The sequence below is a fragment of the Magnolia sinica genome, chromosome 5 (genome assembly GCF_029962835.1).
Source record: "Magnolia sinica isolate HGM2019 chromosome 5, MsV1, whole genome shotgun sequence".
NCBI lineage: Eukaryota > Viridiplantae > Streptophyta > Magnoliopsida > Magnoliales > Magnoliaceae > Magnolia > Magnolia sinica.
This window is the reverse complement of record NC_080577.1, coordinates 101,200,067-101,344,245: the sequence shown is the minus strand read 5'-3', so window position 1 is coordinate 101,344,245 and position 144,179 is coordinate 101,200,067. Positions and strand designations below refer to the sequence as shown.

General features: G+C 39.8%; 3 protein-coding genes and 1 long non-coding RNA gene across 15 annotated transcripts; 2 read left to right on the top strand and 2 right to left on the bottom strand.

Moving 5' to 3' along the window:
* Window positions 1-17,182: 17,182 nt before the first annotated feature.
* Window positions 17,183-26,659, bottom strand: LOC131246450 (B3 domain-containing transcription factor ABI3). Its single transcript, XM_058246605.1, has 6 exons — window positions 24,975-26,659; window positions 24,781-24,873; window positions 24,267-24,367; window positions 21,839-21,885; window positions 21,385-21,461; window positions 17,183-17,963 (listed from the first exon to the last, which is right to left on the bottom strand). Exons 1-6 carry the CDS (start codon window positions 26,478-26,480, stop codon window positions 17,829-17,831), a joined length of 1,959 nt encoding a protein of 652 aa, XP_058102588.1. The 5' UTR covers window positions 26,481-26,659; the 3' UTR covers window positions 17,183-17,828.
* A 7,967-nt stretch (window positions 26,660-34,626) lies between these two features.
* On the top strand, window positions 34,627-69,448 carry LOC131246448 (uncharacterized). Of its 9 annotated transcripts, none has more exons than XM_058246597.1 (7): window positions 34,627-34,764; window positions 37,462-37,591; window positions 46,770-46,870; window positions 46,941-47,018; window positions 59,963-60,034; window positions 64,040-64,137; window positions 68,145-69,448. In XM_058246597.1, the coding sequence occupies exons 2-7, from the start codon at window positions 37,487-37,489 to the stop codon at window positions 68,762-68,764; spliced, it is 1,074 nt and encodes a 357-aa protein (XP_058102580.1). In that variant the 5' UTR covers window positions 34,627-34,764; window positions 37,462-37,486; the 3' UTR covers window positions 68,765-69,448. The 9 variants fall into 9 exon arrangements, with proteins under 9 accessions (XP_058102580.1, XP_058102585.1, XP_058102581.1 ...); XM_058246598.1 differs by lacking the exon at window positions 37,462-37,591 and adding an exon at window positions 40,697-40,793 and having other exon boundaries at window positions 34,746-34,764; XM_058246596.1 differs by lacking the exon at window positions 34,627-34,764 and adding an exon at window positions 36,448-36,595.
* A 5,374-nt stretch (window positions 69,449-74,822) lies between these two features.
* Window positions 74,823-141,209, bottom strand: LOC131246446 (protein PELOTA 1). 4 transcript variants are annotated; one of them, XM_058246591.1, is made up of 16 exons: window positions 141,055-141,208; window positions 140,899-140,981; window positions 125,920-125,995; window positions 123,787-123,861; window positions 123,654-123,710; window positions 116,581-116,626; window positions 108,802-108,877; window positions 107,473-107,548; window positions 107,317-107,349; window positions 107,128-107,196; window positions 93,991-94,097; window positions 82,214-82,286; window positions 82,076-82,114; window positions 79,569-79,663; window positions 75,686-75,792; window positions 74,823-75,168 (listed from the first exon to the last, which is right to left on the bottom strand). In XM_058246591.1, the coding sequence occupies exons 1-16, from the start codon at window positions 141,103-141,105 to the stop codon at window positions 75,095-75,097; spliced, it is 1,137 nt and encodes a 378-aa protein (XP_058102574.1). In that variant the 5' UTR covers window positions 141,106-141,208; the 3' UTR covers window positions 74,823-75,094. The 4 variants fall into 4 exon arrangements, with proteins under 4 accessions (XP_058102574.1, XP_058102576.1, XP_058102575.1 ...); XM_058246593.1 differs by lacking the exon at window positions 107,317-107,349 and having other exon boundaries at window positions 141,055-141,209; XM_058246592.1 differs by lacking the exon at window positions 116,581-116,626 and having other exon boundaries at window positions 108,802-108,899; window positions 141,055-141,209.
* Window positions 130,742-138,779, top strand: LOC131246447 (uncharacterized). Its single transcript, XR_009171380.1, has 2 exons — window positions 130,742-131,097; window positions 138,484-138,779. It is a non-coding gene; the product is annotated as an uncharacterized LOC131246447 (long non-coding RNA).
* Window positions 141,210-144,179: the final 2,970 nt, after the last annotated feature.

The window sequence follows — 144,179 nt, the reverse complement described above, 5'->3', positions numbered from 1 at the left end:
ACTTGTAGTGGACTATTACATTTTGACATTTTGTAATTTGAAACAGTACATATAATTATTGACCTGGCAATGCATACATACTTTGGGGACCTACACTGAGTTATAATGCTATATATATTTGAGTAAGTCTTCCTCTTGCATATTACAACTGTCCCTGTATTATGTATTGTTGATTTGGCTTAATCTTATTTATGTTTTATGCACTAATACAGACAACATTTAATCATTATTAAATATGTTGCATAAGTGATGCATTGGAACTCGGGAGTTGGACTTCTACTCGACCCCCGATTTTCAGGGCGTTACAAGGGGCTCGCCCTCTTCCGGCTTAGATAGCAGAAGACGAGAGAGGCCTCCGGCCGAAGAAACGGCCGATAGCCTAGAGCCGTGGAAGGCCGAAATACAGGATCTACACAAACAGATCTCTGACCTAAAGCGAAGTCACCCAGCTAATCCAGCAGGATCTGAGGAGAAAGAATCTCCATTTGTGCACACCATACTGTAAGCGCGATTGCCAGACCGATTCCGTCTTCCTCAGATCACCCCCTACACTGGGAAGGCCGACCCAACTGAGCACGTGGAATCTTTTCAAACCTACATGGAATTACACGACGCTTCAGATGTTGTTATGTGCCAGGCATTTTCCCTTACTCTATCCGACGTTGCACGACTGTGGTTCAAGCAACTCAAACCGAGATCCATTAGCTCGTTCGCCGAGCTAAGCGATGCTTTCGTCGCCAACTTCATCAGAGGAAAGAAGAGGCTTAAAGTGTCAGCGCACTTGAATAACGTAGTCCAGAAAGAGGGTGAACTCCTCAATGACTATATCAGGTGCTTCAATCTTGAAGCATTATAAGTTCGAAAGCACTCTGATGAAACGGCCCTCAATTCCATCATGCAAGGGGTGAGGGACAAGTCGTTCCTATCATCTCTTGATAAGAATCCTCCAACTACCTTGGCTGAATTTATGGCTCGCTCAGAAAAATATGTCAATGCCGAGGAAACACGAATCCTGCGTGAGGCCGCTCATAGCGCTAAAAATCCTGAGAAACAGTCAGCTAAAAAAGAAGCTGACTCTGCCAGTGGTAAAAAGTGAAAAGACGAGCATCTACGATATAATCGCAAGTCAGGTAAGCGACTCGACAACAAGTTCTCGGCCTACACCCTGCTTAACAAACCATGAGAACAAGTCCTCATGGAGATAAAGAACGAAAGGTTCGTAAACTGGCCTGATAAACTCCGAGGTAATCCCAACTGATGGAGTAAAAACAAGTACTACCATTATCTCCGCGATCATGGGCATAATACGAGCGACTGCTATAATCTAAAGCAATAAATCGAGAGGTTCATCCGAGAAGGTCACTTGGGAGAGCATATCGACCAAGAAGCCAGGGGTACTGAAGAACGAACGGATGACAACCGACCTATCGAAGAAATCCGAACAATCGTTGGCGGTCATCAAGGCGGGGGCGATTCAAATAACGCTCGAAAGAACCACGCAAGGAACATCAGTCGGCCCGAGTCAGAAATCATGATATTGAGTCGGCCTACTAAGGAAAGAAAGAAAGAGAAACATTGCGTATCGTTTGCTGATGAAGACGCTCGAGGCATCTGTCACCCTCATGACGACGCCCTGGTCGTTACTCTCACCATGGCAAATCATAAAGTCTTCCATATCCTAGTCGACACAGGCTCATCTGCGAACATAATGTTCACGCAAGCGTTCGAAAAGATGAGAATTGAAGACGCTAAGGGCAGTCTGCACTCCGTTGATCGGGTTCTCGGGGGGCCAGACTCTTCCTGAAGGAGTGATCTCACTCCCACTCATAGCTGGGGATCCCCCAACCAATAAATGGTTATGGTCGACTTTCTTGTAGTTGTCCAGCCATCAGTCTACAATGCTATCCTCGGCCGACCTTCCCTCTATCTTCTCTAAGCTGTCGTGTCGATGTACCACCTCTCCATAAAATTTTCGACCGAGTCGGGAGTAGGAGTCATCAAAGGTGATCAACAGGACGCAAGATGCTACTATGCAACAGCTGTAAAAGCTCCAGTTAAGGTAACCACGATCGAATCATTGGACCCTCGGGCCGAGACTCACGAGGGAGGCCAACCAGTAGAGGACCTCATTCCAATACCTTTGGTCGAGACAGACGAATCCAAAACCGTTCAGATTGGCTCGTCTTTGCAGTCGCTCCTGAAAGATAAGCTAGTATCTCTACTCTGATGGTACACCGACGTGTTTACATGGAGCCATGAAGACATGGACGGGATCGATCCCTCGGTAATGACCCATCGTCTCAATATCGACCTGACCTACCGACCGATCTGACAGAAGTGACGACCACTCGGCCCTGAAAGGTATGTCATTATCGAAGAAGAGGTCAGCAAGCTTCTCATAGCTAAATTTATCGAGGAGATATACTATCCGGAATGGGTAGCTAACGTCGTACTCATTAAAAAAGCCAATAGGAAGTGGCGAGTCTATATCGATTATCGACTTAAACAAAGCTTGCCCAAAGGACAACTTTCCTCTTCCGAGGATCAATCAGTTGGTGGATAGCACGGTAGGATATGAACTTCTTAGTTTTATGGATGCTTATTCGGGTACAATCAAATTGTAATGCATCAATCGGATAAATCTAAGACTACCTTTGTCACCGACAAAGGTCTTTACTTATCGCGTGATGCCTTTCGGCCTAAAAAATGCTGGGGCACCTACTAGCGGCTAGTGAACAAAATGTTTGCTTAGTAGATCGGATACTATGGAAGTGTACATCGACGATATGCTCGCCATGAGCATCATATAGTCGACTTAGAAGAAATGTTCCTTATCCTTTGCAAATATCGATGAAGTTGAACCCGAGCAAATACGCCTTTGGAGTAAGTTCGGGTAAATTTCTCGGATGCCTAACCAGCGAGGAATCGAGGCAAATCGGAGAAAATCAAAGCGTTACTTGACATGGAATCCTCGAAAATGATCAAAGATAACAAAGACTGACTGGACGAGTAGCCACACTCAACCACTTCCTTTCCCAAGCTACCGATAAATGCCTCCCATTCTTCAAATAATTAAAGGGATGACAAATAGTAGATTGGACGGAAGAGTGTGAAGCAACATTCCAGCATTAAAGTCGTATCTCGGATCTCCACCCCTCCTATCAAAGCCCGAGCTTGGGGAAGCCTTGCTACTTAGCAGTTCCTGATGCCGCCGTAAGCTCGGCCTTAAAACGTGAGCATAAAAGGGAAGCAATTATCAGTGTATTATGTCAGCAAAGCACTGTTCTCAGTAGAAACCTGATATCCATCTCTAGAGAAAGTGGCCCTAGTATTAGTTGTCTTCACGATGACTTCGGTCATACTTTCAAGTGCACACCATCATCCTCATAACTGACCTCCCGCTGTGCCAGATTCTCCAGAAATCAAAAGCTTTCGGCTACCTAACGAAGTGGGCAATTGAGCTCAGTGAATTCGATATTCAATACAAGCCGATGATAGCAATTAAATGACAGGCTGTGACCGACTTCATAGCTAAAGTTACCCCACAAGCCGATCCACCTACCGAGCTTGTAAGCGAGCCAGCCAATCAGCTGATGACTGTAGCTCCTGAGACATCGCCCGACCCACCCCACTGGCAGCTCTACGTGGATGGCTCATCCAACTCTAATGCAAGTGGGGAAGGAGTCGTCCTAGAAACTTTCGATCAAACTTACATGTAATATGCATTAAGACTTGGATTTCAAGCCTCAAACAATACAGTAGAATACAAAGCCCTATTGCTCGGCCTTCGGCTAGCAGCTAGTCTGGGTGTTACTCATCTCAACGTATTCAGTGACTCGCAGTTGGTCATCAATCAGGTTACTAGCGTGTATCAAACACGTAAAGAGCAACTGAAAGCCTACATGAAGAAAGCCAAAGAGTGGATCAACGATTTTCAACAATGTACTGTCATCGGATCCCCCGAACACAAAACGCTAAAGCCAACCTATTGGTAAAACTTGCCTCCGCCGATGAAGACGATATACCTAGGTCCATTCCAATTGAGTATGTCGCTAAGTCGAGCATCGACGACCCGCCTATCTCGACCACGTACTCGATCGATTTGGGACCTATTTGGCTTAACTCGATCATCAAATATCTCGACAATGGGAAATTGCACGAGAATCGCGCCGAGGCCCAACGGTTGAAAATTCGAGCCTCCCGTTATACCATACTCAACAGAGTACTATATAAGAAAGGGTTTTTCGCTCATTTGCTATGCTGCCTAAGACACGACGAGACTAACTATGTACTGAGGAAATTCACGAAGGGATTTACTAAACTACTCAGAGGACGATCGCTCGCGCACAAGGTCTTGTGGTAAAGGTATTATCGGCCTACCAATCAAGACGACGCTCGTAAGCTTGTCCAAAGTTGTGACAAATGCCAACGATTTACTATCCCTCGATAGCCACCCGAAGAGCTGACCCCTATGGTCGGTCCTTGGCCCTTCGCGCGTGGGGGATGGACATCATTGGACCGTTCCCTTTGGGGAAAGGTCAGACTAAGTTTACCGTTGTCGCGGTAGATTACTTCACTAAGTGGGTCGAAGTCAAACTGTTAACGAAGATAACCAAGTAAAAGATCACAAGCTTTGTGTGGAAAAATATCATCTGCCGATTCGGGATTCCTCGGACCATTATCTCTGATAACATGAAGCATTTCGACAACAAGCAATACCGAGGGATGTGCGACAATCTCAGAATAAGGAATGTCTACTCGTCTCCCCATCATCCTCAAACAAATGGACAAGTCGAGGCAGTCAAGAAGATCATCAAACAACATCTCTCGAACCAAACTTGACCAAGCTAAGGGAGCGTGGGCTGAAGAACTTCCTAAAATACTATGGGCTTACCGAACTATTGCACGGACGGCCACCGGAGAGACTCCTTTCTCCCTTGGGTATGGATTGAAAGCCATCACTCCGGTCGAGATCGGAATGCCTTCAGCCCGAGTAAGTTTGTTTAACGAATAAGACAACGAAGAATTGCTGGCTCTCGGACTCGATCTCTTGGAAGAACAAAGGGAAAGGGCTCGGCTACGAATGACAGTTCGGCAACAACAAGTATCTCCTCCCGAGATTCTGAACATCACTTATGCAACATATTTAATGATGGATGTATGTTGTCTGTAAGAGTACATAAAACATGGAATAGATTAAGCCAAACCGCAAACATAATTCAGGGATAAGTGATAGACGCAAGCGGAAGACTTAAAGAAACATATGTGTACATGTGTAAGTCCCTGAAATACATATACATGCCAGGTCATACTTACAAGTGTTGCTATCAAAAATACAAGTATTAAATGACATTCATCTATTCCCAAAAAGAAATCCTAAAATCCCACGCATCAGGACATGGCTCACAAGAACCCGCCTGAAAACTGCATGAAAGAAAATGCAACCTCATCATCCTCGAACTCCTGCTCTGCCTCAGGGGTCGCATCAATATCTACATCTAAGACAGAGTCTGTTTTGGTGTTTAAACACCGTCCCAGAACGTGGGAGTGATTGATCAACTCAGTGGAACAATAAAGCAAAGGTTAACATGTTATCAATTCAATCAAGCAAGAATGATAAAGCAGAATAATCAAACATGTCCTAATTACTCTTGTTAGTGCAAGGATGTATGTAAAATGATGTGTGCCCCTCGCCGGTACACCCTCAGTATCTTCACCTTACGTTAAGCATGACATCACCTCAAGTGCTCCACCTCTTCCAGACATATGAAATGCGGTGCATGAACATAATTACCAAGTTATTATTAGTCCTTTTCATACAACAGGATTGGGAAGCTAAGGTACCTTCCTCATATCAATTTCCACATGGTGATCCATTCTAGGGTCGTCATTCCTAGATCATCTCATACGATCATAGGGTTTTAGGTCATTGCAAAGGGCTCGTCACCAATCAATGCACGCCTATCATACCTTCGTTACTACAATAAGGCTCGTCACCCTAATGCGGTATCCAGGTATGCTCGAGGTCACTACAAAGGGCTCGTCACCAATCAATATAGGCCGACAGCACGAATATAGTGTCCCATACTATCATAATCGGCTCACGAGTTTGGTTGCTCACTGGTCACTACGGGGAGGCTTGTCACCCCAGCGTAGGCCGACAGCTCGACCACGGTGTCCTATACTACCATGTCCGGCTCATGAGTCTTACCGGATCAAGGTACCATGGTTAACAGGATTTCATCGGTAAGTTTGGTACCCTAGATTCAAGCAATAGCGTCCATACATGGTGAACATACATCGGATAATCGGGTTACTTGACGAACTCGACTAGCACGAGCGCACGTTGGGTTGAACGACATAGAGTGCGCTAACACTCTGTGTGGCCAAACCACTGCCGACAACTCTAATACGACTCGGGTTCGTCAAATCACGTCCTTCGTGGCGAAAGCAACCTCAGCCACAAACTCAACGCTGATTACCGATTTCCTGGACTATTCCATAGTCCCAAACTCATTCCATTACAACAGATATGCATATAGAATTTAGAACAGTAATGGAACAATAATTCAAATCATGTAGTATGTGAGCATTTGAAGAACATCACTTAACATGGATTTCAACATAAGTAATACTTCAAGTTAAACAACAAAGAATGTGACTTGCATGTAGGAAATCATACACACCAATAGGTGAGTTGAGAATCGCTTCTCAACGCCCACAAATAGGATAATAAATTACACTTTAGACCATTCAGACATTTCTACAAACAGTTAGACTACATAGTGCAACATACATGACGCATGTTGAAATACACGCATTTGGACAATTCCTTTTGCCAAGGAGTTGACACACATACATCTAGCACAAACACACTACAAATAATCATGGCAAGTACATGTTCATATTTTATATGTATACGATACTTTCTACATACACAAGGAATACACAAATCTCTACACAAGGCATATATATCAGGAATACAATATAAACATAACATTTAGCATGTGAAATTGCACCCACAACAAGAATAAACCATTAACTGACATTGAAAGCCTTGAAAACCATAACCTATAAGATTAAAGTCCGCACCTTAAACCAGAAAAACACACCGAACTGATTCAGACGATATGTCTTCGTCAACGGCGACAAGATAACCTAAGACAAGGATAGAAATAAGCTACAACAACACATAGACTATTCTAAGCTCTAAAACAGATTAGGGTTAGGTTAACTTACCCAAGAAGGAACTTAGAATCGTCGGAATAACGATTCAAAAGTGATGGTTTAAGGATGTAGAGTAATAGGAAAGAATCTAAGGATGATTCACCAACTTCTCTCTTACTTTCTCTCTCTTTTCCTCTCTTTCTTAGCTAGGGTTAGGAAATTCGTATAGAAAAGAGAGTGAGGGTTTTAAGGTCTATATATAGGCCTAACATTGATGAAAATAACCCCAGGGCCAAGGTATACTTAGGTTATAACCAAATCAGGCCTCTCTCGATCCAACGGAGCACTTCCGGTGGTCCTTTTTCCGCGTGCGGTCGGACTTAAGCTCACTGACCATGGATCTAGGTCAGGCTGAGTTTTCGTACCGATCGGCTTTACAGATCAGCCGTGGCGGACCACACTCAATTCAACGGTCACCGAAACTCGATCAGGTCCACAAGCACTATGACATGCCTGGGCCATCTTCTCTGATCCAAGGGTGAAATTGGGTAAGAATCTAACGGTCAGATTGCTTAAAATCGTCGCGCAAGCGACACGACTCAGATTTCATAAAATCATATTTAATTTCTCACTGTTCTCACACTCTTCACTCCGGACTTAATCAAATCGACCAATATTATCTGGACTTGATTTTTGAGGTGATGGCCAAGTCCAACATGGTGACCATAATCGCCTAAGATCATCGCTATCGGACTTTCGACGCCGGTCCAGTGTCCGATCCAAAGTTTCTAAAAATTTCCAAGAGCAAGCTGGATTTAGCGATGAATCTCGGATTTCGAGTAACATAGCGCTAACTATTCTACAAGTTTTGAGTCATGCAGATCAAATTTAAAGTGATTGATGCTAATTTCACAAGCAATCGAGTTTAGCGCTAATTAACCCACAAATAACTTCTAAGAAAAATAGAGGTAGTACTCGGGTCTTGGCACGAAATTTTTCGGGTCATTACAATCTACCCCCCTTAAAGAAAAATTTCATCCTCGAAATTCGTACCTTCTCATATTCCTCAAGGATCTGAGGGTAGCTCTTTCTAACCTCAGCTTCAGTCTCCCAAGTAGCCTCTTCTTCACTATGATGCGTCCATAGTACTTTCACAAGAGGGATGACCTTACTACGCAATACCTGCTCCTTCCTGCCTAGGATACGCGTCGGTCGCAGTACATATGTGGCATCCTCGCTCAACTGCACCTGCTCCCAACTGATGATATGTGAAAGATCAGGAACGTACTTCTTCAGCATAAAAACATGAAATACGTTATGCATGCCCACAAGTGGTGTGGGCAAAGCAAGGCGGTATACTACCGCTCCCACTCGATCCAGAATTTGAAATGGACCAATAAATCTTGGTGTGAGCTTGCCCTTCTTACCAAACCGTAAAACTCCCTTCATAGGAAAAACCTTAAGAAATACATGGTTTCCAAGCTCAAACTCAAGCGGTCGCCGCATTGTATCAGCGTAACTCTTCTGCCTGCTCTGGGCTGTCAGAAGTCGACGTCGAATAATGTCAACTTTCTCTGAACTCGCCTGCACCAACTTTAGGTCAATCAAACTACGCTCGCCAACTTCTGCCCAGCAATGCGGTGCTCTACACGGGCGACCATACAATGCCTCGTAGGGAGCAATGCCGATACTCGCCTGAAAACTGTTATTATACGCGAACTCCGCATAAGGGAGACAATCATCCCAACCGTCCTTGAAATCCAAAACACAAGCTCGCAACATGTCTTCAGAATCGATTCACACGCTCCGCCGCATCTCTCATGCGGATGAAACGCGTGCTGAACTTCAGTTTCACACCCATCGCTTCCTGAATACGAGTCCAGAAGATAGATGTGAAATGCGTGTCTCTATCAGACACAATCTCCAGGGGAACTCCATATAGACATAATATCTCCTTGATATACAACCTAACCAACTCGTCTGCAGAGTTTGTGATTCCGATAGGTAAGAAATGAGCCGACTTCGTCAATCGGTCGACGATCACCCAAATAGAGTCATGTCCCTTCCTCATTCTCAGCAACCCGAAATAAAATCCATAGAGATGAAGTCCCACTTCCATTCTGCTATGGGCATAGGTTGAGCAACCCAGGAGGTCGTGATGCTCTGCCTTGCCTGCTGGCACGTAAGACAACGAGATACAAACTCAACAATATGAACCTTCATGTTGTCCCACCAATAAAATCTTCTCATATCCTCGATACATCTTCGTACTACCTGGATGCATCATAAGCTTAGAATTATGGGCTAACTCGAGAACCTCCGTCTCAAGTCAGGGATGTCGGGCACATAACCGACCACGAAATCGTAGGCCCCCATCTCGAACTAACACTCCACTCGGAGTTCTAATCTAACAACCCGCTTTCTCATCTTCGCCAAAAGCTCATCATCTGCTGAGCCGCAACGATCCTCTCGTCAATGAGGGTCATACGAATGTGTGCGATAACCTTCATACGGCTCTTCCACCGTAAGTTTCGCTCAAAGTCTCGCACAAACTCCAACATGTCCCATTCTGCTATCATTAGCGGAGCCGCAAACTATATAGCCTTCTTGCGACTCAACGCGTCTGCCACAAGGTTCGTCTTGCCCGGATGGTAAGAAACATCGAACTTAAAGTCTTTCAATGTTTCCATCCATCAGCGGTACCTCATATTTAAGTCACGCTGTGTGAAAATATACTTAAGGCTCTTGTGGTCGCAAAAGAGCTCGAACTCCTCTCCATAGAGGTAATGTCTCTAGAGCTTTAATGTGAAAATGACAGCTGCTAACCCCAAGTCGTGTGTAGGGTAATTTTCTTCGTGTTTCCTCAACTGTCTCGAAGCATAAGCAATCACCCTGTCCTTCTGCATAAGGACACAACCTAGGCTAACGCGAGAGGCGTCAGTATATATCGTATACTTAACCCCTTGCTCTGGCAATACTAACACAGGGGCGGACATCAACTTGTCCTTAAGCTTTTGAAAAGCTATCTCCGCCCTCTCATTCCAAGCAAACTTCAAATCTTTCCGTGTTAACTGAGACAATGGTCTGGCTATCTTCGAGAAGTCTCGTATGAAGCGTCGATAATAGCCTGCTAGACCCGAAAAGCTTCTCACTCAGTAACCGAACCAGTCTGCTTCCAGTCCTGAACTGCACCTACCTTAGCAAGATCGACACTATCCCTTCCTTGGACACCACATGTCCCAGAACTTAACTTCTTCTTTCCAGAAATTGCTCTTGAACTATGCAAAAAGCCGATTCTTCCTAATAGTATCCAAGACCACTCTTAAGTGCTCCTCGTGCTCTTCCCGACTCGCAGAATATATCAAGATGTCATCGATAAAAACAATGACGAATCGGAATAAGAATGGCCAAAATACCCTGTTCATCAGATCCATGAACACGGCCGGTGCGTTCATAAGACCGAACGACATCACAAGGAACTCATAGTGGCCAAAGCTAGTCCTTAAAGTGGTCTTCTGCATGTCCTCATCCTTAACGCGTAACTGATGATACCCTGACTGCAGATCAAGCTTCGAGAAGTACCGTGCCCCCTTTAACTGATCAAACAGATCACCAATCCTAGGCAAAGGGTACTTATTCTTCATAGTTACTAGATTCAACTTGCGATAATCAAAACATAATCGCAAGGAACCATCTTTCTTCTTCACAAACAGGTCAGGTGCTCCGCAAGGAGACACACTAGGCCGAATAAAGCCCAAATTCAACAAACCATCTATCTGCTTCCTCAATTCCTCCATTTCACTCGGAAGTATACAATAGGTGGGCAAAGAAATGGGCGTCACACTAGGCATGTGATCGATAGTAAAGTCAATCTCACGCTGAGAAGGTAATCCAGGAATCGACTCAAACACATCTTCAAACTCCCGAACTACTGGCGTGCTTTCAAACGCTGATCCAGCCATACTCTCCAACAGAGAAGTATAATAATCAAGGCAAAAAGGGAGACTGACCTGAGCAGGGAAAGTAATTGTCTCGCCCTCAAGTCTATGAATTGTCACCATCCTTGCTTCACAATCAATCTCTGCTCGCATCCTCGTGAGCCAATCCATACCCATAATAACATCGTAATGGAATAGAGGCGCGACAAAAAGATCAACAAGAATCGATCCACTCCCTAGATCAATCAAACAATCCAAACAACGCTTGCTCATAACAGAGGAGATCCCAGTAGCGGTAGTGAGCGTCACTCCCTTTATAAAAACAATGCTCAAACTCAGACGCCTAACTGCCGCATATGATATAAGAGAGGTAGTGAACCTGTATCCACAAACATAGAAATGTGAATACCTTCAATGTGAGTTGTAACCTCAAGGGATCTCGGCACCAAGTAGCCACAGGCGCTTCAGCCGAGAGCGCATGAACTCGAGCCTGCTGCTGCGATTCGGCGGAGGAACCATGGGCCGCCGAGGTGGCCTCAAGCTAGGTATGTAAGGTCTGAAGGATTGATGAGCTGGCGCCGAACGAAGAGGTGGAGGTGATATAACCCGAGGCATCGGACGGCCGATCCTCTGGCGGTGGAGTAAATCCACTATCCCGCATACGCGAAAAGCAAGTACGATCCAAATGCCCCATCTTCCCACAGAACGAACAGCGAAGGGGCGGCGCCGAACGCCTCGGAGGAGAATCGCCGCGGCCTCTTACCAAGAAATGGTGCACTTTGAAAGTCAGGTCGTGGTCTGGGAACTATAGGTGCTCGCATACGGGCAGCCTTAGTCTCGGTCCTAAGCCAAGCCAACTTCTCTTCGGAGGAGACATGAGCCTGATGATTCCGCTGGCTCTCCTCCCGGGCCTCTTTCAATTGTGAGGCCAAACGAGCACTCTCGGCGGTGGCCCTCTCGAGGGCCTGCCTGGTGATCCCCAAGTCGCCAGTCATTATGTTGAGCCGAGTTATAGCGGCAGCGAGTTGTGTTTCCGCCTCCCCAGCCCACTTCTAAGTGTCGGCCAGATCTGAGCCAGCCTTGAGCCCACAAGGGGCAAACTGCAAAAGAAAAACGTAAGTTCAGCCAAGTCTGAGAAAACCGACAAAGATAGCGCAAAGTTCAACTCTTACCTCAAGGAGCATCTTCGCCATATAGGAGAGAGTCCACCTTGGGGGAGCTTTGAAGAGGGCAGCGAAGTCTTTTTTACTCCCGTGGGAAATTGCCCAAGGGACCATGTCCTTCATGGCCCGTTGAAAGACCGACGTTTCTTGTTGAGTCGTCTCCCCTCCTGAGGGCTCTCCCCTTCTCTGCTCCTCCCTCTGCTCCATAACCTGCTCGGCAATAAGTCCTGGCTCAAGAGCCCCCCGGGACTCGGGAGCCACCGTGTTCGCCACTTCCGCCCCTTCCTCTGAGTCGGTATCTATAACGGTCGGGATGGGCGGGGTGGCTTGCCCCTTAGTCTTCGAGACCGTCTTCGGCCTCTTTGGAGGCCAAGGCTCTGACCTTGGAGGGGCCTTCATTTTGAAAGGTGGACGGAGGAGAGGCCGAGCCTCTGCCATCTTTATATAAAAAATAAGACAAGTCAGACAAGAATCAAAGGGAATAAAGGACGACAGCTAGAAAGTACCTGTTAAGGCTAAGTCTAGACCCGATTAAAAAAGGTGCTCTAGTTAGAGAAGTCTCTTCTAAGACCGATGCTCCGGACTTAGCGCCTTTAGATCCTTAATCCGAGCTAAAGTGCCGACTCCGAGGCTCGGCCTTCGCTCGGGGGTATCTGCAAAACACACGAAATTAGACTTGAAGACTTAAAAGTACGAAAAGATAAAAAAGAGCACACGCCGAGTCACCTACTTGGGAGAACACCCGAGGAACGCGAGATTCGATTAGCCCTGGCTAGGCAGTCTCCCAGTGACCACACGCCCAGAACCATTTATCTCTCCAATGATTGTTGGAGGTGGGAGGGTCGGTTATCAAAGGTCCGCCCTTATTCCACCAAGCATACAAAAAGTACCGGTCGGGATGTTACGGGTTCGGCCGTACTTGGAACAGATAGAGGAGCTCGTTGATGGTCAGTGGGGGCTGCTCCATTTCAACCTACAACACTGCACATACGAACAAGTTCCTCCACCTGTTAGGGACTATCTGCCCAGGCGCAATCTGTAGTCAGAAAAGCAGATCCTGAGCAATGCCCTAGAGGGGTAGACACAAGCCGAATTGCAAAGTGACCTGAAAGATTACAACCATCCTAGCAAGAGGACAGGCGAGTAGTTCACTCGGCAGGGGAAGGCGAAGGATGACCGAGTTCAGGACATGGTACCCGACCTTGATCCTATCCAGATCTGCCTAGGTTAAAACCGAGGGAACTGGACCCTTCTGCTCATCTCCTGCCTCCCCTCCCTCGGCTGCCGACTCAGCAACCTTCGCCAACCTTCGAGTGGAGACTGACCCACTGGCCCCTTCAACCTCCTCATCCTCTCCCTCCGTTTCCTCCCTGGGGGGATTAGGTCTGCCCGAGGTAGTCGCCAATGACGCCCCTTCGCGAGAGGGACCCACAGAAGCAAGGCGCTCCGTTGAAGACCCAGCTGCCCTCTACATTGGCATTTACAGCCATCTTTGCCAATATCAAAGGTGATTCTCAAACGTCCCAAAGACGTCTTGCTTCACCTTCGTCACTGGAAACACCCTCCCGAGGGCTCAAGGAACCTCACATTGCCACTACAATTGAAAGCAAAAGGGAGGGAGAGAGTTAAAAATTCACCGGAGGCAGTGAGTGGCTGAGAAAGAGGGCAAAACATTGAAGCAAAAGATGAAAATGGCGAAAAGTGACGGAAAAAAAGGAAGCAAACGTGCACGCGAAAATGGGAGAAATGCATCCCGCTCCCCCTTTTATAGCCTTGCCATGTGGCAAGTGCATTTAAGGAGGAGTCGAGTCGACGCTTACTTTGTCTCCCCCATCCAACACGTGGCGGGATTCGGGCGACGCGACCACTTTTTCCAGCATGTGTCTGGATCTCATAAGACAAAAAGATGTCCTGACGACTCCCCGCTCGTGCGGCCTCGATCAACGAACCGGCGCATGTTCTAGATGATACAGAATGCCTGCAAGCAATAATGATTTTTGTGATAGATCCACACCGTTCATCAAAAAAAATTTTAAAGATAATTTTAGAGTATTAACTTTGTTGGAGAATAATAGTACACTATGGAATGGACCAACTCCATTGATACCGCCCGGACTCTTAAGGCAACAAGACTGACCGAGGCATGCATGCATAAAGCCTAAAGGAGAGACTTAGCCCGGATTTCAATAAACCAATCTAGACCGATGCTTACAAAATCCTGAGCCATAAGGCAAGGAATCTTTGAGGTGCACGAAGTTGGCTCGACAAATGAGGCAGCAACATTCAAATAGGCCGACTAAGGCCCAATGCTCCGAAGCCATACGACCGGCCATCGGATTAGGAAGGCACACTGATTATGGATCGGTCTCGTCCCATCCAACAGAAGGCAAGTAGCTCAACCTTCTATAGCCAGCTGAGACTCGCTTATCAATAGAGTCGGTCAGACTCGATTTAATCAGTAAAATCTACTGAGAAAGGGAGAAGCAGTGTAAAGTGAAACACCTTCTCGAAAATCCAGGAAGAAGATTCTCGATCCAGAGGATTCAGGATTGGCTAAAGTCCTAAATTGGATTGACATTGAATCTCCAAGATATCAAGAAAGAATCTTGACACGATGGGATCCTCCCCCTCCTATAAATATAAGAGACTTAAAGGGTGAAAGGTACACACACATTTTTTTCCCACCCTTCCTCAATTTCAGTATTCAAAAAGCACTATCAACCTCATCATTGAAAATCATGTTAGTTTTACATAAATAAATAATTATTATCTATTTATAAGTATTTACAAAGGTGAATTAAAAAACAAATAGCCCTAATTAAGTCAAGTAAAACTTAAAGACAGTTTATTCAACTTAAAAGAGTCTGATGCAGGCTGCATATGGGCCATCTTCGCCGTAGATCTTCAATTGGTCTGCAATTACAATAATCAAGATTGCGAGGCAATGCATGTATTCGATCCAGGGCGGACATCTTCAACACTTGTTTGTGGACCACACGGCCCAGCGTCCAATTTATATTGTTTTAGGTATTTGCCCATGTTTTAGGATATTTTGGTCATTTTAGATTTTATTAATTTAAAATGGGAAATGGTAGTATAAGGTCGACCTCATGGGAACTTCTCATGTGGTCGAGTTGTGTGGGCCCCACCGTGATGTCTATTGAAAATCTAAGCCATTAGTCAAATGCACCATTCCATGGTGGGCCATGGGATTACAAATCAAGTCAATCCATGACTTGAGTGGGCCACACCACATACAACAGTAGAGAGGGGTTACCCTCCCGTTAAAACATTCATAATCATTTATTGAGCCCGCCGAGATATGGCTTACAAATCCAGACTATCCATGGTGTGTGTGTCCACTTGGATGACGGGTTAGACCAAGTTTCAGCAGCATCCAAAACTCAGGTGGGCCCCACCAATTACTTTTATATAATTTAGGCATGTCTTCACATGGTTCTAAATAGTATGGCCCACCTGAGTTCAGCTGATTTTTGGGATATCCCATGACCTAAAGGGGACCCATCAAATGCACGGTGTTGATGTTCGACACACATCACGGTGGGGCCCACACAGCTCTACCTCATGGGAAGTTTCCCATGAGGTTGACCTCATAGTACCATTTCCCCTTTAAAATGGTTGAGATTAGAAGTTAACATAAGAAAATGAGTGGTTTAAATTAATTAGGATTAGATTTTCCTATTAATTCATCTATTAGAATTAAAATTGGTATTTTTTCTTAATGAATTAATTTAACTTTTTAGCCTTAAGATGTTCTTCTAAATATTTCAGCCCACAATGCTGAGGGAACCCAATTTCACTTGAGGCACTCAAGGATCATTGTCTTCATGATCTTTAAGATTTTTTGCTGCTTGAGGCGTTTCTCAGGGTATTCAAAGATCTTTTTATTCTATCGAATCCATTCAGAAGATGCACCCATCCATAATGCATGGACACGTAAAAATTCAGGCCATTCCATAATTCTAGTGGTCCACAACGGGTGATCTTTAGAGGATTTAGGCATGAATTTACATGGTGTGGCCCACCTAAGGTTTGGATTGACCCAAGTTTTGGGAAGCAAGGAGGGGCCCACATGATAGGAGGGTTGGAAATCTTTTTTAAAAATTACGGTGGGTCCCACACAACAATATCAAATAATCATTCTTTCACACTTATTTGCCTAATGGCCTCTTCTCAAGCCAAGCTATTCACTCTTCATAGCATGCCTCACTCTAGTTTTTAGAATGCAGCATTTGATAATTGTTTCTGCACATGGTCACTGCATTGTAACACACAAGTGCCTCAATCCAAACCATTCAAATCATGGGCCCCATTTTTTGGAGATTCAAGAACTGAACCATTGATCCCAACTATCCAAAACCACCTAGTAAAAAAATCAGAGTTTAATATCTTCCAATGAATCTGATTTTGTATCTAGGACCCATCTGAAGTAGGACCTGCAACTGCAATGGTCTGTCCGACGTACTGCGGTTTGCAGTTCGCAGTTCGAGCCGTGCATCAGTGAGACAGTAAAAATTAAAATCTCAGGTTGAAGCACATATCTAACCAAAAAAAAAAAACCAACTTGCATAGCCCTATTCATGAGGCCATCCTCTACATTAATTTGGCCGAGATCGATCGGGAACCAGATTGTGACATCCGACCGAGTCGGAGATGACTTAAAGACTCCTTAAGATGGTCCATGAAATACCAGCATCCACCTTTACCTTCACCATCAAGTTCTTTCTCAAGTGGACCACCCGTAGTGCGCGGCGGTGCGCACCCCGCAAGATGGTGGGCCAAACCAAGATGGTCAGGTGAACCCTAGCTTTTTTCATGTTCCTATTAAAATTCTACAAGAAATATAAAGACCCAAATGGGATCTCTCCAAAAGGATGCAACCCAACTCATCTATAACAGTCCAAACCATGCTACATATCCAACTAAATAAGTAGCCTACATACGTAAAAACAACAATTACAGTACTTAAAAACACACATACATCATGTTAATTCCCCATCCTCTATCCATGCCTTATAACACACTATCAATCTGTCTTTTTTCTATTTTCTTTGGTTTTTGTTTTTTTAAAAAGTTTCCTACTAATAATAAGCTGTGTCAATTTGGGTAGTTTAGAAGTTACATTTCCAATGAAGAGCTACAACCCAGTTATAATCCTTTGTACCTTATTTAAGGTGTGAATTCCTATGGTGGCCCACCTAAGCCTGCCCAAAAATCCAACTAAGATTTGCATGTAAAACCCAAATGGATGGTCAAGATTGTGATGGCTGTGACCCAAGATGGACCCTTCTATCTGATGATGGTTCGGTTGATCGTAGGCGGGCCCACTTGGGCCCCACATAATTTGCACCTTAGTAAAAGGTACAGAGAATTTTTACTGGATTGAAGTGAAAGGAAAATGCCTGTTCATGTTGAGAGATCGGGACACCGAGATTGCAGCTGCATGATTAAGATCACATCCACCACCTATTCATGCGCGGTTCGATAATCAGCTGGCTACCCGGCTATACAAAACCTTGGAGAGCCGATGGCTGAGCCATCATCGGTTGCATGACACTGAAGTTGAGCCATCTCCTTTTGTGGCTGAATGTGATGAAGAGGTCCTCTGTGTTTTCCCAGCGCTCTTCCCCTCTGGCTTTGATTCCGGCTTCCGAACCTTCACGCCTCGTATCATCTGATTGGTGTTATTATTTTATATCAGATTCCATCATCATGTGAGAATAACAGGAATGCTAACACCAGACAAGGCAGCCAAAAAAAACACACACGCACACACCACTGCTAGTGGCACATATGTCTGCATGTGTGGTATGTGTACATGTGGGGTGTGGATTGGGTGGTCCGTACAGTGAATTTTCCTGATTTAATAATTCTTGCCAATTCATTTATCAGGTGGGCCACTTGTGCATGAAGTAATGGACACTGATAACTAATGGTGCGGATGTGCAAAGATGCAACTTGAGTGCAAGGTCATGGTTGTTGGATAGAATGTGTAGAGGGAATTTATGATGATTGCAATGGATCCCTCACAAGTGTTGCACATGCAACACACATGTGCAACACACATGCCTGCTCTAATACCTCACCCCCGGAGAGGAGTCTTGAACACTTACCTCTCACTTTGATACCTCACAAACATAGGACCTCTCACTCTGATACCACTTTAATGCAGAACAACCAACCACTTGCTCTAAAAGTTCGAATTGATATAGCGTGGCGAATAAGTCCCTTTTATCTCATAACCCAGGCCCTACATCCCATGAGTTAGGACCTCGGCCAAACCCCTTTGTCGACTCCACATAACATGGGTTCCACCTCACACAAGCTTCTGCCTCACAGGAGCGGGGGCCGCCTCACACAGGCCGCCCACCCCGAGTGTACTCGTACATCCCACGAGCTACCCCACTCGAGCCCGGTGTGAAAATGTCTCCACATTATATGCACTCCAATCCAAACTGTTCATAGCGTAGGGCATGACACGTGACACACATGCACTCCAATCCAAACAGTTAAATTAGTGGGGCCCACCAAAGTTGGGGGCATGACCCAAAAATCACATTATGAGGAACAATGCAATTGACCAGATTGGTAGACAGAAAAAATGGATGTTTAATGTGAAATAGCTATAGCCACAATTCATCAAACAAATATGGTTTGTTGAGAGGTTAGGATCCTCCAGTTAGGCTGATTTTTGAAGATCCTGACAAATGTATGCTACATATACATGGGTAATGGTCATTGAGCATGGAATGATCACGTCTTATATTCCCTGTGTGGGGGCCACCATAATGTCCAAGTGCCATCTAAGCCATCTATTTGTGCGTAGATCCCAAAATCCAGCCAAATCCATAACTCAGGTGGGTCACAACCAAGGGAACAATGAGAGACATTGAGTAGGGGCAACCACCAAATGAAACTTCCAGATGGAATGTGGGATCCATAAGACTCAATCATCAGCTGCACCCAACAAGAAACCTAGATCCTAAAACCCACCCTGATTGGTAACTCAGGTGGCACGAAACGACAATGGGGGCCATTGGGAGGAGGCACCTGCCATAGAAAATTCTAGATGGAATGCGGGATCCATAAGAGTTGTTTATATGTATAATCCAACCCAGTAAACAGCTGGGCCCCACAAGATGAAGGAAGACCATCACATGCCATTCATTCCTCCCGATTCAGGCCTAGATCCCAATACTAGCCTGTGATCTAGGTGGGCCACACCAAAGAGAACAATGGGGGATATTCAGGAAGGAGAACCAACTATAGAAATATTTCCAGATGGAATGTGGGATCCATAAGAGTTGTTTATTATGTAATTCAACCCAGTAATCAGCTGCATCCCACAGTAGGAAGGGACACCTAAACTCAAGCTATTCCAAAATTTAGCTGGTCCACAAATAGCAAATACACAGGTATCTGAAGTCACCCTATACACACTGCAAACTGTGGTGGGTCCCACCTGAGCTTTTGATATATATGGTGAAAAGAAGAGGCCCATCAGATTCACAATTTGGATTTGACACACAAACAACAAGTGGGCCCCACACCACTCCTACATATGCTTATTACCAATACTTCTAAAACTTCGTTGGTCCACTCAAAACTTGGTCGACGCAACTCGACAGGCAGAATTCCGCAGAGTCTCACTCACTTGAGTCGGCTACTCGATAAGGACTCATCAAGTCGACTTGAAAACTCAGTCATCTCAATTTGACTCACTTACCCAATCAATTCAATCAGGAAATTAACCTCAACTTAATTCTTCATTTCTACCATTGTTTCATTGAATTACTATTGTTCTCTTATCAATATTTTAATACTTTTATCATTCCTAAAAAATTTAATATTTTCTTACCTGCCTAAATATTTTAAATTTGATGATTAAAATATTAAGTCTAAGTTAAAGACCCAAGCAAGTCTTCGAGTCTTGTTTTTCTAGTTTTTGAACTGTTTTTAAAAATTTTCACACACACCACGTGGGCATTTGATCCCATGATCTCAGCATTGAAATAGCATGCATACCACTGAGCCATGAAGGCAGACCAAAGTGTGTAAGCACCATATACAATACATTTTAGAGATCCTGCTTGTTGCAAAATAAATGGACATCATAATCACACACTGCATTTAATGCAGTAGTGCCGACTACTTTAGTGATGACGTGAAACCAATCACAATGCAGAAAAGTAAGGTTTTACTGCTTGTAGCAAGCAGGGGATCTGGATTCTACATTTTAATGCGTGGGAATGATCACATGACATCAGATGTATGGTACCCCCGTTCTAAAGATTCTAATGATGATAACACATTAATGGACATGCATGCACGTAGAAGTGGCACAAATGCTCAAAAACTTACATGCAAATCCAAAGATCCGTATCAAAATCCACAGTGGAATGGTAAGAGCCCCATAATGCACACTAACAAAAGATCCTAACCATCCAAATCAGCCCCTATAAAATGGAGGGTGAAAATTAAAATGACATGGGCAGTCTGGATTGGAAATGCAAAAACAGATATGGGCCCTACAATTTGGAGAGAGCTTGGATTGATGTGCATGTATGACAGGTGTGCGGTCACAAGACACCCAATGGCCACAACTTGGAAGATGTGGTCATTGATGACAGTTATTTTTAACTTGGTAGCTAGTCAGGCTCAGATGGACCGTCCAATACTTCCACAAGCAGAGAAAGTTGGGATCGGACAATCAGAACCACACATCAGTTAGGTGCCATTACAGATGGGACACAAGCCAACTATCAGGGCTTAGATTCTGAACCACTGATTCAATGGTCCACAATCATCTGAACCACTTTCTCAAAGAAACACTCCCACTGATTCCACGGACGGTTGAAAATTGTCTGTTCAACGGTCCATATTGAAATAAACAGTGGTTACAGGAATGTCATCATTTAAGCCTGAATTTTAGCCCACCCATCAACCATATTATATAAAACAGGATGATCAGCTCTGATCATCAGATAATCTCATCATGTGGGCCCTACAGGGCGACATACGGAGGTGATCATGTTACACCGACTTGTACAGAAAAAAGAAGAAGGTTTGAAACTTTGAATGAGGAGAGTACGTACGTATTTGCCGCATTTAGTATCGGAATATATGACAATGAAATCTCCTTCCTGTAGACCGTTTGTACGCACGAAATCTCCTGCAACCACCCCGAATACAACGCCGCTGAGAAAATCGCACCACAAAACCTCTTTTCATCACAGCTACCATGTGGGCTCTGGTCCCACCAGTGATAGATCTGGGCCGTTCATTAGATTTTGCAGACTGCATTTTCATCAAGTTAATCACACATGCATGTTGAAATCTGGGCCGTTGGAGTAATTTCTAAGCATGCATTTTTTGTGTGAATGAGTGTGATCTTCCTGATTTGATGACCCAAAGTGACATCATAGTTCAATACTACTGGATAAAGGGACCAGATCTCAGGTATGTGTGGCATCCAATGGTGGGACCCAACAGACCTCTGCATGCTTAGATGTGATGAGGGGCTGCATTGCATGGGGTATTGTAACCCACCTGTGTTTTCTAGCAGATACATCCTGCTTTTGTTGTTTGGCCAGAATCTGAAAAAAAAAATAAAAAAATGGTGAAATGTAATTAGAAAATGATATATGAAGAGTGATGGTCCCAAGATCAGATTCATCTGACAATTCTAGCCGATGATTTGTGAACACTTGTTTGTGGAAAGAGGATTGTTGTATGTTTTTTTCATTTTTAACTGCCCAATAAATGTCCAACAATTCAATAGCAAGTTAATTAAATAAGTATAATTTTTAGTTCATGATACATCTAAACTAGGAACCATGATTTGGGCACTTTAATTTGATTTGTAAGCCACTTGTGTATTTTTAAGTAAATTCTAAATGCATGAGTATCATCCATCACACACAACCATAGTATCAAAGTTCTTTCTGCTAGATTAATGAGGAAGTGAATTGGGTGGTGCACTGTGGGGCCCATCATGATGTATGTATTTCATCCAAACTGTCCATCGACTTTGCTAGTTCATTTCAGTACATGAGCCTAAAATTGAAGTACATCAAAAGCTCAAGTGTACCACAACACAGGAAACAGTGGTGATTGAACGCTCGCTATTAAAAAACTTCTCAGGCCACAAAAGTTTTGGATGAAGCTAATGCTATTTTGTATTTTCCCTTCATCAAGGTCTGTGTGACCTTATCAACAGATTAGAAGGTAAATAAATATTACGGTGGTCCCTAGGCCACTGTTTCCTGTGGTGTGATACACTTGACCTTCAGCTGTGGTGTGGTGTACTCGATCCTTGGATCTACTTCATTTTTTGGATCATGCCCTAAAATGAGATGGAAAAATGGATGGATGGTGTGGATATAAAATACATACATCAAGATGGGCCCCATAGCAGTCTTGGAATCACCACCCAATCCGCTTCCGATTACTGAAGGCAACAGCACCACAACGTGTGGTGCCGTGCATCCGTACTTCTGAACAACATGCATCCGTACCATGAAAAGGATCGTTACGAGAAAATCAGGCCCGCTCGATCATGAGAAGGACCACACTGTTGGAATCAATGAATGGTCTGAATCTTATACAGGTGTGGCCCACTTAGTGAATGGACCGGATATATCTTCAAGAATGATGATTTTCATGGTGGGGCCCATGGGTGATCAGTCTCTGATCTATTCTGATAAAATGCAGGCGGATTGTTTTAGGGTTTCTGCATGGGGCGCAAGAACGTATAAATAATAAATAAAAGAGTTGAGCTCCTATGAGTTTACCATCATTTTAAAAGTAGTGGTTGCTAATCCTTCTCACATGTGGCATACATGTAAAGATGTATCTAAACCATCCAAATTGATGGCCACATTATGGATTGATCATACCTATAAAATCACATTGATCCATTAATCCTAACCATCCGATTGATGGCTACAAATTGATCGGCTAGACTTAAACTAGACGAGTGATCCAAATTCCAAGGGAAAAAATAATGCATTCTGCTATCATCTTGGCGGTGTAATTTTTTGGTACTACTCTCGGTGATTTGGGTGGTCTGGATAGTCCTACAACTATCCCATTGTGGTGTGGTGAATGGTGGTAAACTATCATTGAGTCCACAAACTCAAACCAGTGGGCAGAGATACCTAGTATTCAACGCTGACAAGATAATACTTCATGTACATTGCTGCCCAAGGAATGAACGGTTTGCTCGAGTTTACATCTGTACAAGTGGGACCATTTTTAAAAAATCCAAACCGTTCATACGATGGGTCGTCCTTCAATGACCTATTCACCAAAAATTTCACAGATTTAGAAGACCATAACCTTCAAATCTTAAACCTTTAACCCACTGAAATACAAATATCACTGTATTTTCTTACAAGCTCAGATCAAAGGCTTAGGATTCTTCCCAAGGAAAGATTTTTCGTACATGGGCCATCCAAAATGTTCCCCGTCACATCAACGGATGGATCTCCTGAACCATGGGTGGGTCCCACTTATACTGTCTGGAAACCCTAGCACACCACGTGTATGTCATTTTCCACTCAGAAGATCTCTTTTTGCTATTTTTAGCTAAAACGAGAGAAGTGGGAATAAAGGACAGAACAGACAAGCGTCTGTTTGTTTTTGCATGCATCACACACTCGTGATAGTTCACCACTCCATTCCAAAAAAAAAAAAGTAACTCATCCACCACCCACATGTCAATCCAGACCGTTCAAAATACATCTACTGGGCGGCGGATAAAAACCATCCATTTCTTTCCCGTTTGAGAATGGACCACTCATTATTTAACTTTCTAAAAGTTCATTGATAGCCATCAATTCAATGGTGAGGATTACTAGACCAGTGTGATTTCGAGCTATGCGCCATTCGTGCATGTGTGCCACGTGTCTCCACCATTCTGAAGAAAGTGGCCAACAATCACGTGAGCAGTGACCCTTGTTTTTCATGTACATACCTGTAACGCATGTTCCAGATACGAGAAGTTCCAATGTCTTCCATAGCAATGGAAATCCCATCTCTTGCCTCCAACTCCGGCAGATGTGTTTCTGCTTCTTTCTAACACCATAAAAAAAAAATGGACGGTCAAGATCATTAAAGTAAAACCATGTGCAATGTATTTATGCTTCTTTCTAATGACATTAAAAAAAATGGACGGTCAAGATCATTTAAAGAAAACTATATCCAATAAAAAATTTAAACCATCTAGTTACTAGGTATAACCATGGATTGGTTATGATACTAAAACACCACTTTCATCAGACACTCCTAGCCATCCGATCCATGGATTTGAAAATGCAACTTCTTAGTGGATCAGATCATCCGATATTTATGATATTTAAATGGTATCCCATGAAATGTATGTTGGATGTAATGGACGGCTCTGATCAATGGATTGGATTTTGAAATTGTCCAAATGCAACTTGAGCCACATCTTTTATCAAATCAACGGCTAAGATGAACATGCTCACCTTTGGCAACACAATCCTTCCTAGGTTACCCACGTCGCTCTGTTTCAGAACTTTCTGCAGGAGGAATCTCAAGTTCTTCTCTGGTTTCCATCCCTTCAAAAGCAAATTTCATTTAATCAAGATTATCAATTACTAATCTCATGTTTTATAACTAAAATCATCATTGTAATGAATTTCAAGAAAAACCCAATTACCTGACGCCTATCCGAAGAGATCTGCCGCTGTTGTGTTTGCATGGCAGTCTGATCGGCGTCGGGAGATAATAGTGTCGGAGATGAAGAAGATGGAGGAGATGAAGAAGACCACATCACCCAGCTTCCAGAGCTACTTTGAGCAGCTGTAGTAGTACAATTGCCATTTCCAACAAGTCTCGACGGATGCTGCTGCTGCTGTGAATCCATCACCATTGCTGTTGGATGGTGCTGATGTTGGCGATGATGATGATGGTGAGAAAAGAACCGTCGTTGCCGAGCCATTCGCTTCTTTCTAGCTTCTTTAGTAGCTGAAGGAGCCATTTTCATGAGCGGCTCCCCCAACAATCCATGATGCCCTTGAAAGAGCTGACCTGTGGCGGCGTACTTATTAGGAAATCCAACAAAGGACGGTGCAGATGAGTCGGAGAATGGCCCATAAGAGAAATGTGGGGTCCACGACACATTTGAATCAATCATCTGATGATAATCAGGAGAGAATGGATGGTGTTGATTGCTGCTGTTGAGTGGCCCACCAGGAAAGCTAACATCACCACCGACGAAACCCATCATCATATGATGAGGAAATGAAGATTGTGGGTCGGTAAGATAAGCTGAATTGGGATGAATCCATGTACTAGAATCAGCGTTCGCCGACGGACCTTGAACTTGAATTGGATATGCTTGTGGTTGATATTGAAATGAAGCTGCTGCCGCACCAGCAGCGGCGGAGATGTATTCTTCTTCTCTACTCTTTTTCTTTTGTAAATGATGATTCTGCACCCAAGCTAGTATTAGCTTGAGAAGCTGTTTCATACCTTCTTTTCCACCGCCCAATCGACTCGCAGCGCACTCGATCGTCGATCTCTTCAGCTTAATACTACGCAAGTCTTCTGGAGAGATTGATTCCTTATTAGATTTCAACCATTCAAAGAAAACCATTGCGAGATCTTCCGACGGACGTGATTGTTCTTCGTCTTCTTTTAGTTTTTCTTTTTCTTCTTGTCCGTCCATCACCATCTGTCGGGTCTTATCTTCATCGTCGCTGCTGAATAAAGAAGACGGGTCCCACATACCCGAACTGTCTAAAAGATCCATATCTCCGAAATCTTCAAGAACATCCATTCCTTCATCTGGTTCATGTTCTGGAAGAGCTATTCTGTCTTCCGTCTTCGCCACTCCAGAATCCTGCGGCTGAGATTTCTCTACCCCATCATCGTTCTCGACTTTAACGATCGCCCATGAATTAGTGGCTGAAGATGAGGAAGAAGAAGACGAGCAAGACGCTGCGGCAGATGACGAACATCCACCGCCTGTAGATAACGACGATGAAGAAGCCGAGGAAATGCATGGAAAATCGGGAAGAGATGGGAATTCATCGTAGAAAATCGATTTCTCTTCATCATCGACGACTCCACCACCGTCCATCTCCATCTCTCCTTCAATCCACATCTCCCCACTCTCCTCCAATCCAGACCCGATTTCATTCACATGCATGCTACTATTCATCTTCTCTTCTTCGTTTGCTTTTTATAGAAGAGATGGGTTTTTTTTTTTTTCCTACTGAAAGCGACTTCTCTTATATATAAGTAGACGAGGAATTCATTAAAACGGATGTAATAATAAATAATCGGCAGAATGGAAGTGATGGAGAGAGAGAATGATCGGAGGGAGGAAAAGGAAAGGAAGGAAATGAAAGAGGGATGAAACTAAAACCGTCACCGCCACGATTTATTGTTTTGATGAAACGGAACGGGGAAAGCGTCCAGTCAAGATCCAGTTCGGTTTTTGTTGCTCGTTCCCATGGAGAGATGATATGCGGTTGGGTTCGGTTGTACGGTCATATGGTGGGGTTATCTCTGTAATGTATGTGTGGAAGGGTTGATCTTTGTTTTGGGACCGTTTGTTTAGGTTTGTGTGGTGTGGATTGAAGATGGGTTTAAATTTGTATGGGTTGGATGGTTCTGTGAGTCGGATTAGTGGGTTTTGAATCAACCGTTGGAAATGATGAGAAGTGAATGGAAGTGTTGGGTGGAATTGGTTTTTTGAAACATGGAACAACATGCGTGGCCCACTGAATGGATAGTCTGGATTGGTGAAATGAGCTGACACGTGTACGGTGAAGAGATGAAACTACCAGGAGCGGACTAAGTGGGGCCCACCTTGATTTATATGTTGTATATCCACGCCGACCATCAGTTTTTACAGATCATTTTAGGGTATGGTTTCAAATATGAAGTGGATGTAAATCTTATGTGGACCACACGATACGGATTAAATATCCACCATTAAAAAATTCTTTGGGCCCACAATAGTTTTGGATCAATCTAATAAGGTTGGATGGCAAAATAAACATTACGGTGGGAACTAAGAAAGTTTTTAATGGTGGGATTTCAATGACCATTGTTTCCTGTGGTGTGTTTTATTTGAGATTTTTATCTGCTTCGTTCTTGGCATAATTGCTTAAAATGAGCTGGAAAAACTGATGGACGGCGTGGATTTACAGCACAAAATCAAGGTGGGCCCCACGGTCAGAGAAACACCCGCTACTGTATTACCCGGGTAACACCAAATCCGCTTCCGAAACCACCGTGTTCTGGTTCTACGGTCTAAAATGTACGCTGGCAGGGCTGATCTTCATTTTGGGCCGTCCATCTGGTTGCGTCTTCTGTGGATGGAAGGTGGTTCGAAATTTACGTAGATGGGATGATTCTGTCCATCTAATGAGTGGCTTTTAAAACAACGGTGGGAAACGAGGAGAAGCAAACAGAAGTGGTTTGTGGAATCGTCAGATGAGATTGGTGTTTAAAACATGCGACGCCACAGGTGGCCCACTGGACGGACAGTCTAGATTTAATATTGGACTATCAAGTGTACGGTGGAGATGGAACTACATCCTAGTGAAACCAACCAAACTCTCCTGTTGGTCTTACACGTAGCAGCCGTGAGATGCGGGCCCACGTGGATGTCCAACGGTGCCACGCCGACTGGCAATGCTGCAGCTTGCCGTTTCTGTTTTCCGCCGTCCGTTTGAGGGCCACTGATCGGATTGGATCGCTCGTCCCTACGGTTTGATTTTGTGATCAGTGGCCCATCTACGTTGGGGCCCACCGTATGGACGGTTGCGTCTCACAGTAACTCGAATCGATGAAACTCGTCTGCTCGTCTGCCACTGAAACAGGAGCTAGTTCTTTTTTGTGATAGGACCACCTGATGGACGGTCGGTATCTAATGAGTTACATGCACGTGTACGGTGCACGAGTGAAATACCCACGTAGTCTCTCAGCTGGTTTGACTCCCTGTCCTTCGCTCGTAGTACGAACCGTCAATCGGCGTACATATACGGAAATCTGACCGTCCAACTGCTGGGCCCCACTCCCCACGTCAACCTGATCCGACGATAACGGTCTGATTGCCAGCATCCAGAAGAAGGTTAGAATAGCAGATGTGTTTCACTTTAGTGGTATGGATCAATCCATAGAGAGGGGCCCACCACTTGTACGGTCAGTCGCCACCGCTACTAGAATGGTGGTGAACAAGGATGTAAGTCCACCATCTGAACTCCCTCAAGTTCTTTTTCTCTGTGTCGCGATAAATAATATCGACTATGTTTCTCCTATCGGCACCCACATGTAGATTAATCGTAGCCGTCTATTACTTTTACCCTCACCATACAGATAGTATCAATTGAGAATTTTATGCTGAAGAAATGATTTCTACAATCGATATACACCGAATAACTCGAACATGATATATACAACTCTTCATTCAATCTTCAACGTCATTGATCAGTTTGATTAATAAATTATGTATCATCCTAATATTTTCAAAAAATGGACGGTTCCGATTATCAGACTACCTTTCCATGCCAAAACCGAGACGCGACAGATATACATCATACTCAGTCGCGACAAACGAGAAACCAACTCCGCCTTATTCTGGACCGTGCGCCATAAGCCAAACGTTCGCTCTTGTTTGGTGCCAGCGACGGTGGTTCAGAGAGTTCAGAGAGCCCTTTTACTCGAGAGACGATATGGTAGATCTGAAACTACTGGAAAAAATAGTAAACCACCCTCGTACAGTACATTTATCCCATTGAAACATCAATCGAGACCTTCCATCAAGTGGGGTCCACTATGTATTTACTATATTACAAAAAAAACCATTTTCTAACAATATCTTTTTTTTAATCGTTACCTCTTTGAATCCATATTAAGTCCATGATCAGATCGTTAGAAACATCTTCTCTTGTAATTATTTAAATATCATTTATTTACAGTCCGACCCACTATATTAACCGTCATGATTGATAAATCAGCGGTCCAGATGATTTACATTAAGAAGATTCTACCATATTCGTATGCTGTCGTGTGTACCGTATGATCTACTGCAGCGTGATGACCGCCTCTTCAACCAGGCTCACACGCTTTGTCCCTATTCGAGGTGGAAACGGCGCTGCTTTACTGTTATTGCTACGTGTCACAGGAAGATTACGTCAGCTCTATCCCTCATTTGCTAACTTAAGCCGTGTGCTATCCTTCCGTCGTTATCGTTTTTTGGCCCTACTTTCAACTGATATGCCCCTAAACTTTGATTTAATTACGATAGGTGGGCCTTCTTTGGTGAAGTAGTTACACTTCTCCAGAGCTGCCCCCGGTTTCCCAGCAAGTACACAGGAATAAGAATTAGTTTTGCCTCCGTCGCGACTGTCGTTTCAGAGGGTGTTACAGCCTACTGTGGCACTCATAACGAGAAAATACGATGATCTCAACCGTTTATTATCTAATTATCATTCTTAAATGATAATATTAGCCTTTTATTTTGATATATGGATATGATCCACTGAAACATTTTTTTCATCGTTCTGAATTAATCTACAAACAGTGATGATCAGAGTCATCTGTTCAGCGTATTTTTATTTTTATAGTATGTTTATATTTCATACTCCACGCCATGGACGGTTAAGATCATTGTAAAAATCTATTTGTGGGACCCAATGGGAAGCGACTGACGCTGGGATTGTATCGCGACGGAGATAAAAGGAACTGTGGGGATAGTAAGGGTACTCGGTCGAGTGAAATGGGCGTGGTCTTCGCGGACTTTACGGTAATAATTTACATGCATGAGAGATCGAGACCATTCATCCTACATATTGTAGTATAATAATCCCTTGATCATGTGGTCGAATATTTTTTAAGAATATTTTGGCAGAAATAAATGAACATCGGTCCATGCTCAACATACTCGTTTGATCTATTTGATGAGTGGAAAAACATGATTTTTAGTGTATTTCGTGTTCTCAATGCACCCTATCTAAATGAATGGCTTGGATATGCTCACGTGTGAGATGTTGGTACCCGTTCATGTCACGCGCTAAAGCACGATTGTATCCGTCGGAATTGTACTATTGTTCAAAAGTGTTAGTTCACCACCATTCTTTAGATTGTGTGACTCTCCCACGGTATACTTGGGACACATGTAGATCAATCAAGATCGTTAAAATGGTGGACCCTTTGTAGGAGGATCATTTAAAGACAATGGCACTGATCTGATTTCCTATCCATCAAAGATTGGCCATCATAAGACAATATGGAAGAAAAATCAACAATAGAAATTTATCGATCGGAATCAGATGATTAAGGTCACGCGATTAGTGTGATGTCCGGTTTGGATTGACGTACATGTGCCTCAGTGCTGGGTGGATGAATCACCACCATTTTGGAAGTGCGGACTCATCTATCCAAGTCAATACTGTTGGTGAGGCCGCTTGCACCCTCAAAGAGACTTGCCAGTTAGAATACACTTGGGACCATGATCGTTGGATCCGGGGTCATTTTAGGCGATCCAAACCGTTGATCTGATGAAGTGCACAGCTGATGGTGTCTACGTCAAAATATTCAAGATTTAGAGATCATAAACGCTAGATCAATGCCTCGTGAAACATCGGTTAAGTAGGGGAGACGGTGCATACTTACGTGTTAAAAGGTTAGAATATTCCGATTTGAGAGGTTTTTTTTTTTTTTTTCCTTCTTGGGTATCCCCATCGACGTGAGTTTGATCATATAAACGGTTTGGATCATTGCCAAATGACCTCGTCCAATAGATGTATACGGTTTTTTCAAAAAATAAATGGTTAACGGTCTACATTGAGCTAGGGAGAGTAGATGATAGTGATGGGTAGGATCGCCACCGTGACGTGATTTTTAAACTGGGTGTCATACATGACAGCGAATCCTTGGATGAAAATTACCATCCCTCTCTTTTCTGAAACCTGCAAAGGGGAGCGGATTAGGTCAGAACCCAGATCCGCCGAGGTGGGTAGGACCCTGACTGTAGGGCTCACGGTGATGTATGTGCCTTAAATCTACACCGTCCAACCATTTTCAAAGCTCATTTTAAGGCATGATCCCAAAAATGAAGCATACCCAAATCTTAGGTGGACCACACCACAGTAAACAGTCGGGATTGAAGCCCCATCATTAAAACCTCCATGGAGTCTACAGGAATATGCATTCGCCATCTAACCTGTTGATAAGGTCACAAAAGAACAGTACGAAGAGACCACACAAATATCATCTTCAACCAAAGCTTTTATGACCTATAAAAAGTTTTTAATTGTCAATTACTACCTGTTGATAATGGCCCAAAATCATTTGAGCGGATGTATATCTCAGCCAAATCATATAATTAATAATTGAAGCCCTTCACTTGAAATGATAAACTGAAGATTATTCGAGAACAGATGTTGTTGAGACATGGGACGGATGATGTTATAATGTTGCTCTCTTTGAGATGGTTTTCTTCCACGTGCACAGCTGCAAGAGGACCCAACGCCATATTCACTGAACTAATTCTCCTTTGACTGCCCAAAACATGAAATAAAAAAAAAAAAAAAAATTTTAATGAATTATAAAGGAGATGAAGGAATTTTGATTTTTCTGATTAACCTAACAAGAGAGCCTACGTCGAATTCATCCAACTTTACTCCCGCGGGTATAGAGAACTCGAGGAAATTTCTCAACAAAATCCATCATAATTATATCCATTCCATGTATACATAATTAATGGGTAATAAACAATGCGTTAATGAAAGAGATATACAATTGATTGGTTTAAAAGAGCATACATTTAAATATTTACAGGGTGGATTTGGCAAGTTCTCAATAATAATAATAAAATGGACAAGGGAGATTTGAAATCCATGGATTTTACGAATCCTTTCCCCAGAGCCCCCACCCCAAATAGCCTTATATTATCATTTATTCATGTTAGCCAATTAGATTAGCAGTCAAGATCATTGATGTGTGAAGCCTACTTAGCCAAACTTGATGCCCACTTAATACTCATATACAACATAATTATCCTTCTATTGGTGAGAAATATATAATTCATTGGATCCACAGGGGTGGTCATCAAGTAGTCCAATCAACATGCTAGTTGTTTATGAATCACTACCATTAGAGAGGGTAGGCCTACCATAAATATCATCCTTCATGGAAATTAGACTGATCTGCTCACTGTGTGGGTGAAGCCTTTATGTTGAGTCAACTAATTGGTTGCCGGTTGATTCCTACAATTTCGACCACTTGATGATCGGTGTTGACCCTCGGTTTGTTTTTCTATCACGTGTGGTATGTGTGTGCGTGACAAAATTGATTGTATGGCTGATTCAAAATGAATAACTTGACCCTAAATATTAAGATAGGCAGATACATTTAAAAAAAAAAAAAAAAAAAAAAACACAAAGATAGGCAGATACATCAAATGCGTTCGTATATAATCAACATCTATGAATATCAGTCGCCTATTTAACCACTCACAAAATAATTGTTAGATGATCAAGCAATTGTCGAAGGTGAAATTCTTCTTCTAAATACGAGTTGCACCTTGCCTTTTTGTACGAAATGACTTTTATAAGTAGAAGTAATCAAACAAAAAAGAAATACTTGCGGTCGATCACAGGAAGCAATTATAAGATGCATTTTTGAAAGATGGAGTGATTATATTGATATTAATAATAGTCTAGCGCAAAAGCATATACTTGAATTACGGTTAAAGATTATAGTTACTACGCTATTTATAATTCTCTATTACGCTTTTCTTTAGGCGTTTCTTCTTTTATTTGACGGTTATGCCAGCTGAATCATTGTTATGCCGGTCTTTCAGATTCTTACTTATTTTCTTGACATGTGTCCCTCCAATCGTTTCTTCCACTCAACCACTTTCCGCTTCTTGGACTTATCGATCATGCCCCATTATCAGTGTATCATCTAGAAAGTTTTAATGGTGGGCATTCAATGACCATTGTTTATTGTGTGGTGATTCACCTTTGATTTTATCTACTTCATTTTGGGACCATGCCTAAAATAAGCTAGAAAACGGATGGACGGCACAAATATACAATGCATACATCAAGGTGGGCCCATGGTCAAGGTCCCACTCACATTGCTGATTTATAGGTCACAACTAAGTTGTGTCCCCTTGCCTGTTGGTGATCAACTCTCTGAGGTTTGTTAAGCCTAGATGCTCGTGGAATCGCATCCATCCACATGAAAATACATGTGTAATCTAACATGTACATACGCAATATTTGAAGCATGCTTGGATGTATGAATTAATTGAAAAAAGAAGTGGGATTCTCCATGCAAGATAATCGAGGTTATTCAATAGATGTAAAATCATGAATTCCTTTAAATAATCAATACATTTATCACCCTAGCGGTTTTCAAGCACAAAATCTGAGTTCATAATTGTTGTCTATTAAAATTGAAAATTTCACGTGCCACTACATAAGACCCCAATTTAGAAATCCTATTTATGCCATAAAGTAAATATCATATAAAAATAATCATCAATCATTGCATGATCACTACAATTTATATATCTAAACATCACATTTCTTTTATCCAAATTTGCATTTAAATTATCGAGTTATCAATGTGTAAAACTAATGAACTAATAAAACAAATTTCTAACTGCCCTTTTGTTGGTCAACAGATCCACCTAATTAAAATTGCCTAGTTTTTGGGCCACCATGTAATTCAACTCTTTTTAGCTCAACGCTAACTTATCAATCCCTCATCCTTCACCCCTTATGGACACATACCATTATGCTAAAAAAAGTTCAGATCAATTAGCTTAGAGTAATTTAGTTCCCGCCTATCTCACAAATAAAAAAGAATCCATTTGAAGGATTAATTCTCTATTTATCTAGGTTTATTTTTAAAGATTTATTCCTAATCTAACTATTTTGGTGCCTGGAGTACATGGCGTTTACTTGGATATGACTGGATTTCAGCTACGGGACTCCGATACGCTTGAACAAAATCGGACCATTTGGGTGTCCGAACTGAATAGTAACATATTGGATTGGATTTTATTTCTGGGAAAACATGTAAAAGGCCATGACTAGCCTGATGGACGGATTAGATCTCTCATTCTACGTGCCATGCTTGTATATATGTGGTGAAATTCCACTAGCGTGAGTAGACTCTCAGAAGTGGGTCCTTGCTCTTGCTCGGGTGGTAGACTCTCAGGAGTTTAAACTTTCAGTCAAGTGTTCGAGTACCCATAGGTCGTGAAATTCCACTAGCGTGAGTGTGTGGGAGGTGTATATATATATATATAAAATAATAGTAATAATAATAATAATGCTGGTACATATGTGACGTGTACACGAGCTTTTTTTTGAAGCTTTATATAATTCCCTGGTCTTATCTGGGGTTTCTAGTACCTTAGGGTTTACGAAGAGTCCGCATTCTTCCCTACGATGGCCACGGCCCAATTCGCAATGGTACGCACTTACTCCCTATCTCTATGCAAATACTCATCCATGCGTTTGGATGCACCAACGAATTGGATTGTAATCCTCATAAAGTGGGGAATTGGCAAGCTGAGCTTTCTTATTTTATCATTCATGCTGAGGGTATGAGCTCCAAATTGCAATTATGTTACTTTGGATTTGGAGTTGAACGGAACCAAACTGTAATTTGATGGCTACTCTCTCTTTGAACTAATATTGACAATTCAATTCTCGTGCATCCAAACGCAACGTAAGGGGCTGTTTGATAACAGTTATTTTCAGCACTTATCACTGAAATTTGATATTTTCACTGTTTCTGATGGTTTGGCAAATCCAAATTGTTATGTGCTTCAATTAATTTTCACTGAAAATATCGATCTTCTTTTCAGCTCCCCTCCTTTAACTTAATGCTGAAGGCTGAATGCTGAAAGTGGTGGTGCATTAAAATTTCTTTTCATTTTTGACTAAAATATCCCTAAAATTATTTCAAAATTACAATTCAACACTTAAAATTAATTTTCAGTTTATCAAATGGTACGTAAGTCTTAAATTTGTTTAGAAATCAAATCGATTGGAATACTTGAATTGTCGAGATAATCGAAAAGTATGTGTGTAAACTATCTCGTGAGAAATTCCCAAAAAATATTGACATGTTTAGGTTGCATTATATCATGATATTTTCTGATGTTTGGCACCAAATTAGACTGATTAATCATGAAATTTCATTGTTCTGTGGTGTTACATTGCTTACCTTGCTCCCTAAAGTTTTCAGGTGTGCGTGCTTCACTTGTAGATTAGAGTCAGGCCGTGGTAAGTGGGATCCTTGACAGTAAAATGTATGTTTCTTGGGTATTCCAATACCCCGGGGTGTTATATTCCCAACCTTCGGAGACACTCTATTTGTGCAGATGTTACCTTCTTTGAATCAATTTCATTCTTTTTTGGATAATGTTAAGTCTCCCATGTTGGAAACTTCACAGTCTTCTTCTTCTTTCCCAGTACCTATACCAATGGTGGTTGATACTATATAGTCCATTCCTTGACCCAGTCGGCCTACTTCTACTAGCGAGTTTTCACTCAAAGTCTACTCATGACGAAAGTAGAGAGATTTCTTCTATTGAGCTTGTTGATCCACTTCCTTCTTGTGCACCTCCCAATTCTTCTAAATGTTCCTATTGCTTTCTGGAATGGTAAACGTTCGTGTACCGTACATTCCATTTCAAATTATGTTTTTTTTTTTTCATTGGCTATCTCTAGTATTTCGTAGATTTGCCCCATCTCCTGCTTCTCATCCTGTTCCTAACTCCTATCAAAAAGCGTTGTCTAATAAAAGGTGGAAGCAAGCCATGGAGGAAGAGATGACTTCTCTTCACCATAATGACACTTGGGAGCTAGTGGATGCCCACCATTAAATTTTAGCTTGATTGCACTACAAAGAGGTTGAAAGCTTGGTTGGTTGCTTAAGTGTATACTCATACTTTAGGCTTGGACCACGTGGTATACAAAGACTTTCTCCGTAGCTGCCAACTCAACTCCATCTGTGTTACCACGTCTATTGCCGTTGATCATAGCGAGCCCTTGTTCCAACTTGATATTAAAATGCTTTCCTACATGGGACCTCACCAAAGAGGTGTATATGGAGTAACCATATGAGTTTGTTACTCTAGGTTTGGGAGGTTCATAATTCAGAATGTTTCTTGATAATGATCATTCTATATGTTATTACGGAAGCCATTGCTGACGGCAGGATTGAAGTATGCTCATTTATATTGGTACTATGGGCCTCTCTTAAGGTGATGGCTTTTATGTGATTGGTGGGAAGGTAAATGATTTTTACTATAAATAATCTTCAAAAGAGATCTATGATCATTCCCAACATGTGTGCTATGTGCGAGAGTAATTAGAGCTGTACATGAGTCGAACTGAGTCGAGCTTGGCATAGCTCGGCTCGACTCGGCCAGGAACTAACCCCAGCTCAAACTCAGCTCAGCTCGGTCCTCGAGCCTGACTGGCCAGCTCAGCTCAGTTCGGTTAGCAACTCGGGCGAGTTCGAGCTGAGTTTGAGCCTATGCGACATTTTATCAAACACATAGAGCGCACCTTCAATTTTTCACAAAATGTAAAACAATAACAGCAATATACATGTGTTTCATCAAACACTGGGTGGGCAATATCAAAATCATGATTTGATGGCAGTTTTATAATGTGAAGTTTTGTTTTTTAGTCATTTGTTTTGTATCCATTCCTTCCTCGCCACTAGCCGATCCTGCCGAGAATGCATGCTCTCGAATTCATTTCATCAAACACTTGGCGAGCAACATGAATATCAAAATAACTGAGTCATTGAGCCGATTCGATCCGAGTCGATTTGAGTTGAGGTTCAATTCGAGTCGAGTTGAGCTCGGGCAAGCTCGAACTCGACTCGAAATTTAGCTAAAAAATCAGCTCGACTCGGCTCGAACTTAGTTTTGAACTGAGTCGAATCGAGCTTTTACGAGTCGAGTCGAGCGAGTTAACCGAGCTAACTCGGTTCGTGTACAACTCTAAGAGTAATGCTGAGATGATAGACCATCTTTTCATTCATTGCACGCTTGTGGGAAGGTGTGAAATAAGTTCTTAGCTATTCTCAATAGTACATTGGGTGATGTTGGAATCAGTGTTTGAACTTTTGTGGACCTGGCATGGGAGGGTTTCTGGTAAGGAAGGGAAAGCAATGTGGCGTCTTCTTTTGATGATAGTGTTTTGGAATATTTGGGGGGAGCGGAATAAAAGCTGTTTCCAAGATAGGAAAGGTTCAATGGAGGAAATTGTTCGGAAAGTAAAGAAGAAGGAATTGGTGGAATGGGCGTCAAGCTTGCAAGCAGTTGATGTTTGCAGGCCTGAGTCCATGCTATTGATGTAATATTAGTGGTGTATTTTTATGCCTTGGCTATTGTCTCGGTTTTTTTTAACTAATAAAGAAACAATTCTCTCTCTCTCTCTCTCTCTCTCTCTCTCTCTCTCTCAAAAAAAAAAAAAAAAAAAAAAAAAAAGAAAAGAAAAGAAAAGAAAAAAGAAAAGAAAGAAGGTAAGGTACGTAGGTTGAGGAAGGGTATTTATGAGTGGAAGCAATCTCTGCTTGCGTGGTTTGATAAGTTGAGCAAAGTTGTGTTGGCAGATGGATTATAATGGGTCAAGTTGATCATTCAGTTTTCATAAGCAAAGGTGCATTTGGTCAATGCCTTAATTTTATGTGTAGACAATGTTGTGGTCATTGGCAACAATAGCGGTGGATTGAGAATCTTAAGCAATATCTTCATCGTCGCTTTTAATGAAAGATTTAGGTAATCTTCGGTGTTTCCTTAGGATAGAGGTCGCTATATCAAAGGGAGTATATAATGGGATTTCTTGAAGAAACATGTCTTCCTGATGCCAAACTAGTTGATTCACCAATGTATCCAAACCATAGGCTAGTTTGCGAACAAGGTCATATGTTTGAAGACGTAAGAAGGTTTAGAAGACTAATTGGGAAACTCATCTACTTGACTATCGTTGAGCCACACATATCATATGTTGTGATTGTGGTTAGTTAGTTCATGAGTTTCTCGAGGATCTTGCATATGGATGAGTGAGGAATGCTAATTATACTCAGTGGTATAGAATAAGCTACTAGTCGTCTCCTCTGCTTGACATTTTCATGATGGGGTTGAAGTTAAAGTTTGAATATGTTGACTTGGCACGTATAGGAGAGATACATGGTGGGTCCCACAACCATCTATTGCATGATGAGATGTGCGGAGAAGATGGGTTGTGACTGGTGTGTATGGAGAAGAAGGTCGGGTGGGAGAGTGAGAGTGCGAGGAAAGAGGAGAGAGGAGAGAAGAAGACAATAGGAGGAAAGAGATCCAAAGGTGCATTTGATAATTCCCCCCCCTCCCCCCCCCCCCCCCACCAATACAACGCTACTTGCTGAGCTGGTACACTTGAGCCACCATCTACATGAAGCCACACACGCGAGATCCAATCCTTCCATCAAATGGGCCACACTGGTTGGAGCTTTTGGCCAAAAGATTGGGCTCCTTCACTCCTCGGGTGGGCCATCAACCTACTACGTGCACATGGAGACCTGCCTACCTGCACACTGTTTCACATGCCAGTATGGTAAGTGCATGCAAGATCTAAGCATTCCGTCGGGGTATCACACTATTAAGATATTCTGGCCACTAGATCAGGCTGTTCCAATCTTCACGTGTGACCACACACATGTGCTTGATCTAAGCTTTCCATTAGGGTGATGTCGCTGTTGAGATCCTTTGTCTGGAAAATCGGGCCATTTCACTCATCAGGTGTGCACTGTAAGAAACAAATGAATGCTTAGGATTTTAGCTGTGTGCTTAGTTGCAGCATCATGACCCACTGGTCAAGTGAAATGCCTGAATTTTAGCCTAGAAGATCTAGAAAGTATGGCGCACCGAAGGGAAATCTTCGATCACACCAGTTAACTCCCAATCTTTGGCCTTTTTCTGGACCAGTGTTGACACAATATGGGAGATTTTTTAGCAGTCCCCATCCATGACAAGCAAAATCAGATTAATGGTCTAGATCTTCAAACCACGGGCTCCATTAACAAAGAATATTGTGCTTTGTCAGTGTGGGTGAGACCTGAGACATGGTTTTTATGATCCAGGCTGTTGATCTCATCAATTATTTGACAATTCGGGCAGTTGATCTCTCAATGGTTATCTGGCCATAGCCAGGATTGACCTCTGCTTTGATTCATGTACACTTGTTCACTGAATTAGGACTGTTGGCTATCTTGCCTTTCAACAGTCCAACAAGAGTATGAATTGGATAGTTAGGTAACTAAATCTTTTGTAATTTTTGGTTTATGATCCACCCACGTTTCACCTCGTAATTTGGATGGTCCAGTTTATTTATGCAATTTCTAGTGCAAGCATATCAAACATCTACATCTCAAAGTTCTCTCTTCAAAGGTCACTACTCACTAGTTAAAAGTTTGGAAGATTGTCCTGGCATCCCATTCAGTGGGGCTGATAACATCGTCCTAGATCACCTAACCAAGAGCTCAGTTGGAGCTAATATGCACATGGTGACCCCATAATTCCTAATTGAAACATTGTTTTGACAGTCATTTCTAATGTGAAGAATCTGATACTTAATCAAATTTTCATGGATGATGATCATGCAGTTCAATGTGGAGAGAAAGAAAACAGACACATCGTTGGCAAATGATTCTGCAGTTTGTGGTGGAGCCAAGGAAAACAGACATGGATGGATATTTGGCAAAGACAGGGTTGCTCCTGTGGCTATGCAGCTATTCTTTTGACCATTGAATAGTTTGTTAGAGGCAAACAATCCAATTCGAGGATCCTTTTTAAAAATTAAACAAGCACCACCTGTGGGCTGTAACTGCTAGTCAGTGGTCTTCAGGGGCATCCAAACACACCAAAAATTAGTAGGGATGCCATCAAGGACATCCGAAAATGTAAATGTGGGTGTTGTACAAGTAAAAAGTTGGAAGAGAAAGCAACAATCATTCAATTGAAGAATCACAGGAGTCTACACTGGAAAGAAGAATTAAAACCATTTTTACAATTATTTCACTAGGAAGATTAGATCGACGATGAGAATCCCAGCTTTCGTCCATTCTTCCTTGCGATGCAATTCAATCCTTGCTGTTGTTTCTCAATCGCGCCATTTTGATTCATGGAACTCTGCAATTTACCTGCAGAATCACAGTAAGGATTCTATGTGGTGGGATAGATGGATGGTCCAAACTGTCTATGTGGTGCCACTACTGTGGTTGGAGGACACTCCAAACATCACCACTAGACATCCAATATTTGGCCTTTATCACCATTTATTATGAAGTGTTGCTGTACATCTCCTTGACCATCTATTTGAATTTGACCATTGACGTAAGGCTTAGATTCATATTGCCTAGAAGATTTATGGACATGGTCCATTCACAAGTGGCTCACCAGATCAAAGTTTTGATCAACAAAGAATGGGCCACACAGGTAATTTGCAGGGACTGACGATCATATAATTCGTTTGCAATGCATATCTCGTTACAATTTTGTTACTGAACATAAACTAGAAGAGTATGATTTAACAACAAATACCCATTGATCCGAGGTTCGGATGGCTTAATTCATACTAGTTTGTGGACCATCTAAATGGGGCCCCATGATTCCTATGGTTTGACCTGAGGTACAGGTATGCCACTTGTATGCTTAAGAAAAGTATTATCAAGTTTTAAAATCCAAACTCCTATTAGTGCTCACAGCTTTGGAGCGGGCGAAACAGCTTAACAGTTTAATCAAAAGATGATTAAAATGATGGATTGCTGCATCACAGCTGCTCTTTTACTTTCGATATCCACATCCAGCCTCTAATCAAACTGGAAAGAAGAACCAAACCATTTCTACAATCATTTCACTAGAAAGATTAGATTAACAATGAGAATACCAGCTTTTGTTTATTCTTCCTTGCTGTTGCTTCTCAATTACGCCATTTTGATTCATGGAACTCAGCAATTTACCTGAGAACGTATGGAGAAAATGTGTTGCTTGTATTGATGCACAAGAAAGAAGAATGAAGGATTGTGATTAAATGGTGTTTAATAAGAGATATTGCAGATCCTTGTTGCCCATACAGTATGCTTCTGTTTTCGATTTTTACAAGTGTTGCCCAATGCACCTGATTCATGCCATTAATGAGGTCAATGGCAGGGATCTCCAAGCCATGGCTCACCGCACAAGCAAGGTGCATCAAGGCACTATTATGTACTAATATGCCATGATTTACAGAGCCAGGCTATTAATCTCATTTTTCCCTATCATGGATGGGGAGACTTATCGCAAACCTTATAGGTTTTAAGGTTCATAACCCTCTATACAATGGTCTACGAATTGTGAATGCAAATAGATGGTTAAAAGGAAAATACAACATTTTTCGAGAGAAAAAAAAAGCCAAAGATTGGGAGTTAAACCTGCGTAATTGGAGCTTTCTATCAGGTGGGCCACACTTTCTAAATCTTCTGGCCCAAATTCAGGCTGTTATATTCATTCTTCGATGTATCCCTGATATTATTGAAATATTCTTGATATTATTTGTATCTCTAGCTCGACTATACCGATAACACTTGTAGTATAAAAAATTCCAAGTATCGGTGATGTATTGCCAAGTATCGCCAATGTATCGCGAATATTTTCAACTGTGTAAATTCCAAGTGTCGCTTGTATTGCCAATGTATTGGTATCACCAATATTTTTGACCGTGTAAATTCCAGGTGTCGTTTATATCACCAATGTATAGACGATATTTCGATAATATCACCAATGTATCAAGATATCACAAAAAAATCTATTTATTAAAAGAATTTTCATTTCAAATTTTTATGGGTGCATGGTTGTATGCAGTGTTCAATTTGTCGATGATAATATCGTTATCGCAACATGGGCGATATTGAGACTACAATCTTTCGGTTCATTTCCAGTTGTCAATGATTTGTTAGCAAAATATTGTGTTGTCGGTATTCTGAAATATCGATGGATGTTTGGATGAAAGATTAGATGGTTGGACGGATAAATGAGATGGATGGGATGGTTGGATTGATTTTTTACGACAACACATGCTTTTAGGCCCCCATTAAATGGAAACTTATTATGTATGCATTCTTTTTGCAAATTTTATTCCTAAATATGCTAATATGTGTTTAGCATCTCCTAAAGTTTCACTGAAAAATTCCACCTTTTCCCCCATGTTTCCCCACATTTCTGGTTATCGGTGATATTATCAAGGATATCGATATCGTTTCCATGTCCTTGACGAAAGTAACTTGTAGTGATACCAGTACTTTGAACACTAGTTATACTCAATTAGTGGGCAATGATTCTGCAAATAAAAGGATGGCTAAGATCCTGACCGTCCATGCATTCCGTACAGTGTGACCCACCTAACAAGTGAAACAGCTGGATCTGGCCAGAAGGCAGTATCTACCACGTGTGTCCCACCTGAAAGGTTTGACATGCGTGTGGCACACCATATCGAAAGCTCAATCTTGCACACACATGCCACACTTGCACGTGTGGCTGCATGTAGGCGGAATGCGTGAAGCTGAAGAAGGAGATCTAAAGATTCTAAACAGTTTGCAGCAGGTTGATGGTCCACCTGAGGAGTGAATCAGACTCATCTTTAGTATGGCCCACCTGATGGAAGGATTGGATCTCACATGGGTGTGCCATAGTACCGCATGTGGCTTCGTATAGATGGGGCTGAAGCTCATAGGCTTATCAGCATGGGAGGAAATTAAAAAAAAAAAAACCTGTAGATCTCCCTTCTTATGCCATTGGCGTCGCCTTCTCCTCTCCTCTCCCTGCACTTTCCACCTCTCTCCTCTCTCATTTGTCTTCCATTCTCTGTACATACCAGCCACATCCCATCTTCTCTACACACCTTGTCATGTAGCAGGCGGTCGTGGGACCCACCATGTATGTCTCCTATACACGCCTAGTCAATGTATTCAAACCTTTTGTGGGACCCACCGTGACAAATTTCAAGCAAAGCCTAGTAGCAACTTTAGTCTACATCACCTAGTATAATTGGCATTCCTCTGGAAGCAATTGTTCAAATTCTACAATATCTCAAAGGGCACGAGGCCAAGGAATCTTTCATAAACAACGTAATCATCTCCAAGTTATATTTTGATGCTAGGCAGGTTCTCCTACTGATAAGTGATCTACAACCAAACACTATACATTTGTGGGAGATAATTTGGTTTCATGGAAGAGTAAGAATAACGTGTCATTGCTTGATTTGGCGTTGAAGTTCAGTATTAAGCCATGGTTCACACCACGTTTGAGCTAGTATGGTTAATGCTTTTATAGGTAATGGGCTTTATCATGAACCAACTATGCAATTGTTTTCAGATAATTGGGCAGCTTCACATATCATGAATAATTCAAATCTTTCATGAAAGAATGAAGCACATTGAGGTTGGTTCTTAGTCGCAGAGTCTGCTCACATCTATTCCAAGTTGATATATATGCTCCAACTTGAGGGGGATTGCCAATGTTGATGAATGTGATGTGCTCCAACTTGGAGGGAATATGATGTGCTCCAACTTGGAAGGGGATTGTCAATGTTGATGAATATGATGCGCTCCAACTTGGGAGGGGAATTGTCAATGTTGATGAATATGATGCCGTGCAATTGTATAGTCCACCTAGATGGACATACAGTCATGCGGTTCACTTTGGCTTTATCTGTTGTTCATTGTATTCTTAGTCATGTATAATGCACTTAGTGTTTACTTATCCTATCGTAACAAGTCAAGGGCACCTTTTTTTTTTTTCAAATTTTTATCACTTAAAGGTTAAAAGCAATTGGGGGCAGGAATGTCCAATGCTAGTCTCCTTTCTCTCCCATTCTTCTTTCTTCTTTTATCCCTTTTTTTTAAATCTTTTTTCTTTCATTCTCTACAACACTCTACACTATATGCTAGCTTGTACTAAGACGCTATTTAAAGTGAATAGTGGTAAAGAGTATGGAGGTAGAGGTGTACACGAGTTGAACTGAGTCAAGCTTCGCACAACTCGACTTGGCTCGGCCACTTGCTGACCCCAGCTCGAACTCGGCTCGGCTCGGTCCTCGAGCCTGATTGGCCAGTTCAGCTCGGTTTGGTCAACAGCTCGGGCCAGTTCGAGCTGAGTTCGAGCCAAGATCGAGCCAAGTTCGCTTGTGCGGCATTTTCACAAACTCATGGTCTGCACCTTCAAAATCTCATTGTATATAAAACAACAATAATGGTTTTACAGGTATTTTATCAAACACCTTGTAAGCAAATAAAAATCAAGAAAAAAAGGGTATTTGTTTCATATACGTACCTTCCTTGCCACCAGCCACACTTCATTGAGTCATTTCATCAAACACTTGGTGAGCAACAACAATATCAAAGTAACCGAGTCACCGAACTGAATCGATCCGAGTTCGATTCGAGTTGGGTTCGATCCGAGTCGAGTCGAGCTCGGGCAAGCTCGAACTCAGTTCGAATTTTTTTTTTTCAAGCTCAAAAAATCAGCTCGACTCGGCTCGAACTCAGTTTCGAACCGAGTCGAATCGAGCTTTTTCGAGTCAAGTCGAGCGAGCTACCGAGCTAACTCTGCTCGTGTACAGCCCTATATGGAGGTGTGAGACATGTCCCTACGAGTTCCATATTCTTCAACCGTGTAAGGTTGAGATTTTCTTGGAGTTGGAGTGGATCCAGTTGGGTGTCCCTCATGGCCTCACCTCATTACCGAATCTATATATGTATGATTCTATTAAGGGGTCTCGTGATTTAATGGATCTACATACCACTTATATAACAGAACTTGGTCTCATGGTACTGTAACCACACCAACAAAGGAAGTACTCATATAACAAAACTTGATGTCTAATAGATCAAAAAGGGTAGTTACCCCTGTTGAGCTCAAATATTCTCTACGTTATTAATGCATGTTTGGATATATTTTGAAATTCCTTGCCAAGTGACAGAAAGATTTGGATGTGAATTGCCTGCGACTGGGGTCAATGAAAAATGCCATGTGCGCCTTTCAGATATGAGTCCTAAAGTGAAAAAGGCAAAAGCATCATTTCACCTAGGAGAATCTTTGCTTTTCACTATACGGTGGGGCCACATTGGACAACGCACATGGCACTCTGTCATTTACATCAGAAAGATTTCTAAAGGATGAAAATAAATATCTTTGAATTACAACAGGAAAAACTAGTAAGTCAAAAGCTGATTCAATTTATTATTAAACTAACAAAATGTAAAGCATCTAATGCTATTGACGATGACAATGTTTCAGCAACTGCTTCACATTATCAATACGAATTTGAACAGGTGTTTCAAATAGCGCTCGTAGCGTACGCTACATAGCGTAGCGTGGCTGTAGCGCTACATAGCATCCTAAATAACGTAAATCACCTGTAGCGTACATAGCGTCCTAAATAACGTAAATCCCCTGTAGCGTACGCTACAGGGGTCGTAGCGTAAGCCACAGCTACGTAGCGCGTAGTGTAAGCTACAATGTATTTTTTTACTATTTTATTTTTTTATTACTTTTCTCATATTTTCTTTGTATCTAATATTGAGGAATGTGACACTTGTATTGTACTGATACTTTTAATCTATGTGATTTTTATTTCTTTTCTTAATTGTGACTTATGGTTTCAATTAGACATTATTAATTAAAGTGGTTTGCTTAGAAAATCGTTGATGTGATAATTATTTGATTTGGCTTATATATGTGGATTGGCTTTTGATAAATGATAACTAACAAATCATTTGAACATGCTTATAATTGATAACATGAATCATCTTTTAGGCATTTTTATATTTTTCTTTTCCTTTTTTCCATTATTTATTATATTTGTCCTATTTTTAAATTAAAAATAGAAGTATCGATGTAGCTTACGCTACACGCTACGTAATTACGCTACACGCTATAGAGGGCTGAGCGCTATGCATCATGCTACGGCTATTTAAAACATTGATTTGAACATTCTTATCAAATGCTTTTGGTTGCCTAAAAGTGTAGTCCAACATTAGAATGTTGCAATGTTTAGAATGGAAGCATCTACTTCCAATTATTGTGAGTATTGTTTTGCATGACCCATTCACAGTTCATTTTTTAAAACTTGTGGGCACATAATGTTTCTCAATGTTTAGCATGATCATGAACATTCTTTATTCTAGTAAAAGGGAAACACATGTTATAAACAAATTTTGGTGCCATATCTAGAATATATATATATATATATATATATATATATATATATATATATATATATATATATATATATATATATATATATATATAATTTCCTCCATTTTAGTTTATTTTCTTGTTAAGTTTCTACCGTGGATTGTTTCCTCCTGCTGCTTCTTCTTTTTCCAATCCTCGTTTCTTGCATATCATAATTTTAATATTATTCAGAATCTGCAGGTTGAGGAGTTGGCTTGGCTTATCAAGGACAATTTATCTTGCAAGCATGTTGTTCTCTCCATAGAAGAAACCTTGATTGATTTCCTTCAGAATGATACGAGGTACTCAGGCTTGAAAGGTATATTTTGCTAAGCATGGTATCCTATCTAACAAGAATATGTTGGACTACAGTCCAGATGGTGTCCTGGAACTAGAACCAATGAGTTCGTACCACCGCATGCTCTTGCATCGCCTTGCAGATATTTACGGGTATTCCTCTTTCTAATACTTGCATATTGACATTGAAAGTTTAGTCCTTTTTTCATGGAGGTGTTTTTCCCATATGGTCATTTCAGCTTAAGTCAGTTACCTATGCAAAAAGGACAACTTTTTAAGAATGTCATACTCAGTGTCACACACACCAGCATAGATTTTAAGGGAAACCCTTAATGTATCATTTCTTGGTTGTCCTTTATTATAATTCATATTACTAATTATATGGTGTTAGCATATTTTAAATATTTAGACTTGTTTTCCTATATTACATCCTTTCATTGAGTCATCATCTTCATCATCTAAGTCTTGTCCCAACTAACATGTTTCATTGACTAATGTTTTTATAATAATACCCTTTAGTGTGTCTTACAACATTTGTGGACAATACAAGGTGTATGTTTCATGCCTTGAAGCATGCAACATGTTCGAGGCATACACGGTTAGTTTTTTTATTGTCCGGAAAATGAAATGCAGTAGTCCCAAATGAAGGCCTCGATGGGGTATTTATAGGCAGAGATTGGGGTCCAAACAGACATGTGTCGCACTCCGATTGGTCGAACGGTTGTGAGGTGACCATGTCCTGTACTAACAGGAGAGAGGAACGTACCACAATTTGAATGGGCAACCTAGAAGCACACCCTGTGCCCCTCGTGCAGCAAGACCAACTCCCCAACTGGATCCAACACCCTTGGTGAAGTGGGGAGTGGCGTGCAGGCATGCAAAACTACACGATTTTACAAAAAACACTCATATCTTCCTTGTTACAAATTGGATTTAAGCAATCTTGGGTTTGGAAAGATAATTGGATGAGCTTTCTAATGAGATAGAAATCATCTCATTTAGATACCATTTGACCTATTAAAAGTGAAGCCAAAGTCCCTGGTCGCATGACCCACGTTGCCCGCACAATTAGCCACATGCTACTTCAGTAAATTAATTGGATCTCCCTTGTCACACCTTGAATCATAATAATCTTGGGCTCTTCAGATAGGTATTTTGTCAAGCTTTCCGGTGAGCTCTAGATCACTTAATTTGGAGATTGTTTGGTCCATCATCACTCAACCCAAAGTATTTTCTTTGTGGCCTAGAATCCGGAACACTATGAGTACATTAACATTAACTTCAACGTTGTCAAGTCGCCTAAGCAATTGTATGCGACTCACCATGTGTGATTGCTTATGCAATCGCACAATCGCACAAGCGATCCCACAACTTTTTTTTTTTTTTGAAAAAATAAAAAATAAAAAAAATAAGAAAAGGGAAAAATCTGATTTTTTTTTTCCATAAAGACTTAAGTACTCTAATTTGGTTTTGTTTATCTATTTCAAATTTCAAACTAATTTGTGTACTATATCTAAGCTATAATAACTAATAACTAAGTTAAACCATTAACCATTTGATGGAAAAAACTAAAAATCAACAACTCAATAACTTATTAATAAAAATTTAATACTTTTATTGATAAACAAAATCTACATAGAACAAACTACTAATTTATTGTTGTCTATATACAATGTTCCCTCTCCCATTGTGGCACATCATCGCCACCATCATCGCCATCATCGTCAGAGTCATTTGAATCTCCTTCTTCAACGTACACTTCATCTATTTCTTCATCATCTGTTTGCACAAGTTGCTCATCCACATCTAATGGTTGAGTATTTTATTCACGTACTTCTTCAATCTCAGTATTATCTTCTTCTCATTGACTGTTAGTAGGCCTCATGCTACTGCTCATCCCTCCAGCTCCTCTTCTCCGTCGTTGAGAACCTTCACCATGTGTCGATCCATAAGCGACATCTTTAACTTAAGCCCATGTAAGAGACTCGCCAACAAAGACTGGATCCTCTATCTCCACAAGCCACTCACTATCTGCCTCCAAATTATCTAGGCTAATAGGATCGTAGAATCCAGGCTTTTCTTGCATTGCCTAGAATCTTTCCAGCAACTTTTGGTTATACTAGACGAAGGTCAAGTCGTTGAGTTTCTTTTGTTCAAGACGTTTTTTTTTTTTTTTTAAATTTTAATTTTTGTAAATTGCATAACATTTAAAATGCGAATTAGCAATTTAGCATTGAAATTTGAAACTAAAGTGAATTATATTACTTTTAAGTTGTAAAACTTACTGACTCGAACATTCTCCAGTTGCACTCGCAACCGCTTTAAAAACATTCTAAGGCCAAAAATTCTCATGGCCAATTTTTGTAGTGTCGAATCCCTCCTAGTCAGGTCAACTCTATACATAGACCACAAGTCAATTGTGCAAATAAGTTTAAGCGAGACACTTTTCCACTTAGACTTCTTACATTGTAAGTTGTAAAACTTTGTAGAATTGCATACTTGGCAATTTCATACTTTTATGGCTAATAACAATCTCTCTTGACCAAATGTCTGCACTATTCATGTAAAAGTCCAGCTCCCAAGAAATTCTATCATGTTTGTCTTTTCTGGAACCACTCTTTCTAAAGCATCAAGAAATTCAACCATATGCAATGCCGCTGCTGTTGTCCGATTGACGGACACAAAGAATAGGGTCAGATTAAGGATGTAGGCAGCCGAATACAATGGGGATGACATGTGATTGCCCCATCTAACATCTATGATATTTAGGATGGCCTGGTAATCGCGTTCTTTATAGTTGAAGTGTTCCATGATTTTGTTTCTAGTTCTCTCCATCACATCGTAGATATAGCCCATGGGTGGCTTTTCATCACCGTCCACCAACTGCAACACACTTACTAAGAGTTTCGATGATTTTTAGGCCTTTACTACTTGATTCCAAAATGATTAGGAAAGAATGGTTTGGACTGGCTTTCCTTTGGCCTTCTTTGACCATGGTCCATTATTCCAATCGGCCAACATTACAAAGGTCCAAAGTTCATCTTTCTTTGAATTTAACATTTTTAGTGTTAAGAAAGTTGTTGCGAATCGAGTCATGGCCGGATGAAACAAATTACACTCAAGGTGGCTTCTCATGTTATGGAGATAGAACCTACCTAGATCTTCTAACAGCAAATCAACATAATGTGCCGCACATGGTGTCCAAAATAAACATCACCTCTTCTTCATAAGACGACGAGCAACAACTGCATAACATTATGCGATTATGTGATCGCCTTTGACAACATTGATTAGGGGCTGATGCAATAGCACCACATTCCAAGCGTGCACAAGAAAAGGCCCAATTTCCTTTTTTAGCTTGTTTCCAATTTCCTTTCTTTCATATTTTTATGTTAGGAAAATATCTCTATGCAAGGAAACAAGTAGTATTAGATTTTCGTGTTTAAGGTTTTTTCTTATTTTAGAGACCTTGGTTGTCAGGGAATTCTAATTTTAGATTCTGCAATTACGCTAGAGATTTTCTCAAGGAGAAAACCTTGTAAACACTTGTTATAAATAAGGTATAGGCCCAATGGAATAAGACAGTCGAATGATATTTTCTTTGTGCAAGTTCTCATGTTTCTCTATGATAGTGTGTTGAGGGGGGCTAGAGGATTGTTAAGCTTACGCATAGTCATTGCATCTTTTTCATGTGATTCATAAAATTGCATGGTGGGATAGTCTACCACGGCACGCGCGGAAGCTTAGTGGAGTTACTAACAATCTCCCCCTTTGTCAATTACATGACAAAAACCTAACATAGATTTTATCATGTTCCATACCAATAACAAACCAAAACCACTCAAAATATTACATGTCCAATATAAAAATTACAACTCAATTAAACACAAGACATGAAGACTTGCATTGCTCCCCCTATCTTCATCAATTCCCTGCAATCAACAAACAAATCCCGCAAAGCAGAATTCAACTCGTTTTGGTGGGACTTGATCTTTCTCCCCCTTTTTATCAGTATTTAACAAAAAGTTAATTCCATATATATACCAATTAAGTACAAAAATAAAAATAAAAATGAAAAGCTCTATAAATCATGGATATACCAATGAGCTCATACTAATAAGGGAATATGGTGCATATAACATTAACAACATGGAGCATGCATGTATGGTCATTCAAAATATATACTATTTGAAATAACAATGACCATTGATGGTCTAGCTTTAAACATGTGATACTTATAATTAAGCAACTTTAAGGCTAAGTATCACAAAGAAATGAGGCTAAACAACCTCGAATATACCTATTAAGCACAAATGAGGTTGAATTCCTCTGATTTACCAATAGTGCTCAAAATGAGACTCTAATTATCAGGGTTTCCAATTTGGCTCAACAATGAGGCTAAACTCCTCAAATTTAGCAATTAAGCCCTCATAAACCTTCAAAGGTCACCTATCCCTCTTCACAACCCACTCGGGTGTGAATTTCCTAGGACCCAAACTATGTTTAGGAGTGTGAATGATTTTCCTAGATGCATCTCCCTTGGGTGAATTCCTAGTTGGAGATCTATGTTCGGTAAGTGATTTAACTATGTGAGTCCTGTCCTGATTATCATTGCCCTTAGATTAGCATTTTCTTTGCATTTTCATTAAGCCAGACAATTAGTTTCAGCAACACCTTCATCTGGTCGATCCTTTTAGGAAGAGTTGGAAACTTTCTTCTTTTTCTGGGAATCCTCTAGGGATGCTTCTCCATTGGTGTGTCAATTTCTCAGATATTACATGTTTACCAGTTTGGTTTGTGACTGAGGTAGAGCGGGAGATTTTTAAGATCAAACACTCAAATTTTAGGTGCCCAACATCTCCACAAGTATGTCACATAAGAGAGGCTCTCGATATGCTTCCTCTTGGATTACCAAAGAGGTAGAGGCTATAGCAAATGTATTCCCATTAAGTTCAAATCCTCTATTGTCCCCAAAAGGTTCACCCATGCCAAAAGATTTACTAATTACTTCATTTCCTTGGGTAACCTTGGCTTTTCCCTCATATGTAGACATAATTCAAAAGCTCATATGGATCAACTCTAGGCAGTTACGCCCTTTAAGAGCTACCTGCTTTGATACCGATTGAAATTGTGTGGTAGGATAGTCCACCACGCCGCGTGCGAAAGCTTGGCGAAGTTATAGAATTATTGCTAAGTCCTAGAGGGGGGATGATTAGAACTAATTTAAAATTTCTTTGCCTATCTAATACAATTTATCAAATAAACTAACAAAATAAATTAACACTAATCAAGCTAAAGTGGGTCCAATCACATAGACTGCAAATGATTTACCAATCAAGTAACTAGTCTATATGAGATAGTGTGCTTGTGTGTGCTTTGCAAGTTATATGCCTAGCATACAATCCAATGTAAGCATACATATAATTTAACTTATCAACCACTTAGGCATGAATAGAATTGTACTTAAATACAATCGCAAACACAAGCATATATAGTGATTTGGTTTTCCTACTCTACTCCCTGCGGACGCACTCTCCTTGAATGTACCGGTATTCACTATCAGAGTTTTTAAATCAGGTTCACCTCTAACCTGATGCAGGACATGAAAATTAAATATGATATGCGAGATTTCAGGCTTAAGATCACATTAGTTCAGAAACAATTACACAAATTCCATATCCCACATGAAAGTCCAAACATTCAATTAAGGGGAATCTATGCAGGTCCAGGCCTACACATGATAGGGCTGGATCAATAAAAATTACGAACCAAACGATACTCAAAGATAAGAAATAATCATCCACACATGCATAGTAATCAATTCATAATCCAAGGGATTCAGAAATTCCAATTCGGGGAGCCTTAGGGTAAGAAAAGGGGCATAAAATTGGTGATTTGAGTAATTTAGGGTTAGGTTTAGGGATTTTGGGTGAAAGTGGAATGAAAGAGAGGAGAGAGACGAACCAGAGAAGTACCGCACGCGTGGACAACAATAATGGCCCAGACGCACATGCGTATGATCCCAGCCGCACATGTGTGGGGCCCACTATTCAGAAAAAGGCCACCTTGGCCCTGGTTGGCCAGGGAAGGACTCCAAAACCCCTAAATCTCAGCTCGATCCGATGTACGGTTTGTGCGTGGTGCTCCACTGAAGTTTCAGCTCTCCTGTAAGGCCAGATTCTGAAATTCTGCAGTGGGGAGGAGAATTGTTGTAATAGATGATTGATTTGAAGTGTAGATGATGGGTAAGGTGAGAAGAATGGATGGTAGAAGATGGGTAGTAGAGATGACGATGGATAGGGGCGAATCGGGATAGATGTGGCTTCGCACCATGGTAGTGAACCCTTCAATGAAGGGAGGGCTTCGCACCCAATTAGGCTTCATAAATCAAAGAGTAAGAAAATGCAGAATTTTTATTAATCTTCAATGAATCAAAAGAACTACAAGGGGTGCCTATTTATAGGAAAACCCTATACCCCAAAACTCGCGCCATATGCGCAACCTATTACTTGGCGATGAAGTAAACTAAAATAAAAATCAAACAAAGAAATCTAAAACGTTCATGATGTTCTAAATAAGAACAATAAGCAAAACCTAAAATATGAAATCAATCTAACTAGTGGGTCACGATCATGAGATCCCACGATAGGCTTTTCTTGACTAACGGGCCCACTCTTTTGAATCAAAACTTCGTCTTCTTGCTAGGAGGCCCTCCCTGGACGTCATCATCGATTCAGATCGACGGTGGGGCCATCTTTCTGGAGTACGAGCGTAGGGGGGTGTGTGTGCATGTGTGGACAGTGTGCGTGGGATGTCCCCATCAATTCTCCACGGCTGTGAAGATTTCGCCACTGGCGAAATAAAACTCCCGAACTGCTCCGAGATGTAAGGATCAAATCTCTGAAGCTCCTCAGTGAGCCACATATTGGTTGAAGTTGGACGTGACTTCCACTTGACCAGGTACTTCTGAAACCCACCGTCCGACGTTGAAATTATTTGATGGTCTAGGATATCCTCTATTTCCTTTTTGGGTGTGTGAAGGTTAGGTATGAGAGGTAGAAGCTGGGAAAATGAGTCGGGAAGGATAGGTATGGGATGTAGAAGCTGAGAAGATGGGTCGGGACAGGTAGGTATGAGATGTAGAGGCTGAAAAAATGAGTCAGGACGGGTAGTTATGGGACGTAGAGGCTGGGAAAATGGGTTGGGAAGGGTAGGTATAGGAGGTAGAGGCTGGGAAAATGGGTCAGGATTGGTAGGTATGGGACGTAGAGGCTGGGAAAATGGGTCGGAAAGGGTAGGTATGGGAGATAGATGCTGAGAAAATGGGTCGGGAATGGGCCATGGTTCAAGAGATAAATATGGGAAATTAGGATGGGTGGGCGAAGTGCCGGACAAAGTATCAGTGGTCCCCTGAAAAGTAATTAAATTTTCTACATCGGATGTGAAGCTAATTCCCATGGAAGGTGGAAGATCTACCTCATACACATTGAGACCGTTTCATTTTATAATTTTGAATGGTCTAGCGCTACGCGCGTGTAACTTACGAACGGCTCCCGGAGGGTACCGCTTGGGCCAGATGCGGACCATCACAGAGTCTCCAATATTGAATTCTTTGAAATGTTTATGTTGGTTTGCAGCAAATTTGTAATGTTCATTACTAGTAGTGATCTTCTGTCTGATTTCTTGATGCCATGAATGAATGTGATGTGCAAAAGACTCTGCAGGCTCTGACGGCCTATGGGACAGTGACATAGGGACAAGATCAATAGGTTTCTCAGGTTTATAACTAGTAACGACTTCATAAGGACTGAGACCTGTGGACCTATCGACAAAACTATTAAACACAAACTCGGCTGTAGGTATTACCGTGTCCCATGTTCTTGTGTGTTCTATATCCCTCCTAGGGGGAGACTCATCCGGTAGATCATCAGGAAAGACATCATGTAACTCATCTATTACTGGAATGACCTCAGTGGGTAAATCTACACTAGCCTTTGGTGCACTCTCTCCAGCCACAAGGCCGCACATGTTGTACCCCTCAAAATAGTGGTCTTGATGTCTCTCATGGGGTGAGTGCACGGGTGCACACCCATAATTGATTCCTTGACCAACTCCATTCATTTGTCTATCCTTCAGGCCACCTGCTTGAGATTGGACATCTACCCCAATGGTGGGGTTTGTCTTGGCGATGGTCTTTAGTCGGGTAATGCATACATCAAGTTGTTCAAAGCATTGGTCCATTTTCAAGCGCTTAATCATAAACTCCAACTTTTGGGATAGCTTGTTTAGTGACTCTTGTAATTGTTCCATGTTTAGTGTAGGGTGCCAACCAAAATTCAGCAATATAGTTGTTAAAATATAAGATTTTTTTTAAAAAAAAAAGAAAGAAAAAGAAACGACCTAGTTTTTAAAAATGAAAAAAGGAAATGTTTTTTTAACAAGTTAGGAAAGTTTCTAAAAAAAAGCAACCTAGTTTCTAAAAATGAAAAAGGAAAGTTTCTAAAAATAAAAAACAAAAACAAATTAGGAAAGTTTCTAAAAAAACAAATTAGGAAAGTTTCTAAAGAAAAGCAACCTAGTTTCTAGAAATGAAAAAAGAAAGTTTCTAAAAACAAATTAGAAAAGTTTCTAAAGAAACAAATTAGGAAAGCTTCTAAAAAAAAAACAAATTAGAAAAGTTTCTAAAGAAAAAGAAAAAGGAAAGTTTCTAAAAATAGAAAGTAAGTTAGTTTCAAAAAAAGAAAAAGGAATGGAAATTAGTTTCTAAAAACAGATTAAGAAAGTTTCTAAAAAAAACAGAAAAGAAAAGTTTCTAAACCTAGAAATAGAAGACCAAGTTCTAAAATAATTCAAATAAGGGGATAACAGAAAATTTCAGCAGCTTATGTCAGGGTTTATGGACCTCTAAACAGCCATATATGATGAGAATTGATGCGTAATGGACATAAACAACCAAACCCTAAACATGTAATGAATTCCCCTACAAGAACCCTAGGCTTTGATACCAAATTTGATGCAGGACATGAAAATTAAATATGATATGCGAGATTTCAGGCTTAAGATCACATTAGTTCAGAAACAATTACACAAATTCCATATCCCACATGAAAGTCCAAACATTCAATTAAGGGGAATCTATGCAGGTCCAGGCCTACACATGATAGGGCTGGATCAATAAAAATTATGAACCAAACGATACTCAAAGATAAGAAATAATCATCCACACATGCATAGTAATCAATCCCTAATCCAAGGGATTCAGAAATTCCAATGCGGGGAACCCTAGGGTAAGAAAAGGGGCATAAAATTGGTGATTTGAGTAATTTAGGGTTAGGTTTAGGGACTTTGGGTGAAAGCGGAGTGAAAGAGATGAGAGAGACGAACCAGAGAAGTACCGCACGCGTGGACAATAATAATGGCTTAGACGCACGTGCGTGTGATCCTAGCCGCAAGTGTGTGGAGCCCACTATTCAGAAAAAGGCCACCTTGGCCCTGGTTGGCTAGGAAAGGACTCCAAAACCCCTAAATCTCAGCTAGATCCGATGTACGGTTTGTGCGTGGTGCTCCGCCGAAGTTTCAGCCCTTCTGTAGGGCCAGATTCTGAAATTCTGCAGTGGGGAGGAGAATTGTTGTAATAGATGATTGATTTGAAGTGTAGATGATGGGGTAAGGTGAAAAGAATGGATGGTAGAAGATGGATAGTAGAGATAGCGATAGATAGGGGTGAATTGGGATAGATGTGGCTTCGCACCACCGTAGTTAACCTTTCGATGAAGGGAGGGTTTCGCACCCAATTAGGCTTCACAGCTCAAAGAGTAGGAAAACGCAGAATTTTTATTAATCTTCAATGAATGAAAAGAACTACAAGGGGTGCCTATTTATAAGAAAACCCTATACCCCAAAACTCGCGCCATGTGCGCAATCTATTACTTGGCGATGAAGTAAACTAAAATAAAAACCAAACAAAGAAATCTAAAGCGTTCATGATGTTCTAAATAATAATAATAAGCAAAACCTAAAATATGAAATCAATCTGACTAGTGGGTCACGATCATGAGATCCCACGATGGGCTTTTCTTGACTAACGGGCCCACTCTTTTGAATCAAAACTTCGTCTTCTAGCTAGGAGGCCCCCCCTAGATGTCGTCATCGATCCAAATCGACGGTGGGACCCTCCTTCTTCTGACGTACGAGCGTAGGGGGGGTGGTGTGCGTGCACGTGTGGACAGCATGCGTGGGATGTCCCCATCATAACCCTTACAAGCGTACTCCTGCCGGAGGCCTACATAAGAACTTACCCACGTACTCACCGATGTCGGTGGTTCCCGTGGAGGCTAAGTTGGTTTTCTATTGGCTAACCAATAACTACTAGCGGTCCTAATCCAAGGACCTACTTACACTCCCATCGGAGGCTCCTACAGAGACTAACACGTACTTAACTGTGCCCGGTGGACCACGTACACATTCATGTCAGTGAATTCGGCCCTACACAAGTCTAGGTCCTACACAAGAACCTATCGAGTTTAGGTTACAAACTCTTATACTCAATCCTATACAGTGAAGGAATGTATGTGAAATCTTACAAATGACAACTTGTCGGATTGAGCCACATTTGTAGCACCTTGCTTGAGATGCTTCTTCAATGCTCTCCAGTGCATGAATCGGCTTCCCAATTGCTCCCTTGATTGTTGATGCCGATGTTTCAGTTCCTATAATCATTCGCCTTGCATGTGATGTGCCAATGAAGTTATCAAGTGAAAGGAGCTGGTGGAATTTCCTACAACTTATGGAAATGTTGTAAACCTAAGGGATTCACCTAGATAGGTGTTCTAGAGGGTTTAGACGAGGGTTTTACCAATAATCTTTAGTCTAATCTGTAGAACAAGGTGGATATTGAGTTCATCTTCAATGTGGAGGTTGGAATCCTCATTAGAGTGGTAAAGCTCAAGAAGATGAATCAAATCTCATAGGTTTAGAGGCTTAGTATGTAGGATATGAGTGATGAATCACCTAATCTCTATTTGTACAAAAAATCCATCAAAATGTCCAAGAATCGAATGCCCTTTTATAAGCAACTGATTTGCAATGACTATAAAACGGCTAGTTAACGGCTCTGTCAATAAGATCGAAAGGCCCCCTGGATGGCATCGAAGGTCCTTCAATAAGATTGAAATGTTAGTCGATCCTATCAAGAAAATCTAGGAATTTATCTATTTGGTTGATGGATTGTTTCTTCAATTGGATTGAGTGGTCCTTTGATGCCATTGAGACCTATCAACAGACTATTGATGGGATCGAGGACCACTCGAAAATTGTTGTTTTAAGTAGGTATGTTTACAGCAACTATGCACCTCTTTAAACCTTACTTATCATGTTCCAATTTGGCTCAATGATCAATATAAGGTTTACCTATTAAGGTTAGGATCGTCTAGATTTAAGGTTGTTTTGGGTCCAAGGTTAGGGTCACCAAGGCACCTCATTTTACATGTTCTTCACTTCCTTGATGTTCCAATTCTTCACATGTCTTCAGTCTTCAGCTTCCAATGGCTCAACCGACTCCCTAACACACAGACTCACGTCATTGACAAATAGGTGCACAAATCAGTGCACTAATAATCCGAACTTTCAATCCGGTATGCTGAACTTCATTGCAATTAGTTTCTTCCTTAATCTAGTTGCACTAGTTCTGCCATCACACCACCATCCAATTTCATCCCACTTGTTGCAAGGAGTAAGTGGCAATAGCTGGCACACCACAACAACACTTAGGGTCTGTTTGGGCAGTGGGATTAGAAGGGATTAGGTGGGATGGGATTCAAAAAACATAATTATTATCCATGGCAGGGATTGTCCCCTAATACCATGGGATAAAATTAATGCTATCCTTTGTTGATAATACGGTGGTATATTGAATGAATATACCCACCATCATTTGAAATTATTGAGAATAACACACGTGTTATATCTAAACCGTTCATTTGTTTTGTAACCTCATTTTATGGCATGGGCCTAAAAATGAGGTAGATCTAAAACTTATGTGGCCCCAAAGAAGTTTTCAACAGTAAGTATTCAATCCATGTTGCTTTCTATGGTGGGGTCCACTTGAGCTTTAGATTTACCTGATTTTTTGGCCCATGCTTTAAAATAATCTCGATAAATGGGTGGACGGTGTGGATATAGCCCACACATTATGGTGGGACCTACACAACTTGCTAAACATTGAGTGAAATTGGCACGGGACCCAATGCAATTCCATTAATGTAATTCCAGGCTTTCCCATTTTTCCCAAACATGGAGTGGAATTGGCACAGGATCAGGTGAATCCCATCCCACCTAATCCCTTCTAATCCCACTGCCCAAACAGACCCTTAACGACCAGCAACTGTGATCAAAAGAGGTCTTTGTTTTTCTTTATTTTCTTTGGTGGTTATGAAAGAGGCTTTTATTGAAGTTGCAATTAAAGGGGATTTTTTTCTCTCCTGTTTTTACTCTTCAAACTTTCCTTAAATTTCTAAAATGGTTATTACTTATCTTAATATTTAAATGAAAAAAAAAATGTGAAAGTTTTTACTCTTCAAATTTTCCTTAATTTTCTAAAATGGTTATCGCTTCTCTTAATATTTAATTGAAAAAAATGTGAAACCTATGCCTGATCTCACAGGTCTAGGCACTTCACTTCCACCTGGCTTCTAAAATGAGGGATAATATATTTTTACTGTTGTAGACTTGTAGTATTGGTACGTGTCAGCATGTCAGTTTTCTTGGGGCTCCATGTCTCGTGTGCATGGTTTTAAATATTAGTTTCAGAGCGTGAATCACCTAGAGACTGAAACTGGTATGACCCACCCCATTTCATTCAGTTTAAGTCCCCTTCTGGTTGGTGACTCGTCCTACTCTCAACCAAAACCAATACAACTCGGTCACCCAAGTCATGTGTGAAAATATTTTGAATGTTGCTCATCAGTCATGATCTTGTCTAACAATAGCATGCATTTCAGTTCCATAGGTCAGTACTGATACCTATCAAATTTTCTCATGCTCAAATTTTTTCAGTTACACAGCGGAATCTCATTGTTATGATATTTTTCATATGATAGGTTTGCACATGAATCAGTTGGTGAAGGAGATGATCGCCATTTAGTTTTGGAGCGATGCCCAGATTCATCAATGTATGTTTTACTCAAAGGAATTTCTACCCTGGAAGTCATATTCATATTATAGATTCATGTATTACATCCCTGTACTTCAGATTTCATATGTGGAAACTAGGCAGTGTTGTGTTTACACACACACGCACACATGGCATGGCCCTTTATGGGAATGTCCTTGTCGTGTCTCTCATATTTTATTACAGTTGCGCAAGTAAAGCATGCCTCTTTTTTTCATTTAATCTTGCATGGTCCCATGGCACTCTTTTATTCTCTACATTAATGCCGTTTAGGGGTCTAATGAGAACATCTGTGGTTAGGGCAATGAGGTTGGAGGTCTTATGGATCTTTCTATCCTTGCGAACTTGATATCTGTTGTGCCTTAACGTAATTGCAATAACACTTGGTCTGAGTTCTTTACTTCTGTTATTTTATGACTTAATTGCCATCTTAGTTGTGCATTGTTGCTTTTGTAGAGGATGTATAGTTGATAGAAATGCAATTTCTGGATTTGTAAATAGATGAGATTGCAAAAACAGCGTTTTTACATGCTTAAAATACCTTGCTGTTGGCAACAGTAATAAAACATCCAAAAAGCCTGCCACAAATGACATCCTTTTATACACAAATACAAGATTTTCCGAACCAGAAAGTGTCAGACTCGAAACCATGTCCAAGTCTTGTATGCACATGCAGTGGCACTCTCAATGCCTGACATTTTCAGACCATGCACGACAAACATAAATTGGGACAATACTTCAAGGCACATGCAACCTTAAAAGCCTCAAGTGTAAGCACAAAAGTGATTTCAGTTTTATATATATATGTGTGTGTGTGTGTGTGTGTGTGTGTTTTTTTTTCTTCAAAAGAAATGTCCAAATTACTGGAACAAGGCTTTTACGTGCATTCAATCCATTGATTTTAAATATCTATTGACTTGTGTAATGCCATCTCTACTTAGTGAGAAAGTAGGACTTGAATTTGGATATCCATTTGGAAAGTATGTCCCTAAACACTTGCCCATGATAAGCTGTATCCAACTATCATAATTTTCTATTGTTTTCATAAATCTATCAAGTATTCAAAAACCCCAAATCTCCTCTCTCTCTAAAGAAAAAAGAGAGGATATATTTGATAGGGGAGGCCTTTTTCATGTTTTATGAGGAAAATGGTACAAAGAAAGAAGAAAATAATTGAATAAAAAATTGATTTTTTAAGTAAATTTTGGGCCCATTTATGTAATCTACGATTATCTTACAATTCATATGATTCATATGATTATTGTACGATTATTTGGAATTTATGATTTGAGTGTATGATTCAAATCGTACACCCATACGATACGATATGAATCATACAATTCTGATAACACTGCACTTAAGAGTATGGCCCCAATTTAACGAAACCCGATGTGATGATATGGAATGCTCACAAATCAGGTAGATTTTCGATCTGATCTTTTTACAAGTTGATAACAGAGATGCGAATCGTACACCCATATGATACGATATGAATCGTATGATTCTGATAGCACTGCACTTAATAGTTTGGCCCCAATTTAACAAAACCCGACGTGATGATATTGAATGCTCGCAAATCGGGTGGATTTTTTATCCAATCTTTTTACAAGTTGATTACAAAGATGTGGTCAGATGGTTCGAGGTCTCATAGCTATCATTTTTGGCATTATGGTGCTCCTTCCAAGGTTGCGGCTTTTGCATGGTTAGTGGGATGAAGGAGGGTTCTAACTGTTGACAATCTAGTTAAAAGAGGCATGGTGCTTCCCAATATATGCCTCGTGTCTATGAAGAATGCTGAATCAGTCGACCATGTATTTCTCCATTGCCCCATAGTAGGAGAATGAGGTGTGGGAAAGCTTCTTCTCTACATTCAATACGCCATGGGTTGTGTCTAGATCTATAGAAGACTTTATGTCGGCATGGCATGGGGGCGGAATTGGTGAAGGAGAGGTGGTTTGGAGGCTCGTATTGATGGCTAGTCTTTGGACCATCTGGGGAGAACAGAATATTCGTTGTTTTAGAAATAGAAGTAACAAAATTTATTGAGAAGCCCGACTAAGCAAAGTTAGAACGGGAAAGAATTACTGCCCAACAAAAGGCTAGAGAAACATACATCCACGTCTTTGAGGCTGGAAGCCCACTCAATAACAAGAGCTTTCACCCTACTTACCATTACAGCCCAACAAAAGCCAAGGGAAATATACACCTATGGCTTTGAGGCCAGAAGCCCATTCAATAACAAGAGCTTTCACCCTACTTACAAATTCTCACATAGAGCTACTTAAAAAAAAAAGAATGCTGCTTTCCTCTAGAATGTTTCTGTTATTGTCGTGATTGACAACTAACTGGAAAATGTTTCACTGATTGCATTGTAGTTAAAGGTGCTAGGCGTATGCCATGTGTAATTACCCCAGGAATGCCTAAAATGCCTAGGGGCATCAGGCACACACCTAGACAATCCAGGCGCAATTTTTTAATCTTAATTTATGTTATATCATGCATGTTAGATGTAGAGACATATGGATTTCTTTTATACAGTTAGGTTTAAACTAACTTTGACAAAGAAATGAAAGTATATAAATTTAATTTATGAATTTTAGATAGTAAGAACCCATATGGAAGCTCAAATTGCTTTGAGGAAGTCCAACACAGTGATCTTAAAATACTAAACAAGAAAAGAATCAAGATTTCACGAGTTTATGAAAAATAACAGACACACACACACACACACACACACATGGCAGGTGTTTTCAATTATTGCTTTAATCTATATGAAGTGGTAAAAAAAGTGTTATAGTTACAAAAACCGTGAAGCGAAGGGGCAACATGTTCGGCTGGGAGAGTGGGGAAGTGTTTGTTTCAAAATGTTTTCAAGAATAAATAGATAGGAAGCAGGAGTGGGAGCACGAATTCGAAGTGCAATTCTAAGTGGGAGCTGCACCTAGTTAGAAGCAGTGTTTTAAATATCGACAATATCGGCTGATATATCCCATGATATATCTTGTATCCCACTTGTGCGATACGAAACGCACAAGTAGTGGGATATATCCCACATGTTCAATCCGGTCAGCATTTTTTATTTTTCATCCTTATTTATTTAATTATTTATTTTTTTCTGTAAATCATGTTAAATCAGTGTCAAATTGTTACAAATCCATGATAAAACATGAAAAATCATTGATTGGGAGCTTATTTCGAGATTTAGAGGACTGGACTTGCAGAAAATTGAAAAAAATTAAAAATTTCCCAATTTCTCGCAAATCGATTGCAATTTGTGTCCAAACATAAAATCAAACATGTATGTAATCTGATAGTGTGATTCTTCTTTTGCTTTTGAATGTATTGCTTGTGTTTCCACGTCTTTTTACATTTGTAAATTATATGAATACACTTTGAATATACTTGCATCAATTCAGTTAGACAGCGCATAGATTAGGACCCCGTACAAAGAAACCTATTATGTGCACTTGTTTTTTGTAATGTTTTGATTAATAAGTGTGTATTGATGTCTTTTTTAACAATCATTGAGGTTTCATTGAAAAAATCGACCAATTTCCAATGTTTCCCCATGTTTCCAACAACAAAGATACATTACGCGATACAACCGATATATCCCATGCGATAACCGATATGTATCCATATCCCAAGGGTGTGATACCAATATTTTGAACACTGGTTAAAAGGATCGTGGAACAAATGTTCAAAGGGGTTTTATGACCTCCCTTTTAAGTATTTCAACCCTTAATGGTTGTCAAGAAAACCCAAATCACCTTTTTGAAGTACCCGTGAGGGTACCTTATGTCATTTTGTGGGTGAACTACAGGCACACCTAGTCGTTGGGTGCATGCCTGGGAATAGTGCCTTGCATGAGGCCCAAGCAAGGTGCAGAGGTGGTCTAAACACCTCAAGATTGATTGTGGAGGTATTACTATAGGTTTATTTCTTGTGATTTAATAAATAATAATAGTCTCATGAATAATTTCAACTTAATTTTCTTGAATTGCAGACCTTGTGTCCTTGTTAGTGACATATTGTGGCAGTATGATGAGTATCAATCTCCAGCTACATCACACCAATTACTAAAGAGGAAAGAAGATTTACCAGGTGAATTTCTCTAGTCCTCTCTACAGGTATAGTCTTTCCTGGTTAGGGTTTTTTCTTTTAATTTAATTGTGGAAGTCATTGTCCTAATTATATTTATTTCAATCTTCAGTTCTTGGTAATGATATGGATCACACCAACCAGTTTACCATGTTTTGTGAAAATTCAACATGCTTGCTAGAACGTGAAACTCAAGCATTTGCCTTTTCTTGCTCTTCAGGAAGTGTTTTTTTACCCCTTTGTTTATTGCCCTAATCATAGTTGATGGCCTCTGTTGTCTTTGGGACCCACTTTCTAAATCTCGTTTTAATTAATTACAGTTTCACATAATGATAACAAGTAAAAATGTAAAGTTAATGTCGAAGCCTTATAAAGGTCACGTCTTGCAGAATTTTGGGAAGAGTTGGAGGTGGTTAGGATCGAATGGGATTCTCCATTGTGCATTTGTGAGGATCTCGATGTGGTGCATTTCTCTTTTGAAAGCAGAAATTCAAGTCGAATGCCTCAGATCTTGGAATGGGTGGACAAACTAAACCATACCAATCATGGGCCCTGATTTAGATGGCTTTTAGACTGGTTACATTGATTTGATTCCAGCTGGATGATTGGTGGATAATTAATGGACAGTGAAACAAAAATATGCAATGGTCCAAATGCAACAAACAAATCCTCATTAATCAGAATTTAGAATCATCAAATCAATCTAAATTTTGGATGATGACCTATCTAAAGTGGGTCCCATGACATGGATGGTTTGATTGAGTTAATGCATGCCAAGATATGCTATTTCAGAGTGCTTGAGTATCAAGCATAACTATACCAGAGTATTAAATAACTCCCCTTTTACAATGCTTCTCCAATCCTCTTTCCCTGATCTTTCAAAAAACTCCTCTCTCCATGCGCATTGAATGTGCCATATCTACTAGTGAACCTACCTACACTAAATTTACTGAAGTTATTAAGAAATCTACTCCTTATGGTTTGAGTTCTGTACTGCACCCTCAAAATTATAATGCTGAAACTAAGAATTCAAGGACGCCAATTCACTTCTTGAAGGTGGCTTAAAATGATTGATCTAGCAGAATCAATACAAAACTGGTGATCCACATCAAATCAAAGCTAGAAGGTGTTGATCTACAGAGGCCATCTGATATTATCACTCAGCATAATTAAGCGATAATCAGAGTACAAAAGATTGTTGAATCATAGGAAGAAGAGAAAAATAACTACTACATTTGGTGAGCCATGAAATTTATGCTGACGTGGAAAGGAATACGGAGAGAAAAAAGCTACAATAAATTCTTCTACATGCTGAGTGTCATCCAAGTCAAGTGAGACTTTGTGATTTGCATGTTTCAGCAGTCTGGTCCGTGATCCAGACTTTTCACCTTGTAGAGCCTACAATGGATCAACAATAAGCCTCAATTTTTTTCCAGCCATATGACTCTAACCATCCAATTAGAGGTCTGCTCTACGAGTACAAATTGTTGCTAGTGTTCTTTTTTTCTTTTCTTTTTTCATTTTCTTTCTTCATTCCTGTGCTTGAAATGGCTATGGAGATCCAGGATAGAGGATGATAGTTCGTGGGAAAGAGTCGTTAGCATGCAAATAAGCAGTTCAGGACGTTGGCTCCCACTCCAGTCTTCCCATTATAGGGCATCAGTGATATGGAAAGCAGTTGTCAGGTTGACTAGGTGAAGTCTTTCTATCAGTTCCTTTGCAGTAGTGACTTGAGTAGCACCACAGAGCCCCCGCCCTCTATTTGGCATCCGGGCCCTCCTAGGCTAGTTGCCTTTGGGTGGTTAATGGCTGAGAATAAAGTTTTAACCATTAATCATCTGCGCAGCAGGGACACTGATATTTTGTGTAATGCACCTCAAAGCTGTGGTATTGGTCAGCCGAATGTTTATCCATTGCAAGGTGGTTTCTGAGCTCTGAGGATGTTTTTACCTCTCTTTGATGGAGCCCGGGGTAAAATGAAGAAATCTCTTCAGAAGCTCGCCTTGTTGGTGATGTGGTGGTTGATATAGTTAGAACGAAACGACTTTACTTTTAACAATTGTCTTGATCAACTGAGGCTGTTCGCAAAGTTAAAAATAGAGTTACTTCTTGGGCTGTAGGGGTTCTCCATTTCATGGATTGTAATAGAGATGATCTTATGGTAGACTGGGTCAATGTGATGTAATTTTGGGTGGGTGAGGCGGTGGGTCTCTTCGTCCTTGGCCCCTGCCTCTTTCTGGTTGTATTCTTTTTTTTTAATGAAGTTGTGTTACTGTTCCAAAAAAAAAGGTGAAAAGAAAAGAAAAGGATGTCAATCCGACGGGTATCATCTTCAGGTCAGTTTTGGGTATTAACTAATTCACAGTGAAACGTTTCGGATAAACGGTTCAGATTATGAGCTGGCCTGTTGAGATGAACAAATCAGTAGTTGTCCCACTGAACTTTTTACAGAACAGGAAATGTGGTTGTCAATACCTTTTTTCTGGAAAAGTTAGCATGGTTTGAACTTCAAGAAGATTAGGACGACTGAACCAGTTAAGTGATTCTTAATCAATGTTTTAAATATCGATGATATTGGCCGATATATCCCACGATATATCTTGTATCCCACCTATGCAATACGAAACGCACAGGTAGTGCCGATATATCCACATGTTTGATCTGGTGAGCATTTTCAATTTTTGATCCCTATTTTGTTGAAATTATGTTCAACCAGTGTTAAATGGTTACAAATCCATTGGTTCTTCATGTTTTGCATGAAAAATCATGGAGTTGGAGCTTTGATTTTAATATCCATTGGTTCTTCAATTTTTTTTTTTTTTTTTTTTTTTTTTTTTTTTTTTTTTTTTTATTATTTTCCTTCAACCAGCTATCAATTGAGACTAATTTCAAAGTATTTAGGACTATTTGATGAAATGATCATCACGTACACTCTAATTTCGAAATTTGAGTGTAGGTGGTCCGATTTGGGGAAAATTATTATTATTTTTTCCAATTTCTCCCAACTTTTCTTGCAATGTTGCACTCCAAACACGAAATCAAGCACGTATGAGGGCTGATATATTGATTTGTTAAATCCTTGTCAATTTTCAAAAATAAAAATAATTTTTAATTAAAAATTATTAAAATATTTTTTTCTTGAAATTTCCCTTCATCTAGCTCTCAATTAAGACTAATTTCGAAGTATTTAGGAGTGTTTGATGAAATGATCACCACATACATGCTAAATGTTATGCATTCAATTTGAATATAGTGGCATTAGTTCAATTAGATAACGCATAGCTTAGGACCCTATACAAAGGAAACCTATTCTGTGCATTTCTTTTTTGAGATGTTATGATTTAAAAGTGTGCATTAAGGTCTTAAAAAAATATATATAAATAAATAAATAAATATAAATATAAATATAAATAAAATCCTTGAATAATTCAACAAATTTCCCAATGTTTGCCCATGTTTCCCAAAAAGTGTGATAAGTTACCCGAGACAAACGATATATCCCGTGCGATAACCAATACGTATCTGTATCCCAAGGATGCGATACGTAACACGATACCTATATTTCGAACATTGTTCTTAATTTAGTCTATATCAATTGCAATTTGCTAAATTTTAGATGCTTCATTCCAAGAGGCATTTTTCCCAGAAAACCATAACTTCCTATTGTTTATCAACTGACATTCAATAGACAATTTATAAAATCCACGCATGAGACAACAAATTGATTTTGGGTCTGTTGCTTTGATCTAATCATACCAAAATGGTCAATGTGTTATCTTATGTTATTTCCATCTCCACAGTTGTAATGTAGTTAAATGTTGGTTGTGGGCTTGCAGCAAATCCAACTACTAATTATATCATCTACACTTGCATTTTATTAACAGATATTTTATTGAGAGTGGCAAAGTTTTTATATTCAATTTACATCCAATTATCTCATAAAACAATCTCAAGTACTGCACCGTGGTTTCTATCCTGACTTCGTAGAATAATGTTGATGATTATGCTAGCTAGTGTTATTTCTGAGGTTGGGTCTGCCGTTTTGCTTCTCTCAGACTTGAAGATGAAGCAGGCATGTTTTCCAGCTTCAGCACCACTCGAGGAGAGAGAAGCTGCATATCTTGCTGCTCGTGAACGTATCTTTTCTCTGGATGAGAGTAAGATGAAGGAGCCTTTCATTCCAAAGCAACGGAACATCCCAGTGGTTGCTCGCCGGATGATTGCACATGCACTTGGCCAGAGGATTTCTTCTAGTTCGCCCAACGAACAGCCGACCTCTCCAAACAGTGATGTACATGGCTCCGATGTACTTGGCACTGCGGAAAACAACGAAGTTCATTCGAGTTTAGGAGGGAGAGCTGCTCGTGAATCTGTCATCACATCTGGCCAAAATTCAAGCATGCATAGAAAGACGTGTGAAGGACCTGGAAGCATTTGCTCTGTAAGTAGTGGGTCCCAGAGTAAAAGGAAGACGCAGAATAAGGCACGTGCTGGTGATATCTCCATCAGTAGCAATGTGGTGCAGAATGTAAGTGGTAGCAAGGACAATTTGGAGCGGGAACATTACGGAGCTGCAAAGAGGATGTTTGCACATGCCCTGGGCCTATCTTCAGCCAAGAAAAAATCATAAGCTTTTGAATTGAAGAAGAGAAGTCTGGCATAGTCTAATGAGAAGCACATCATGCTGACCTATATCAGCAGAAACATGGACGAGCAATGCTTTTGATGATAAAAACTCTCATGTTATCCAAGATGCGTTACTGCTCATTTCACCTATGCATTGTGTCTGTGGAGATGTGCCTGTCAATTGCCTGGGTGAAGTTGGCATCATAAAATCTGATGGAATGTGCTAGCCGAGGGAGAGTTTGAGCGATCCAAACCAACTCTTGAAATTTTGGTAAGCTTGTTGCCAGACCAAATAGATGGTTTGAGAGCTAAATCCATCAGCAGATTGATACTGAAAGAGAAATCAGTTGCTTGCTTGGTTCTCTTTTCCGCATTTAGTTTTCGCATCATACATTATTCAAACAGAGCTGCCGCCTATAAGACTGCAAACAGTGGGACCAGGACAATGAAACCACACATCCATTCTGGAGCTGTGCTGGAAGGTTTAAAACCACCCCCTTTGAAGTGGTGTCCGTAAATCAACCGAAGGTACCTTCGCTTTGATAAATTGAAACTTATGATACTCATCAATGGAGTTTAATGTATTCTGTAAAATAGATTACTTGTACTTGAAAGTGTAAACAAGCAACTGAGAGCTGTGTGATTTTGAATAGAATAATCATGCATTCAAACTAGAATGTTTCTGACAGTTTATATGTTATATTTGTAATGGTTAAGGGTGCGTTTAGTTGCACTAGATATCATGAAATTTTGTGATATTTCATGATTAATCAGTCTAATTTGGTGCAAGATATCATGAATTTCATGATATATGTTGCAACCAAATGCACCCGAAGTTTCAGGATTTAATTACAGCGTCACCATTGGAATCCTGTCCAATCAACGTGCCCAACCAATCTGCTGGATGATGGATATTCTGCTGGTGTGCTTGTTCCATCGAAACTAGTGGCTGTGTTTATCTCCATGGAACCATTCTCAACTCTCTAGTGTCCTTATACTTGACATGTGAATGATGAACCCAGTCATGAAACAAAGAATATCGTCGGGTTCTGAACTAACCTCACTTTGAGAATTTCTAATTGATTAGGATTTGAGTTTCTGATGAGTGGTAGTTCTAGACTGTGTTTAAAATATCGGTATCGCAATATGTATCGCACCCCTGGGACACAGATACATATCAGTTATCGCATGAGATATATCATTTGTATCGGGTAATTTATTGCAGTTTTAAGGAAACATGGGGGAAATGGTTGAATTTTTCAATGAAACTTCAGGGATTATTAAAAAAGACTTTAATACATACTTTTAAATCATAACATCTCAAAAAATAAGTGCACATAATAAGTTTCCTTTATATCGTGTGCTATGCACCGTTCGACTGACGTAATGCAACTATATTCAAATTGAATGCATAACATTTAGAGTGTATGTGATTATTCTTTCATCACTTACTCCTAAATACTTTGAAATTAGTCTTAATTGACAGTTGGTTGAAGTGAAATTTTGTAAAAAAAAAATCAATATTTATTTATTTTATTAATTTTTAATTTAAAAATAATTTTTATTTTCCGAAAATTGACAAAGACTTTATAAACCAGTAGATCAGTCTTCATACACACTTGATTTCATGTTTGGAGTGCAATTGTAAGCATTTTAGGAGAAATTGGGAAATTTTGGAATTTTTTTTTCAATTTTTTTCAAATCGGACCACTTACACCCAAATTTCGAAATTAGAATATATGTGATGAAATACTTGTAAATACTTTAAAATTAGTCTCAATTGACAGTTGGTGGAAGGAAAAATTTGAAAAAAAAAAAAATGTAGAACATGAAGAATCAATGGATATTGAAATCAAAGCTCTAACTTCATGATTTCTTTAATTTTTTTTTTTAATGCAAAACATGAAGAACCAATGGACTTGTAACCATTTAACAATGGCAAAGGGAGTATTCAAGTTGCAATATTGCAACATGGAGGATCCAATTGTAGACATTTTCATTAAGGCACATCCCTAGCAGAAATTCGTCAAGTAAGGAGAGTTTGCTCCTGAGTTAAGTGTCATTTGAATTAAGGGAGTGTTAAAATTAATTCAAATGTGAAATAGGGTCTTTAATAGTCCACTTGGTAGCTGTCTAGCGAGATGTGAATTAGTCTTCCTTTCATTTTTCATGTTAATTATAATTGAGTTGAAAGAATCATGCACAGTGTCATTAGTAGTTGAGCTTTTGAAGTAATCTTTACCACATATTTAGCAAAATTGTAAGTTGTTAGTAGGCTATGTTATGTCTATACAAAGAGCCCTAGTCGTGGTGTATGTGAGAAATTAATGAATTTAGTCACCATAGCGTCTTTCTAAGTTATCTATTAACATATGTATTAGTTATTTTGTGCTATGGTTGGGTGTGTGTGTTGCAGCCACCCCAACACAAGGCTTTATAATCCTAGAAATAAGGATTTGAATATCAGTCGAGATGTTATTTTCAATGAAGATGGTGCTTGGAATTTAGAAGGCAATGTAGAAAATACTCATTTGTTTGTTGATCATGAAGAAGATATTTCTTTTGCACGGCCAAACGAGTTACAACCACCACCTTCACTTCAAAGTGAATCCTTAGAATCACCTCCAAGAAAGGTAAAAAGTCTCCTTGATATTTATCAATCATGTCACCTTACTTTCTTTTATTCAAAAGCCCAAGTGTTTTGAAGAGCAATAATAAAGGAACACTAGTTCAATGCAATGAAGGAGGAAATGGATGCTACTGAAAAAAAAAAAGAAAAAAGAACATGGAGATTGGTTGATTTGTCTCTAGGAAAAGAAGTCATTGTACTTAAGTGGATTTATCAATCCAAATTCAACCTGCACAACGCTTGTTTAGTCACAAAAGGTTATGCTCTAATACCAAAATTTGTTAGAATGGCTGCAACACACACAACCATAGCAGAAGAATTTTTTAACTAACTTAGAAAGACACTTTAGCAATTGAATTCATTAACACAACCGGCCAGCCCTTCAGTGCTAATGGACTCTCAAAAAGGGCCCTAACCATCATCAACGCTAGGTTCATCATGATGATATACCCCCTCATCACTATTTGTAATATATATATTTTTGATATACGATATATACATATGATACAGAATTTCATCTTAGTCACATCATTAATGACTTGGTTTTTTTTTTTTTTAACTATGTTTTAGAATGACGCTTACCAATACTAGACATTCATTAGAGCCCAGAAGTGCATGTTTAGAAGATTCTTGCCCTAAAATGCCTAGTCCTCTCAAGCTTTGGCTGTCAATGGGCCAGGCTCGAGATACGTTCACCCACGAACCGCAGAGTAAAGCTGAGGCCAGAGCGTGGTCTAGGCCCTTGAGAGGCCAAAACGGACCGGACTGATCTTGGATGAGATAGTTATCGTCGGCTTGGGCCCGGCCCCTTCACTTACTCTTGTGGAAGATCTGGGCTGTTCATTAGTTGTGCCTCATATGCATTTACTGTCACCCAAAAACCAAGCCAGTTTGATCACTGATTTGATTAACATAAGTGACATATGGCATATCCGTCAGCCGTCTACTAATTCACACCCTGTTGAGGGAAAGCCATGGCGAACAAATCACATCAGTCAGATGGTCCTAACCCTTTGAATGTTGGCCATTTTTTTGCAATTATCCATTTTTAATAAGCCATTGATTGGATGTTAGCATCATCAAACCATAATGCTTTCTTTGGAATCATGAGCAATCCCAAATATTGTATTATTATCATGACTAAAATTTCAGTTTTTTTTAAAAAAAGTTAAATAACACATTGATATTATTGATCATGTGAAACAATAGAAAGTAAATACTATTATTCATTAAAAAGTTGTTTAAACAACTAAAAAAATCGTCTCTCATTTTTTATTATTTCTGTAAATTCTTTTCAGAAGCTCCTTGTAGAAAATATGCGAGACAAGGAAAATCTAAATTTTTTTAATTTATATATTTATTTTATGTAGAAAAATAACTTATTTTGATGAAACTTAATTTTTTCAGCTTAAAATTACTTGTTGCTATTTTATTGCCGAGAAGTATTTATAATAATTCTATTAGAATTTTTATTTCTATTGTCAAACTCATAACTAATGTAAATTTTAGTTGTATGCTTCTTTTTTAAAAAAAATAAAATAATGGATAATTAATTAAATGAGGTTTTTCTGCGTTTTATATGGCTCAATATTATGAATGTGCTATCCAATATTTTTTGCTTAAATTCTAGGTGATGACACTGATGCAATAATTTAAAACTAATTAATTTTATAGCTAAATCTAAAATAAATAAATAAAAACTCTGTTCCACAAGCATTTTAACATGCTGATTGACGAGAGAGAGAGAGAGAGAGAGAGAGAGAGAGAGAGAGAGAGAGAACCGATGAGCAACAACAAATCCAATGTCCACCCAAATCATATTCGGCAAAATGCCATGGGAGGGAGGGACGGTGGGTTGCGTCAATGTAGGCCTGGGCCTGGTGCAACACATAGGAACCAAGGCCTGAGCCCCGTATGGTCCTAGCACAGCAGGTCCAAGCCGGAGCCTGAAATAAATTGGTTGAATCCGGGCTAACCCCAAAAATTGATAAATTCCAAATTCTGACTTGAATGTTCATAATGTATCCGTTGATAAATTGGATCACACATGCACAGAGGAATAGATAACAAAACCAACGTTCTGCGTTAAAGCTGGATTAGTTGCTAACCAAGGTTTGGGATGGCATAACACATTCACATAAAGATGGGCCCGTCCATCGAGACTAAAATGACTTGAGCCCGAGCCCGAGCCCAACCTGCAATTGATCAAGCAATGCACATGAGGCATAAACCTGGCTCAGAGCCAGGTCAGGCTCGTTGGGTTGAGTGGGCTACCCATCCCATTCCCACCCTTTGCTTTGAGATCTTTAAAAAGAGGGTTAATATGGTTCTTTGCTCTCTCAAATCCTTCTCATCCATCACCAATTTTGTTCACCTTCAAATTACACAATAAAAAAAATAAAAAAAAATACAGGCCTTTTGAAGTAAATTTCAGTTACAACCAGATCATTTGGTGTAGTAACTTGATTGATATACCTTGAGCCTTTCAACAGATGAGATATATACAATGCTTGTCCCAACAGCATATACCAAGTTTCAGTTGGTAGGTGAGGATCACCATACTCACCTCTTTTTACAATATGAAAAAAAAAAAAAAAAAAAAAAGTAATTGTCCTCAGGTCCTGCACACAGAAATTAGGCAGCTGAACTGGGGATCGCAAACATAGATGAAATTGTTGCCATCTGAGCCCAGCCAACCGTTTGACTAATAAAGAACAGAAAATGTGTTTGCAACAAAATTCAAACAGGCAACTTCACCCGAGTTATTTATTCCTACCATCACTCCATTGAGTTCTGTTTTCCTATGGAAATTTTAATACTACAATTTCTACGAAATTTAAGATATTTCTTCCCTACCTGGATATTGTAAATTTGATTATAAAACATTGAGTGGAGTCAATTAAAGACTTGATGGAGTTTTCGAGTTGACCCAACCCAGCTAGACATCAAGTTGAGTTGAGTTTTTGAACTATAATTCAAATCAAGCTCCAAGCTGCCCTACATTCACATGGACACCAATATGAGGATTAATACACAGTTGCGAGTGCTGGTGTTAAGTTACCAAGGATTCATTCTCCATACACATGGCGCCTGTGACAGATCTGAACTCACATCCATTGTGCCATGTAGTGGACAATATGCCAAAAAAGGATGCCTGTCCAATGACCACGGATTTTAGGGCTCTTCCCATCGAACATTGGCCATTGCTTGGACTTCCCTCCCAACTGACCATACACAGTCCTCAAAGAGTCCTCAAGTCGGTGGCTGAAATCAACCAACCACTGTGACTTTTGGGTAATGGACCACTGCCGCTGGGGCTCAGAGACTGAAGGTCCAGATCTAATACACACTGTTGTCGAATGCCTGATAACTCAACAAATAAGGATTCCAAGAACAAGGAGAAAAAGGAAACGAAAAAACTATTGACAAAAGCGTCGCCCGACTGCACAAACAAATTCTTGCAGGATTGTTTCGATAGACAACCCAACTCACGGAGTGCATCAACTACAAAGATGAAAATTTCGACATATATGCAAATATTATAATTTATCAACATACAAGCTGCTGAATGAGTCCTGTCTTCTATCTATCCACCAAGATATGTTCCAAATCTAAAGACATTGATGTATAAAATTACAGCCGCTGATGAAAATGATGGATCGTGTGTGTTATGATCACCCCTCTCCCGCTGCAAAGACTAGGTGATCACATCTCAATGTCTTCCAGGTCTGGCAGTGGAAATCGCAGAATAGCTGCAATGCCTGTCAGCTGCGCGAGTTCTGCTCACACACCCAAAGTAGGGGCAATGAATGCAAAACAGCAAATCCTTGACCAAAATGGCAAGATTATCCACAATTCAAAATATGTAATGATTTTCAACAAAACCTGACAATGTTTCTTTGTTTCTCTGCCTGACAACTGACAGATGTTTGGAGATCCAGACCGTTCATCAGATGGGCCTCATTGTGGATGGGTCATTATCCAAAAAATTTCCCCATCAGACAATCACAACCACCCAACTGGGGACTTTTTTCCTGCTAAATGTGGACAATTGGTTGTATCCTTTTTAACTGCCAACTTGCAAGCCACTCAACGATTAGGATCATCTAATGGGGGAGCTTTTTTGGTGCAGGCATACCAGATAATTGATCTAGATCACTGAAACACCTCACAAGAAATGCTCTACTCAGCTCTCAAGGCTGTGTCTAATTACGAAAGCACATTTGCCTTTGGAAGTTCCATAATATGAAAATACCGAGACAATAGAAAAGCTAATCGTAACAAGAGTCCACTTACGCTCTCCAGATGCATGCATTGTGGAAAATATGTGTGCAGTGCCCCCAGAAGACTTGACTGAGTCTACAAACTTAATGTATTTTTGCCTTGTCGGTATATCAGAATTCCTGGATGACCAGAGACAAATAACCAAATAAAGGTTTAGCATCAATGATCCCACTTGAATGTAGGCATAAGAATATAATCATAGCTTCACACTATATAAATCAAACACAATAGGCGAACACAACTAAACATGGAACTGCACGATCCAATTGCAACAATGCATAACAGACCAATATAGGCCAGTAACTTGGCACAACTAGGGGCAGCATGTCATGGGCTGCAAGGTATGGGATGAGCTGGTGGGAAATGTTGGTGGACGATAAACTAGAGTGTGGGTCCTAGAAAATAGGGGCGTTTGAGTGAAACAGATAAGATAAAGGCTTTCACTGATGCTTGTGTGAATCGAATTACAAACATTCAATTGAGTCAAGGGCAGATGAACCAAGAAACAATGATGTGCCCCAACATCCACAGTTACAACGTGGCTCTCAAGTTGTTTTCCATTCCGTTCAACTCTAGGGCGTGTATGGATACATGGATTCCCTTTGGATTCCATGGATTACATCTTACCCAATGAAATTCGCTGCAGAAAATATGATTGCAAAAATGAGGTGCCTGTTTGGATAGCCAGTAGAATCCTCAAATTCATTATACAACCATCACCTTATTTCTTGTGCTGGAGAATTCTAACAATGGATAAGAGCAACAACTATTGTGTGGAGTCCACATACTTAAACAGCCCAACTGTTTTGTCATTGGAAAATAATTTCCTTCTTCACATGGATTCCATGTATCCAAACACACAACTTGGAAGTGACAAGATTGCAATTTGGAATCCAGTTTCACAATATGATGCTAAGTAAAATACAATTTGTTTTTTTCTCACTTACTAGATTAATAATTGTAACTTAATTCGATTGTGCATACAAACATATCACTTTCTTTTTCCATTTCAACTATGGCAACATCACTGGTAGAATTTACGATATTTCGTGAAAGGGTTTCTTTGGCCATTCCTCTTTCACACAGTAACACTGTAGAGCAAGATGATCCAATACTCTGCAACCATCATACCATGAACAATTGTTGGGATTTGGTGCCCCAATCCCAAATCCATGAGGAGCTGAAATTTGTTTCAAGTAGTCATTAAATAGTCCTCCAATAGTATCTCAGGAATTCCAAAATACTGCTAAGAGTATGGACTGAACTAAACATGATTATGAAAAAATAAATAATTAAATAAAAAGAAATTTTATTGAAGCAACACCAGAAATTGTTAGAAAAAAACCCTAGAATAGTCCAAAAAATTGTGAAGAAGCACCAAAAATATAAGAAAAATCAGATAATCAAAATAGGGCCTCCCTTGATCAGATCTAAGATGCTAATGTCAGCTGAAAGATACAGTGTAAGCTGTATGGAAACAGATTTGAAGAGGACAAATCAAAAAAATAGAAATAATTCTCTGATGATCAATACTAACTATAGTAGATGATCCAAGTTGAAACCTACAGTTTGAAGAAAGAAAATAGGAAACTCTGCAGCTTAAGGAAGATGGAATAAAAAATTAGAAGCCAGTGGAAACCCTCCAAAAAATGTTTCTTAGACATTCCTTAATCTTAACAAACATGATCCAAAAGTATGACAAAGAAGACAAGAAGAATGTCCAAAATACCCATCAGACAGAAATCCTAAACTACCCACAGCCAAAGAGCAAAACATTCATTTAAAAGGATTAACATCTGATAAAAACAACTAAAATTACAATAGATATTAGAGTCTTTGACATATACCAGCCACCCTTTTCACTATATGCCAATAATCCCCTCCCTTTCCAGTATGGCCAAAAAACCTTCTTTATCGCATATGGTCACCCCATGGTTAGGTTATTAGAGGGGGCTATATGGGGAGAGAGAAACAGGAAATGTTTTGAAAACAAGATGGATTCAATGGAGTGAACCTTTCAGAAAGCTTTGACTTGGATTGTAGAGTGGGCCTCAGGTTTGAAGGACTTGGATCCTTTTTGTAATTGTAGCCCTGATGGACCTTGAGTTTCTCTTTCCTTTTGATGTTTTGTGTTATTCTTTTCTGCTTTTTATGGTTTTTTAATAAAATCTTTGTTACCTCTCAAAAACAAAAAGGAGGACTTGACCGTTGACTGTATGAAATGATGCTTTTGCCCTTGACTTTGTAGAGATGAGAAAATTTTCCATTTTGCCCCTATGAACACCCAAAAAGTTTATCCATGGCCTTTGGATGATTTAGATCTGCCATCTAGATGGTTTAGAGAAAACGCCATGGATGATCCACCGTTAGACGGTCTAGATCATGTGAATGTGTTTGGACCACATAGCAACTAACAAGCAATTTGGATCTTGCCCAAAATGGGAATTTCTCTCACCTCTACAAAGTCAAAGACAAAAGAGTCATATATATATATATATATAACAGTCAAATATCCTCTTTAACGGAAGTTAACCACATGTTACCACATGTTATTTTATGACCATAGAGGGTTTATTTGACAATACTGAAAAGGGAGAGTTTCTTCTTTTTCTGCATATGGGGGGGTGGTGGTAGTGTATATATGTCAAAAACTCTATATATTATAACATTCAACCTTTTAATCATCTAAGCCTCATCCTAAGTTCCCAACTAATTGGGTCAGCTCTATGAATCTTGTTCCGCCATTCCACTCTATCAAATACCATATTCCTCAGTTAAACCATATGTCATCATATATGGACATTTGGATGAACAACTAATCAGCGTCATTCCTTATCGTCTCCAAAACTAAAGTGCAAATATAACCAATGTTTTAAATATCGTTATCACGTAATGTATCGCACCCTTGGGATATGGATACATATCCGTTATCTCATGAGATACATCGGTTCTATGGCGTAATGTTCGTTGTTGTTGGGAAACATGGGATCATTGGGAAATTGATCGAATTTTTCAATGAAATTTCAAGGATTGTTGAAAAAGACATCAATACACTTAGAAATCAAAACATTACAAAAAAAATAAAAAATAAAATTGCACATAATAGGAGTTTCCTTTGTATGGGGTCCTAATATATGCGATTTCCAACTGAACTGATGCAAGTATATTCAAAGTCTATTCATATAATTTATCAATGTAGACATGTATGGAAACACAAGCAATACATTCAAAAGCAAAAGAAGAATCACTAGATCAAGTTACATACATGTTTAATTTTGTGTTTGGATACAAATATTGCAACTGATTTGCGAGAAATTGAGAAATTTCGATATTTCTCAATTTTCCGCAACTTGACCCATCTCCCCTAAATCTCGAAATCGAAGTTCCAAATCCATGATTTTTCATGGAAAATATGAAGAATCACAGATTTGTAACCATTTTACATTGGTTTAACGTGATTTACAACAAAAACGTCGATCGAAGATCGAAAATCGAAAATGCTCATTGGATCAAATAGGTGGGGATATATTGGCACTACCTATGCATTTTGTATCGCACAGGTAAGGTACAACATATTTCCTGGGATATATCAGTTGATATCGTCGATATTTAAAACATTGAACATAACTAAGATTTATAGCATGATGAGAAGATAATAGGACTTCTAACATATGGATCTGGAAGAAACTAAAGCAACATTCTTCATGGGCAATTCAAAACAGATCACAACTTGCAACCATCAGCAGAAATAGTACTAAAATTTATTTCACACTTAATGTAAATTGTTTAGCCATTTCTACAGTATTTGAGATCATCTAAGAAAGCATGAAATTAGTAGTGTTCTGTTAGTTTTCCAAGTATGAATTCTCATTGGCTGGAACTATACAGTACTTACCTAAAAAGATCATCAGTGATTAAAAGAGTCTGGATTGCCATTCTCTCATGGGCAACTTCAACGTGCTTAGGGCCATAGCAAGCACGAGCTGTGTCCTATTAATACCCAACAAACTTCAATTCCAACAAATGAAATAGAAAAAGAACAGTGTAGAGTCAAAGCAACGAAGCAAACAACAAGATATAAAATGCTAGTTAAAGAATCATAACACTTGAGGATATGGCAATGCACTTGGAACATACTATCGGAATATATCTCAGTATCCATTCTAAGGAGGTTCCAGATGACTTTACATGGGTGCTATCGGTGGTATATGGACCATCAGAACAAAATCTAATGGCAGATTTTTGGTAGGGACTAAACAGTGATGGGGACATCACACGCACACACATGCCCCCCCCCCCCCCCAATGCATGTACGCAAGGAGGAGGGCCCCACCATCGATCTGGATCGATGACGACGTCCAGGGAGGGCCTCCTAGTTAGAAGACTGCGTTTTGGTTCCTTGGAGTGGACCCGATCGTCATGTGAATCCCATTATGGGTTCTCATAATCGTGGCCCACTATTCTAAACAATCTAGTACTTTGAGTTTTGGTTATTATTGTTATTAGGAACATCATGGACGGTTTACATTGCTTTGATTAGTTGTTATTTGTGATTACTTCGTCTCTAGGTAATAGGATGCACACATAGCATGAGTTTTAGGGTACAGGATTTTATTATAAATAGGCACCCCTTGTAGTCTTTTTTTCTCATTGATGATTGGAATAAAATTTCTGCATTTTCCTGCTTCTCTCTGAGTTGTGAAAACCTAATTGGGTGCGAAACCCTCCCTTCTTCGAAGGGCTACTACCGTGGTGCGAAGCCACACCCATCCCAATTCGTCCCCACCTTCTACCATTCATATTTATCTTCTCCTACAATCATTCCACCTGCAAATCCATCGTTATTTTGTAGCCAAACCTTCTCTACAACAGATTTCCAGAATTTAGCCCTGCAGGAGGGCTGAAACTTCGGCGGAGCACCACGCACGGACCGGACGTCGAATTGCGTTGAAACTTGGTGGGTGTGTGGCCCAGCCCTAGCCGACCAGACCAAGGTGGCGTTTGTTGGGTTCGTAGGCCCCACACACATGCGGACAGCCACCAGCACACGTGCGGACTGGTATACAGGTCTTCTCTCTCCTCTCTTTCACTCATCTCCCACCTGAATTCTCTAACCCTAACCCTAGATTGTCCTAAATCCCAACTTTTATACCCTTTTCTTCAACCCTAGGGTTTCCCGAATTGAAACCTATGAATCCCTTGGATTGGGAAAATATTTTTGTGCATGTGTGGATGAATTTACTCTCCTTTGAGAATTATTTCGTCTATAACTTTAATTGATCCAGCCCTAGCGTGTATAGGCCTGGACCCATATAGATTCCCCTTTGTTGAGTGCTTGACTTTATGTGGGATGTGGAATTTTGTATGATTGTTTCTGAACTAGTATGATCTAAAGCTTGGAATCTTGCATAGCATATTTAAATTTTCATGTCCTGCATCAAACAGGGCCAGAAACATATGGACTTTCTCTTGTTATGTCCGTGCGGATTTTAATGTTATTCAGTTTTCACATGAAAGAAATGGCAGCAGTAGGACTACACCGTGTATGCAAGAGTTCTCCAATTGGGTGACGGATATGAATTTAATGATTTCCACTTGGCAGAGAGCTAGACACTCCTAGACAAACAATGAGGATAGCCTGTCTATGTCTAGATTGGATTGATTTTTTTTTTCTTCTTTTTTTAAACTGATTTTCGGATGAACAGTGACTGTCAAGAAAAATCAACAGATTTTTTTATTTTTATTTTTTTGTTTAATATTTTATTGTAAATGGTTGGAATAAATGTAGGATGAATAGATGTACATATTCATGCCTCAGATTATTTTTCTGTATTTTTATTTTTGGCTGATTTTTGAATAAACAATAACTGCAGCAGAAGTTTCTAATGACTTGATTGAGGTCAAGTTCCTTTGAACCAGGAGGGTTTGGTGTGGCAAAGTTTACCTAATCCCATCATGTGAAAGTTCAAGCCCCACAATGGGGTAGGAGGACCCAGCAAATAGCCCCAGACCTATTTTGGGCATTATGTTCAATCCCAACATATGTACTATGAGTATATTAAAGCTAAAAACAAGGTTCAAAACAACGGATTACAAGGTTTACAGGCTAAAAACAGTTGCTGTCAGGTGATGATGTTCCAATCTATCAATACCACATGTCTCAGCCTCATCAACTCAAGTCACAACTAAAGAAGTTTTGAAATTTCCACAAAATCTGCTATAAGAAAGAAAAAATCAAAACATAAGTTTGGTTGGTAGAGAGTATGTTCTTTTGAACCCTCAAACATTATATTCCGAAGTTATCTTAACATGAAATTTCTTAAATCAGCATAGTTGCTGGTTGTTACAAATATAAAACAATAAAAATACATCACAGATGCCATATCAAGTGCAGAACCTGACATTTGAAAGCATATCGAAAAAAACCTTCAGAGCTCGGACCTGAAAGATAAACAGTGCAAGAAGAATGACATTGCAATGAAAGAGAACTGCAATAGAAACATTAGATGAACATTAACCAACTATGACTTCCTCTATTACCTCTTGTGCCGCTTTTGTATCCTTTATCAAAGTCATGACATTTGGGGCATCCAAAACCTCCCTCAAACTATGCCTTTTGAAGCAACAAAACATTGATTTGTGGAATAAACAGGGAAAATCAGCTAACTTATCAATAATTACCCCTATCAATTATTGAAGTTAAAAGTAGATAAAGAATACAGATAAATAGGAGTGTGTGTGTGTGTGTGTGTGTGTGTGTATGACTGTACAAACCGAAACTTCTGCACAACGATTATAACATTAAGTCCAAAAACAGAAAAATTAAAAATTAAAAAAATTAAAAAAATATATCATAATAATCTGAACAGAAAATTAAATCCTCCTAGAAACATAAGCTGAAAGATGTACATCCCTGAGGTATGAAATGCATAGTAGTAAAGAACTCATCCACAAAGAAAGTGGGCAAAAAACTAAAGCTGTGACCAATCCTTCACGTTAACAATTAGAATAACCATGTTAACACACCCTTAAACTAGATTAGATATTTTTTTAAATGGTAGCTAAGACTAAATTTGTTCTGAACTTCAAGGGGAATTCTGGACATCAAAAACAAATGTTAACATTTTAAATTGGAAGATTTCATTTAGCTTTTCAAGATTTTCTTGAAGTTTATAATTACAAGTATACATGGAAATTGTGATGTGTCCCATGATATTCTTGAATATACCAGTGTTTTATGGCTCAATTGTATTGTTGCTATATCACTATTGTTGAGTCAGCAATATAAAAACATCCTAGAATAATAAAATTACCATGTATCAACAATTATATCATTGATAAATGCCCATATATCGTAACATATCACATAATAAAAGCCCATCATATTGCGATATTTTGCAACTATTAACCATAACAACGTAATTAATGGAAATCAGTAACAATAATAAAAAATAAATAAATAAAAACTTATTTTTGGCCAAATTTTTTAGGAGAATCTATTCATAGGCATGTTTTAACAAGTCTACGCTGGGGTTGTTTCGCATCAAAACACTAGAATGTTGGGGAAATCATGACTGGAGTGATTTTGAGCTGGAACCCCATAGGTAGAAAATTATGGTAATAGTTGTTTAAATTCTGTTTTTTTTTTTTCAAAAGACCAACAAGAAAATAAGTTGAAATCTATATCCATGCATGACTTTCATGCATTAACACAGACTTCAAGCAAGAAATTTTGATTTGAAGGTGAAACGAAAGAAATTGGGAAATCCAAATTTCTTCTGTTTTCACCCTTTAAAATTGTAATATAAGTGCGGATGTGTGTGTATGCGTAAGCCGAGCTACAGATCAGATATACTCTTTCATTTAGGGAAAAAAAATAATTTTTTAAATAATCTAAAAATACATAGTTAAATATATTTTAATACAGATATACGATGGGTGACCCCTTGGCCCTTGCATTTTTTTAATAAAATAACTAAATAATTATTATTTTCAAAAAGATTTGTTCATTAGTAAAATATTCTTTACTACAAATTTTTTTAATAGATATGTAATGAGAAGATCATGCCAAATTTGCATTAAAAATATTGATTAATTTGAAAATATTTAATTAATTAAAATAATTTTAAAAATCCAAAAAAGTTTTAAAATTTTATGTAAAAATTCTTATTGATATTTTTATAAATATGCAATGGGGAGACCATTACAAAGTTAAAAGATATTTATTACTTGAGAAATATTTATTACAAATAATTTTAAAATACAAATTTTTAAAAACTATATTCAGTGCAATTTATATGTTCTTTTTGTATTCTCTCACTCTACGGGTAGTCTACGTGAGGCAGAAGGTGGCCTAACATTGGTGGGCAACAGACAGCTGATTGGGGAAACAGATACAAGTTAATATGTAACTAATCTCATCATGTGTCAAGGACTGGTGGAGTGTCCTATTTGAAGGAGCATTTGGTAGGAGGTTATCAAAACATAGGACTGTCCTAGTGCTCCAATGAAGGTAACAATGCAAATGAAAGAGGTGTTGCATGCTACAGTTGTGGTTTGTCTAACGAGACAGAGACAAGGTTCCTTTTATTATGAAATTAATCCACAAAATGATCTTAACTCAATTTCAGAAGCATATCAAGGTGTTTCAACATGGTTTCGTTTCAAATGCTCATATCTATCTCATGATCTACAAAGATACTCTGTAGAACATGGAATAGAAACTCAGACATCTTACTCCTATAGAGCTCAACATAATGGGGTCGCAAAGAACTAGAACCGTCACCTTTTAGAGGTTACTGGATCCATCATGCTGTAAATGAAAATTCCTAAAATCTATTGCGTTGGGATGAAGAGAAGTCTTGACCGCTAACTATATGACTAATGGGATATCTAACTAGTACTTCATGGAAAGCATTCCCTGGAAGTTTTGAAGCCAGAATCTCCCCTTTGTTATTCACCTCCTAAAGCTTTTAGGTGTGTGCTTTGTTCATGTTCTGGGAGCATCCTGGAATAAATCAGGTTTCTCCGTCTACTAAATGTGTTTTCTTAGGGTATGCTCATCTGCAAAAGGTCAAGTGTTACTGTCCTATGTTAAAAAATCCTCTCTCAAAATATGTTACATTTTTTTTAAAAGGACATACCATATTTTTCTTCACCACATCAATTCTCACCAAGATTCCCAAAATGAATCGTTTCCTCTTCCCATGATTGTCAATTCTCCATCTGCCCCTACTCTGAAGCATCCAGTGAAGGGCACAAAGAACTGTAGGTCTGCACCAAATGTAAGAAGATCCAATGTAACCACAGAAATGACAACCAGTGACCAGAACCCTTCTATTCCAACTTCTACTACCCTCCGGCTTATGTTTCATCTCCTTTTGATCTTCATATTGCTCTATTGAAAGAAAAAGGGTTTGTACCACACATACTAATGGACATTTTGTCTTATGACTCCGTTTGTCTCTTCAATCATAGCTATCACAAATCTCTTTTGTTCCGATGCATTGGCTGATCCAAAAGAGATGACAACTATGTTGAAAGAAATGCCTGCTTTGAGAAGCAAGGTACTCCAGATCTTGACAAAAAGTCAAAAGGGAAGCATGTTGTGCGATGAAAGTAGGTATTTACCCTAAAAAAATAAGCCAAATGGGTCAAAAGAACGATATAATGCTCGACTTGTGGTTAAAGGATTCACCCAACAATATGGAGTGGATTTTCAAGGAACCTTCGGCTTGTTGCAAGGCTAAATTTTGTTCGTGTTCTTCTCTCTATTGATGTAAATCCTTACTTGCCTCCGCATCAATTGGACGTTAAAATGTGTTTCTTCATGGTGATCTTCATGAAGAAGTTTATATGAATGTTTCACCAAGTGTTTCTATAGGGAATGCAAGTTGTATATTGTATTTTGTATTTTCGTTATGTTTCTTTTGGGTGTATGCATGGGCATAGTGTTGTGTGCTCCTATGGAGTATGTATTTGTTTCTCTAGCAATATAATAAAAGATGTGTTTGGGCTTCAAGCCCTAACACACGTGAAAGCTTTTCTCACAAATCCTCTCCTCTCACTCATTTCCTCTTTTTCTTCCCTTCACTCCCTAAATCCATCCAAACCAACTTGGTATCAGGGTGCTACCGGAACCTGCTGACGTCAACAACTGTACGGCTTACTTCAGCATTGTACATTCCGTACGGCTTATTTTTTGAACAAGAAGAACATGGTTTGAAGCATCTTGATTTTAGAAGATTTTTGGTGATTTTTGCCAAAAAAAAAAAAATGCCATTTGAGATATGTTTGGACTGTTTTTCACATTCAAGAGAAAACCCCAAAATCTCAAAGTTTCGGTGATTCCTCTCCAATCAGAGGATGTTTTCTTAATTTTTCTTCACAGTGAGGGTCGATTTCACAGTCCCTGATGACCCGTGGAGTTTTTCTCTCATTTCGGGAATATTTGAGAGGATTGTGAGCCAAATCGTAGTCCAGCTTTACCGTAATTGAGCCCTAGGGGCTACGGCTGTACACCAAAACTCTTGGTGTATGTCCAAGGAATTGATCTAGAGTAGCGAGTGGCCTCCATGGTTGATTCAGGTATCGTTGTGAGTGTGGTTGAGTGTTTCTCTTTTAAAGTTGTTTTTGGAACCTCGGGTCCTCTTTTGGAACCCAGATCCGTACAAATCTGTTAGTGTTCTCATCATATGCGCTCCCTTGTAGCTGTTGTGACTTTGTTTTGTGTTGGTAGGCCTATAAGGAGGACAAAATTTCTTTCGTATCCAAAGTCGAATCATTAGAATCACACCGTTTGTTGATTACTACAATAAAGTAGAATGGTAACGACTATTTACAGTGGCCCCAATTAATGAAATTGTTTCCAGGAGGAAGAATAGACGTTCTTACATACTAGATGAAGCTTCAAATCCTTCATATGGAAATTTCAAGACTTGGACCAAGGAGGACTACCAAGTCATGGTTGTAAGTGCCCTATTTTGTCAATTAGCGTGAGTTGTTAGTCATCAAGTCCAAAGAGCCCCATGGAAGACTGAAGACTCGAAGATCATCGGCATCCAAGCAGTGGAAATTCAAAGAAAAGATGAAATGCCATAGCCTCTTCAAAACTCATTCTCAAACCCTCAAACTTGACCTTCCAACTAGCCTAAACCCAATAGGAAAAACCAATCTAATATGAGCTAGTAAATGATCCTAGGAAGAAACTGTTTAAAAAGAACTTCAGAAAAAACAATCTGTTTTCGATCCCATCGACCATCAAACAGGTAGAGCAAACTGTCCGACAAGCTCAAGCTAAAAATCTGGATTTTTCGATAGCATCAAGGCACCTTCGAAGGCATCGAAGACCACTCGATGGCACCAAGTGGACACTTCAAAATGTCCACCAAGCTCAAGTTAAAAATCTAGATTTTTCCGATGACATTGAGGCACCTTCAATGGCATCGAAGGGACACTTCGATGGTATCAAAGGCCACTTGATCACATCGAGTGGATACTTCAAAACTGTCCAACGAGCTAATGAAAAAATCCCTGATTTTCTCAATGGCATCGAAGGGTCACCTCGATGGCATCGAAGACCACTCGATGACATCGAGCAAAGAACTCAAACTGTCCAGCAACCATTCAAGAGAAATTTGGATTTTCTCGGTGGAATCTAAAGGGACTTCGATGCCATCGAAGCTGACAGATTTCTGCCCATTTTTTAACCGTCGCAAATCTCTCTACTTAACGAAAGGGGGATTTCTTTGCAAATGGATGAGTAATAGAGATAGCCTTGTGAGTGTCTGAAGCCCTAGCTAAAAAAACCATTCTCCCAAGCTCTCTTCCCTCATGGAGTTCATCATTCAATCCTTGTGTTAAAGACATTCATTGAGCATTCAAAGCTCAGATTGAAGAATGAACTCCAACATTCATTAATGCTCTAGCAACCACCTTTAATCGCACAATCTTTGTGCTAGAAAGTACTAAATGCTTGACCTTGGGAATCCTAACCATAACCATAACGACTCATCATTAGTAAGTTAGGATTCACCTACCCTTGACCCATACCTCGGCATCTTCTAAGGCATATCATCATCAAGGTTGCGGTTCTAGGAAGCTGAAGATGCTTTCATGATTTAGGAAGATCTTCATCAAAGGCACTTCAACGGGGCTCATTCACTTTAGGTAAGAAAGTTTATTTAAGTCCATTGTGTTTGGAAACCAATCATTGTGTAGGATTGGGTTTCAAAGTTTGAAATACCAAACTCGCCAAGTCCTTGTGTAGGCCTCCGACGGGACAATACATTTGTCGTCCTTGTGTAGGACTTTGTGTTTGAGTTTGAGGTCCAAACTTACTAAAACCTTGTGTAGGCCATCGACGGATGCAAATTGTGTAGACCTTGTGTAGGTTGTAAAGGTTTATAGTGAACCTGATTTAAAACTATTTGGGTAGTGAAATCCAATACACTCTAAGAGAGAGTGAGTCAGCCAAGAGTGGAGTAGGCACGTAGCCGAACCACTATACATCGTGTGCAATGGGTTGAATGTTTTGTCCTTTATTTTTCTATTTCGTTGGATAATATGAATGACTCTTTTTACTGCAGCAAACATGTTTGACAGAATGCTTGAATGATGTTATCACTATAGTTGAATTGATAGATCCACTTCTTCTCGTTTCTATTGATGTGTATAAGTAATTAGAAGTAAGTGATTGTTGCCTATCTAGTTAACTATTTAAAAAGTCCTATTCACCCCCCTCTAAGACATTAGTCATATATTCAAGCTTCGCTTGTAGCAGTAAGACCGCAATTTCAATGGCATGGATGCTTAATAATATAGAGTCTACTGTGAGTAATTCAGTTATGTTTCTGACATTTGCCAAAAGGATATGGGATAGCCTTCCTGATATGTATTCAGAAGCCCAAAACGTATCCAGAATTTTCCAGTTGACCTCTAACATCGGGAAATTCCAACAAGATTAAAGATCCCTAAATGAGTATTTTTCAGCTCTTCGAGGTACGTGGGATGAGTTGGACCTCTATCATCCTCTCCCTTCCCACTATACCATGGACTATGAACATGCATGGAAGCAGCATGAAGAAACTAGAATCATACAATTTCTCTCTGGCCTTAACTCTGAATATTATAGTGTTCGGAAGCAAATCAAAGTCATGGATCATCTCCCTTCTCTAAAAGTCATCTATGTCATGTGTCAAAGGGTCAATAAATCGTCCAACCCTACTTTTGCTCCATCTAATCAATCCACTTATGTTGCTAGGGGTCGGCCTCCTTTAGCCACGAGTCTCAAGCTCCATTGTGTAGTTAGAGACGTGGTTGTGATAGTGAATCGAGTAATCAGGCAAGGGTCATGAAACTGATTGTGGCGGTCGTGGTAGTCATGGCCACAGCAGACGAGGAAGAGGATGTGACAGACCATGCCTCTATACACATTGTGGTAGTACAAATCACTCCGTTGATAGATGCTAAGATCTTGTTGGCTGTCCATCTTGGGCCGGCACATTTATAGCCAATAGTGCCTCCACTAGTTCTAAGAAGACTTCATTGCCACCTGCAGTGGAAAAGCTTCCTTGAGTGATTCTGTTCTTTTGTCTCGTGAGGCCTACGATGAATTGATGCAACTTCATGTACGTAATGTTTCTGACACTTCCAAAACCACGATAGCCCAGTCAAGTATTGCTCTCAATATCTCCTTCTCTTTGGGTCATTAACTCTGGAATCACCTCTCATATGACTGGTAAGTCCTATCTATTTAGCTCTTATCTTCCTTCTAGCCAGTCACACTTTACCATTGTTGTTGATAGAAACCAAACTCGTATATCTGAAACGGGCTCCATCAAGCTTTCACCCTCTATGCATCTGTCATTGGTTCTACATCTCCCTAGTTTTCCCTTTGATATATTATCTATCAGTTCACTTACAAAATTCTTGAATTGTTCAACAACCCTCTTCCATTCTCACTGTATTTTTCAAGACCTCCAGATGAAGTAAATGATTGGTGGGGGCTGTGAGCGTTAAGGCATTTATGTCCTGGATGATGCACCTACAACAACATTTAGTGCCTTGTCCTTAGAGAGTCAATGTCAAGATGGTATTGTCGCCTAGGGCACCCATCCTTTTCTAGGTTAAAATTTTATTTCCTTCAATTTTTGTATATACTCCTTTATGTTGTGAAACTTGTAAGTTCTCCAAACATCATCGGACTGTCTTTTCCCTTGGTTCGTCTAAGAGGAAACCTGGACCATTTGAATTGTCCACTCTGATTTTTGGAGTCTTGCTCATGTTTTCTCATTTTTTTATATAAATATTTTGTTATTTTCATTGATGATTGCACCTAGATGACATCAGTTTATCTTTTAAAATCTACATGTGAAGTGTTTGGTATGTTTATTGTATTTTATAATGAGGTGGTTACCCAATTTCAGTGTTGTATCAAAATTCGACACTCTAAGAATGGGGGTGAGTATATGTCGCATGCTTTTTTGTCCTTCTTGCAAGAGTCAAGACCATGGTGTTTCACTTCGTACTCCATGTCCACGAACCCCTCAACAAAATGTCATGACTAAGCGAAAGAACCTTCACCTTCTTGATGTCACTCGTGCTCTCTTACTTGGTATGAATCTTCCAAAATAATATTGGGATGATGCCTTGCTTACTGTTGTATTTCTGATTAATCATATTCCATTCCAAATATTATCACACAAGTCTTCATTTGAAATTTTACATTTGCATGATAAACCGTTTCCTTTACCCCCTAAGATTTTTTTTTCGTATATGTTTTGTTCAAATTCTTGGCAGTAGTAATGATAAGTTGTGTCCACGAGCCATAAAGTGCATCTTCTTAAGGTACTCTTGATCACAAAGGGGGTATAAATATTATGACCCTCTAACTGGTAAGAGATATGTATCGGCAGATGTGACCTTTGAAGATGTTCCATACTTTTCTCATGAAGGAAAATCTCTACATAATCCTCTTACTAGTCAGGCGAAGCACTTGCAGTCTTAACTCTATACCTCTTCCTGTCTCTTGTCTGAATAATGCTCCTACTCTATCTATCTCAAAGCCTCTCCTTGTGTATCATTGACTGACTAAATCCTCTACTGATCAGCCGCATATAATGGGGACATCACGCGCACACGCGCCGCCCCTATGCACGTACGCACGAAGGAGGGCCGCACTATCGATCTGGATCGATGACGTCATCCAGGGAGGGCCCCCTAGCTAGAAGACGGAGTTTTGGTTCCTTGGAGTGGGTCCGATAATCAAGTAAAACCCATCATGGGATCTCATGATCGGGGCCCACTAGTCGGATTGATTTCATATTTTAAGTTTTGATTATTTATGTTATTTAGAATATCATGAACGCTTTAAATTTCTTTGATTAGTTTTTATTTTGGTTTACTTCATCACCAAGTAATAGGTTGCGCACATGGCACGAGTTTTGGAGTATAGAGTTTTCTTATAAATAGGCACCCCTTGTAGCTCTTTTGATTCATTGAAGTTGAATAAAAATTCTTGCGCGTTTTTCTGCTCTCTGAGTTTCTGAGTTGTGGAAAATTTCAAGTGGGTGCGAAGCCCTCCCTTCTCAAAGGGCTAAATTTAAGTGGGTGCGAAGCGCTCCCTTTTCGAAGGGCTAACTACCGTGACGTGACGCCACGTTTATCCCAATCCACTCCATCTTATTTCATCCATTCCACGACCATCCTCGTTTCAAATCCGCCTGTTTTGCAGTTATTCGTCTCTCTACAGCCAGTTTCCAAAATCTGGCCTTGCAAGAGGGCCGAAACTTCGACGAAGCACTACGCCCTGACCGTACGTCGAATCGCCACGAGGTTTGGAGGGTTTGAAATCCCCCCCTGGCCGACCAAGGTCAAGGAAGCAGTTTGGGGATTCAGGCCCCCATCGCATGTGCGGCCGGCCTCCCTGCACACATGCGTCAGGCCCAGGCCGCAGTCCGCACGCGGGAGCTGTCATTTGGTTCAGGTTTTCTCTTATTTTTCCCTTTTTATACATATTTTCATAAACTAACCCTAGATTGCATTACCCTTAATTTATTTACCCTTTTTTTTCACCCTAGGGTTCCTTGAATAGAAATTGGTGAATCCCTTGGATTAGGAACTGATTGATGTGCATGTGTGAATGATTTTTATTTCCCTTTGAGCATTGTTTGGTTCATAATTTTTATTGATCCGGACCTAACATGTGTAGGCCTCGAGCCGCATAGATTCCCCTTACTTGAATGTTTGGACTTTCATATGGGATATGGAATTTGTGTAATTGTTTCTGAACTAACGTGATCTTAAGCCTGAAATCTCGCACATCATATTTGAATTTCACGTCCTGCATCAGCATATCATTTCATCCACTTCAGCTGGTGGTTCAGCTATAAGCTCTACATCTCCTGATGATCTTCCAATTGCCTTGCGCAAGCCTTCCCCGATCGTACACAAAGCATCACATTAGTAATTTTGTTTCTTATCACTATCTTTCACGTTTCTTCCAATTTTTTGGAGCCTTCATATCCTCCTCTATTACCCTCGTTATTTGAAGGAAGCTATGAGTAGCCCTAACTGGACTAAGGCTATAACAGCAGAAATGTGGGCGTTGGAGAAGAACAATACCTGGGAGTTAGTTCCCTTACCTCCAAGCAAACAGATAGTTGGATGTCGATGGATTTATACCATCAAGTATCTTCCTGACGGTTTTATTGATCGACATAAGGCATAGCTAGTTGCAAACGGTTATACTTAAACTATGGAGTGGACTACTTGAGACATTCTCACCCGTGGCCAAGCTTAACTTTATTCGTGTGGTTATCTCCTTGGCGGTCAACTTGTCTTAGCCCTATTTCAACTCGATGTAAAGATCGCGTTCTTACATAGTGATCTTGTCGATGAGGTCTATATAGATCAGCCCACAGGTCTCTTTATATGTCAAAGCTCACCTCTTGTGTGTCACCTCAAGAAGTCCATTTGCAGTCTCAAACAGTCCCCACATGCCTAGTTTGATCAATTCAGTTGTGCTCTTATGGATTTTCAATTTGTTCGCAGCCAAGCCGGTCACTCTCTATTCATGTCATCTACCCACTAGGATTATGGTGCTGATTGTCTATATAGATGACATCGTGGTGTCCTGCGACGAGGCTGAAAAAATGATGGCCATTAAATCTTTTCTCAAGACTCAATTTGAGATCAAAGATCTTGGAATTCTTCATACTTTCAAGGCATTTAAGTTACACAATCTAGGTCTGGAGTTGTGCTCTCTCAAAGGAAATATGCTCTTGATCTTGTCTCCAAAACTGGGATGTTGGGCTATAAGCTTTCTGCTACCACACCTATGGATGAGACTCACAAGATTATTCCTGGTAATGGTGAACTTCTTCCTGATCACCGACATATCTAACTATCACTCCACCAGATCTTTCATATGTTGTGGGTGTAGAGACGACTATAAATACCAATGTACCATACCCTCGTATTTATTTCATTCATTCGACAAAGAAATAGTTCATATGCCTCAAAGTTCCTTTTCACATTAACCCTGACTTGCCCCACCATATTTCCGCATCCATTACCCCCAAATGAATCCCTATAATTCAATCTATTCAATATCTATGTTCTCACCTAACATTGCTTCAAAACAGCTCCACATTTTTCTCAAGTTTTCATCTTCCTGGCCTAGGGTTTTGGAACACAAGGAAGAGGAATTGTTCGAAGGCCCATTGGAGAAGAACTCTTTGGATTAGGAGGTAGATCTGTTTGGGATGCATGAGGATCTAAATAAAGGAGATCAAATCATCAAAATGACTATAGAGTCTAAAAAGAAAACAAACCATTGGTTCTATGGGCTTTTGTCATGCATGGACCATGTCCCAGAACTTCACCTGATGGGATAATCCTAGCACCCTCCAACTGGTAGCAAGAAAATAAACTTCTTAAGAACCTAAAGAAAAAGGCACGTACAACAGAAAAACACACAACAATTTAATGGCAAGGATCTTACAGTCTTTTTCACATCATTAGATCCACTAAAGCATCGCACACTGTACATTTCCTCAAGACTTGGACAACCCTCCCCCCAAGGGCGCATATTTGACGATTGCTAATAGCTAATCAAGTGTTTTCAAGACATGCAAGACTAAAATCAAACTCTCTTTGAACATAATTGCCAATTTACTATATCCTCTCTGTTATTCTTGGAAGACAATGAGGAAAATGTGCATGTCACCAGTATGACTAATAATACATAATTTCACTTTTCAAATAAATGAATCAAGCCAAGTAAAAATGGCTGTTAATTAAAAATAAAACAATACTTGTATCCTGAGGTTGCATGTGCAAGAATTAGACGTGATTTGTTCTCAATGATAGATCTCAACTCCCGTCGCTCTGCCTCCAGTAGCAAGTAACCATGGAATTGATCCTGGAGCCCAAAGAAACCACTTTATAAGGCAGCAATTCTAAGTGTTTTTTTTTTTTTTTTTCCTTCATTATGTTGCCAAAAAAAAAAAAAAACTGCATTTTTCCCAATAGCACAAGGAACAAGCATAATACTTGAAGGGAAAAAAAAAAAATTTTGACCAGATACCCAAGAGACCAAAACCTCAAAGAAACACAAATCTTAAAAATAAATGCAGAAGTATGCACCTGACAAGTGGACCTAGGATTTTATAATAATTTGACATATAAAAAGAAGTACAACAAAAAAAAAAAAAGCAATTAGGTTCACTAAATTGACCACTAACTTTGCACTGAAAACCATTTTTTAACAGAATTATAAAAAGATGCTCCTAACCTTCAAAAATAAGAATATTTAGAAAATCAAATGTGCTACAGATAGCTCAAGTGAAAAGAGACAAAGGCCAGCACAAAATCATCAAGCCACTCCATTTAAATTTAACAGAGAGAGAGAGAGAGAGAGAGAGAGAGAGAGAGAGATCTTTATTACACAAGTCATCCAAATGTCACTATATCAGTTGCACATGAATACATCTAAAGGCTAATGTATCCATCAGGATTTAATCATATTGTGGGTTTTCAAAACCCTAGAGTCAAATAGAGATTGTGATTTGTGATCTGAAATTCTGAATAACTAACAAGTGTTTTATGATTTTAATAGAATTTCTTATTTGTAATTGTGGGTCATGGACCCTTTTGATTCAGCACTAGATATCATCATATAAAGATGACAAATCTAACCGTATTGAATGGTCAAAAGATTGATTGAAAGGATTAGTGAAATCATTCAAGGATAATATACATCTATTTAACTTGAACTCAGTCACACATTTACAGTCTGACACAAATATATGAACATTGTGATAGTGACAAACGCGGCGGCTTTTAAACGCTAGATGCTCGGAGATGCCCAAATGAAATTTTAAAATAATAAAACATCATAGTTAATAGAGGTATTGTAATTATTTGTGTAAAAAATGCACAATAATAATGAGAATAAACATAAAATCAATTTGTGTAGGATGTAAATGAGTATGCCAAAAAGGAAAGATCAGAATAATCTGTGTCAGAGAGTGTACCCTTGAGGCATGTTTGAGTACATGGAATCCAAGAGAAAGAAAAAAGGAAAAAATAATAATTATCCAATGATGATTTCAATGAGCACTATTAAAACATAGATTCCATCTTAAAGTTCTATTTGGATAGTAATTGGAAGTCTCATAGTCCTCTCACAAACTCAAAGTCACCTAGTTTCCTGTGCCGAGAATTCAAATTGTGGCAAAGTATAATGATTACTTCGTAGAATCCACCTTTTCCATAGACATGCAAACAGCACAAATTGTCACACCAAATAAAAATACCTTTCCATTGTTTGGGATGGAATCCATGTATCCAAACATGGCCTTGGATACTCGAAAAATCCTTCCAGAGTACCATTAATAAGGACATAATGAAGGGCAGAAGAAACACATGCAATATCTGCCGCCTCCATCCAACCCTGAAAATGAGTCTCTCAAATGCAGAAACTCCAATACATGAAATCATATGCTTTCCCCAAGTCCAGTACTCCCGTTTGCATATAAGACCTAGAATGCCTTGTGACAAGACACGATGCACTAGTGAGCAATCAGAGCCCATCAATAATTTGTATTCCGAAGAGAAATGCCCCCTAAGACTTTGGAAATAACCCCTCCCAGGAGGGGTCTTAACCTTTCTAATAAGACTTTAGACAATTTTATATGGACCACAAATCCAACAACCAAGTCTACAGCAATGAATGAAGCCCTAGATCCTTTGACAGCCACTATGAACAGTAACATTCTGAAAGAAATGCCAGAAGGTCCCCCTCAATTTCCTCCCAAGACACTTGGAAGAAAGCAATGAGGTAAGCCACCTGGAGCCTTGTCTTTCCCCATAACAGATACTCTTCTCTAACCTCATCCTCCCCAATTGACTTTTATAACCAGTCATCATCTTCTTCACTGTTCGATCTAACTGCAAGTTGTCAAGCGTGGGGAGCTCCCAAACATCAGTGACTAAGAGTTGTGTATAAAACTCAACGACTGCATTGTGTAAGGCCTGCTTTTGACAATTAAACTATGGATTCTGTTCTACCTTCTCCTAGCACTCATAATACACTGAAAAATAAAATTTGTAATTCTCATCCCCTTATATGAGCCAAACAACTCTAGTTCTTTGTTGCCACATGAATTCCTCCAAACCTTCCTTTTGTGCTCAAGGGAATCCCCCTTGAGAACCTGGTTCTTCACTGAAATCTGAGCATGGATTTCCTAAGGATTCAGGCTTTAACAGTCTCCAAACTGCTAAAGTGCTCATCTCTTCCATTCCTTAATCAGGCTCCTTAATTTTTTCAATTTCATCATCAATTTATGGTATCAGCAACAAACCCCCCCCCCAAATTTATTGAAAATCTACTTTTAAAAAAATAAAATAAAATTGCCGCTTGACAAGTATCAAAGCAGCAAATAATACAGATGAAATTATAGTCCAACTTGCAACCCAAAGTTACAGCCCAAACATGTTTGAAACATTATAGACATTAACATTCTTATCGCTAGATACCCGTTCTATGACGTCCCTGTAATAACCGAAAATTTCCGCACATGAGCAAGTACATGACTGCTTTCTCACGTGTGTATTTTAGTGAGTCGAATTTTTTTAAAAGAGATGCTTAGATAAACGTGCATGTACACACCCTTAGACACACACTATAGTGAACTTCAGGCCCTCATGTATCTTTGTAAACACAAATGTCCATCAAACTAACCGTCTAAACAACTATTCATTATTAGATTAAGATATCTGATCTTCCACTTCACTTTTGCACCACTCGATCATAATAAACCAACTATGAAATCTTCATATCCGCTCGTACACAACTAATCGAGATTTTGATCCGTTCATCTTGCTTGTTACCCTTGTATGCGCTTAACCGCTACCAAGATCACAATCTAAGGTCCTTGATCCTATGTAGATAGACATGTACACGCATTTAAAATCCAAGCCTATATATCATTACATATACTCGATCAACCATCGAAGAATCCTACATATCCTATAGTTTTCTGAATGAAAAAGAATTTGCTAGTTGCAAATACATCCTATACCGTGCATCCTCACCTAAAAGATTACAATCCGACCGTGGATTTGGAGAACCAACCGTACACCTACAACTCAACACCCTAAGGAATCTCATGAACCCTTCTATTGGTGATTTTAAAGGTGATCCAGCCGTTAGATTTTAGATTCAACCATTTATTACCCATATGATCAAGAACATTCAATCGAAAGCATCTTTCAACTGATCCAAACAGTGTGTTGAGTAGGGCCACCATACACCATGACCTGTGATCAACCTGCAGTTGGTCCCTGGATGATTCATATGCAATGTTGTCAAAATCCTACATTTAAGATTTACGATGTGAATTCCAACCTTGAATCCCTTTTTATATGAATCCTATGATTTTATAATTTGAATTCTACGATTTACGATTCAAATTATACTTGTTCTCTATATTAAGGTTCACGTGGCTTTCATTTTATGTTTTTAAATTGGGGGGAGCTTTAAGAATTCTTTAGAAAAGGTAAATTATTTTTATTTGTTCATTATAAGAGATTAAATGATATATATTCTCTTCAACATTAAATCATGTAACTTTTTTATGATTCCTTATTTTTTAATTGGTCAAAATACCAAATTGATGTATGACTTATCTGTAATGTTTTCATGGATGGTTATGATCATGTTGACTTATATGTTCTATGGAATGATGTCTGGAAATCAAAATAGTATCAAAGGCTACTTTTCACCATGATTCTACCTTCAAGAAAGGTAACCAGAACATAAATTATTGAAGGTCCCTCGTTTGTTTTTTTAAGGAATTAGAATCCTTTAACACTATCATGACATGGTATTACTTGGTGCACATAGATGGCAAAAGGAAGATTGATGAGTTTTAAAATTTATTATAAAAAATAAAAAAATAATAAAAATAATAAAAATAAAAATCTGATTTATTTATATTTTCTTCATTTTTTAAGAAAAGTATAATAAATCTTATGATTTATGATACGATTTGTGATTCGATATGATTCAATCCCTACTACAATTTGCGATACGATAACGTTTTTGACAACATTGTTCAAACACATAAATCAAGGCCAAAACACCCAGCACGTGCGTGCACACAGTCCAAAAACAGTATGTTCGTCGGCATGTGGAGACAGTCATCGACAAGTCCTCGCTCCATTTCATTTGCCCTAGAAAAACCGATACCCCACGATCTTATGATCACCCGATGTTGATCCAGACCGTTCATTCTCCAATGGAAGGATTCAAGAATCTTAATCGAAATCCCAAAACTCAAGAACATTGTGGTTCTCCCCGTCATCCATGGCATTCAACGACGTTCGACATGGCATTCAACGATGGACGAAAAAAACCATCACATTAAAAGTTCCTGCGATAGCAAAAGAATTAGAAAGATCCCAACTGTTTGTGGTTGTGGGACCTACAACTAGCCTCTAAGATCGAAAATCGATTGAAGAAACCAAAATTAAGCCAACGACTTTTCCGTTTTTCCTGGCTGTTTGAGGTGGTGCAGAGAATCACAGAAACCATTCAAACGTGGAACCCACCAAGAAATCCCCTCCGAAGCTTCGATTCAAAGCTTCCCCGAGATTCCCTCAACCAATACAGACCGTCCATGTGCTTCGACTCGAAGAAATAATAATCATATGAGGAACCGCCATTAACGGGTCATCTTCTTAAAACCACCAGCCGCACGATCTTGATCTTGCTTTGATCACAGATACAAACCAACTATTATGTGAGCCATCAGATTTCCAGATGATCACTCATGTCTCAAACAAGGTCGAATCAGCGGGAAATAGAAATCCAAAAGCATCCAGCATCAAAAACTCATTGCGAAAGCTTCCCGTGTGTAAACACCCAGTCTGAACTTGTTTTAAAGTCTCTGAAAACCACAGTAGAGCAGATACGATCCTATATAAACCTTTATAGACGAGAGGAATGAAAATGCAGCAAAACGATCGAGAGAAAAATTTGAGAGAGAGAGAGAGTCAACAAATCACTAACTCGTAGAGTCTGGCATTCACTCAAGTCTCGCATTCTTGCTGGAGTGAACTGTGAAAAGAAAAAAGAAAGAAAGAGAAGATGAGAAAGAGAAATAAGACTCGCTAGATCAAATTCGAGTCGGGCTAAGATCGGGTCGAGTTTGGGTCCATCTGACCCATAAACCTCCTTGAATGATCAAGGATCTTGCTGGAGTTCTATACGTCAAAGTCGGCAACCCAGTTGCGTCAATTTTGCAGTGAGTCACATTAAATTATATTGAGTCGAATCAACTCGGGGCCAAAGCTGAGTCCAGATCTGTTGGGATCCTTAGAGGAGTTTGTTCAACCCAAGTCTGTTTCGGGTTAAGTTCGCGTACATAGAACGTCACCGAGTGACCCAAGTGCAACCGAGTCACGACCAAGTTGCGTCAAATCGAGGCGAATTTGTGTTTGTTCGCGCCAGAACAAGTAAGTGATTCATCTCATGAACTTCTTGTTGATTTTCTTTAGTCTTCTCCTAGTTGTAACTTAGAACTAAGTTCAGATTGTTATCAAAATTCTTTCTAGTTACACGTATAAAGATCCCAGGTAAGGGATCATTCCCCTAACTCTCTCCTTGTTATGGGTTTTAGATGTATATTAGCAACGTCTCGATTTGATCTAAGCCCTTCATAAGAAAACTAGAAGTTGTATGTTGTTCCTCATACCATAGCGATAGAGAGTTCCTCCTTCGTTTTACAACAAATTGAAGGATTAGTTGCTGAACTGTCTAAAGATAGACATTGCATCCCTCGTATACATGGTGTGCTTGGGTTTGAATTATAGAATGTATTGCATGCTTGAGATGTGCTTCCATCTTCATGACATCCATATCATTGTTTTATTTAGAATTACTTTTTGGGATGAACAACAAATGGATGATGCAATCTTGATTTGTTCACCGGTGTGCATGGTTGATTTGTCGCCTCGTTGTACCAGTTAGGTGAGCATGGTTGATTTGCGATAGGTTCCTAATGTCAGAGACATGCAAGCTTTTGTCGTTCCATTTGTTTATTGAGCATGGTTGATTTGCTCGGTTGGATCGGTGATGCATGGTTGATTAGATCACCGGTATATCTAGTTGATTTGCCGCCTCGTCAGACTAGTTAGGTAAGCATAGTTGATTTGTGACAGGTTGCTAATGTCATAATCGTACGAGATCCTTATTTATGTGCACCTCTTACCGAACCAGTTAAGTGAGCAAGGTTGATTTACAACAGGTTCCTAATGTCAAGGCCGTGCAAGTTGTGGGCATGTGGTTTTATACACACAACTCGTTGTACCGGTTAAGTGAGCATGGTTGATTTACGACAAGTTCCTAACATCTAGAGGCATACGAGTTCATGGACATCCATTGATTTAAAAATACCATACATTCATCACAGCATACATGACATCATGATAAGCAGGTTTCATTCATAACAACTCTGTAACGAATCCAATCCATGACATTACACTGTTCGTACACTATCAACTTTAGCTAATGTTGAATAGGATCGTATCATATATCAACTAGAATTTCCACTGTGATGAATATGAACTCACTGGCCTTTTTAGCTCACCCAATTAAACAACACATGCAGGTTTGCAAGAAGAAAAAGACGCAGGCGAAGCAAAGTACCTTGACGATCAATTTATTTTATTTTCCTTAATTTCGATGTAATAAGACATTAGTAAAGTTTTATATCAGTGGAGAATTTAGTGGAAGTAGATTAGTTAGTTTTGAATTTTGAATCTTAAGTTTAAGTTTGAACTAAATTATAGTTAATAAAGTTTTACTTGAGTTTAGTTTTAAATCTGTGATGTGTGGAATGAAATTGTAAAAAATGAATGCTCGAATTTTAATTCACACCTTATAACTCAGGATCAGGGTCACCGTACTCAAGTTCTGAATTTCGGGGCATGACAGACTGGAATCAGAGCTTAGGCTTTAGATTCTATCGAGGACCCTACGTATGGGTTACACTAGAGCCCAGGTATGAGTCGTGGAGAACCTGAGGTTAGTTTTGATTGGTGTATATTAGTAGAGTTTATGTGGGGATTGTAGCCAAGCTCAAGTGTAGGTTGTAGAAAACGTGAAGATAGGCTTGTTTGTACACATGTAGGCCCATCGAGGATAGGGGGCACTATCATAATGATTTTATTGTTGCTTGTACAATGAGTGTTTGTTTTGCATGTGAAGTTGCCAATTAGTAGCCTCTACTTGAGGATGTTGTTTTTATTGTGACGTTCGTTTTGCTTGCAATTTTGCTTGTACTATGATGTTTGTTTTGCTCGCGAGGTTACTTGTACTGTAATGCTTATTTTGCTTGCAATGTTGCTTATACTATGATTGATTGTTTTGCTTGTAATGTTAGCGTCAGCCTACCTCTGCTTTGATATAATTATTTGATCTTTCTTTCTAGTATATGTTTAGGCACATCAAAGTGCGCAGCTGAAGCTTTGTTGCGGGTATGTTTGAATCTCGAGGACAACATTTCCGTAAGGAGGGTAGATTGTAAGAGCGCGAATTCGTGTATGTGGGTATACACACTTGTGCACACTCAAACCTATGACTTGTGGAACATAGCAAACACTTAGACACACCTTAGAATAGTATCTTCATTCGATAACTTAGTAGGTGCAATTGAATTTCAAGGACGAAATTCTTGGAAGGGTGGTAGAATGTAATAACCCGAAAGCCTTCATGCTCAAGTACATGAGTGCTCTCTCACATGTGTATTTTGGTTAATGGAATTATTTTTTTTTAAGAGATACTTAGATAGACGCACATGTACACACCCTTAGACTCGCATACACACTATAATGAACTCCGGGCCCTCATGTATCTTCGTAAACACGAATGTCTATCAAACCAACCGTCCAAACAACTACTCATTACTAGATTAAGATATTTGATCGTCCACTTCATTTTTGGATCACTTAATTATAATAAACTAACTACGATATCTTCATATCTGCTCGTACACATATTTAATCAAAATTTTGATCCGTTCATTTTGCTTGTCAACCTTGTAGACGCTTAACCTACCATCAAAATCACGATCTAAGGTCCCTAATCCCGTGCACATAGACATGTACACGCATCTACACATCCGAGCCTATGTATCATTAGATACTAATCAACCATCAATCCAAACCATCGAGAAGACTCTTTCGAGGTTGATTAAGTTATCCAACCGTTCAATTTCAATCTAGACCTTTATGTCATCATTAAATAAACAAAGATTTCATTTAAGTCACTTACAACCGATCATCCATAAATCTAAACTTTACATCATAAACCCAGTACACTAATAAGCGTTTTATACCGTTAACGTCTAATTCTAACGAGAACAAATACATCTTTGACCATATAAAGTTTTTATACAGTGTACATGTCCCTACCCGACAATGAACTTCAGAAAACCTATTTGTAAGAACTCAATCGCGAAGAAATTTCAAATAATGCTTAGTTAGTTCAATTGAACCGTACATTACCAATTTCAAGACCTAACTCGTAAGATCTACTATCTATCGGATTTTGTATCATATCTAATGGATGACCCGCCTGAAGATCACAGAATGAACACCATTACAATTCGTAGGCATCCAACGAATCCATCAGTTTATATTCCACATCGAGACACGTTTGAACCAGTTCTGGAGTTCCCAGAGCATCCAGGAAGAATCCTCTGTATCCTGTAGTTTCCTGAATAAAAAAGAATTTGCTGTTTGTGAGTACTTACTATATAATACTTCCTCACCTAAAAGATTAGGCTCCAACCGTGGATATGGAGAACCGACCGTACACCTACAACTCGACACCCTAAGGAACCTCATCGACCTCTCTATTTGTGATTTTAAAGATGAACCAGCCGTTAAATTTTAAATTCAATCATTTATACCCATGTGATCAAGAACAATTGATCGGAACCATCTTTCAACTGATCCAAACCTTGTGTTGAGTAGGGCCACCATACACCATGACCAATGATCAACCTGCAGTTGATCCCTAGATGATTCACACGTGTGAGTCGAAACACCCAACACATCTGCATGCACACGGTCTAGAAACAGTATGTTTGCTAGCACATGGAGACAGTGGTCAACGAGTCCTTGCTCCATCTCATTCACCCCAGAAAAAATGACACCCCATGATCTTACAAGCACCTTGCGTTGATCCAGACTGTTCATTCTCCAACAAAAGCATTCAAGAATCCTAATCAAAATCCAAGAACTCGAGATCATTGTGGTTCTCCCCATCATCCACAGCATTCAAAAACGGGCGAAAGAAATTGTCACATTAAAAGTTCTCGAGACAGTAAAAGAATTAGAAAGATCCCAACCGTCCGTGCCTATGGGACCTACTACTAGCCTCCAAGATCAAAGCCGATTGAAGAAACTGAAATAGAGGGATCCACGAGGTTCCTTAGGGTGTGGAGTTGTAGGTGTACGGTCGGACTGTAATCTTTTAGGTGAGATAGTACAGTATAGCATGTACTAGCAACCACCAAATTCTTTTTCACTTAGGAAACTACAGGATATGTAGGATTCTTCTTAAATGCTCTGAGAACTCTAGAACTAGTTCAAGCATGTCCTGATGTGGAATGTAAATTGATAGATTCGTTGGGGATTGTCTACGAATCGTAGTGGTGGTCATTGTGTGATCTTCGGGTGGATCATCCCGCGGATATGATGCAAAATCTGATAGATAGTAAATCTTATGAGTTAGGTCCTAAATTTGGTAATGTACAGCTCAATTGAACGAACTAAGCATTGTCAGAAATTTCGTCGCGATCAGCTTCCTACAAATAGGTTTTCTGAAGTTCAATGTTGAGTAGGGACACTTACACCATATAAAACTCCAAGTAGTCGATGTATTTGTACTCATTAGAATCGGACATTAACAGTATAAAACGTTTATTAGTGTACGGGGTTTAAGATGTAAAGTTTAGATTCGGGTTTAAGATATAAAGTTTAGATTCATAGATGATCGAGTATGTAAAAATATATAAGCTCGGATGTGTAGATGCATGTACATGTCTATCTACACGGGAGCAAGGACCTTAAATCATAATCTCGACGGTAGGTTAAAGCATATACAAGGGTGAAGAGCAAGACGAATGGATCATAATCTTGATTAGATGAATGGATCATAATCATAATCTCGACGATAGGTTAAAGCATATACAAGGGTAGGTTAAAGCATATACAAGGGTGAAGAGCAAGATGAATGGATCATAATCTTGATTAGATGTGTGTACAAGCGGATATGAAGATCTCATAGTTGGTTTATTATGATCGAGCGGTCCAAAACTGAAGTAAATGATCGAATATCTTAATATAATAATGAATAGTTGTTTAGACAGTTGGTTTGATGGACGTTCGTGTTTACGAAGATACACGAGGGCTCGAAGTTCATTATAGTGTGTATGTGAGTCTTAAGGGCGTGTACATGCACGTCTATCTAAGCATCTTTTTATAAATAAAAAATCTACTCACTAAAATACACACATGAGAATGAACTTGTGTACTTGTTCATGTGCGGAAAATTTTGAGTTATTACAGTCCTTAGATTTTCATGTTGCTTCTTCCCACAATTCCTATTTGTTAAGGAAACATCTCCTATTGCATTTCCCCCATACGTTTCAAAACACCGCCAGCATGACAAGTCACCAATCAGTAACTTATCCATAGTAAGTGAAGTGAAGTGCCACATCCATAACAATTAAATTACTGATTGTGGCATAACCCAATTGACACTAAAGAACTCTAAAAAAGTGAGCCACACTCATCGTGGGAAAGAGCAATGTATGAAGAGGGAATCGACCGTTTTTGTGTTGCTCTTACACAATAGACAAATAGTAGGGAGAATCATGGACATTTTTTTAAAGATTGTCTATAGTTAGGAATTAGGATAAGCTTTGGCCCGACCAACCAAACAAAAGATGCAACTTTAGGGGGAGCTCTGTAGAACCAAAAGGCATGAAAAGATTCATGTCAACGAAAGCACTTTTTCATTCTTTCATATACCGGGGGATTTCACTTGGAAAAGAAAATGTTCCATACCTTGTATTCAATGAATCCCGAAGCATCTTGTAGGAAGACTTAAACCATAAATTTTCTAGAGGGTGAAGCGTTCCATTCCAAGGAATCCTTAAAAGGCGAGGAGGGTTGAATATTATGAAGCCATTCTAATAACTTAGCGTAGCCTTCTGCCTTCTCGTCAGATAATTCCCTTCAGCATGTAGGGCACCACACACCACTCCCACTAGTGGAAAAGTAACAACTGGTCACTGACATGTTCTTCACAAGATCTAGTCTTGCCAAAGATGGGAATGCCACCTCCAAAAGTCTATCCTCAGACCAATGAGTCCTCCCAAAAACAAATCTGGTTCCCATCTCCAGGGAAAATATCAAACTAGGCTTAACCAAAGGTGCTACTGAATTCATGGCCTTCCAAATCCCCGAGATTTGATGATACGAAGATTTCTTAACCTTCCATCTCCCTGCTTGGATGCCATACTTGGAAGCAATAACTTCTCTCCACAACTCGCCCTCTTTGAACCCAAATCTCCACTGCCACTTTCCTAAAAGTGCCAAATTCATTGTTTCCAACACTCTAATGCCTAGACCTCAATGAATCTCTCCTTCTCGACAAATCCTTTCTCAAGCCACATCAGCTCAAAACCAAAAGGGCTGGGGCCCAAAATTCCTCATTTGTATCCAGAACAATTGGGCATCAGTCCGAAGCAGGCTAGGAGTGCTTGCTCGGTTAATTCCTGAGAAATGCTCTTCCCAATATGCACAAACTAGGAACCCATTAATACTTCGATATGCTAGGATCATCATGACTATTAGTCTATGTAAAACAACATCCCCCATTGGAACATAAATCAGCTCATGTTTAGCCTCCCAACTGAAGAAGTCACACATGTATGGAGTTATCCTGCCACATCCCTTTTTTCACTCGAAAATAAGACCACGTTAGAATCATCTCCGGCACACCAAGGAGCCTTCTTCTCCTATTGTTATTGTTATTGTTGTTACAACAGGACAATTTAATAATCCAAATCCTCCTCAACATAGTACCAGAGAAAAGGATTTCTCAAGAACAAAGGATTTTCAAATATAAGACAGCTCTAGAACTTAAAAGAGAAACTTCCATAAGTCGTTAACGCATCTCAAGATATTAGGAAACCACTAAAGCCTACGAAGTATGATTTATTATCATCATACTTATTAGCCTCTCTCCAGCAATTTGGGGTTGGCTTTTAAACGGTAGGCATAAGGTCTACGATAGGCTGCCCACCAAATAGTAACCTTCCTCTTTTATAGCGCTCTTGGAAGCTGCAATGGAGGCTCACATTGACACCACTCACATGCCAAGACAGTCCACACAGTCTTCACTCCTAGCCAACTGTAACATGCATGCCCCAAAGGGCAAGCAAGCAGAGCCATGGAGGGGCAGTTGCCAGGCAAACTCCAATCACAAAGCACTCACAGACATCAAAGGTCATACTCGAGAAGTTGCTTGCTCAAAATAGAAGAGGAGCCTACTGATACATGAGTACAAACACGAGTTGCATGCCAGCACAGTCATGCTGCACCTTAGCAAAAGTATTGCACACTACCTGGAAAGGGAATTTGCAAACAGTAGAAATCTAAAGCATGCAGAGCCAAACAAGCACACAGGGAACATTGCAACACTTGGTTTTAATTAAACCATAGCATCATCATACAGTTCGATTAATCAATATGTCAAAAACAACAATAAGTAATGAAATGAAAGACTTCCATGATACCATAGCTGGCTACAGTAGGGGTAAAAAAAACTAGCATACATTTCATGGCAGTAAGGCAGAGTTATTAAGAACCTTTGTAAAACCTGGGCTTGCAATTACAGCACAACGAACGATCTTGAAGTCGATGTGCTTCAGAAAAGCCTAAGAGCCACATGCACAGCTTGTTAGGCATCACAAAACCAACTGCATGGTCATGGCAATAAATATGACAAAGTCACAATTTGAAATGGTAGAATAAAAGAGCATCGTTTTGCAACTCACCTGCAAAACATTCTCAAAGAACTTATTTAAGGCCTGTTGATGAAAACCAATAATTTCAGCATGAAACCAAATTATCCATTTCTATAAGGAAGATTACGAAATTATAACACTACAGCTTTGGGAACCACAGTTTACTCGAACACTGAAACAGCATACCGTCTCATAACCAGCAATCGCAGGTCCGTGCTTGCGAGGGATCGAAGCCTCAATCCGAGAACGAGTTGTTGTTATGCTGTCCAAAATTAATTCCTTGTTATTTAGAAAAACTTGTACAAAGAGTATGATGTGATATGGTGAGTAGCATCAGAACCTGTGCATCATAAAACCAATGCTTTTCAATTATCTCATGATAAAAAAGGAAAGTTTCCTATGAGGATCAGAATGCATGAAAATACTTATAGAAATCTTTGGAACACCTCTCTCCAACAACCTCAGCACTAACACATCCAATGAAAAGCTACTTAAAATTTACCAATCAAAAAATAAAGAAAGAAAAATGCTACTTAGAGTTTCTAATCTATTATTGCAAAACTCAACAAATAGCTTTCCTTTTATCTTTCCTAATTGCCAAATAAGTTTCCCAATTAGGAAAAGGGTCTCATGCCACACAGTTAACAAAAGTGTAATTTCCTAACCCCTCCCTCCCTCCCTCCAAGCTTGCTGTGATTTTGGATAGGTATATTTAAGCATAGAGATCACTCCTCGACCACAACCAGTTGAATTCCAGTTTCAACAGAAAAGTTAAACAGAAAATAGCTGCCAACAAGTTTTGTTAACTGAAGAATTTCATGACAGCAATAATCTCTAGGGCCTGTTTGGCTGTTGGGGAATTCATTCCCTGGTTTTTATGTTTCTTGAATGTTAGAGTTGACCTAGTATTTCCTAGGAAATGATTAATTTTGTTTGGTTGATAAAATCACATTTCCTGGGGAAACCTGAGAAAAGACTAAAATTCTGCTTGAATTCTCTTGGTTTTCCATTCCCCAGGTAAAAGCTAGGGCAATTTTTCTAGGAGAAGTTAGGGAATGGAATTCCAAGGAATGTAAAAAACCAACAACAAACATTTTCTTTTTTGTAGAACCAAGGAATTGCTAAGCTGAGAAATATAAAAACCACAACCAAACACCCCCTTTTATGTGCTCAAAGCCTCAAACTATTGTTCTGGTTTCTTGAATGAAACTTCTCTGTTATTCAAGAAACTGAAAACTATGAAAGAGATGACTCCATGTGCCATGCTACCGATATAAGTCCCCAGAAACATCCCATCAGTTCCAAATGAGCTCAAATACTAGGATACAAGTACAACAGAGAATGAAAGAGAAATCACACGGAAAAAAAGAAGAAAGAAAAAGAAAACTGTCCAAATTGACACTGAAACGAAAGTAATGCTAAATGATTTCTATTTCATATTTATTCATGACCATTGCCCTGTCAATTTTGTCTAGAAATTCCAAGTCAAAAGACGTCACCAAGAATTCCTCATACCTTTTGCCAATGAGAAATATGTGTGCTAGCCCTTCTTGCATAAGAACTACTGCGAGATCAGCACTTGCAGCAGGATCTGGAATTTGAAAGGCAAGTGCCTTAGTCAAATAAAAAAGCAAAGTAACTTTAATTCAATAGATGGAGAAATTTTAGGTACTTTGACAATGTCAATGAACTGAATATAGATATCAGATGGAACACTTGCCCTGGGGACAGTAACTGAGATGGGTAACCCAGTGAGCTTTTGGAGTATTGCCCACATCTGGGATGGAATTTCAACCTGGTTCAATGGCCATGTAACCAGGTCTGCACCCGACTTTGAAACCAGATCGAAATTGATGGGCATGACTGAGGCCACAGGGCAGGGCTCAATGGGACACTTTTAGCATTTATTTAACATAGGCATGCACTCTTGCATGCATGTGTGTGCAAGCGTGCCTGCCTCATCCATTCACACGTGAATGCACACACGACGCATATATTAACGCGTGTGTGTGTGTGCCCACATACATGCTATTATGAAAATAATTTATTGCTAGACTTCCTCCATGAGAAAAACTTAATTAATTAATCTCAGAAAGGGGTTTCTTAATAAATAAATAAAAACCAAAATTTTCTTAAGCAAATTTATTCCTCTTCCTCTGTTACATTGTAATCTTTTTGCCCAAAAGTTTGTCTATAGGCTGAAATATGCATGTTATATTTATAAGGTAGGAAGCTTAGTGATGTAGAAGTGATAGGATCTACATCTATGTAACTTAGAGAATGTTCACGCACGTGATCATCTAGACCACCCAGAAGGAAAAAAAAAAAAACACACACACACAACCAAAGAGTCTTCGAGTATTCGCCATCTACAGATAGTCTCAAGATTATTTTTTACCTCGTGGAGTTGGATCGAGTGCGGTCGAGTGACAGATTCATGTAGCGGACCCAATTCATTCAGATAAGCCTTATATAAAGATGATGATGAGTGGGGTCGAGTGATAAATTTTTAAAAGAGTATTTCAGTGACTCATTTTGATAGAAGTTGGATTGAAGTGATGAATGACTACAAGAAGTTGCTAAGAAGACCCTCAAGATGGATCATAGCTCCAACAGAATGATGGAAGCTCACATGGATAGGAGTCTGTTGGGTATCTGAGGCATTCCGGAGTGGGTGGAATTCAGAGAGGTGACTTTGGCAGAACAAAGATTGTGGTTACAAGTCCATCCAGGGTTGGAGATTCTAATCAGGCAGAGTTGGAAGTGATTAAAACTTTCCTCAGCCTTCTCCCGAGTCCTGCCACTCTTGGATCCTCAGGGTCATTACTGAAGAGGGTTCAAAAGCACGGGAGAACAGGTCACAGGGTCAAGGGTGTAAGTGGAAGAAATATTTCGGGATTAACAAGATAAGGTTGCCACCATTCTCGTCCTTGATTAGTTCCTGGAGAGACAAACCTCCATGGATGATGTTTTCGCCAAAGGAGTTGTATCAAGGCAATCTTCGTATGTGGGTAACTCTCATCCATTGACTTAATGGATGGTGTCTCTGGCGCTTTCTTTTAATAAAACAACATTACTTACTAAAATAATTTCTATATGACCGTCTCTGTGGTCATAAATCAGCAAATTTTCTAGATGGAATTTAACATCTTTAAACTGTCTGAGGTATGAAGTATATCAAGGCCAATTTTTGAATGATGTTGCTTGTGTCGTTGTCGAAAAGATCAACAATAAAAAATAATAATAATAATAATAATAATAATAATAATAATAATAAATAATAAATAAAACCATTTTTAAAATTTATAAATGAAACATTTTATGATGCTCTTCATAGCTATGGGTTTAAGATGTATCAGCTGCATGAACAGGACTTTATAAACTTTAGCAGCCAGGCTTGATCTCAACTTAAATAAATCAAAATCAATAAATCAAAAAATTTGAGCCTTCACAATTTTCAGTAGGTTGAGTGCAGGAAGACTCGATCCAGGTCCAAACTGTTTGGTAACCTTACTTCTTACAAGTGACAATTTAAGCTTCTGCATAAAATAATATGATTTATAGACCGTATTGTAGACATATCTTTGTATAGGACTGTGAATCTCTCATTCTTTTATTTTCTTTCTTTTCCTTTTTTATCCTTTAAGCTAAGGGCACTTTATGTAATTTTGCAATCATGTTAATATAAAAGCAAGGGTTGGACGTCCAACCCAAACCTTGTCTTTCTTTCTAACATGGTATCATAGAGAAAAGATCCTAGGATTTTTCTTCTCTCCTTGATCTACTTTTCTTCTTCCCTTCTTCTCTCAGTTTGAGAGTCTTGGTGATTTAATGACCTATTAATTTGTGTGTAGAGAAATTGCAGCTGGTTTTTTCTTTCTTTCTTTCTTTCTTTCTTTATTTGAAAGATTGCACATGTTGCCTTGTTTTTTACTTGGAATTGAAGGATTTGCAGAAACTCGGCCAAGGTTTTTGAGTTGTTTCTAGATTTTGAGGAATTGGTTTACAGCATCAGGATTTGCTGAAAATCCAAATTCGGCCAAGTTTTCTAGAGTTGCTTCTTTAGCTTTCTGAGATATTGGTTTGCGACAATTAGGTATTTGAGACATTTCTTTCAAGATCTATAGACTTGTTGGTATTTGCTGATTTAGCCACAGGATCCCCCCTTCTTAGGTGATTTGGAGTTCTTTTTATTTTTTAGTATTCTTTGAGATCGTTGTAAGATAAAGTCAATATTATAGCAGTCATTTGATATTGATTGGTGCGAAGATTTGGTACATAGTATTTTTTAAATTCTTAGGTATTGAATATGGCCTCATTATCTATCTGAGGCAGTTGTTCCAATCAACTCCAAAATAGAGAAGTTGATTGTTCAATTTGAGAATCTAGGATTGTAAATTACAACTCATAAACTTAAATCCAGCAATTATCTTTAATGGTCAAAGGCTATTGAGATATTTATAGAGGAAAATGGAAGCCAAGATATATTGTGGGCGGTATATCGGAACCTCCTATGACTAAACCTTCCTATGGAGGGTGGAGATCGAACAATTTGTCAGTTTATGTCCTCATTTCTAAATTCTATAGAATCAGAAGTTAGTTTAGGACTATTTTTGTTGTCTGCTACAAGTGAGATTTGACTGACTGCTTGTAAATTGTATGTTAATCAGAATAATTTGGCTCCAGTTTACAATATTTATCAAAGGATAGGTAATTTGAGACAAGGAGTGATCAGTATCTACCTATTATACTGAGATGCGTGGTTTGTGGCAAAAATTATCTTTCTTGGACGATCTCCAATTTGTTTCTTCTACAGATGCAGAAGCACATAAAAAGAAGTCTGGAGAAGAGAAGGATATTTAAATTGTTAGTAAGTCTTAATTTTGAGTTTTAACCAGTTTGAGCTCATATTCTTGGTTCACCTACTCTTCCTTCACTCAATAACGTATATGCTTTACGGTTAAGAGATGAAAAGCATCGTATAGCTATGGGATCAACTGTGTCTGTGATTGAGAAATTTACTCCCGTGACAAGAATCAGAAATTTTAATAGTGTCGGTGCTAGCTAAGGTAGATGTATAGAAAGGAGGTCATGACAGTGGCTGAGGTTGTAGATGCAGTCTTGGTAGTGGTCGTGATATGGATCATTTGTACACTCATTGTGGTTAATATGAACACACTATTGATTATTGTTGGGTACTTCATGGTAGGCATCTAAGCCGAACTGATAATTCTGCAGCTACAGATGGTATAGATTCTCTTCTTCTTTTTTTTCCTTCTTTTTACACATGCTCATGCACTCACACCATAGTGGGATTTCACCACAATGGGTACTCAAACGCATGACCTTGTGTTGAGTCTACAGATGGTATGTATTCTCTGAATATTATTGATATTTTTGTGCCTTCAGCAAGTTCTTTTGTGGTTCCACCAACTAGTGATGTGGTCCATCTCCAAAAAAGGAGAATATGATAACTTTCCTAAGGGACGCCACTCAGAATAAAACCTTTTCATCCACATCTTTAACTTAGAAAGTAATACTTTCACAATGCTTCACACCACTTCTGCATCAAGCCCTTCGATAATTGATTTAAGGGCTACTGATCATAAGATAGGTACCCATTTTTCCTTTTCCACATTTAACCCAAATCTTAATTTAAGTTGTGTGAAATTAGCAGATGATACTCTAACACCTATTAGGGGGAAGGGTACTACTTCTATGTCACCATCGTTCTCCTTGTCTTTTGTTTTATTTGTCCCTAGTATTGCTTATAATTTATTATCCGTGAGTCAAATTATGAATGCCCCAAATTGTAGTGTGACACATTTTTTATCGATGTGTTTTAATGATTTGAAGAAAAAGAAGTTGCTTGGTGATGGACGTGAGAATGATGGATTATACATCCTTCATTTAAATTCTTCAAGCCAATTTAATGAGTATTTTAATGTAAAAAAGGAAGAACTCTATAATTGGCAATGTCGGTTTGGTAATCCTTCTAATTTAATCTTACAGCCTTTATTAAATAAGTCTACCGATGACAAGAATGTATAATGTGAGGCTTGAGTTTTTTTCAAACATAATTACTCTCTATCTATCCTCCAATGGAGACAGCCTAATATTTCTTTTTTTTTCATTTGTCCATTTTAATGTATGGGTCCAATTCCCAATGCTTCTAATGGTTTTAGTTTTTTCCCTCATTTATCGATGATGTTTCTTGTATGACGTGGATTTATTTGATGAAAAATAGAGATGAGGTCAGTTTCATTTTCAAAGTATTACATGTTTGAGTTTAAAATCAATTTAATTCTACTATTAGCATGCTTCGTACTGATAATATAAAGGAATATATTTCTGATTTTATGATGTCTTATCTAAAAAAACATGGTATCACTTTCCAAACCACTTGTGCATATACCCCGCAACAAAATGGAACAGCCGAAAGAAAGAATGGGCATCACTTAGAAGTTACTCATGCTCTTCTCATTGGTATGTTAATTCCTACATCTTTTTTGTCAGATGTTGTTCTTACTACTTGCTATTTGATTAATCATTTACCTACTACGGTTCTTACTGGTTAGTCTCTTATTCAATATTTTTTGGCGTTCTATCCTATACCAGAAATTTCATTGTTTGAGGAAACAAACCATGTATACCGATTGAAATCATCTATGAATGTAACGTAGTAATGATAGCCAAAGAGTGAAGCAACGGGTGTAGGCCCCCGAACATCAGAATGAAGAATTTCAAGGGAGCCGTCGAAAAAAAAGATACACTGGTTTCTTAAGGCTTCAAACTACTAGTCATTAAGACTACTATGAAAGATAAGTAAGGAACTCCTTTCACTTAGAAGTTTTGCCTGTGTGCATTATACCTAACCCTTTTTAAAAGAACGTCGATTTCAATCCTCATCAAAAAGAATTTGCCAAATCATATTGTCAAATATATTTTCTTGAGATACTCGTCTTCTAAACAAGGGTATAAATGTTTTGATCTAGTCACTAAAATATGTCGTCTCCATAGATGTTAAGATTTTTATAGAAGCTTTGTATTTCTCTAAAGGTTAGAGGAAGTACAATTCTTTGGTTCTTCTTGTTCCTATTCTTGAGTCAGGTCTGATTGTTTCTATTTCTCCCATTCTAAAAGAGTCTTCTAAACCCGATAATGTTAAAAATAAGGTTGTACTTATTCACGGTCAGCAAAACCAAACTTGAAGGTGTATGAAACAAGAATGCCAGTACTCCAGTCTTCCCACAAGCCACTGTGAAGCATCTTATTCGATAACAAGTACTGATAATATTCGTACTAGCTTGCCTGTTTATATTCATCCATATTTAGACTCAACGTTGAATTTGCTTATTGCTATTAGAAAAGCCAAAAGACAATATACCTCTCATCCTATTCAGTGTTTCGTTTCTTATCATTCTTTATTTCCAGCACGCAAGTCCTTTATTTCAATCCTTGAGTGTTCTTCTTCCACCATTCCTAAAAATCATAGAGGCTCTTAAATTCCTTGCATGGCATCAAGTCATGGAAGAGGAAATGGTTACCCTTGAGAAGAATCATACATATAAATGACGAATTTACCTGTTGAGAAGAATCCAATTGGTTGTCGTTGAGTGTATGCACTTAAGTACAATCCTGATAGTAGTATAGTTCGATGTAAGACCCATTTGGTAGCTAAAGGGTTCACACAGACATAAGGTGAGGATTATTCTAAGATATTTTCTCATGTTGCTAAGATGAATTCGATATTGGTAATTATTTCACTTGTTGCTAACTTAAAAGAGCCGTTGCATCAATTAGATGTTAAGAATACCTTTTTTAATAGTGATTTGACTGAGGAGATTTATATATGCCTAGCTTTGTTAGAAAGGGGAAGGAAATTTATAAAAATAAAAATAAAAATAAGTATGGCATCTAAAGAAAGATATATATGGTTTGAAGCAGGCTCCTCAACTCTAGTTTGAAAATCTTCACGAGGCTTTGATTTGTATTGAATTTACTTGTGTTCACTCCAATAACTCTGTGTTTGTTAAGCAGCATGTACAAGGTATTATCATTGTGTGTATGTGGATGATATCATTGTTATAAGTAATGATGCTAGTGTAATTTCTGAGTTAGAACTCTATTTCAGCAAGGTATTTGACATCAAGGGTTTGGACCCGCTGAAATGTTTTCTTGGTATTGAAGTTCTCGTTCCAAGAATAGCATAGTTTTGTCTCAACAAAAATATGTCATTGATTTATTGGCTTCAACTGGTAATCATGGTGTCAAACCTTTGATTCACCATTACAGGTTAATAAGAAGCTTCAAGCTGATGATTGGAGCTTCATGATGATCCACTTATGTACCAGCGTCTGGTTGGTCGGTTGTTATATTTGACTATTACTCGTCCAGATTTATCTTAGGCAGTGAATTCGGTGAGTCGGTTCCTAGATACTCCTTATACACATCATCTTGAGGCAGTTCTTCACTTTTTGCACTATATAAGTCTTCTCCAAGATGTGGCATCTTGTTTAGCTATCACAATAGTCTTAAAATTGAAGGTTTTTCTAATGTTGATTGGGCGGGTTCGCCAGATGATCAACGTTCTATAACAGGGTATTGTACTTTTTTAGATGTAATCATGTTACCTAGAAGGCTAGAAAGCCTAGTTGTTGCGCGATCTAGCGTTGAGGCTGAGTACCATGCCATAGCAAATACAACATGTGAACTTTTGTAGTTGTGAAGAGTTTTTGTTGCTGAGTTAGGATTTCCAATACAGATTTCTATTGCCATATATTGCGAAAATCAAGCTGCAATTTATATGGCTTCTAATCCTATCTTTTATGAGCAAACAAAACATATTGAAGCTGATTGTCATTTTATTTGTGAGAAGGTAGTTACCGGCATTAATTCTACTCCATTTGTTCCATCCGATGCACATCTTGTTGATATCTCCACCAAGGCTCTTCCAATGGATGTTTGACAACATATTCGTGGCAAGCCAGGCTTGATCGATATCTACGCCTCAGCTTGAGGCGGAGTGTAGACGTATATTTGTATGGGACTTCGATTCTATTATAATTTTCTTTTCTTTTCTTTTTGTTCTTTACCCTTTAAGCTAAGGGCACTTTATGTGATTTAGCAATCATGTTAATATAAAAGCAAAAGGGTTGAACATCCAGCCATAACCTTGTCTTTCTTTCCCTAAGATCTTTGTCTCTCTAACATGTATGAACTTTGAAAACCACTAAAGCCTCAGTACTATAAAACTTTAAAAATCAGAGTTACTACGTCTGACAAACAGCATACCACAAGCTTGTTGGAGTATATCCAGCGCCAACGAGTCCCAAACTGCCTACAATTATTTCACCAAAAGCCTTTCTCAAGGTTATTAACACAATTTTAGCAGCTAAAACGGAACAACTAGGTGCATTAAAACTACATGAAAATAAACCGCTTCGACGTTCAATAAACACAGTCAACATAGTTATGCTGTGCTCCAAAGTAGTAATAAGTAATAATTGTGAGTAGAAACTTCCACAAGCAATACAAGGTAAAGTTTTCTAGAAATATTATGTCAGAAGTAGTTACTGACAAACCACAGAGACTCATGTGCTTCACTTAAGACACAATAAGAGTATATGCAAGACATTCTCAGTCCAGATTACTGCATACCCAACTCCTATTGTTGAAATGTTGATCTTTCCATCATGGGAGAGCACATGGCCACACCATCATAAGATCATAACCCCAGCCCTCAATAGATAAGAAACTTTCTGTTATATATGTAGGAAGCAGTTGAAAATAAGATTTATTTATTTTTTAAAATGTTACAAGGTCAAGCAACAAGAAAACACAACAGTATATCAAACAGCTTACAACTGACAAAGTCATGGTTTCAAACACACGGCATATGTTTCTTTGTTGGCAAGAATCATCACACGTAATACTTCAACAGAAGTCAGATATCCAAAAATATGACTATCGATTCAAATCATAAAAGCTCATATAGATAGAGCTAAAGCTCTGCCATTGCAAGCAACAATGTGAATAAACATTAGCATTAGTTCAAGCAAGAACATCAACAAAATAGAGCTTAGAAATAATATTAATAAAAGCATCTTGACCAGACACCACAGCTTCCAATAGCTTCTGTAAAACAAAAAAAAAACAAAAAAAAAAAAAAAAAAACAAAGAAACAAGGGAGCAGGCCTAATCTTGACAATCTCGCTTTTAATCAGATTTCTGAGGCAAAGGCAAACGCATTGGAAACACCAATAGCAGAAAAGGAAGTATGGCATGCAGCGGAACAGCTTGGTTCAGATAAGGCCCGGCAACTTTACTATAGCTTTCTTCAATTTCTTTTGGGAGGAGGTCAAGGAAGATGTTATGTCCATACAAGATTTCTATGCTAGCAGCAAACTAGCAAGAGATTTTGGAGCCTCCTTTATAGCTCTTATTCCTAAGAAGAAGCGAAAGAGCTTGCTTACTTCTGGTCCATTACCAACTCGGTTGAAAAAAGCATGCTCGAGACGGTCATATCTTTCTCCCATAGTGCTTTTGTGAGAGGGAGACATTGGATGGGATGCGGATTGGCTAGTGACCCTACCACTAGCCAATGGCAAGTGGTCGGTGCTCTATGGGCCCCACCATGAAATATGTGTTTAATCCATGCCATCCATCCATTTTTCCAGACCATTCTATCGTACGAGGCCATAAATGAGGTAGATCCAAATCTCAGGTGGACCACATCACAAGAAACAGTGTTGATTGAATTCCCACCATTAAAAACTTCTTGGGGTCCACAAAAGCTTTGGATCAAGATGATATTTGCTTTTTCCCTTCATCCAAGTCTATATGACCTAATCAACAGGTTGGATGTCCAATAAACATTACAGTGGGCCCTACAAGATTTTTAATGGTGGACATTCAATCACTACTATTTTCTTGTGGTGTGGTCCACCTGAGATTTAGATGTCTCATTTTTGGGATCAAGCCCTAAAATGATCTGGAAAATGAATGGACGGCGTGGATAAAACACGTACATCACGGTGGGGCCCGTGAAGCACCTACCACTAGCCACCTGGCTAGTGGCAGCGTCACTAGCCCAATCGTGTCCTATTGGATGGGGCACTAGTTGCCCATGAATGCATTGATCGAAGATACAAAGAGCGAATTCTAGGGGTTAAATGTAAGATTGATCTCTAAAAGGCATATGATAATGTCGACTGGGAGTTTCTGGAATAAATTGGGTTTTGGAATCCATTGGTATACTTAGATAAGGGAGACGTAACATTGGCCCAATAGTTCGTTCATGTTAATGACTCACCGAATGGGTATTAAAGGAAACCAGGGGATTAGATAGGGGGACATGTTGTCGCCCTTCCTATTTGTGATTATAGAAGAAGCCCTAAGCAAAATTTTAGTGAGGACAAGGGAGGAGAGGTTGCTCGAAGGTTTCAGTATAGGATGCAACAGGCTGAATGCCACAATTGCAGTTCACCAACAACACTAATTTTTTATGATGTAGATAGTGGAAGGTGCTTAATTTGTGCCCTAAGGTGCTTCAAAGCAATTATGGTATTAAGAATCAACCTCAGCAAGAGTGAGATGTTGGGTGTAAGGCCAAGTCATGACTATCAACCTACCTAGGGCTACCTGTATGTGTGAGTTGTCCATCAAAATTGTCATGTGATTCCAAGTTCATAGGGATGGAAAGAAAATTGGCTGCTTGCAAAGGCAAGTATTTGTCGATTGGAGGTAGATTAACTCTCATAAAGGCAGCCATGGCCCAATGCCTAGCTATTTCATGTCTCTTTTTCAGTGCCCGAGGGTGTGATTGTCGGCTCAAGAAGATTCAGCGGGATTTCTTGCAGCGGGGTTCTGAAACCAAGCATAAGTTTCATTTACTAGATTCGAAAGAAGTGTGCAACCCTACGTGCAAAGGAGGAGATGGTCTAAGACCGATAAAGGTGATGAACGAGGCATTCTGGGGAAAATGGATTTGGCGATTTGCAATGGAAAATGATGCATTTAGCATATGGGTTCTTTTTTAAAAAACAAGAAATTCAGGGCACGAGCAGAGACACTCCAGATTGAACAAGGTACAAAGCTTCAGGGTGTTGGAACGGAATAACGGATATGGAAAACATCTGTTGCAACGTCCAACTGTGGAGATCGGAAACAATGCGCTTGCAAGATTTTGGTACAACCAGTGGTGAGGCAACGAAGTGCTATGTATCGCCTTTCCCCAACTATTCTCTTTGGCCTTGTCCAAAGACGCCATAGTATTGGAAAGCTATAAATTGGTGGGAAATCATTTAGTTTGGACCCCAGCGTTCATGAATCTGATGTGAATGTTATCAGCAATGTCAATGGCCAAAGACATGGAGGATTTCGTTCTATGGCAATGGGATCCATCTAAATCCTTCACAGCAAGATCTTTACCATCAAAATTGTCATCGAAGAATGTCTCGGGTGGGCCAACGGACTGGGTTTAGAAGTGACAAGCTCCCCCTAGAGCTACTGTTTTTGCATGGCCAACTAGCCAGGATCCTTTGATGTAAGAATATGATCATCGCCAATAGATGTTGTGATGCAGGACCAATGCATGAATTAAGTAACATGTGAGATAAAATAACTGAATTAAGATATTTAACAAAAAAACACAACGTCGCTATATTTGTTAAGGGTCAAATATTGCATATTAGACCCCAATTATTACCTGAATTTACGAACATGATACTGTTTAACGGCCTATTTTAACCGTGTTTGTGCTGCAAGGTGAATTTAGGAGCCTCAATTGAAAACAGGTACTAAAAGCGTAGATTTAACGCTCTGAAGACACCAAGGCAAGGGACGGAGCCCAGGGGACCAAGATCGAAGAATATACCCGCCAGATATCTGAGAAAATCAAGTGATTGGGTCCAAAGGGGCCTGAAAGTTGTCCAGAATGCAAGATCACAGGGTTTCCACCATCCGTTCGGCTCAAAACTTTATAACTGGCCTGAGGACCATAAATTAACCATACACATCAAATTTTAGTCATTGGATCCTTGTGGAAGTGGCCCAATGGACAGATCAGCCCATAAAACTCTAATTTGGGGCCCGCCTGATATCTGGATATGCTTCAAATTCAGTTTCAACCCATTAAATGATGCGACAAAACGGATGGATGAAGTGGATTTCTCAAGAACATCATGTTGGACCCCACACGTACACTACATGTACATAGAGTACACGTGCACCAGCCGTGCACCATTACAGCCAAAGTCGGTCAACGCACGCTGAGCAACTTCTACTTCCAAATTTAAAAACGCAACAGCATTTACGCTGTCTGACGTCGAGACTGCTCAGTGGGCCCCACTCATCATGTAACGTGAAGATCTAAACCGTCCATTAGATTTCCAAAGGCCGTATGATTCAAGCCTAGGTGACATAATTTCGGAAGATAGCGTGGATCAGATTTCAACCGTCCAAACGCAGGATGGACGGTAGGGAGAAAATTGTGGGCCACACCGAAATCAGTCCAAACAGACCATTCCCGACTGGTTTTTCGAGGGGAAGCCAATGGACGACGTGGATTTCTTTGAAAAATCTGATCATGGGCCCCACCGTCAGCACAGCGCAAGAAGAGCGAGCTCTATTACGCACATACAGAGAGTCCCGGACAATCCGGGGCATTCCGTGATCTTGGCTAGGATCGGACCGACGATCCTGGCTAATTAAATCTTTCCCCTGGAGCAACCGGCCATCATCAAGAAGCTCGAACGGATTGGATGGCCGAAACGGATCGGCTAGTCGTGCCGAACGCGGGTCGAGCAGGGGTCCCTTGCATAGGTTGCGTTTCGCAACTGCGTAACGTGCATACGGGTTACGCACGTTCACAGCCCTCCACTGACAGCTTTCCACCGCCTGTATTGCTATATAAAAGAGATGAAAGAAAGAGGAAAAGGGAGCTCGGCTTGGACGTGAAGCACAGAAGGAGGGAGAGAGAGTAGAGCTGTTTTTCTTTTTCTTTTTTTATTTTTCTTTTTGTTTAGTTTATTTTTGTTTAAGGGATTTAGCCTAATCATGTTGCTAGGCTAAACCTCTTAGCTAGGGCTAAGAGGTGAAGCTTGTAGCGTGATTATGATAGTTACTTTGTTTTGATTCATGTCTTGTTGAACCTTATGGATTCTAATTTGATTATTAATGTATGCTTTTAGTTTTTAAAGGTTTGTTGTGACTTAAATTACAATGGATCTGCGATAACTTTAAGTATGTTCTTTCTATTATTGAGATTGTGAAATTAGTAAGACCTGTTGTTCACCATTGTCTCATGGGCATGGTAGGGTGACGGAATCCTTCCTAACCTTCACAATTCTCTTATGATTGGCTGTGAGATTGGTAAATTGTTGTTGTTTGCCATCGTTTCTTGGGCATGGTTAAGTGACAGAATCACTTCCAAATCTTCACCAATCGTATTTGTTGATGATTAGATCCATGAGAAGTTCAGAGATCTAACAAATCTCTTCTTACCAACTGAATAAGATAGGACTCTGATTCCAATTGTGTCCCTGAATCAATACAAGGTAACTTCCCAATTGCTACAAGTGGATCTTTGGCACCCTAGTTTACTTCCTTTGAATTATCTAAGTTTTAGATAAATATTTCATCATTATTCCATCAATTACATTTGATTTAAATTTCATCTTAGTCTAGTTCTAGTTCTATTTAGTTTCAGATTACGTACAGGTTCCAGTCCCCTGGGATTCGAGCTCGGTCTCACCGAGTTTATTACTACATCACAACCCTATACTTGGGGAGTGAACAATATTCATCACAAATATCATGAAAATCAAAAGAAAATCATGCATAATCCTGACCTAAGCAACCAACATCGTAACAAAGATCATTAAATAAAAAGAAACTGGGATCTAATGGATGTAGGGACATCCAATTAGCATGGGGTATAGTCTATTTCGAAAACCTAATCAACCTAAGGTGAAAATTAGGGTTTGGGTAGTTTTGGGAAAGTAGGAAAATTATGAATTTTAGGTTTAAGGTTAGGGTTTCAGGGATGGAAGAAATGGGTTTTGATATAATGATGGTAGGAAACCAACAGGAGGAGGTGGGATTCACGCGTGTAGCCGTACCGTCACACGTGTGGCGTGGGGGGATGGGTTTAAGTCGGTTAGGGTTTGGATTGTGGATGGGTATGGGAAATTTGGGTTTGGTAGAAGACGAAGATTTGAGATGGGAGAATTAAGAATATGAAGAAAATACCTGGATGGAGAAGAAAAAAAGAAGATGGTATGGGGATAGTTGGAGACCTCACACCTCCATTGATGAAAATTAACCTCGCACCAATCTTCCTTCCAAATCGCATGGAAGTATTTTCAAATCGCATGAAGATAGGAGAAAAAAGTAAGAGCTTTTCTTTTTTTTATCACAAAATTCAATGGGAGAGAGGTCACACACCCCCCTCTTTTTATAGATCAAAGAAGTTTCAAAAATTACAAAAATCCTCGTCTTGTGAATTTTAACGAAAATAGCCCTAGTTTAAATAAAATCAATTAAAATACTCATAATATGTCCAAATATAAAATAATCAAAAACTAAATCCTAAAATATGATAAAGTCTAAAACTTATGTGGACGATTAACGATCAATATCCCGATCATGTGATCCATACGATCCAATGGCCCGATCGCCGCGTCCCTCTGATCCAACGATCTGGATCACTCCATAAAGCAGCCCATGTGCATCTTCCCAGTGTGGGGTCTTCCATATGCTCGCACATGCACATGGGGTCTTCAGCACGATCACGAGTACTCGCCTAGTCACAGGAAAATTGGCGCAGCCCGCCTCCTCCTCTATTACGTACGTAAGGGTGTATGTGACGTGATGTCCTCATCATGTTATCTTTGTTTGAGGGAATTTGAATCTGTCATCCATTCAAAGTGGCTTGGTCCATGACTAATTCCATCCAGAATCTGTTCTAGGCATGGAGGATCGGCGAACCCCAAAAGAAGCCATAATTCTTTTTGAATTTGTCCTTTGTGGCAGTTCTTTGGGCGATTTGGAAGAGTGGAACAATCAAACATCTAGTGGGCTCTATGTTCCTGCTTCTATTGTAATCATTAGAGTGAAATGGGTCGTTTACTCTTGGACAGAAGCGACAGGCTTTTCCCCCTTTTGTTTCTGGGGTCAACCACTTCATCAGCTTTTTCTTATGGTGCTTTTGTATGCTTTGATCTTTGGGCCCCTCTTTTTTCATAAAATCTCTAATTTGCCAATCAAAAATAAAATAAAAGAAAAGAAAAAACAGAATGAATAAACTAAAAGCATAGACAATCCATTAGTGTGGAAAATAATTCGTAGTAGTTGCCAGAACATACTTTCCTCAACACAAAAGGTCGATGCTGCTCAATTTCCAAGGTATGGAATTGCCCAATCTGCAGTTACGCATGGAAAGGTTTAGCTCATCAGTTTCTACATCAAAAAACTAAATTTATTCTGGATTGAACTTACCTTTACATGCTCATTCTCCAGGATATTCTTACCACGTATGCGTAGTACAGACCCCTCTTTGTCATAATCTACAGCCTAAACAATAACTGATAAATAACATTTTTTTAAACCAAATTTGACAGAGATATAAGAAATAATAACAATGAAGGAACACCACAGTCCAACCAATAGAAGCATAATTTTCCGAAATAATTCTCACATCAACAATAAGGACAGAGTGAACTGACAACCTAGACAAAAAGTAGGAGGGCAAGGCAATTTTGTTGAAGGTTGGCTCATCTAAAATAACAAAGAATCTCCTCAAATTAGCTAATCCAGTTAAACATTCTCTTCCATTAGACCGTCAAAATGAGAGCCAAGCCCTTTGGTAGAAATTTATCCACAGAAAATACGGAGCTAATGAAGGATGCTGGTTTCCCAACTGGCCAGTGAATTGCCCTAGCCCAAGCCCAAACTGAATCCATCCCACTACAGCCAAGTTTCAGGTTGATGTTTAGATCTGTGGATCAAGCTTGGGCACATTTTCAGGCCTGATTGCCAATTTAGCCCGGTATGGGCCTTGCATGCTAGAGCTGATGGCTTGGAATGGAAAAGGATTTTTTGAAGGTCTAAAAGGAGAAGTGGAGGTGGAACGCGAATCCGTTTTGGGGAGGATACGTGGTTCAACAATGTAGCCTTTCCAAGATTTTCACAAGGCTTCTTGATTAGAAAGAGGGCAGCCAGTTTTGAACCCAGGTTTTAGAAGAAACTTGATAGACAAGGACTTCCTGAATTTGTCAGCATACTGGAAAGATTGAACAGACAATCCCTCGGAAGGGGAAATGGATGAATGGTGGTGGAGCCTTAAGAGGGGTGGATAATTTTTTGTCAAATCAGTCTATGCTAAGGGACAATGGAACTTAAGTGATGCACTCTTCAACACACTTCTGGAGGTTTCCAGGACCGCCCTAGGTGGTGGCTTTTGGGTGGTTGGTCGGAAGGGATAAGGCCGCACCATTGATCAAAGTAGAAGGATGATATCCAAATGTATGTATTCTTTTTCTCCACCATGAAGAGGCATAGATCACCTCCTTCTTCATTGCATGTTCACATTGTAGGTTTAGTGGAGGATGTTTACCCTTTGGCATGGATTTGGTAATGCCAGCACAGATTCAAGTTGTCCTTCAAGCTTGGCAGGGAGATCATAAGGAATAAGGACCCTATGACATCTTACTTTGCCAGCAGGTTTATGGTTGATATGGAAGTGGCGTAATAACAGAACTTCATGTAACAAACTGATCCGTACGATTTCTTGTTTCGAAAGATTGGAAATAGGACTTTCGATTGGGCTTTGGGGCTTCATGACTCTTATGGACGTAACTGGGATTTGATTGATGAATTGTGGGGGGCAGTCATTGTCTTATTCTTGCCAGATGATCCCTAATCATCTATTCTTGCTGCATGGCCATGATCAGCCCCTTTGCTTTCTTTGTCTTTAATAAATATATTGTTACCATTGAAAAAGAAAAAAGAACCTTTGTGCCTCACTTTCTTGCATTATGTGATCTATCTTGAATTTTGCTGCTCAGTTAAACACCTTGTTTTCCTTCGTATCCAGAAAAGCTAATGTCGGAGGCATCTGTCTTGCAAAAGTTGCTATTTGGAGATATTTTTCTCATCCTTTTGGCTCAGATTAAGTGTAGTATATGTTCAAATATGGTATATAGAGTTCTTCTCTTCGTTTGGGATTTCATTGCACCAATGTAATTTCATACTTTTAATACCCTTTTTTAACAGCTATGCAATTTTATTGAAAAAAAAAAAAAAAGGAAAGTGAATACAGAACAAGATGAAAATGAAGAAACAGAAAAAAGGGATACGAGAAATAATCCCACCCAAAAGATAGAACTTAGCCCTAAATACAAATCTCGAGATGCCCCCAAGAGCATCCCCCAACAAAAGGAAACAAAACGACTTTATTACATTTTTTTTATCAAAAAATTATGTAATCATAGTTCCTAACAAGTCACAATATTGTCATGAACATGGTAAAGGCCGACATGCTTATTAATTACTCAATTATAAATATCTTCGCACTTTGTTTATTACAAACACAGTAAAATACAAGCTTCTGAAACTTAACATTTATCTTACCTGAACTTTAATTTCCAGTTTGAGCTTCACACGTTCAGCATCCCTTCCTCCAGAAGCCCCATCTCTCATAACTTTCCTACAACAAATTAGGAAGAAAACAATCAGATTTTATCTAAAAATCAGGAGAAGCATTTTAAATGTTTAAGCCTACCCATCAAATCAAATAATTTGACTTTGGAAATGATGAACACATAGTAAAAGACTCAATTCACCAAGGATGGACAACCAACTTGAGCAACTAATGAAATCACAAGCCATGATTAGCAGCCTTTAAAGAAAGACGGAATACACATCATCACCATCATCATATCCTTTTCCCAGCTAATCGGGGTTTGGTGTATTGATCTCATTTTGCCAATAAGATTTGAAACATGATTCTTCTCATGGTGGCTTGGTAGCTGGAGAAAAGTTTGCAACTGTTTGCCTACCTGACATGAACCGTCTTTCCTCTAGCTAGCGACCAGTAACTGCAGATGCTACTGCCTCGTGCAATAGCTGGGAAATTTTGCTACCATGCATGAGTAAGATGAAAGACATGTCCTATCTATAAAACATCACCACTATTCAACCGTCCCATTTCCAATCGCATAGAAAATGCTCATTAAACGATTGTTTCCCTATAGAACATCTCCAGATAAGTAAATATAAAAATATGCATGCATTATGTGCATGAAAGTATGGATCATCACTTCTATTGTTTTTTACTCTTCACTAGCCAGAGGGGTATAGATGAAATTTTTTGCTCGGATCAATTTGGCAAAGTGGTGTCACATTCTCAAGCATTTTCTTTCTTTCTTTTTTCTTTCTTTCTTTTTTTTTAAATTTATTTATGGGTAAGGAAAATTTTATTAACAAAATTCAAGCATATCCATCTACAGGCCAAATTCTAAGGAGAGTGGAAACAAAGTAACTATAGTATCTTTAAAGATGTGGCTATCACCTTATCAGAAGACTAAGAGAAAACAAAACCACTCGGAGACCAGCCCAACTTGGCAAGCCCGACCCTACTTCGGACTGAGCTTGGACCTATTAGTATGGCACAACTATGGTCCGATCAATTTTCACTTTTCAGGCTAGGCTTGGGTTCAAATCATTTTATCCCAACCAGCACCGCCCGACTTCATATGCACATGTGTTCTACCCCTATAAACATGCCGTTCCAATCCCAGGTTAGGCAATGCATGTAGACCATTGGCTTCATTTTTCTAAATGTCCATTTGAATGTGCATGTGCAGCCCACTTGATCAATGGATGGATTAGGACCATTCATGTGAGAAGTAGGGGTTTGATAGATTTTCAGGTTGGGCAAGGTTGGGCTGGGTTAGTCCCAAACCAAAACATTTTTTCCAGGCTGGGGCTTGATTCTATTGTGCTAGGCCCATGCCAGGCTCAGGCCTTGGCCTTATCATGTCGAGCCAAGCAGGCCTATCCTGGCTAAAGCCCAATTGCCACCCCTAAGATAGACTCGCCTGAGCGATGGAACAAAGTTGAGACCTGGTATGAGAGTGGAAAACTTCAAATTCCAAGGTCAGCTGGACATGGAAAACCTCTTGAACTGGTTCTCCAACAAGGTCGACGAGGCTTTCATGTATGAGCAGATGCAAGATAATAAACAGGTCAAGCATGTTGCATGCAAGCATTGATTTGATAGGATGAACTAGAATGTGTGAGGCAACGTAAGAAGATAATCGATTCCTAGAACAATATGAAATAGAACTCACATCCTCAAATCCATCCAAAAATATAGGGAGAGGATGAAGGATCTCCACATGGCCTTTATTGAATTCAAGAAAGGCTACAATAAGGTCCCTAGAGAGTTAATCTAGTGGCTCTTAGGAAAGAAAGGAGTTTTAATGGTATATATTGGCATGATTAAGGATATGTATGAGGGAGCGGTAACAAATGTGGACCACCAGTGGAGAGAAGTGAATTACACTGTAGGCTCACATCAGGGATCGGCACTGAGCCATGCCTTTTTGCTTTAGTTATAGGCGAGTTACCGCGGCATTTGCAGGAAGAGATCCCATGGTGTGGGTTGTTTCCAAATGACTTAGTTTTAATTGACAAGATGAGGGAATACGTAAACACAAAGCTAGATTTATGGAAAGATGCTATAAAATCCAAAGGATTGAAAATTAGATAGCCTAAAACAGAGTATATGGAGTGCAATTTTAGTAATAATAGGAATGTAAATGAGGAATTAGTTAAGATCGCTAACAAACAAGGATCCCAAAATGACCACTTCCAATATCTTAGGTCGATAATCCATGCAAGAGGAGAGATTGAGAAGGATACTGTCCATAGAAATATTCAAGCTGGGGGGAAGAAATCAAGATTTTCATAGGGAGTTTTATGCCATTGTCGTGCACCAAACAAATTGAAGGGGAATTTTTATAGGATAATCATTAGACTAGCCATGCTTTATGGGAGAGAATGTTAGGCAGTTAAAGAACAACCTGTTTAAAGGATGGGTGTAATTGAAATGAAAATGATGCGATGCATGTGAGGCAAGAAAGGATATAGTTAGAGATGAATGTATTCGAAAGAACATAGGAGTAGCACCAATAGGTGATAAGATCAAAGGAAGTATGCTTAGATGGTTTGGTCATTTGCAATGGAGACCGAGAACAACAGAGGTTAGAAGGAATGAGTTTGAAGCAAGTTGATGGCTCTAAAAGCGCAAGGGGAAGGCCCAAAAGGATATCGGTGAAGGTAGTAGGAAAAGACTTGATGACCTATGGTCTAATTGAAGTTATGGCCCTTGATAGAGTGGAATGACATGATAGGGTTTGTGTAGCCAACCCCAACTAGTTGGGATAAGGCTCAGATGATGATGACTATGATCCCCAAATACTTCCACATTGATCGTGGCATCATATCATTTGGCATACAAACCATAGTTTCCTTCATGAATGATGTGGTGAATGATGTGGTGAATGATGTGGAGAATGCTCGATATGTTCATTGCCTCTTCAAAGAGAAGTTGGCTTCCTGAAAAAGGGGGCTGCCCCAGCAAAACCATTTATGGTCTTCACGAATAATTGAAGCAAAAGGAATTAGAACCCAAGGGGATTATATATATATATATATATAGACATTTCAGTTTATCTGAAATAGGAGAAATAGAGGGTAAATCTATACCTAAATATAACTAAATCTCCTATGAATCTCAATGAAAAAGAATTGGGAATTAACGTAGAAGGAATTAAATTTCCTAGCAGATAATTATTCTTGAGAGCTCTATCAATGCTTTGAACGACCTTTATGAATACTATAGGGGAGTTGAGTTACAGCTTAAGCTACCAAATGTGTGTTTCTTGGGTATACTATTAAACAACAAGGCTTGCTTTGCTATGATCAAGAGTCAAAAGAATCCATGTCGATAGACGTGTAGTGTTTATGGATAATGTCTACTTCTTTTCTGGTCTCTCTATCTCAACTATCTTTTGGTATTTTATGAATCCACTAATCTCACAGTGGGCCCACCACATCAATGGCTTGGACAAGTAAACGACATACCACTCATGCAAATGTAGTGTAGTTAAAGGTGTCGGGCACACACTAGGCAAAAATGCCATTGGAACACCAAGGAACATGCATGGAGAATACGAGTGCAATCTTTTTAATCTATTTCATATCATAAATATTATATATTTATATATAAGTATGAATATTGATTTTTTAAATAGTTAGACACCACTTCCAAAAACTAACATCTAGTCAAACATTCCAATGAATCTGCAAACCATAGAATTTCGAATTCCCGCAATTTCGCAAACCTACACACCTTTTTTAAAGAGCTATGATTGATTTCATTAGAAAACAGCCTAACAAACTGTCAAGCTGAAAGAATGGAAGACATATTAAAGACCCAAAAAAAGCGTGCTACACTGATATCAAAATGAGAAATATTCAAAGCCCATTCCGAAGCGCCTCTCTTTGACTTCCAAAGAACTTGATCCCATGATTTGAACTTGTTGTCAAAGCGGCGCGCATTGCGTTCACCCCATATGTTCCAAAAGCATGTGAGAAGGCTCAATCACCAAACAATAAGCCTTTGTTTCAACATCTGGATGCCACGCCACGCCTGTATAAGATGCGAAACTGAACATGGCATGACCCACTGTACTTCAAAAGGTTTCAGAATGCGGCTCCAAAGCAAATTAGCAAAATGACAGTGGATTAATAGATGGTCAGTAGATTCTGCATCGCTCATACAGAGAGGACATATTTGAGAGAATCATTCCCCTCTTTTGTAGATTGTTGATTGTTAGAATCTAGTTCCTACCGGGGGGGGGGGGGGGGTGGTGGGTGTATCTTCTTGTAAAAATATTTAACCGAGAATACACCTGAAGAAGATGCCAACCAAACCATAGAATCACTTGAATCCAGGGATGGGATATAGAGGTGGAGACGCTCCAATAAGTTTGCAAACTCCACAGCTTCAGAATCCGAGAGAACCCTTCTACATGGAGGTCACCACGTGCCCCTTCCGCCTTCGGAAGAGAAGCACCTTTGAACCGAGATATTCTTCACTAGAGAAAGCAACGCCAAGGATGGTAAATCCTCCGCTAGAGGTCTGCTTCAACACCAAATATCCTCCCAAAAACGAATCCGCGCGCCATTACTAAGAATGAATGACGAAGCACTCATAATCAATGGAACAACAGAGGAAATTGCCTTCCAAATGGCCGAAGTTTAATAAAGAGATGACTTCTTGATCTCCCACCCCCTCTCTTCCAAGTCGTACTTCCGAGCAATCATTTCCCTCCAAAGCTTATCTTCTTCAACACCGAATCTCCATTGCCATTTACTGAGCAAAGCCATTGATATTTTCTTTACACACCTTAATTTCATAAAATTCTCGATTCCTCTTAAGCTCGAAACTCCGAATCCCATTTTTCAAGAAATTTCCCCAATTCTCAACTTAATTCCCCAATTTCTCTAAATTTTAACATTAAATTTCTCATTTTCCCAATTCTCCGACCAAGGTATTCAAAATCAATTACGTAACAGTAATGGTCATAACCATTACGCATTACGAGGTTGAAACAGCCATTACAGAAAAATAAAAATTAAAAATTAAAAAAAAACAAAAAAAGGCCGTAAAGGCCCTTTAATGGTCCATAAACAGGGGCCATAACGGCCATTATAGCCCATATCATAACGGTAACGGTGGTGGTGATGAGGACATCGTGCATACGCACGCCCGCACACCACCACCCCTACGCACGTACGTACGCAAAAGGAGGATCCTACCATCGATCTGACTCGATGACGACGTCCAGGGAGGGCCTCCTAGCTAGAAGACAAGTTTTGGTTCAGAAAAGTGGCCCGATAGTCAAGAAAAGCCCACCATGGGATCTCATGATCGTGGCTCACTCATCGAATTGGTTTTATATTTTAGGTTTTGCTTATTGTTATTATTTCGAACATCGTGAACGCTTTAGATTTCCTTGTTTGGTTTTTATTTTAGTTTACTTCATCGCCAAGTAATAGGTGTCGCACATGGTGCGAGTTTTTGGGTATAGGATTCTCCCTATAAATAGGCACCCCTTATAGTTTTTTCATTCATTGAAGTTAATAAAAAATTCCTACTTTATTTTTCTACTCTCTTCGTGAGTTGTGGAAGAATTCAAAAGTGGGTACAAAGCCCTCCCTTTTTGAAAGGCTAACTACCGTGGTGCGAAGCCACATCGATCCCAATTCACCCCCATCTTCCATCATCTTTTTTTTCCATCCTCCCCCACCATCCGTACTTCGAATTTGTCCTTTTGTTGCATCAGATTTCTTCATTGAAGCAGGTTTTCAGATTTCGACCCGCAGGCGAGTTGAAACTTCGGCGGAGCACCACGCACAAACCGTACATCAGATCGAGCTGAGATTTGGGGGTTTTGGAGTCCATCCTTGGCCGACCAGGGCCAAGGTGGCCTTTTTCTGAATAGTGGGCCCCACACAAGTGCGGTCGGGATCACACGCACGTCCGTCTGGGCCATTGTTGTTGTCCACACGCGAGATCATCTTTTGGCTCAGGTTTTTATCCTCTTTTATCCTCTCATAGCCATTTTTTTCATGAATCCTAACCCTATATTACATGATCCCTAATTGATTTGCCCATTTTTATCACCTTAGGGTTCCTTGAATTGAAATTAGGAAATCTCTTGGATTAGGGACTGATTTTTATGCACGAGTAGTTGATTTTATTTCCCTTTGACATCGTTTGGCTTATAATTTTATTGGTCCAGTCCTAGCCTGTGTCGGCTTGGACCCGCATAGATTCCCCTTTAATTAAATGTTTGGATTTTCATGTGGGATGTGGAATTTGTGTGATTGTTTCTGAATTGGTGTGATCTAAGCCTGCAATCTTGCATATCATATTTAAATTCACATCCTGCGTCAAATTTGGTATCAAAGCCTAAGGTTCTTATAGGGGAATTCACCACATATTTAGGGTTTAGTTTGTTTGAATCCTTCATGCATTCAGTCCATCATATATAGCTAAATTTTAGTAACAGTGTGTAGTCTCCTTCATATAGAGTCTCGTAGGGTCATTTAGTTTTTAGACGCATATAGTTGTCATAGCAGGTCCTTAGGTTGAGCGAGTCAGTGTATGCCCACACGTACGGGTCGCAGTTTCGGTTTGCACCCCACACTAAACATGTAGCAACTACAAGAAACAGTGGCCAAGTTAGCCCAGCAAGTTGAGTCCTTGAATAAGCATTTGGAACAATACATAGATAAACGCCTCAAAGAAATAGAGGCCTCCTTCAGGGCAAACCCCACCACTGGGGAAGATGTCCAATCTAAGGCAGTTGGTCAGGAGGTTAGACCAAGGAATGGAGGTGGCCAAGGAGCTGGTCATGGGCGCGTACCTGTGCACCCACCCCGTGAGGGACTTCATGATCAATATGACCCAGATGCACAACTCCTCAAGGGAGTTAGGGTAGATGCCCCTACTTTTGATGGCCACTTAGACCCTAAAGCTTTTTTAGATTGGTTGGCGGATATGGACCACTATTTTGAGTGGTATGATATGTCGGATGCTCGACGAGTCCGATTCGCCAAGATGAAGCTTGTGGGTCAAGCAAAGAGGTTTTGGGCAACGGTTGAGCGAAAAAAAGAAAGAGCGAGGGAACTTCCAATAGTCCATTGGAGAGAAATGAAAGAAACGTTAAAAGAGAAGTACCTCCCTTTCTCTTATCGCATGCGGTTGATTGAGGAGTGGCAGTCTCTTCGACAGGGTTCCATGAGTGTTGCTGACTATATTGAGAAATTCAAAGAGTACTCGACCCGCTGTGAGGTTGATGAGGACCCCGTACTCACCCTTGCTCGTTTTAAAATGGGCCTCCATCCTGATATTAGGAGAGAATTGCTCGCCAAAGACATAGACACTATCGAACAGTTGTACCAAGTAGTGTTAGATGTCAAGCAATACCTTAAAGCATCTGTGGGAAGGCGGTTTGACTTTCGCGAATCCGGTACTAAGGCCAACCCCTCTGGGGCTAGACCTAACACGGGATTCCAAAACAAACCTTCCCCTAATGTTCAGCCCAGACCTAAGGATGATAAGGGTAAAGAGACTGTCGGGTCTAGTTCACGTGGAAGTGGGGCTACTAGGTGTTTTAGGTGTCAAGGGTTTGGTCACTTTTCTCACCAGTGCGGCACGAGAGAAGGCACCAAAGTACTCCTTATTGATAAGCAAGTAGAAGTAGTGCCCCGAGAGAGTGATAGTGAGGAGGAGGAATATGAGCCAGTCGGAACCCCTAGTGATGAGGAAGAGGGAGCACAAGAGTCTTTGACCCTCGCAATTGTACGTTGCGCCCTGGCTCAAGCCAAGAACACTGATGACTGGCGCCGCAACACTATCTTCTACACTTATGCAAAATATGGGGAAAAGAGCTGTAAGATGATCGTGGATAGTGGTAGTTGTGCCAACGTGGCATCGACTAGCACTGTGAGTCGTTTGGGCTTGAAGCTGGAAGCCCATCCTCAGCCCTATAGAGTCTCTTGGGTTGATGAAACATCCATTCCAGTCTTGCACCGCTGTCTTGTCCCTATTCAGTTCGGATCTTATAAAGACACAATTTGGTGTGATGTTATTCCTATGGATGTGGGTCATGTCATTCTGGGTAGGCCGTGGCTCTATGACAGGGATGTTACCATATTTGGTCGTTCAAATGTGTGTACATCTGGTTTGAGGGCAAGAAGGTCAAGTTAAATCCTCTACCACCCAAGAATACAACTGGAAAAGAGTTCACCACACAGAGTGGTGTGAGCGGCCCAAAAGAAGTGAAGGAGTCGAAGTCCAAGTCCAAACCGCTCCATATTTTGAATGCCAAAGACTTTAAGCGAGAGACGGAGACGGACTCGATGATATACGCCCTTGTGGCTAGGGAGAGTGTACCAGAGACTAGCGTAGAGTTACCCACTGAGGCCATTCAGGTAGTACATGAGTTTCGTGATGTTTTTCCTGATGATTTACCGAATGAGCACCCCCCTATGAGGGATATACAGCATGTCATTGATTTAATCCCCGGGACAACTCTACCAAACCTCCCACATTACAGAATGAACCCGAAGGAGCACGCTGAGTTGAAGAGGCAGATTGATGAACTCCTAGAGAAGGGTTTCATTCGAGAGAGCATGAGTCTGTGTGCCGTGCCCGCCCTTCTTACACCTAAGAAGGATGGCACATAGAGGATGTGTGTTGATAGTAGGGTCATCAACAAAATCACAATCAAGTATCGATTTCCCATACCGCGTCTTGATGACATGCTAGATATGATGGCTAATGCTACTATTTTCTCAAAAATCGACCTCAAAAGTGGGTATCACCAAATCCGTATACGCCCTAGTGATGAGTGGAAGACGGCCTTCAAGATGAAGGATGGGCTATATGAGTGGCTAGTTATGCCTTTTGGGTTAACTAATGCCCCAAGCACTTTCAAGCGTGTGATGACCCAAGTGTTGAGACCCTTCATGGGGAAGTTCCTGGTCGTATACTTTAATGATATCTTGATTTATAGCATGACTAAGGAGCAACACCTCAACCATTTGAGGCAGGTTTGTGGGATCCTTAGGGCCAAGAAGTTGTACGCCAACCTAAAGAAGTGCGCGTTCTTGTTTAGTAGTGTGATCTTCTTAGGTTTTATTGTGTCAGCTGAGGGCATATCGGCGGATCCCGAGAAGGTCAAGGCTATCATTAATTGGCTTGAACCCCGCAATATTCATGAGGTACGCAGCTTTCATGGCTTAGCCACTTTTTATAGACGGTTCATTCGAGGCTTCAGTTCCATTGTGGCTCCCATCACGGACTGCATAAAAAAGGGAGAGTTTCGATGGACAAAGGCCGCCTCGAAGGCCTTCAAGGAGATAAAGGTCAAGATGACCGAAGCTCCAGTTACGCGACTTCCAGATGTTTCAAAAGCTTTTGAAGTCGCATGTGACGCATCAGGAGTCGGCATAGGAGTACTTAGCCAGGAAGGGCACCCTGTCGCCTTTTTTAGTGAGAAACTGAATGAGGCGAAGCAAAGATATTCCACCTGTGACAAGGAATTTTACGCGGTAGTGCAATCACTACGCCATTGGCGACATTACCTGTTACCGCAAGAATTCGTCTTGTTCTCAGATCACGAGGCCTTAAGATACTTGAACTCTCAAAAGAAATTAAGCCCCAGACATGCTAAGTGGGTTCGATTCCTTCATGAGTACACTTTTGTGCTTAAGCACAAGGCCGGTGTAGAGAATAAGCCTGCTGACGCGTTGAGTCGTCGAGTCGTATTACTCAACTCTATGAACGTTGAAGTTACGGGCCTTGAGCGCATCAAAGAAGAGTATTCTGAGTGTCCAAATTTTGGAGTTGTGTATATGTCTTTATTAGAGAGTTCGTCAGGAGCTAACAGTGAGTATTTGATTTTGGACGAATATTTGTTTAGGAGTGACCGCTTGTGCATACCACGCACCTCCCTTCGCGATCTTCTTGTCTGGGAGTTACATTCAGGGGGGGTTACAGGTCATTTCGGTCGTGACAAGACCATTGCCCTAGTGGAGGATAGATTTCATTGGCCAAGCCTCAAGCGGGACGTGGCCAAAATTATAGGGCAATGCCGTACTTGTCAACTGGCAAAGCAGAGGAAACAGAATACAGGATTATATACACCTTTGCCAGTCCCATTCATCCCTTGGCAGGACATCAGTATGGACTTCATGCTTGGACTTCCCAAGACTATTCGAAAGCATGACTCCATATTCGTTGTCGTGGACCGTTTCTCTAAAATGGCCCACTTCATTCCTTGTTCTAAGACCTCCGACGCCGCTCATATTGCCAAGCTATTCTTTAGTGAGGTTGTCAAACTGCATGTGTTACCAAAAACCATAGTGTCTGACCGTGACGTGAGATTCATGAGTTACTTTTGGAAGACACTATGGCACACGATGAATACTAGGCTCCAGTTTTCTTCTGCCCACCACCCTCAGACCGATGGCCATACTGAGGTGGTTAATAGGAGCCTAGGGAGTTTACTTCGATGTTTAGTGGGGGAGCATACAAGGACATGGGACGCCGTACTACCCATAGCCGAGTTTGCATACAATAGTTCTGTCAATAGGTCCACAGGTCTAAGTCCTTTTGAAGTCGTTACTGGTTATAAGCCTAGGAAACCTATTGATCTTATCCCCATGTCATTGTCCCATAGGCCATCAAAGTCTGCAAAGTCTTTTACGCATCACATACATTCATTGCATCAAGAAATCAAGCGAAAGATCACTACTAGTAATGAGCATTACAAATTTTCTGCAGACCTACATAGACGTTTCGAAGAGTTCAATATTGGGGACTCTGTGATGGTCTGTATCAGGCCCGAGCGGTACCCTCCAGGGGCCGTTTGTAAGTTACACACGCGTAGCGCTGGGCCCTTCAAAATTATAAAGCGAAACGGTCTCAATGCGTATGAGGTAAATCTTCCACCTTCCATGGGAATTAGTTCCACATTCAATGTGGAGAATCTAGTTGCTTTTCAGGGACCCACTAATACTTTGTCCGGCCCTTCGCCCACCCATCCTGATGTCCCAACCTTACCCTTTGATCCATGGCCTCTTCCCGACCTTTCATCCCAGCCTCTGCCACCCATACATAGCCTTCACACACCCAGAGAGGAAATAGAGGATATCCTGGACCATGAGATAATTTCCACGTCGGATGGCGGGTTTCAGAAATACCTAGTTAAATGGAAGTCACGCCCAACTTCGGACAGCGCGTGGCTCACTGAGGAGGAGCTTCAGAGACTTGATCCCGACATCCTAGAGCGGTTCAGGAATTTTATTTCGCCAGTGGCGAAATCTTCGTAGCCGGGGAGAGTTGATGAGGACATCGTGCATACGCACGCCCGCACACCACCACCCCTACGCACGCAGGAGGATCCCACCATCGATCTGGCTCGATGACGACGTCCAGGGAGGGCCTCCTAACTAGAAGACAAGTTTTGGTTCAAAAAAGTGGCCCGGTAGTCAAGAAAAGCCCACCATGGGATCTCATGATCGTGGCTCACTCGTCGGATTGGTTTTATATTTTAGGTTTTACTTATTGTTATTATTTAGAACATCATGAACGCTTTAGATTTCCTTGTTTGGTTTTTATTTTAGTTTACTTCATCGCCAAGTAATAGGTGTCGCACATGGTGCGAGTTTTTGGGTATAGGGTTCTCCCTATAAATAGGCATCCCTTGTAGTTTTTTCATTCATTGAAGTTAATAAAAAATTCCTGCTTTATTTTTCTGCTCTCTTCGTGAGTTGTGGAAGAATTCAAAAATGGGTGCGAAGCCCTCTCTTTTCGAAGGGCTAACTACCGTGGTGCGAAGCCACATCGATCCCAATTCACCCCCATCTTCCATCATCTTTTTTTTTCATCCTCCCCCACCATCCGTACTTCGAATTTGTCTTTTTGTTGCATCAGATTTCTTCATTGAAGCAGGTTTCTAGATTTCGGCCCGCAGGCGAGTTGAAACTTCGGCGGAGCACCACGCACAAACCGTACATCGGATCGAGCTGAGATTTGGGGGTTTTGGAGTCCATCTTTGGCCGACCAGGGCCAAGGTGGCCTTTTTCTGAATAGTGGGACGCACACACGTGCGGCCGGGATCACACGCACGTCTGTCTGGGCCATTATTGCTGTCCACATGCAGGATCATCTTTTGGCTCAGGTTTTTATCATCTTTTATCCTCTCATAGCCATTTTTTTCATGAATCCTAACCCTATATTACATGATCCCTAATTGATTTGCCCTTTTTTATCACCTTAGGGTTCCTTGAATTGAAATTAGGGAATCCCTTGGATTAGGGACTGATTTTTATGCATGAGTAGTTGATTTTATTTCCCTTTGACATCGTTTGGCTTATAATTTTACTGGTCCAGTTCTAACCTGTGTCGGCTTGGACCCGCATAGATTCCCCTTTAATTGAATGTTTGGATTTTCATATGGGATGTGGAATTTGTGTGATTGTTTCTGAATTGGTGTGATCTAAGCCTGCAATCTTGCATATCATATTTAAATTCACGTCCTGCGTCAGGTGGCCATTACGGCCACCATTACCGTTTTGGAACACCTTGTCCCCAACCCAAAATCACAAATTTGCCAAAAATCCTAAGTTCCCCGAACCTAAAATCCACTTTTTCAAAATAAACCCCAAATCCACTAACCTAAATTATCCTATTCCAATAGAATCCTCCATTCATCTTCTAATTCTTGTAAGGCGCAAATGGGAGCTCAATTTGGTTTCAAGAAGTCCAATGAATTGCTTAAAACACTAATAAAAGAGATAATCAACAAGACAAACTCATGAGGTTATGAAAAAAAAAAAGAAAATTTAAGGAAATTGGGAGGAGGTAGTTTAATGAATCGAGCTAAGATCTAAAAAACTGTTAAAAGAAGTGTGTTGAAAGAGTGTTTATAAATCCCTACATGTGTTTCCAAATAATGGATATCAAAATACTAAAAATAAAAATAAATATTTTGAGGAATCCATAAAGGTATCTAGTGTAAATTTTTGGGTGGCCTGTACGCACCTAGGTGCCATGCAGTAGATACAACGCAAGGGGCACTCTTGAGAACAGCACCTCGCCTGTGGTCTGGCCTGCCTAGGTGTGTGCCTAGGCACGATGGTTCTAAGATTCATACAAGTCTGATGCAACTCATCCGAGCCAACAACTCAGAATTGGTAGGAACCAATCCGGTCCGATACTGCCAGTAACCCCCAACTCAAGCGAGCTGGGCCAATTCAGCCCCAACTCAGGCAAGTCCCAACTCAACTCTGGATTGAATAAATCAATCCGAGTCACTGAGTCTTTTAACCATGTTAGGCACGCGCTCCCGGCTTGCCTTTAACTACACTGCTCACATACAACTGAAATTTTCTTGGGTTGAGTGCTACTCACAACTAACACCCACATAAATCTAAGGGCCTGTTTGGATGCCTGTAAGTCGGGTAAGTGGGAAGTTACTTACAGGGAAGTCACTTACAGGTGGTGTTTGGGGGAGAAAAATCACCTGTAAGTCACTTACAGGCAAATCTACCAAAAAACTGCAGGGGGATGGGGGTGGGAAGTCACTTCCCTGTAAGTCACTTACAGGCTCAACGGTCAGATTTTTAAAAAGAGGGGAAGAGGGAGAAACGCACCAACCCACCAAATCTCTCTCCGTCTCTGCAATCTCTCGCGGCAGTTATTGCCTTCCGTCTCTTCTCCTCCTAAAACGGTAGGGTTTCATCTACCCTTTTTTTCTCCTTTGAAAACGGGAGTCGTTTGACGTTACTCTATAAGGCACGCTGGCATCCAAATAGTCACTTATACGCACCTGCGTATTTTTTCACACGTGTCATGGGCCTCTCATCCGAACGGACCATGTGATGCAGCATCCCATGAAACCGTCAGGGACTGTGGCCTGTGGTTGGTGATCCCGTAGATTGTTTATCTGGTTGGTCTCACTGTAGCCTGTGGTTGGTGATCCTGTGATTTACTTGCAGTGTTGGTGAATCTCTTAGATTGCACGGTTAGAATGCAAGTAATTTAATGATCTACATCAGTGTTGGTGAATCTCTTAGATCCTGAGCATCAAACTCCTCATGAGAGAATGAGAAAAACTTTGATGATAGAGTGGGATTGATGATGCACTGGCCCTTGGAAATTACATCAGATTGCACAGTTGGAATGCAAGTAATTTAATTATTAGATTTTCTATTAATGTTTTTAAGTTTATTCTCAATGCTTAAATTAAGTTATTACTCCATATTATAGATTTTTTGAATTCGTGGGCTCACTTTTATAGCCCACTTGATGATTGGTTTAGCTTAATAATTATCTCAAATATTCATCTTGATGGGTTTAACAAAATAACATATTTGATCCCATGTTTTTTTATATGATTATAACATTTTAGAACGATTCCCCAATCTAAGCTATGCTCGATGTGAATATACAGTTTTCTACCTGTAAGTAACTTATAGGTTATCCAAACAGAAAAAGTAACTTACCTGCAAGTGACTTACAACTTACATCCAAACAGGTTACCTGTGAGTAACTTTCACGCGTAAGTCACTTACAGGTAAGTCACTTACAACCTAAAAGAACTTACAGGCATCCAAACAGGCCCTAAACTTCATTCCAAAAATAAATAAAAATATGATCATAGGTAGCATTAAATGTACGAAAGTAACTGATTAGACACTAGCCAGTTTCACATCCGAACTTTCTATGTTAGAGATACAATTAGATAATAAAGAAAGGGAACCGCTAGTCGCACCCACCATGATGGAATTTCATACAGGCGTTTTCCATGGTTGGAATGAAATAAGCAAGTCCATACTAATTCCCTAATTCCCAAATTGAAAATTTTATAAAAAAATTTAAATTATAAAAAATAATAATAATTTAAATTATAAATAATAATAAAAAGAAGAGGAAGGATGAAAATAATAAATAACAGTGACCTGACAGTAACTGCTAAGACGCTGTCGCCCGGGGACACCAGGTTGTAAGAGTGCCATAGATCATCAACTTCCTCTGGAATCATCTGCAACGCCCAGTATTTGCATTAGAGACGAATTCAAGAAGAGAGAGAGAGAGAGAGAGAGAGAGTCGGGTACCTTGACGCTACCGGGTCCATTGGGGACGAGGTCCCTGTGAACGATCTTCATAGAATAATGATGAAATCCAGGAACGACGCTCAGAGAGAGATCTTAGAATAAATAAATTTAAGACATTTAGAAGACTCTTATTTATTCCAACAGAGGAGATACGAGCAACGGAAGCGGATTGCGTGGTGTGCCACACGCCACCGACCTCGGTGGTGTGTTGACATCACCAAGATTGGGATATGTGTTATATCTACACCGTCCATCCATTTTCCAACATCATTTTATATTCTGGGCCCAAAAATAACGCTGATTTAAAGCTCAAGTGGACCACACTAAAGAAAGCAGTAGGGACAATGAGGCCACGTTGAAACCTTCTTAAGGCCCATCATGATCTTAGGTTACACGTATCATCTTGATCCAAAACTTGCGTGGACCCTATGGTGTGGTCCATTTGAGCTTTGGATCTTCCTTTGCCTCGTTTTTAGATCGGACGGTATACGTATAATACATACATCATGTTGAGGCCCACATAACTTTGTACGGTCAACTCACGACCAAGACACCACGCACTCGCTTTGCGGGCAACAGCAATGGGTAAACGGGAAGAGGATTAGCGGTAACCCGGGCAACAGATTAGTAGGTGTTAGCTTAACCGTGTGGGCTACGTTGATGTGTGTGTGTGTATATATGATGTCTTTTATTTGCTTTTTCATCTTATTTTAGGACATGATGTCAAACTTTAAGGATATCCCAATATCATATGTACTATATTATTAGAAAAAGTGATGAATGATTATTATATATTTTTCAGAGACCGTGAAAGTTCTAGATCAAGCTGGTTTTTGTATTTTTGTAACGCCCTGAAAATCGGAAGTCGAGCATAGGCTAAACTCCCGAGTTCCAACGCATCACTTGTGCAACATAAATAATGATGATTTAATGTTGTCCATGTTAGTGCATTAAAGATGAATAGGATTAAACAAAAACAGCATATCATACTCTAGAGACGAATAAATTTACACAAGCGGAAGACTGTAATTGATAAATATAATATATAAGTTGTTGTAGATCTCCAGAGTGTGAAAATGTCACCAGGTTAACAATATACATGTATACTCCCAAAGTGAACAAAATGAATATACAAGTGTCCCAAAATACAGAACAACAGTGCAAGGGCATCTAGTCAGTGTTCTTGTAGCCCCGGCGATCAGGACATGGCTCACATGAACCCGCCCGATAACTGCATGTACAAGAACGCCTCTTCGTCATCCTCGAAATCTAACTCCACCTTGTAAGCATCGTCATCACTTGCAGCTAAGACGGAGTCTGGTTGGTGTTTAAAACACCATCCCGAAACGTGGGAGTGAGCGATCAACTCAGTAGAACTATAAAGCAAAAGTTAACATGTTATCAATTCAATCAAGTAGTAATGATAAAGCAGTACAGCAAACATGTCCTATATACTCTTGTTAATGCAATAATGATATGCGATAACGATACATGCCCTCGCCTGCACTCCCTCAGCATCTTCATCTTACGGCGCCCATGGCAACCACCCGAAAGTGTTCTTCCCCGCCAAAGCACATGCAATGCGGTGCATGCTCATGTTAGCCAATACTTAATTAAATTTATTCATACAGCAGTTTTTGAAACCTAAGGTATCTCCCTTGTATTATTTCCCAAACAATGATCCATTATAGGGTCGTCAGTCCTAACTAGTCTCATACGATGTTGCGGTTCTAGGTCGGTACAAAAAGCTCGTCACCTGATCAGTATAGGCCTAATTTATACTCTAGTTGCTACGGAAAGGCTCGTCGCCTCAACATAGTTTTAGAGTATGCTCGAGGTCACTACAAATGGTTCGTCACCTGATCAATGTAGGCCGACAGCTCGAATACAGTGTCTCATACCTCCGTATTCGGCTCACGAGGCGGTGTTGCTCACTGGTCACTACAGGGAGGCTCGTCGCCCCAGCGTAGGCCGACAGCTCGACCACGGTATCCCATACCACCATGTCTGGCTCATGAGTCTTAGTAGATCGAGATACCAAGGTTAACGGGGTTTCCACTGGTGAGTTTGGTACCTTAGGTTCAAGCAATAGCGTCTATACATGGTGAACATACATCGGGTCAATCGGGTTACTTGACGAGCTCGACTGGTACGAGCGTACGTTGAGATGATCGACATGAAGTGCGTAAGCACTCCGTGTAGACTAACCACTGTCACAAACTCCGTACAACTCGGATTCCTCGAACACATCTGTTGTGACGAAGCTAACTCAGCCACTATTTCGGGATCCATTACCGATAGCCTAGACTACGTAGTAGTCCCAAACGCGTGTAAATATAACAGGATAACACATGTGGTAGGCATATCAAAGTTAAACAATTATTTCAAGTAACGTAACCAATTGAACATTTCACAAAATACAATGTAAACATACTTTGCACAAATGCATTTCATGCTAAATCACACAAATTTAATCTAAGTTACATGAAGGGATATATACACATGACTAAGGTAGTTGAGAATCTCACCTCAACACCTATATAACATACACTTTACTAAATATTTACTCATCCAAACATTTTTACAAACACTTAGACTATACACATCAACATATATGACGTATGTTGATCACAACATGTATTAAAGCAAATCCTTTCACTAAGAAGTTGTCACGAATACAACACACATATATCCACGACGAATAATCATGGCAAGCAGGGATTCAAATTCCATACTCATTCAATCATTTCCACAAACACTTAGACTACACACTTCAACCTACACGGTACAACTCAATTATAAGCTATATCAGGGCAAATCCTTTCATAAGGAGTTGTCACGAATTCAACAATCACATATTCATGGTGAATAGTCGTGGCAAGCACAAAACCAAATTCCCGACATATCCAGTCATTTCAACCAACACATGAAATAGCCTATATTCAACATAGTTCATATATAACCGTAAAACGAGGAAAACAACATGTCCAACAAGTGAAACGCCAACCCAGTCGGTTATAAATCATTAACCGACATTGAAAGCCTTGGCGTAACGCCCTAAAAATCGGAGTCAAGTAAAAGTCCAACTCCCGAGTTTCAACGCATCACTTATGCAACACATTTAA

Bases quoted from the DNA above. Each gene is read 5' to 3' on its own strand.
- LOC131246450 (XM_058246605.1), bottom strand. From the start codon at position 26,480: ATGAATAGTAGCATGCATGTGAATGAAATCGGGTCTGGATTGGAGGAG. The intron at 24,368-24,780 runs GTGAGCATGTTC...TTATGGTGTTAG, and splicing joins GAAGGATTGTGTTGCCAAAG to AAAGAAGCAGAAACACATCT. The intron at 21,886-24,266 runs GTATGTACATGA...TTTTTTTTTCAG, and splicing joins ATCTGGAACATGCGTTACAG to ATTCTGGCCAAACAACAAAA.
- LOC131246448 (XM_058246597.1), top strand. From the start codon at position 37,487: ATGTGGCGTCTTCTTTTGATGATAGTGTTTTGGAATATTTGGGGGGAG. The intron at 46,871-46,940 runs GTACTCAGGCTT...GTTGGACTACAG, and splicing joins TTCCTTCAGAATGATACGAG to TCCAGATGGTGTCCTGGAAC. The intron at 47,019-59,962 runs GTATTCCTCTTT...TTCATATGATAG, and splicing joins CGCCTTGCAGATATTTACGG to GTTTGCACATGAATCAGTTG.
- LOC131246446 (XM_058246591.1), bottom strand. From the start codon at position 141,105: ATGAAGATCGTTCACAGGGACCTCGTCCCCAATGGACCCGGTAGCGTC. The intron at 123,862-125,919 runs GTAAGATAAATG...GTTATTGTTTAG, and splicing joins AACTGGAAATTAAAGTTCAG to GCTGTAGATTATGACAAAGA. The intron at 108,878-116,580 runs GTATGCTGTTTG...TTCAAATTCCAG, and splicing joins TATACTCCAACAAGCTTGTG to ATCCTGCTGCAAGTGCTGAT.